Genomic DNA, 144,179 nt, shown 5'->3' with positions numbered 1-144,179 from the left:
CACAGTAGCTGCATTGCAAGCCAGAATGCACTTAGGCTCACATGTAGATCAAGCCTAATACAAATGTTTAAAGTTGTTCCAACATAATCAGTATAAGCTCTCTGTGTGTTTGTATTTATATGTTAAAAGCGCAACTCTGTGTGTGTGTGTGTGTGTGTGTGTGTGTGATGGGTAGAAGAAGGTAGAGACAATGTTTGGATCCAGATTAAGACTAGGCGGTGGTTCAAATTTAAATTTGACAGCGCTGAGACCTTATGAACTGCTCTGGTGAACAGCTTGCTCGATCAACTCAGACTTGTGCCATCTTGGGTGGAAGTCACATGAGATCACCTATTTTTGTGAGACTGCCACTATCCTGTGCTGAAATCTCACAAACCTGGTTGTTCTATTGAAGAACTCAAAAATAGATCCCTTCTAGGTTTTGATCCAGGCCCCATGCCTGTACTTACAGGGACAGGTTTAAATCCAGGATTTTGAATATAGGGAAGAAATTCAGCAGTGTTCAATTCAAGGTTAAAATTTTGGCCTGCATCTGTGGAATGTGTATACACTCTGAAGTGACAGTATAGGGTTGCCCGTTGGCAGTGAAGGGAAAACCTTCAAAAGGTCCAAAATCTGTTTGGACAAAAGTTTAAGGGTTCAAGTGCTAATCCAAACTACTCAAACCTCCTGAGTCTGCTGGGAATCTCACAAGAACAGGTTTTTTCATGAGATTTCTGAGACCCCATGCTTCCCATCACATCAGATACCCTCTGCACACACTTTCCTGTGGCGTCTCAGCACCGCCAGTTTCATTGCTAGCTAAAACCCAGAAGTATAGATACAGCATATAAATGGTTTGAATCCCCATTCCTCTGTAAACACAGAGAGTGTTAGTGTCCAGAGATTATTATTCCAACACACTGACCTTTTGCCTCAACATACCCCTGAGCTGATGCTTATTAAGGTTCTGATTCAACATCTCCCATCTCAGTTTTTATTGCTATTTAGAGATTGTCCATCTTTTATTCCTGTTCTTCTTTTTTTGTATGGCTGATGTAAATATAGAGCAACAACTCTAATTTTACATTTAGATGGTTAAGCCAGATAATTGCATCTGGAGTAGCAGAGTGTATTGCTGTGATGACTCCTTTGTATTTGTGAATCGGGCACTGAATGGTTATGTGTTCCATGATCTGTTCTGGGTTACCACAGTCATACAATGGAGGGTCTTTAATTTTCCATTTGTTCAGCAAGTAGCCACATCTGCCATGGTTTGTGCAGATACGGTTTAGGGTTGCCCATGAGCTTCATGGGAGACCGAAGCCAGGGATCTTCTGCGTTGGGTCTTCCACAAGGTGTTTGTTTGTGATTTCTTGTGAACTCCATTCGGCTTTCCAAACTTCATGAGGATTGATGAACTTCATCAGAGTCCAATAGGGCTCACGTGACTTCAAGTGGTGGTCAAGGACATTGTTAAGGTCCTGGTGCATGGAAAGATATTCATTTTCCATAATCCTCTGGAATTCCTGAAGGCGAGTGGATGGGGGAGCAATGTGTGACAGCACTGACAGCCAAGATGTTGGGGTCAACTTGAGAGTTCCAGTGCATTGCAGTGTTTAGTTGGACATCAACAAGTCAAGTATGGCTACTTCTGGTCCTTACCGGTGCACAGTACTTAGCTACGGAGTACGCAAGAGCCATCTCTGATGTCCGTAACACTGATGCTGATGCTCCCCAGCTTGTGCTTGCCAGTTTCTGAACTAGGTTGACCCTTGTCTTCGTCTCAGCAGCTACCTTCTTCAGATGGTCATGGGCGGTTAGCGTGGGATCCAGCTTCACTCCGAGATAGGTGGTAGTGGGGTCATGTCGCACAGTGTTCCCACAGAAGGTCACTTTCAGGGTGTGCGTAGCGTTCCTGTTATCAAGATGGAATGCAGTGACTGTTGTTTTGTGAGAATTTGGCTTGAGCCTCCATTTCTGAAAATATTCCTCCCAGGTAGATTTGATTTTGCTGAAGGTGGTTGCTTGTGTTGCCAGGGCAAGGTCATCTGCATATGCAAATTTGCGCAATTTTGTTGGAGGCATGTCGCTCGTGTAAACATTGAAAAGCATCGGCACGAGTACTGAGCCTTATGGCAGTCCACTGTTGAGGAACCGGGGCCAACTGACTTTGTTGCCTAAGTGGACATGTAGCCGCCTATAGCTCAGCATCGCCCGCAGCAGGTGTAGTGTTTTGTGGCAGTGTTTTATTCCCCTGAGGTGGAGTTAATGAGTTCCACTCTGTGTGGTGGGCAGAACAGGTAGGCAGAATAACCCTGTCATCCTGACACACCGCACAACATTAAAAAAAAAAAAAAATAGTTCAGAACTTTCCAAAAGGTTTAGTCCTGGATCTGAGTGAACAAGTAGGGGGTTGAGTGAGGAGGATGCTTCTTTGTGCCAAACAAGTTTCTTCTTACCTGCCCATCAGTCTTTTATGGCAGGAAAAAGTGCGAAGTTTTAAACCAAAAGACAGAGCTACTAGAGCCAAAGAAGAAACTTAACAGTATCTGCACAACAGAGGGAGAAAACAGAACTCTGTTGCTAACAGAGATGGATGTGACCCAAAACTCTGGATCTGAACACCCTTAATTTTGCTCATTCTGCTAAGAAACAGGTTCCAGGCATTCCAAGGATGTTTAGATCTGATCTTTGTGCCTTGGCCACATCTCTCATCAACAGTGATACTATGGTTTGGTCAAGCTGTAGAAAAAGAGATAGTGAAGAACTCCGACCTGAAGATAATGTTGCCAGAAAAATAAAATGGAGGGTGAGTCTGTTTCAGAGCACAACTTGCACAGTATTATGCATGCAGTTTTCAGATCTATAAGTAATACCATCTGTCTCTGACATCAGCAGAAAGGCAAGAAACAGGTCAGAGTCAACTCCCAGCAAATATCACAAACGCTGATCCTAAGAAACCTAAATCCAAGGATTAGAAGCTGGAACACATGTTGGGGTAGGAGTATGCTGGGAAGGCTTTGAAACAAATAATAAAATGCAAAGGGGGATTTGGGGATGGAAATAAGGAAATAAGTAGATAAATGTCAGTGAATGAAAAATAAAAACATTCCCACCTAAGAGCAAAGTGGCTGTAGAGAAGAGAATGGAGAATTAAGGCAGAGTAGTGGTGCTGTCAGGCTGGTGGAAAGACCATTTGCACCTCCTAGTGGTAAATGAAAGTCCTCTAAAATGTCAAGTTCTGAAGTGTAGAACATTTTCCACCATAACATAAAAGGTCTGGTCACAACTACTTGTAATGAATCTGTGGTCCATGAATGTCTGGGACCTGTGTCTGAATGAAAAATACATATGATGAAAAAGCAAACTACTTAAAATTCAGGGTTTTTCATAGTTAATTAGGCTCAAAAATGGACTCATTAGGCACACACATTTTTCAAGGAAAGGGACCCATTTTCCAATGAGAATGGGCAAGTTTTTGAGCAAAACCAGGGTTGTTCCTGAACAAAATTAACTGCAAGCAGTACCCTCTACCCTTGTTTTAAGCAAAGATGGCTTTTGCACGGAAACCATGCAAAATTCTTATTTTCAATTTTTAATATTATCAATATAATGGGTGAGGGAACATAATAGTGCATGGCAAAGTAGTGAAAATGTGAGTGTGAAATGCCATGCCACAGAAATTGTGAAATATAGTTACTGTTGTGACTCTCTCCCCACAGCAATGCACTATAGCTTAGTCTGTACTAACAGAAGAGAGGGAGGAAATGGCTGGTTAGATGAAAAGGAAAGATTAGAAACAAGGGTGACCAGGAGACCAGGCCTCAGTTCTCTCCTCAGCTATAGACTTTCTGTGTGACCCTAGGCGAGAGCCTCAGTTCCCCATCTGTAAAAGAGGAGAACTGCACTTCCTTACTACACAGGGACCATTGTGAGGTGCTCATATGCTGTGGTAGTGGGGGCCATATAAATACCTAAGAAACCAAAAATTCTATATAGGGGGAATTATATAGATGGAAGGTGACTCTGTTTCTCTATATCTTCCCTCTGCCAAGGTCAGTTTAACACCTTCACCAAGTGAAAGACATGACTCTGAGGTAGACAATTGGGGCAAAACGAACAACAGGTTCTTGAGGCATTATAATCATGATAGCTGGATTTTGACAGTTCATGATCAGCCATTCATACCTTTGCTGAATACTGTAAAAAAAAAAGCAGTTCAAGGCAGTAGTCCATGTTCAGCTCTTACATACATGTGTACCCCTCCCATAGAAGCTGGCTGAAGTTGTTCATGGATCTGAGAGCAAGACTCAAAAGAGTGCATTTAAATATAATCACATAAAGACAGGGCAGAATAAAGGGATCCAGTCACTAGTCATGACTTTCCAAAGCAGGTAGTGGCGAATCTCATATAATATCCAACATGCTGTTGGATAGTAAAGAACAGATAATTAGGTAGATTTCCTCCCAAACTCATTCCCATAGCTTTGGTTCAGTTAGGCCTGCTCTACACTTGAGTTTTGCAGGCGTAGCTATGTCAACCAGGGGGATGATTTTTCCCTCCCCTGACTGACATGCTATGCTAGCAAAAGCTGTCATGTACATGCAGCTATACCAGCAAAAGAGTCCTGTTCAGGGAACTGCTTTAAGCTATATTGTGAAAATAATGCTTTTGCCAGTATAAAGTGTGTCTCTGCTAAGGGGATTTGCCAGTATAGCTAGTGTAGGCAAGGCCTTAGGGTCACTTATAATGGAACCGGGTGAGATGGCTGATTCACACTTGCTATGTTTTGCATGTTACCTGATCCTGCTTGGCAAATGCTGTTAAGAATGAAAGCGGTGCTACACACATACCTTCTGGAAGAGGCTTGTTAATGTCTGTAAGCACTCACTAAAGGCCTCCTTAATTCTTTGAGAACTGCAAGAGCAACACAATCCACCCATGCTCTAATCAAAGCAGGAAATACCAGTTCAATGCAAGCCCTGTGTTACTCATGCTGAAAAGTCTGGTAGAGCAGCAAAAACGTTGTATGCTTACATAAAATAGGGACAAATGCACTAGGGCCCAGATCCTCACAGGTATTTAGGCCACCATACAATTTGACATAGTTTGTCACGATTTGCAGTTTCTATTCACAAGCCCATGACTGCAATAGCAGGAGTAGTGTTCTGAGATCAGGACTGAGGTACATTGGTAAAACTATGCATAGGAGTTTGTATACAGACTGCATACACCCTGACTGAAAGACAGCTTCCATTTTTTTGAGCATCAAATTAACTCAAAAACGTATATACACGTGCATAGATATAGAAAATAGGTACCGTATATACTTTTTACTCTGTCCATTCAAATTATATGCAAAAATAACAGGAGTACTTGTGGCACCTTAGAGACTAACAAATTTATTAGAGCATAAGCTTTCGTGGGCTACAACCCACTTAGTGGGTTGTAGCCCACGAAAGCTTATGCTCTAATAAATTTGTTAGTCTCTAAGGTGCCACAAGTACTCCTGTTATTTTTGCGGATACAGACTAACACGGCTGCTACTCTGAAACCATTCAAATTATATGTAAATCAAAGCTCACCTAAACTCAAGCCCTCCTAATTTATGCTAGAACATGCCCTGCTATGATAAAATGGAGTGCATCTTTGATGAGCTGTGCCAAGAATGTGTTTTTCAAATTGTGCATAAAAATGTGTTCATGTGGGGGTGTGGGGGTGTGTGTGCGTGTACACGCAACCAAATCAGATAACTTGGTTTTGGGTAATTTAAGGTTCTTTTGTTTTAAAAATGCAAGGTGACCAAAGCAGGAATTCCTTCATGACTGAAATTCTTGAATGTATATACCAATATTACTGCAGTGCAAATACTCTGTGCATGTATTACATGACAGCTGTGGTGAAGTGTCTCTTGGTGTACCAGTGGCTCATTTGTTTAGGATAGCCATTGTTTTGAAAGCTTCCGTTTTTGTTTATTTTTCATTATACCATAACAGTATCTTAAATTTCTATAGCCCCTTTCACTCTGTAGCAGCCTAACAAACTTTACTAATTATACAGTAATTCCCCTTAAGAAGTCAGTGCTTACTATATATTGTATTTGATTGGACAGCTATTTTGTATGCTCAGTAGAGGGGAATACAGGAGTATCTCAGATAACCAGGGGTGCTATTTGGTATATATTTAGTTTGCATATGTAATATATTAACTGACTCATTTTATCCGCCACTGCAGAGCTGCCACCTCTAAGAGGGAAAGTGGCAGCTTGTTTTTAGTTTGTTTTCTGTCCTTTTAACCACAAATTCCATTTGTGATTTAAACTTGACAATATAGCTTACACAATGTGAATTTAAACACTTTTCTCACCAGCATCAGTCCTAAAATTTATTCAAATCAACCACAAATGCTTAGGCTCATTGTAAAAGTTTGCGAGATGTGAGACAAAGTCGAGAACAAAACAACAATAAAAGACTGCTCTATTTAAAACATTACAAGACAACTTTGTTACGAGTCATAATTAATTTCCCAATATCACTTTTGAATTCATCTGCAGAATTTTATCTTTTATATCAGCAACAATACTGCTAGAAAAAGAAAAACATTTTCCCTAACATTAGAATCATTGTAAATAAACAGCAGTTCTAAAGATCATCAGCTGTTTAAGAGATCACAATAATTAAGTAAAGATGAAGATAAATACTTTAATTAAAGCTGAAGGACAAATATTGGACAAGTGGTCACCACTGCAAAGTCACCATTTGCCTGCCCTTCAAACTTTGGATCTGATATTCTACATTATTTATATAGAAACAGGTACTACTATAAGTGAGGCAGGTAGCAATTCCTATAGTTAAGGCTGCCTGACATGTTCCATTGTCTTACCATGTGTTTAGTTACTTATAATTTTGCAAGACTTTAGCTATTTGGACTGAAATTGTCCATGCTGGGTGTTTGCCTGGGGCTAAACTTAAAAAAAAAAAATTCAGCTAAAATGTTTCAGTAGTTTCCAAGAATTAGTTTAGGATGTTGTTTTGCCCATGTTAAAAATATTCTTCCAACTGAGAAGCTCTAGCATCTCCATGCTTTGGAGAAGGGACTTGAAATTTGTCAGGGAGGTGATCCTGGTTCCAAGCATGTGCCTGCTGCTGTCCAGCTGTGTCCAAGTTATAAGCCTCTAAAAAAATCTGAGTTTGCATGTGCTTAATAGACACTTGTAAGATTTGAGAGAGAAATTCTCTGAAGATTCCATCTGCACTGAGCATGCTCCATTCCTCTCAGAGCTCCTGTGTGTGACTAGATTGCACAGGTGTCATCCCCACAGAGTAACTGAGCCTACTCCATACCCAGGACTGCAGGGAGTGAGCAGGACTTTCCCTGAGAGCTTAAATTGCTCTTCTTGGCTGCCAGCTTGGAAAATGACTCCTCTGTACTAGTAGTGGCCCTACTGCTGGCACCCAGGCTTTGCAGAGGAGAAGTAGGAAGTCATCTGAGAGGCATTCAGAGGTATAGGAAGGAGGGGGAAGAGATACAAGGTGTGTGTGTGTGGGGGGGGGGGGGGAGAGAGAAGGATAGGAGCCAAAAGGTGGGGAGAGGCGATCTGGGACCCTGGAGGGGTGGGATATGGGAAGTAGCTGAGCACAGAGGCAAGAGCCAAGGGGAGGAGATGGAAAGAAACCAGGGGGTGGGAATAGCAGCTGGAGGGGGGTGTATAGGAGCAGAAGGGGCTGGGGACAAGGGCAGAAAGATTTTATGACCACTAGAGAACTCTTCCTTACAGAAACTGGAATTGAACACAGGATTCCAGAGTCTCTACATTCCTTTGCTATCTTGTAAATAGCTCTAAACCCAATGGCAAAGAGTATCTCTCCACCCACTCTAGTAGCAGATCCACACAGAAGATAACAGCCTTTTGCTGCCATTAGGTACCCTTTTCATTCAAATGGTTGAGGGCTGTGTTGTGAATCTAAGGATTCCAGCACTAGTGATGACCCATGTGAGGAGTCAGCATGATTCCACATAATGGAATTTGCCTTTTCAGTTTCCTTTTTAAAAGAAACAGGAAATGACTTCCCCCAAACTGTATTAAAAGAACATTATCATTGCACTCAGAAGTTAGGACAGGTCAGAATTAAGGTTGCATTTGCAATTGTAATTTACCCCCCTTGGGGTAAGCATTCCTGATACAGACTTTAATTACAATATCACATACTATTTATTCCACAGGGTCCCTATTTTATTCAGTGCAGCACAGGATGGATGGTGCTCAGGTAACGGACCAAGGTTGTGTCGTGAAGGAGGCTATTGTGTAGGAACCATAAGTGGTTCCACTTACTGCTGTAGCACCCCATGGCATCGCAAGTGTCTTCATCTTTAGTGCGCCCTGTTGACCTCTTTCTTGGCCCCACAGTGACCTGCTGTCTACTTCTTCCATGGCTCAGCCCTTCAGTCAGGGCACTTCTTTCCAGTTCTCTCTCCTTCCAGGGTAACAAAAAGAATCCACACCAACCTCCAAACAGAAGATCCTTCTGCCCCTCTTGGTCTATGCTGAAAGTCTCTGCTCCTCACCCTTACTCCTGGGGGCTGCAGACCTCTTCTTTGCTCCTTTGGCTGAGCACTACCTCTCAGGGCCACTTCCCTGAAGACTCATCTCCTAGCAGGATTCCTCACTGCCTCCCCTCCCCCAGGACTCTGGCAACTTCTCTCAGGGTATCTCTATAGTGCAATTAAACACCCATGGCTGGCCTGCACCAGCTGACTTGAGCTCCTGGGGTTCAGGCTGGGGAGCTGTTTAACTGTGGTGCAGGATAAAAAAGTAATATTGAATAGCTGGCCATTCAGAGAACTGACCATCCTGTGCACTGAACGAGGCAGAGGTCCTGTGGAAAAATAGTATGTGATCATGGGATTAAAGATTCTGTCATAATACAATGATCCAAATTAAGATTGCAGAGGCAAACTTAATTCTCCCATTTCCTAATTTTTGAGTGCTTGATTTTACAGCCTTAATGTTTTTCTAGTGTAGTTTTTTGGGATGTAAGTGAATGTAGAATAGGAAATAATTGCATTAACTCATATGGTACAAGGTGGTAACTGTGTGCAAAAGTTGAATTTTTAGGATTTATTTATACTGCCATTACAATGAACAAGGTGGGTGAGGTAGTAGCTTTTATTGCACCAGCTTCTGTTGGTTAAAGAGACAAGCTTTCGAAACTACACAGAGTTCTTTGGGTCTGGGAAAGGTACTCAGAGTGTTATGGCTAAATTCAAGACAGAATAGATTGGTTAGCATAAATAGTTAACATATATTCTAAGAGACCATTCAAGGTGAAGTGGCCCATTAACACCTCTGCAGATACAGGACAAAAAAGGGGGTTAATGGTTATTGTAATAAACTGTAATTCCAGTGTCTCTATTAAGACCATGACTTTTAGTCTCTCTTATACCCTGAGACCAACAGGGCTACAATAATACTGCAAACAACAATTAAAATGAACAATCTGTACTAGTCATAGGCGCCAACTCCATTGGTGCTCCGGGGCTGGAGCACCCACCGAGAAAAATTGGTGGGTGCTCTGCACCAACCGGCAGCTGCCCACCCCAGCTCACCTCCGCCTCTGCCTCCTCCCCTGAGCGCGCCCTGTCTCCGCTTTTCCCCCTGGCTCCCAGTGCTTATGCCGTGAAACAGCTGTTTCGCGTGGCAAGCGCTGGGAGGGAGGACGGGGAATGCAGCACGCTTGGGGAAGAGACGGGGCCGGGGCGGGGATTTGGGGAAGGGAGCCAATAGGGGCAGGGAGGGGGCGGAGTAGGGGTGGGGACTTTGGAAAAGGGGTTGGAATGGGGGCGGGAGGGTGTGGGGCAGGGGTGGAGTCAAGGTGGGGCCGAGGGTGGGGGGGCGTGAGCACCCACTGGTGCCAGGAAAAGTTGGCACCTACGGTACTGGTAATGTGAACATTAACCCTGCTGTATACGGAGAACAACATTTCACACAACCCTGTGAAGACCATCCATCAGGAAAATTTCATTGTGAGGAGTCTTCAGCTAAAATCAATAGCTGCGTTTAAAGCTGGTCATCAGATATATCAGTTAACAATAATGGCTACATATGTTTAGCATCATGTTAATTTCCCAAACAGCTGGAATGATCTCCCATGAAACCTTACAAGCCAATCATGTTTATAATGAACCACTTAGACTGTGGCTCATTTTGTATAGTCGCTTTTGAGTTATCGTTAGACACAGGTGTATTTGTGTAAATAACTCACACAGTCTGGAATGACAGACAGGATCATTTCTATAATTGCTAACTGATCTGTACAACAGCATCACACAGACATAAGAGCGAATGGATTAGGGCCTAATTCTCTCTTTTAACTCTATCGTTAGTTATCAGTTTGCCTAAGGATCTCAGGGTTTGGTCCTAAACTGTTGAAACCGTTGTGAGATGTACAGGTAAGTAGGCATAAGAGAGAGTAAGACAACCTGATCTGCTTGTGCGAGGCCTTTATGTACTGTGGATCTGTGTGTGCAGGGGGAAGTAGGCCTTAGTTCTGCCTTCCCCTTCCCTTTGAATCAGGTACTGAGCAATGGGCTAGCCAGCCCAGCTTAACCAGTGTGGAAAAGGCAATCATTTGCTGCTGGCGTGGACCAGTAACAGATGACCGCCACTTGAGCTGAGCAGAGAAAGGTAATTCCATTTTGTGGAGGATTTCAATATTTCAAAATTTGGTTTCATTCCAATTTAGAATGAAAACCAAAAGCTTTGAAATTCTCTGTGAGGGGACAGGAACCTCCAAGCTGTGGACCCTGGAAGTCCTGGAATCCCCACACCCAGGAGTCCACCTGGTGAGCTGCCTGGAGCCATGGACCCTGGGAGCCTGGGCAGCCAAAGAACTGGGAGACTGGAAGCCTGGGCTCCCCAGCGGCATGTTTGAACTCATTCCTAAACTCCTAATAACTGAGCCCTGGTCTACACTATGAGTTTAGGTTGAATTTAGCAGCGTTAGATCAATTTAGCCCTGCACCCGTCCACATGACGAAGCCATTTTTGTCAACTTAAAGGGCTCTTAAAATTGATTTCTGTACTCCTCCCCGACGAGGGGATTAGCGCTGAAATTGACCCTGCTGGGTCGAATTTGGGGTAGTGTGGACGCAATTCGACGGTATTGGCCTCCGGGAGCTATCCCAGAGTGCTCCATTGTGACCACTCTGGACAGCACTCTCAACTCAGATGCACTGGCCAGGTAGACGGGAAAAGCCCCGCGAACTTTTGAATTTCATTTCCTGTTTGGCCAGTGTGGTGAGCTGATCAGCACAGGTGACCATGCAGAGCTCATCAGCAGAGGTGACCATGGAGTCCCAGAATCGCAAAAGAGCTCCAGCATGGACCGAACGGGAGGTACTGGATCTGATCGCTGTATGGGGAGATGAATCGGTGCTATCCGAACTCCGTTCCAAAAGATGAAATGCCGGAATATTTGAAAAAATCTCCAAGAGCAGGAAGGACAGAGGTTATAACAGGGACCCGCAGCAGTGCCACGTGAAATTTAAGGAGCTCAGGCAAGCCTACCAAAGAACCAGAGAGGCAAACGGCTGCTCCAGGTCAGAGCCCCAGACATGCCGCTTCTATGATGAGCTGCATGCCATTCTAGGGGGTGCCCCTACAACTACCCCACCCCTGTGCTTCCCTCCTTCCCCACCCCTCCAAGGCTACCTTGGCAGTTATCCCCCCATTTGTGTGATGAATTAATAAAGAATGCATGAATTTGAAACAACAATGACTTTATTGCCTCTGCAAGCGGAGATTAAAGGGGGGAGGGGAGGGCGGTTGGCTTACAGGGAAGTAGAGTGAACCAAGGGGGCGGGTTTTCATCAAGGAGAACTTTCACTCAAACTAACATGAGATTTCCCTTGTTTTCTCTCTTTCATGGGTTCAAGCTAGCAAAAATCTGAGGCTTTACAACAGAAATCTGAGATTCTATAGCTCCACAGAGTAAACGTTACATTGTAAACTGCCTCCTTATTTATTCTGCTATATCTCTTCCACCTCACTTACTTTTTCCACTTGATGAAGCAGGGGGTTGCATGGGGTGAAGTGGGGTGGTGAGATTAAAGCTTCCAAGAGGACTTTGAATTGTAGAACTAGACCTTCTGCAGGTGTACATCTGGGTAGTTATTACAGCTAAAGTATGACAGGTTATACCAACTGAAGGTTTGGATTGTAAAGCTGAAAAACTGAGGCAAGATGATCAGTTGCAGAGCCTGTTTCAGCCCCTGTAGATTCAGAAAAGCTGCTTGTGACATAAGGCAATTTCCTGCAATATCCTTGATAAACTGTATTGAATTAAATTAAATTTTATTGAATTAAAGTTAAAACCTTTGGGCGTCCATTGTATTAAAATGCAATTGTTTGTGTGTTATTGTATGTAACTTGTCTAGGAGACTGACTAATGTAAACCTTGGTGAAATGCTAGGAACTTCAATGAGCTTTTTGAGACAATAGGTGTGAAATGGGTTTCCTGGGAGGTACTTGGGAGGTCTTTTGAAACTACACCCTGGGGAGAAAAACTCATTGTTTACTGATTACCTACTCCTGGAGACTTCAGCTCCAAGACCCTTGAAATGTATGGAGGAGGGACTAAACTTTTCATGAGTGTGCCAGTTCTGAGCAGAAGCATTTAAGAATTTGTGACATAGAAGAGACCCCTTTGTGGGGTTTGAAGGACTATCACTGCTAGAGCCCATGTTGGAGTTGGGGTGATCTCTGGTAAGCTAATTAGCATGTGCATAGGTTCTTTTCTTGTTTGTAGTGTGTTTTCTCTATAATGCTTTTACCCTAAGAATGACTAACTTAGAAAGAACTGTATGGTAACTTAGAACTATGGGCAATTACACTGTTACCAGTCTCTGAAGAGAAAGCAAGCAGGTCTGTCTGTCTTTTGCTGGGAATACCAAAGTGAAGGCAAAGAATTGTTCAGCCTGGAGATACCCTGGTCAGGAGGCAGAGACATGCGTCTCCACTCAAGAGAGGCGACGGTCAGGGGAGCCAGAAGCCTGGGAGTGGATGCCCTTGGTGGACTACTAAGTGGAAGTACAGTTATAGTTGCCCTGAATAGTTACACTGCTCAACAGGGAGATAGAAAGGTTTGTCCTTGCCAGGCTCCACCTTCTGCTCTGGTTTATGCATCATGTAATCTCAATGGCTTCAATCCATGCAGAATTTGGGGAATCTTAGTAATAGATAAAACAATGAGGAGTCCTTGTGGCACCTTAGAGACTAACAAATTTATTTGGGCATAAGCTTTCGTGGGCTAAAACCCACTTCATCAGATGCATGGAGTGAAAAATACAGTAAGCAGTATATATATTGCAGCACATGAAAAGATGGGAGTTGCCTTACCAAGTGGGGGGTCAGTGCTAACGAGGCCAATTCAATTAAGGTGGAAGTGGCCTATTCTCAACAGTTGACAAAAAGGGGTGAATATTAAGAGGGAAAATTACCTTTGTAGTGCTAATGAGGCCAATTCAATCAAGGTGGACATCGCCCATTCCCAACAGTTGACAAGAAGGTGTGAGTATCAGCAGAGGGAAAATTACTTTTTGTAGTGACCCATCCACTCCCAGTCTTTATTCAGGCCTAATTTGATGGTGTCCAGTTTGCAAATTAATTCCAGTTCTGCAGTTTCTCACTGAAACCTGCTTTTGAAGTTTTTTGTTGAAGAATTGCCACTTTTAAGTCTGTTGTTGAGTGTACAGGGAGATTGAAGTGTTCTCCTACTGGTTTTTGAATGTTACAATTCTTGATGTCTGATTTGTGTCCATTTATTCTTTTGCATAGAGACTGTCCGGTTTGGCCAATGTACATGGCAGAGGGGTATTGCTGGCACATGACCGCATATATCACATTAGTAGATGTGCAGGTGAACGAGCCCCTGATGGTGTGGCTGATGTGGTTAGGTCCTAAGATGGTGTCCCTTGAATAGATATGTGGACAGAGTTGGCAATGGGGTTTGTTGCAGGGATTGGTTCCTGGTTTAATGTTTTTGTTATATGGTGTGTAGTTGCTGGTGAGTATTTGCTTCAGGTTGAGGGGCTGTCTGTAAGCGAGGACTGGCCTGTCTCCCAAGGTCTGTGAGAGGTGAGGGATTGTCCTTCCGGATAGGTTGTAGATCCTTGATGATGTGCTGGAGAGGTTTTAGTAGGGGGCTGTAGGTGATGGCTAGTGGCGTTCTGTTACTTTCTTTGTTCGGCCTGTCCTGCAGTAGGTGACTTCTGGGTACCCTACTGGCTCTGCATGTTTCTTCACTTTAGCAGGTGGGTATTGTAGTTTTAAGAACGCTTGATAGAGATCCTGTAGGTGTTTGTCTCTGTCTGAGGGATTGGAGCAAATGTGGTTGTATCTTAGAGCTTGGCTGTAGACAATGGATCGTGTGATGTGGTCTGGATGAAAGCTGGAGGCATGTAGATAAGTATAGCAGTCAGTGGGCTTCTGGTATAGGGTGGTGGTTATGTGACCATCGCTTATTTGCACTGTAGTGTCTAGGAAGTACAGGAGTACTTGTGGCACCTTAGAGACTAACAAGTCTGTTAGTCTCTAAGGTGCCACAAGTACTTCTGTTCTTTTTGCGGATACAGACTAACACGGCTGCTACTCTGAAACCTGTCTAGGAAGTGGATCTCTTGTGTGGACTGGTCTAGACTGAGGTTGATGGTGGGGTGGAAATTGTTGAAATCCTGGTGGAATTCCTGAAGGGCCGCTTTCCCATGGGTCCAGATGATGAAGATGTCATCACTGTAGCGCAAGTAGAGTAAGGACCCTAGGGAACGAGAGCTGAGGAAGTGTTGTTCTAGGTCATGTGGGGCCATGCGGGTACCCATAGCAGTGCCGCTGACTTGAAGGTATAAATTGTCCCCCAAACTGAAATAGTTGTGGGTGAGGACAAAGTCACAAAGTTCAGCCACCAGGTTTGCCGTGACATTATCTATAGTATAGATCAGGGGTCGGCAACGTTTGGCACGCGGCTCGCCAGGGTAAGCACCCTGGCGGGCCGGGCCAGTTTATTTACCTGCTGACGCAGCAGGTTCGGCCGATCGCGGCCCCCACTGGCCGCGGTTTGCCGTCCTGGGCCAATGGGGGCGGCAGGAAGTGGCGCGGGCGAGGGATGTGCTGACCGCGGCTTCCCGCCACCCCCAATGGCCCGGGACGGCGAACTGCGGCCAGTGGGGGCCGCGATCGGCCGAACCTGCTGCGTCAGCAGGTAAATAAACTGGCCCGGCCCGCCAGGGTTCTTACCCTGGCGAGCCGCGTGCCAGAGGTTGCCGACCCCTGGTATAGATAATAGTATAATAGATGGTATAGTATACTAGCTATAGTAATAGATAGTAACCAGACTGGAGGCACTCAGTAAAGCTACTATTTCTTTATCTTAATACAGAATCTTAGTTTATACAAAACAGGCTCAGAATAGCAGAGTACCTAAAGAAGACTTCAACTATAATTTCCATTGAGAAGAACCCAGAGTAGAACTGGGTAAATAATAGATTTTTTTGGTTTGTTGAAAAAAATGAAAAAAAAAAATTCTTCATTTCGGGCTGGACCAACAATGAAAATTTTCAACATTTTCAGCAAATTAAAAAGTCAAAAAAATTGTTTTGGTCTGAAATGTTTTGTTTGATTTTGAGTATTTTTAAAGTTTTGAATTTTTAAAAATAAAATTAAAGAAATCCTTTAAACAAAAGTTATTTTGAACTGAAAATCAAAACATTTTGTTTAGAAAATGTCAAAATGAAACATTTTGAATTTCTCAGAAATTTTTTTAGTTGTTTTTTCCCCTAAATGAACACTGGCAAAATTGACACAAATTTGTATGAGGTTTCAATGTTGCTGAATCTCCATTTTTCTCCAAAAAAATAGTTTTGATGGAAAAATGTAACCCTGCTGTATGTCTAAGGTAGCTAACAGTGATTCCCTGGGGTGGGGCTCGAGTTAGTGAGATATTCACTAATGTATTTACCAAATTTCTGCTTAGTCAATTATCCCAGTACTATCTAATGCCTGAGTTTCAAGTTCCAATGAGGAACTGTCATGTTGCTTGAAAACAAAAGAAGGGATGGGGGAAGTGAAAAACCACACTGAGTTGTTGCCACCTAGTTTGTATTAGGTCAGTGGCTCTCAAACTTTTTTACTGGTGACCCCTTTCACATAGCAAGTCTCTGAGTGTGACCCCCCCCCCCTTATAAATTAAAAACACTTTTTAATATATTTAACACTATTATAAATGCTGGAGGCAAAGCAGGGTTGGGGTGGATGTTGACAGCTCACAACCCACAATGTAATAACCTCGCGACCCCCTGAGAGGTCCCGACCCCCAATTTGAGAACCCCTGTATTAGGTGCATGTTGATGATCTAGGATCAGACATTGATAAGAAAGCCATAAAGGAACTTTCCCAGACCCCCAAGGAAAACCCAACCAAACCAATCAGGGGAAAGTAGATGCTGAAAAATTGTGAAACAAAATGAACCCTCAGAGCACCCGAGGAATTTTCTTGGGTTTTTGTAGAAGGCAAGGGCAAATTATAGATACTTAGTTTGTTGTGTTACAGAACTTGCCTTCAATACAGTTTTTTGTCAGTTTAGGGCCATCGTGCTAAACTGCATCTCTGAGAAGTCATGCATACCCGAGGTTCTTTGTCTTTACCTTTGTGTCTCTGACAGTGGCTGACCATGTGGGCAAGGACTCCACTGATGTGATGTGTTTATTTGTTCTTTCCCACCTCACTAATTCCTGTTTATGTTCAGAAGTTGAGCCATTACTCCTAGCCATCAGTTGTTCACTGTGTAAAGACACAGTTGTTGCTAGGTTCATTTAGATTCTACAGTGATAGCATCTTCATTCTCTTGAAAGGGTAAGGGCCAATTCAACTGGTGTAAATGCGGAGTAACTCTGTTGAAGTTGCATTTACCCTGATGTAACAGAGAGCAGAATTTGGCACAGAGAGCTTTAATTTAAACCAGGGGTCGGCAATGTTTGGCACACGGCTCGCCAGGGTAAGCACCCTAGCGGGCCGGGCCAGTTTATTTACCTGCTGACGCGGCAGGTTCGGCCGATCGCGGCCCCCACTGGCCGTGGTTCACCGTCCTGGGCCAATGGGGGCGGCAGGAAGTGGCGCGGGCGAGGGATGTGCTGACCGCGGCTTCCCGCCACCCCCATTGGCCCGGGACGGGGAACCCCGGCCAGTGGGGGCCGCGATCGGCTGAACCTGCCGCGTCAGCAGGTAAATAAACTGGCCCGGCCCGCTAGGGTGCTTACCCTGGCGAGCCGCGTGCCAAACATGGCCGACCCCTGATTTAAACCATGGAATGTCAATAGCTTCAGTGCTACACTGTTAACCAATGCCCTAAAATGGAATTTCTAGTCTTCTTTGTGTTGAAATTTTCCAGCCCTTGTCATTTCATTTTGTGTTTGCCCTTTTTTTCATTTGTTTGAAAATATGTTTTAGACAGCGATTTTCCTTTTGATGAATTACTTTAAAACCAACATTTTAAACCCTAAGCAGTTTGATGTTGTCTTTGAAAATGAAGCCGAGCTCTTCAGTAATGTGGTTGAGAAAACTGATAAAATCCAGCTTTAATTAAATGATGTGGCACAGGATTGTGTTTCTGGGTGTGCATTTCTGGGAGGGAGAGGAAGTTGGAGTGGAGAGTATTAAAGGATAGTCAGCCCTTTAATCTCTTAACTATCCAAGGGAACATCTTATTAGATTTGCTACATTCTGACCTAAGACATTATTAAAATTGCATATGGGCAAACCTAATAGATTTTTCTCTGTCAGTGAATACATAAAACTGAATTTACCAATATGGCTAGCCAGCAAAATTATTGCATCTCCATTGTAATTTTCAGATTTTGTAGAGCAATTTCTGTGGTATCAATTCTGAACTCAAATACACAGCACGCTTATTTTAACCTTCGGCTCTGAAAATCTGATTCTCTTGCATGTCTCTTTCCAGACAGGTTCTGGCATCTCTTCAGCTGCATTACACCACTTTGGTAGCACAAAGCAGCCATAGAGATTGCTTACCTGACAATATAAGATATTCTCTTGTGTAAGGGGAAGCCCAGAGAAGAGCAGGGTAGCAACTCTGTAAATACTCCTCTTGGCCCCAAGCCTAGGAAAAAAGAGATGTAGCTGAGTCCACTTGGTGGTGCTGTAGCTGTTTTTGCATGCCAGTGTAGTCCCTTGGGTCCATGGGCAGCCTGGTGTAAGGTAGAACAGTCTCTGGGCTCTTCTAACTTACAACAGGCACTGGACCCATCCCTGGCTGCCCAGAATTTGGAAATCACAGATGTGGACTGTAGCCAACCTAGCTTGGAATGTAAGCTATTTGTGGTTCTGGGGGACACCTACTTATCTGGTTTTATGAGTTTCCTTCCAAAGTAATTGATCAAACTTTAAAATAGTTTGTAGTTTTTATCCTAGTAAGGTGTCCCAACATATAAAATCTTGAATATAATGCAAAAGTTTAACATTAAAAAAAGACTAAAGATCACTAAGAAAGCACGTGGAAGATACAAATGGTTTTCTAATCATTTATATTTAGCATTCATATATGTGGAAGACACCTCTGTCTTGGAAGTCCTTCCCAGTCCTTTCATCTAAGAATGATGATTTGGGTGATGAAATATTATTCCATTCATTATTCCTCTTTATTTTATTTGGTCCTATTTTCTCCTTTACTTTTCAAATTCACACCTCAGTAACTGAGGGGCTGCAGCTAATCCATTTGCTGAGATTTTTCATGGATAACCAGAACTGAACCCAGGCCCCAGAGCAGGCACTGTAATGCTGGAACCTATGCCCCTGAGATGAGATGGCAAATGGAGGTCCTGAACACTTCTTGCCACTTCTACTCCAAAGTAGGGTTGGTACTTCAGTATTCTGACCAGTATATTCTGTGTATCAAAATTCTCCCCTGACTTTATTGGATGAGGTAGTAGTCTTTACTTTCTGTTCTTAAACTGTTGCTCAGTATTACTAGCACTGCTAAAAATGATGGTCCATCAGAGAGAGCTGAATTTTGGTGTTGTCAAGTGATCTGTCTATGCATATGCAGCTTGCAGTTCTGTAAATCAAGATTAAAAACAACAACAAGCACAATACAGTTTGAAAGACCAGAGTAAACCAGGCCCACTAGATGCAGCTTCAGTGGAAGTCAATGGGATTTGGGTCAGGCTTGCCCTACAGATATAGGTGTTCTGAATTCCCAGTACAATGCTTGGCTTAGCCCTGGAATGAATAGTATGTCATCTTTGTCATGCATTCAGTCTCATCCACCCACAGGAATGAGAGCCCTAGTATCTTGCACCTTATCTTATCTGTTTTTCCCTCATGTGTCATTGTGTCAGTTGTCAGCTCTACTAGTCTGGCTCATATTTTGGCTGCACTCTTGACCCTTCTTAGTTTGTTGTGGGGATTTGCCAGTGCCTGAAAGCAGGGTGGTTGTGATAGGCTTTTGAGTGTTTGTAAACCAAAACTCAAAGTAAACCTCAAGGTGTGAATTCCATCCAGCTCCTAACTGAAGGAAAAATTCATCTGCAAGTTGTTTTTGACTCAAAATTCCTTATACTGTGTGCAGTTAAAAACATGTTTTACATTAATGCTTAACTAGTAAAGAAGTGAACACAGGATATTCAGAATAAATATATCTTGTATAAATCAATTGAGTCTGCTCCTACTGTTTTAATGTATCCTTTAAAATTAATAATATCCTAGCAAATTTATCCAAACACCTTAGCATTGTTTGCATGTATATTTAGCTTCATGGAGATCATTAATGCCATGTGCCTTAGAAGTCAAACAGAAGGCCTAGGGAAAATTGCCTTTCCAATAATGTATAGCCCAACCTGCAACTCACAATAAACTTGAAGGGGTTTAAATCAGATATTTCAGTCAGAATGAGCAAAATAATTATGGCAGTCACTAGTTCCTAGTTCACATCTCCGCCATGGGGCAGGAGCCCAGCTTCTTGTTTCACTACATTTAGGCTTTGTATACACTACCCACCTTTTAGCGACACAGCTGTGCCACTACAGCCGTGCCGCGAAAAGGCGCACAGTGTAGTTGCTGTTTGTCAGCGGGAGAATGACAAAAACTTCCACCCCTAACTGCAGCCGTTTTGTCAGCAGGAGAGCGCTCCTGCTGACAAAGCGCTGTTCACATCAGTGCTTTTCATCTGTAAAACTTTTGTCATTTGGGGGTGTATGTTTTTTTAACACCCCTGAACGACAGAAGTTTTGCCGACAAAGTTCCAGTGTAGACAAAGCCTTAGTTGTAGTCCTGTATTTGGTTATTTTCCTCTATGTAAGTACATTGTCCCATGCTGAGTCTGTACTGGATGGAAAAGTAATACTATGAAAAGTTCACGTGCGATGCTACTTCTAACTAACATTTAGCCCTGCTGTGTTCAGGTACATTGGAAAGGGCACTGCTGTATATTTTGTTGTTGTCATACAATGTCATTTAACATATGATGTACTGCTGTAAATTATGTCTTTATATGATGCTATTGTGTGACTATATACTGTGGTAATGATGTACTAGAAGGAGGGTAGCTTGGTGTGTATATATATGTGTAATTTATGCATATTTTATAAATGCTTTGCTGAGACAGGGTCTAGTTAAGCCTCCCTATGTGGTAGGTATAGTAAATAATATTATCTTCAATTTATAGATAGGGAAACTGAGGCCAAAGCAGTCAAATTACTTTGTCAAGGTCACAGAGCAAGGTCTTCCTGTGGCCTTGCTCTTATGGAGCCTGCGTCCTGTATGAGCATCACTGATATACATAACATTATTACTATTTATTACCCTCCATATTTTAGGGTGTCATCATCATGTATTGGAAAGAGTCACTTAGATGCAAAAGGATGAAAACCTCAGAAAACATAACAGCATGAAAACCATATGAAATATATTATTTGGAAAAAAAAATCAAACACCCTCCCTGAAATTAGTGATGAAATCTAAGTTAAAACATTTATTTAAATGCCTCTACCAATCCACCCCTACAGTACATTGTAACCTTGCCACTAAGGTGACAGTGCTTTAGGAAATTTGAAATAAACATGATGTGGCAGATACAATTATCTTAACACAGAAGAGCACATTGCTATTGTCCATGTCATATAATATAGGTCCTAACTAAGTTACAGAGAAATGGGAAGAAGGAACTAGTGATTACATTTAAGTTAATAGAAATTCTTCATTATTATAACTGCTGCCAATTTAGTTAAAACTAAATATAGCCAACAAGAAATTATAATACAGTTTAATAATGTTTAATTTAACATAATTATGTTTGGTGCACACATATATATATTTACGCACACCTACATATATATTATATATATAATTGAATTTCATAAAAGAATTTTAATATTGTGAGTAAATAGCATTTGATAGCTAACATATATAATTATTCACAACCCCCACAAAATGTAACAAACATTATTAAAACCTTCTGTACATGTCATTTTATGTCTGAAAAGATGAACTACAACAGAATTTTGCACCTTGGTAGCAACTATATATTGTGTGTATACATACATGTGTATACATAATGGTTGCGTATTCAGTGTGCACCGATCCCTTTGCAGGATCAAGGCCCTAATATTTATACTGGGTACAGTTATCCAAAATCCCAGAGCCTAACACCATCACAATTTTGGATCCAGATGTTGGCCCCAATTGTAATGGCATGAGGATCTCCACTTTCAGATGCTGATGTGACATAGAGGGCTGAACTGCTGTATATCTAGTTGATTGTGTATCATCTAGTGAGAAGACGTCAGTGAATTGGAGGATATACTTGTATTTCTCCTAACAATACCCTTCCCCTCCAGGGCTAGGTACTGCTGTGAATGCTTCTGGTTAGATCAATCCACTTAGTCCATAATGAGTTGATATTATTGAATAAACAGACAATTCACTATCAGTTGGCATAGTTATCAGTCAGGGGAGCAGGAGAAGGCATAAAACTAGCAAACTAAGCAAAGCACAGAACAAGGCGCCCACTGAGTTCTCTGTGCTGAGAATATGGGCCCAGTTTTGTGCTCATTGACTTCCAAATTAGGTTGGAATTTACAAGATGCCGCTCTTAGTTTTACAGAGCAAGATTCAGACTAATGCAGATTTAGAATATTGTGTTTCAGTCTCTTGACCTTTCAGGAAATGCAAAAAACACTCAAACCACTTAATATTCCTACAAAAAAGAGAATAAATAATTCTATAACATGCTTGACACATTGCTTTAATTGAAGGGAAAAGACAGAAAGCTAAAATACAGACTGAGTCTAATAGTTTTGCTTTCTCATCAGATGAATGACTAAAAGATGGTAGTGTTTGCTGAGCCCCTTAAGCCAGACTAGTTAAGTAAGTTTACACTTAACAACATACCATTCAGAAAAGTCTGTAAAAATCAGAGAGGATGAATACTCTTACAGAATGCTGTCATTTGATGCCAGCATGATTTCCCACTGTGATCCTGGAAACAATGCGTCAAACAAAGAGTCAGGGAACATTTGATGGTGGAATGTCTCAACAAGTGATCATGAAATAATTTTTTTCTCTAAGTCAAAAGCTCATTCTATTCACACAGCCCTAGGTGATTAGCTGAAAAGATGTTTTGACTACAAGTTAGTCCTCATCAGTGTATGTTTTTCTGGTTGATGATCCTGGAGACAGGCTTCAAGGAAAGCTATGAGAGTTAGAAAGTTTGTCATTCTGTAAGTTTCCCAGATGGCTAGGGATGGGAGGGGTTTATATTGCACTGCCTTAAGGCATTTTTAAACTAGGATCTTGGCCTATATATGCCTAGGTATGAAAATGTGTGTTTAGTCACTAGGATTTTGTGGCCAGTCTCTGCTCTCTTTGTCCCACCCAAGTCATGCAAAGGGAACAGAACAGGGCCAGAGAATCCAAATCTGTCCTGTGTTCTACAGGGGTGCTGGGGGCGGAAGTAGAAAGATAGGATACTCATGGGAAGTCTGGACATCATGCCCACCAGTGCTCAATATCCTTGAGAAGCTGTGCTTGTCTGATTAAGTGCTGTGTCCTGGACCCCAGCTCTACAGTGTGTTTGCTTCAGTAGGGGGGACATATTTTGGAAATCTCATGTAGGACTAGAGAGGTTATTTTACCTTTGTATCTGACACTGATGCAACCACTGTGTCTAGTTTTGGTGCCCACCGTTCAAGAGGGTTGTCATTGAACTGGAGAGGGTTCAGAGAAGAGCCGCAAGAATGATTCAAGGATTAGAAAACCTGCCTTATAATAATAGACTCAGGGAACTCTAGCTACCTTAACAAAGAGAAGGTTAAGGGGTGACCTGATTACAGTCTGTAAGTACCTACATGGGGAATAAATATTTTAAAATGGGCTCTTCAATCTAGTCGAGAAAGACATAACATGATCCAATAGCTGGAAATTGAAGTTAGACACGTTTAGATGGGAACTACGGGATACATTTTTAATGCTGAGAGTAATTAACCATTGGAACAATTTACTAATGGTTGTGGTGGATTCCTCATCACTGGCAATTTTAAAATCAAGATTGGATGGGTTTTTTTTTTTTTAAAAAGATCTGCTGTAGGGATTATTTTGGGGAAGTTCTATGACCTGTGTTTTATAGGTCAGACTAGATGATCACAATGGTCCCTTTTGGCTTCGCATCTCTGAATTTTAGAACATGGTGCCTATTGCTCTATTTTGGAGCAGCACAAGATACATTCTACCATGCATTCCCCGCAGCTTGCCCAGAGTCATCCTGATCTATGCCAGGAGGATGGTTTTGGGACTACAATGAAACCAGTGCCACTCCACTCCTCCATGTAGGCACATTAATTGAGGGCAGGAGGCTGGCCATGTGGCTTTGAAAGTTCTGAAAAGTCTTTTGGAGTCTTGCTCTATAAAGACAGTACAGAATCTTATACCATACCTCCTCTCCCCATATAGTCTAAGCTTGTCCCAAAGGACACTCAGATACCATAGTGATGGGCATGATAAAAGTTCATGTATGGATGGATAAAACAAAACAAATAGGATGATGCATGATCTGTATCTACACATTATTTTCAGGAGACGCAAAGTCTTATAAGGGCCAGACTGCCAAACCCACTGAAGCAATGTAAAGCCATATACAGTCAAAGGTTTTTTATCTGGCATGTTGGGAGAATGGGGGGTGCCGATAAGTCAAAAATTCCGGTTAACTAAGTGTTACATAGGCACCGACTCCGGGGGTGCTCTGGGGCTGAGCATCCACCAGCAGCCCCTCTATTAGCTCCCCTCCCAGTGCCTCCCGCCCGCTGGCGGGTCCTGGAGATCAGCACCTCCCCCTTTCTCCCTCCCTCCCTCCCCCACAGTTCCAGGCCAATGGGAGCTGCAGAGCCAGTGCTCAGGATGGGGTGGGGGCAGTGCACGGAGCCCTATGGCCATTCCTTCACCTAGGAGCAGCAGGGACATGTCGCCACTTCCGGGGAGCCACATGGAGCCAGGTAGGGAGCCTGCCAACCCCACGCCAACTGGACTTTTAATGGGTATCAGAAATGCTGGTTTCTAGAGGTTACCGGTTGGTAAAGTGCCAGATAACACCGCTTTCACTGTAGTTTATTTCACCTTCCCTGTCTTGTGCTTAACTGCAGAAATTAAATTTTGTGCCAGGCTGCCTGAGGTGCTAGTACACATTTCACATATCAGTTACGGCTATAAAACTATATTCCTGATACTTATGCAATGGGTGCATATAGTTAGATTTATTTATAGCTGTTCTCCCCCCCTCATATCTTTATGGCCTTAAAGAACCAATATCATTTTGGGAACTGAAAGATTTTTTTAAAAGCCCTTGGACCTTGGAGGTGACAGGGCAGAGTGCACCACTGCCACACCAATTCTCATCTGGCATGTGACCCCAAAGAGAGCATAGCCACTTGGCGTAAATTAGAACAGCCTCTCCTAAGCTGCTCTGACACGAAGATGGGACAGGAGTGATGCCGTGCACCATGAATGTCAGGGAGGTGTAGCTTGTTCCTAGATGTTCCCCCTCCCTATCCTGTGCCATATGTAGCCTAGTGCAGGAGAGAATTTAGACTAAAGAGAGATTTGCCACTGACTTCAAAGGAAGCAGGAGCAGACCCAATGGCTTCAGGAAATAATTGTTAAAATGAACTAAATGCTATTAGCTGTTCCCAGCAAAGAAGGCACTTGGCAGAATTGTCTGCTGCAGTGTGTCAACGGCCTGAGAAACCAACAGGAAACTTTAAGGTGCCAGCCCTGATTTATAGACATCATTGCTCTTCCTCCCAGCCTGCGGTATGGCACAGTTGTTACACTGAAAAGGTTATTGATTAGATTAGTTACTCAGACTGTAAGCTCCTCAGGGCAGGGACTGCCTTTTTGTTTTCTCTTGGTGCAGCGCTTAACACCATCTCTCATTGGGATCCCCAGGCTCTCCCACAACACAAATAATAGTAACAATGAGTATTGAAAAGGTATCAAAGAAATAGGACTGTGTGATCAGCTGGTCTTCTTTCACATCAGAAAAGCCCGTCTAGCAATAAGCAACTTAGCACAAAGCTGCTCTGAATCTGAATATTTGAGTCAAATCAATTTTTCCTCTCCTGGCATCTGCTCATTTTAGATTTATACTAGAGCGCCCGGCATATCTCATACATTCATCTGCCACAGTGATGACTGTGACGTTGTGCAGTCTATATGGTTTTATAAAAACATGATAATAAGTGAATATAATGTAACTGGGATAGTTTTAGAAAAATATGGTAATAAGTGAATATAATGTAACTGGGATATGCTTCATGCAAAAGGTCTCTTGTAAGGTATCATTACAAAGCTTATAATCTACTGAGTGTGATCATCCGATTTGTATAAATGTACCACTCTTGTATCTAAAACTAGAAATATGAAATATAACTCTGAGGGCCTATTGTAACTATGTAAAGTGTGGGCCATTAATGATGGTTTGGAATCTTGATGACTCCCATTAACAAGGACCATTATCCGCAGATGGCTGTGTTTACCTGTGAGTCTTCCTGTATGTGTGTGTGCTGGCAAGTGGGCAATGAAGTCTTGCAGTGACATGTGATCATGTCACCTGAACTGGAATCCGTCTTTAACCTGGTGCTTTTCCAGTGAGGGGGGGGTGGAAACCCAGAGGGACAAAGGGTTCCTGCCTTATGCAAAAGATATATAAAGGGGTGGAACAGAACAAAGAGGAGAGAGGAGCCATCATGAAGAATCCCCTAGCTATCACCTGAGCTGGAACAAGAGCTGTACCAGGGGAAAGAATTGTGCCCAGGCCTGGAAGGTGTCCAGCCTGAGAAAAAACTTACTGAAGCATGTCTGAGGGTCAGATTATCTGTATTCAGTTTGATTAGACATAGATTTGCGCATTTTATTTTATTTTGCTTGGTGACTTACTTTGTTCTGTCTGTTACTACTTGGAACCACTTAAATCCTACTTTCTGTATTTAATAAAATCACTTTCTACTTAGTAATTAACTCAGAGTATGTATTAATACTTGGGGGAGCAAACAGCTGTGCATATCTCTCTATCAGTGTTATAGAGGGCGAACAATTTATGAGTTTGCCCTGCATAAGCTTTATGCAGGGTAAAACGGATTTATTTGGGTTTAGACCCCATTGGGGGTTGGGCATCTGAGTGCTAAAGACAAGCGCACTTCTGTGAGCTGTTTTCAGGTAAACTTGCAGCTTTGGGGCAAGTGATTCAGACCCTGGGTCTGTGTTGGAGCAGACGGGAGTGTCTGGCTCAGCAAGACAGGGTGCTGGAGTCCTGAGCTGGCAGGGAAAACAGAAGCAGGGGTAGTCTTGGTACGTCAGGTGGCAGCTCCCAAGGGGGTTTCTGTGATCCAACCCCTCACAATGACCACTATAGAAATGCCCACAAATACATAACTTGACTTTCCTAGCTGAAAAAAATAAACTATCTATTTTCTGCTTCCCATAAACTATTTTTTAATTGAACTTCCATTTTTCTGATCCAGTGTAACAGTTTCCTGCATGGCCTCATGTCTTGGTTTTGTCAAAGTAAGAAAAAAATCATCAAAGTATTTCTATTACGTAATCTTTCAAATGAGAGTTCAGAAACAATATGTGCTTGAAAGCTGACTTATCATCATCTCAAGGAAGGTGAAGGAAAATGTTGCTTTCCTTCTTAGGGCACCTTCAGCAATTTACTTAACCACATGCCCGACTGTAAACAAGTGAGTAATGCCGCTGACTTCAATGAGACTACTCATGTATTTACAGTTAGGCATGTGCTTAAATGCCTTGCTGAATTGAAGCAGGGAGGAATTCCAGTGTGTGTGTGTGTGTGTGCACAGCTGTACTGTAGTGCAACATTAGACCCACAATATTCCTTTGTGGTGTAACTAGGCTGATACTGAACTGCAATAGCAAAATGAATGCCCTCGAGTAGTGAAGAGGGAATTGAATTGACCCTGCTTATTATCAATAATTATTCCAAAATCACATCCACAGCATAGATCAATTGTTTAGTTTGTTAATAATCTCACCTAAAATACTATTATGTGACATTAGCCAGGGCCCTTGTCTCCATTCTTACGCTTTATCACAAGCCCTAACACACAGCTGAGATCAGACTTGCAGTCTAAAACGCAGGAAATAGTAACTATCAATCACATGAGAGCTCTCAAGAACTACCCAGAACTGTCATGAACAACCTTCCATCTCCAAAGGTCATGTAATTGTTGGATGAATTTTTATTCAGGGCAATTTTTATGAACAGCAGCACCATGCTGTGGCCAGATGAGATAATCACAGGCATATTTTTCCCGACTGATAAGCATAGTGCAATATCTTCCGTATCAGCTTTCTAATTTAAAAACATCATGGAGAATTCAGCACACATCAGATAGAATCTTGCTTTAAGCATAAGAAGGTTTGGTTATATAATAAAGAGTCATTGTAAAGGGCAAAAATTGTTCTGAATTTAGAAAACTAGGTTTCAGTGGTAGCCGTGTTAGTCTGTATCAGCAAAAAAACCGAGGAGTCCTTGTGGCATTTTAGAGACTAACACATTTATTTGGGCATAAGCTTTCGTGGGCTAGAACCCACCTGATGAAGTGGGTTCTAGCCCACGAAAGCTTATGCCCAAATAAATTTGTTAGTCTCTAGAAAACTAGGATGATTTTTGCAAGAAAGAGCTATTGTAGACAGTGCTGATGGGGTGATGTGCTAGGCTGAGGAGCTGGGTAACTCCCCTTGCTTAATTTTGGTTGCTGTTAGCTACCTAGATATGAGGGTGATGGATACTGCATAAATGTAATACGTTCCAATCCAAACAAATTCTTGAGCCAAATTCTCCACCAACTGTATCGCTGTGCAACCCCATTGATTTCAGTGGGTTTTCATCGAGTGAGAGAGCTTGATGTTGCAAGCTGTTGAGCACCTCAGGAGGCAGTGAGTAACCCTTAACTCCCATTGAAACATTGTGCCCAAAGTGAGGGCAGAATCTGACCCATGGACTCCTTCATTGTCCATTGTGTGCTGGATTCTGGATCTGAATTATAATTACATGGATCCATGCTCCTCTCAATGGAACTGTACTGTATTCAGAGGGTGATCAACAGGCCATAATTAATTAGAATGGGGAGGGTGGACTATGAGGATGTAAACACAGCTGCTCTTTTCTGGCTTATGGGATATGAATGCGATCAGTGACTGAACAAATTGACAGGCCAATGCACTGGTTTTTTTTTTTTTTTTTTTTGCAGTCTTAATTTGACTTGACAGCAAATCATCTGGCACATGAGCCAACATCAATATAGTCTGATTGCCTGGAAGCTGGAAATCAGGACCAAGGACTGATTCCTACCCAGCATGTTTTCGCACTGAGAGGGGCCATAGTTGAAACATCTGGAAGTCACATTAGTACAAGAGTCTCTAAAAACAAAACACGAGAGCACATTTTTCCAGCACCGGATGCTCAGCGCCAGCAAACATTCTAAGAAAGTTCACCTCAGTGAGCATTGACATTAATGTACCTAACCCACCCAACTGCTTTCTGGCACGCCCAGCTAGCTTTCTCGCTTACCCACTAGCTTAATTACTTCATCACAGCACACTTTCTATCTCTCATGCAGATACAGTAGCCACACTTAAACTCTTTCTAATTGCCTTCGGCTTGGTTACACTGGGGGGGGGGGGGGGTGGGGGCGGCGGAATCGATCTAAGATACGTAACTTCAGCTACGAGAATAACGTAGCTGATGTCGACGTATCTTAAATCGAAGTACCTTGGGTCCTCACGGCGCGGGATCGACGGCCGCGGCTCCCCCGTCGACTCCGCTTCCACCTCTCGCTCTGGTGAAGTTCCGGAGTCGACGGGGAGCACGTTCGGGGATCAATTTATCGCGTCTAGACGAGACGCGATAAATTGATTCCTGATAGATCGATTGCTACCTGCCGATCCGGCGGGTAGTGAAGAGTACCCTTAGGTAAGCAACTAACACTGCCTCAGCATTTGTGGCAATAGCATAATTCCCTACTAAGTCTTCTATCTAAAGTATATAGGCACTACTGTAAATACTGAGGTAAGAATTTTTCTAAGGAAGAATCTGGATTTTTTTAAAGGGGACTCTCTAGAGCACCACAGAATGGCTCTACTGTGGGAATGGCATTACACCCATGATCACTCATCAGCAACTGATACTACAATGTCACCTCTGGACATATTGCTTCTATGCAAAAGTGCTTTCTGGACTCACATTATTCAGTGTTGTGCCACAGGCCAGGAGTGTGATATAGGGGTTAGTGCAGGTGACTAGGCACCAGACACCTGAGTTCTATTTTAAATTCTGCCACTGACATTCTGTGTGTATCTGGTGCAAATTACTTGGATCCAGACTTCAATGGGAGGTAGGTGCCTAAATACCTTTGAGAATTTGAGCCTAAACACCTCCAAATCCCATTGACTGCCACAGTATAACTGTCTGCATTCTACGTATAATATTTAAATGTGCCACCCTCATTAAGGTATTGTGAGGATTAATTTTGAAATGTGAAGGTGAATGATATTGTTGATGTACAAAGTGCTAGTATTAGAGGAATTGTTTTGAAGTAAGTTCGGATGTCAAACTGCTTCACTTATCTGATTGTGCCAGAACATTGCTTTCACTCTTCAGTCACTGTCCTCAGCCCAGGTATCAAGACAGTGACCTTTTAGATGTACACTTAAAAATTTAATCATTCTCTTCAAAGACTATGTGTCCAGTGCACTAAATAGTAAAATATAACAGCAAATCATCCTATTAAATAAACAGAACTGTTAAATGAATTGTTTAAGCTAAAGAAGAATAAACAAAATTTGTAAAGATACCAAAAATTGCTCAGATCTAGTGAACAACAATGCAGTTTTTGGAGAAAATGAATTATTGCAACTTTCTTCAATAATGCATATGTACAGATTAATATTATGAACATGAAGTACAACAATTTAGTAACCAAAGAATTTTTCAAGCAAAGGCTGATTTTTCTCTTCTTGCCAGGTTTGTTTCCAGTAGCTATTTACCCCATCAATCCAAATGATTACTTGACTATTATTGAGTGGCTTCTTGTTAGAAATTATATGGAGATCATTTTTCAAAAGATGTCTCAATTGCTAAACTCTATCTAACTTCTCCACAAGATTTCATATTTCATAGAATCATAGAAGCGTAGGACTGGAAAGGACCTTGAGATTTCATCTAGTCCACTCCCCTGCATTCATGGCAGGACTAAGTTTTATCTAGACCATCCCTGACAGATGTTTGTCTAACCTATTCTGAAAAATCTCCACTGATGGAGATTCTACAACCTACCTGGGCAATTTATTCCAGAGCTTACCCACACTGACAGTTTAGAAATTTTTCCTAATGTCCAACCAAAACTGCCCTTGCTGCAATTTAAGCTCATTGCTTCTTGTCCTATCATTAGTGGTTGAGGAGAACAATTTTTCTCCCTCCTCCTTGTAACAACCTTTTATGTACTTGAAAACTGTTATCAGTTTACCCTATCAGTCTTCTCTTCTCCAGACTAAACAAACCCATATTTTTCAATCTTCCCTCATAGGTCATGTTTTCTAGAACTTTAATAGTTTTTGTTGCTCTTCTCTGGACTTTCTCCAGTTTGTCCACATCTTTCCTAAAATGTGGCACCCAGAACTGGACACAATACTTCAATTGAGGTGTAATCAGTGCGGAGTAGAGCGGAAGAATTACTTCTTGTGTCTTGCTTACAACACTCCTGCTAATTCATCACAGAATGATGTTTGCTTTTTTTTGCAATGGTGTCTGTCGACTTATATTTAGCGGGTGATCCACTATGACCCCCAGATCCCTTTCCACAGTACTCCTTCCTAGGCAGTCATTTTCCATTTTCTATGTGTGCAATTGATTGTTCCTTCGTAAGTGGAGTAATTTGCATTTGTCCTTATTGAATTTCATCCTATTTACTTTAGATCAGGGGTCGGCAACGTTCGGCACGCGGCTCGCCAGGGTAAGCACCCTGGCGGGCCGGGCCAGTTTTATTTACCTGCTGACGCGGCAGGTTCGGCACATCGCTCGCCCAGTACATCGCTCGCCCGCGCCGCTTCTCGCCGCCCCCATTGGCCCGGGATGGCGAACCGCGGCCAGTGGGGGCCGCGATCGGCCGAACCTGCCGTGTCAGCAGGTAAATAAAACTGGCCCGGCCCGCCAGGGTGCTTACCCTGGCAAGCCGCGTGCCGAACATTGCCGACCCCTGCTTTAGATCATTTCTCCAGTTTGTCCAGACCTTTATCTAAATCATTGATGAAGATATTGAACAGAACTGGACTCAGAACTGATCCCTGCAGGACCCCACTCGTTATGTCCTTCCAGTTTGACTGTGAGCCACTGATAACTACTCTCTGGGAATGGTTTTCCAACCAATCATGTATCCACCTTATAGTAGCTCCATTTAGGTTGTATTTCCCTAATTAGTTTATGACAAGGACAAGACAATATCAAAAGCCTTACTAAAGTCAAGTTATATACCACATCTACCTCTTCCCCCCATCTACAAGGTTTGTTACCCTATCAAAGAAAGCTAGTTGGATGGTTTGACATGATTTGTTCTTGACAAATCCATGCTGACAGTTACTTATCACCTTATTGTCTTCTAGATGTTTGCAAATTGATTGCTTAATTATTTTCTCCATTATCTTCTGGGGTACTGAAGTTACGGTGACTTGTCTGTAATCCCTGGGTTGGCCTTACATTTATGGGTTACAACTGTATGTGAAATATTAGCTTTTTTACATCTAAATTAAAACAGGTTGCTCATTCTACACAACTCAAATAATGTTAAGGACATTGAAAGGTAATTTCTGTTGTCCTTTCAGCTCAAAACTCATTCTCAAACTTCAGTGGTCAATATTTTGTATGTGTGCGTTTTAGCATAAGAGACAAAAAGATGAGTTTATGTTGATACAGTTTCACTTATAGGAAAAAGTACATACCTGCAGGGATAACCATATTTAACAAGGAAAATGACATCAAACATTGTTACTCACTCAAAACAAAGTACCACAATTAATTTGTTCAAACAGAAGATCAGTAACCCCCTGTGAAGAGTTACTGGGCTCAAGTGCTATCAGACAGAATCTAGACAGGTTAAAAAGTAAAACAAGATTATTGCCATATCCAGGTCCCAGTAAGCACTGTCTGAAATTCTGTCTGCACTGCAGATATAAAACTGAACCATTTAAGTCTTGGGACATCCAGTGATTGTATTTTTCTTTCCCCTGGTATGGCTCATTTGTGCTGCTGCCTCTGTCTCTTCCTACTTACTTCAAGCACATATAGTCTAGAGGTCTGAGCACAGAACTGTGTGCTAAATACACCTGAATTTTAATCCTAACCCTGATTTTTGTAAACTCCCTGTGTCTCTGTTCTTCTAACCGTACAAAGGATGTAATGATGATTATCTACTCGACGGCGGTATTGTGAAGATCAGTCAGTTAATGATTGCACAACACCATGCAAGTGGTAATTATTTTGAAGCTGCAGTAAAGTGTGCTACTACTCCTTGTGTGGTGGGACCTTTTGCCTTGTTTATTATTATTATTTAACACTCTAAAAGCTCAGTCTCCTGCAGTGAAAGTCTGTCTTCCTGTCCTAGCTAGTGATGATAAGGCAAAAGAGCTACTTGCTAAACATGCCTGAAAACACAAGAGGGCACATAGGTGACAAAGTCACGGGAATTAATGATGGCTAGATGGTGGGAATGTTACATTTATGAATCAGTTTAAAGAATCTGATGTACTCCAACTGACTATGTGTTTACTTGCAACCAAAATACAACTCCTCCATTATATTATTGTGAGTAAAACATCATTAAAATTTACAGAGAGAAGGACACCCATGTGACGCTTTCATTTATTAGGATAGCTATTCCTCTCCATTTTGCATGGGTTGTTTTTTTAAACTATGGTATATTTATCACTCAGGGGAAAAAAAGGACTTTGCTTCAGCTCCTTTTGCTTTGGTTGTCCACAAATATCCTAGCAAATGTGCTCTCTGGCAGGGATGCTCACTGATATAGGTTAATTTGAAGCAAATATTAGAGAATACGTGTGCTCAGCCAATTTCAAATTTGTGCTGGAAAGCTGATTCCAAGAGTTATGCTGATCGGGTGAGGGAACAGAATCCCATCAAATCTCACCAATGCGGCTTCAGTGACTTGCCAACGTCACACAAGGAAATCTGTGGTAGAGCCGCACATTGAACCCAGGCTTCCTGTGTATCAGAGTTCAGTGTAAGCAGGTTACTCTATGCTTGTTTGATTGTTTATAGACATTAGAAAAATCCCTGCTTCACTGTATCAGCCCAGTCTCAGGTTATATCATCAAGTCTATACATTGGGCGCTACAGCGGCATCCCTGTAGGGATGCCACTGTAACTATGCCATGTGGACTACAGCAAAGGAAGGTTTTTTCCCCATTACTGTTCCACCTCCCTGACCAATGGTAGTTACACCTACAGAAGTATTTTTTCCATTGACTTAGCGGTGTTTATACTATGCATTATGTCAGAATAGCTGTGGTGCTCAGGGGGTATGGATTTTTCACACCCCTGACTGCCGTACTTATTTCGACCTAAATTTTAAGTGTAGACCAGGCTTATGTCAGAGCTATATTACACACAAAACATTTAAATTAATGAGCGTGATAATGCCTTGCTCTTACAGATCTTACTCATCCTTTGTTTCTTTTGTTTTTTATTCTGGAACATTTCCGATGGAGGAGAGGAATTAATTTTCAATAAGTCTTAGAGGACTGGGGAATTTCCAGAAGACTGGAAGAAAGCTCATGTTGTGACAATTTTAAAAAAGGGTAAATGACATGACTCAGTTAAATATAGGCCTGACAGCAGTCCTGGGCAAGATAATGGTGTGGCTGATATGAGACTCGATTAATAATGAACTAAAGGAATGTAATATAATTAATGCAGATCAATATAGGATTATGGAAAATAGATCGTGTCTAACTAATGTAATCTCATTAAAAAGTTATCATATGTTTTGTGTTACATCAGGTGTTGATCTTCTGTAAGGTGTTTGACTTGGTATGCATGACATTTTTGATTAAAAAATTAGAACGATATAAAATGGATTAAAAACTGGCTGACTGATAGTTCTCAAAATGTAACTGTAAACAGAATCATCATTTACTGGGTCTGTTTCCAGTGGGGTCCCACAGGGACTGGTTCTTGGCCCTACACTATTTAACATCTTTATTAATGACCTGGAAGGAAACCATCACTGATAAAGTTTGCAGATAACACAAAAATTGGGGAAGTGGTAAATAATGGTCACAGATTCAGAGTGATCTAGATCGCTTTGTAAACTGGGCACATGCAAACAATATGTATTTTAACTTTAAATAAAATAAAAGGCTACTACAAGAGTTAATGCGATCTTGGGATACATAAACAGGGGAATCTCGAGTAGGAGTAGTTAGGATATTTTACCTCTGTGTTTGGCATTGGTGAGACCATTGCTGGAATACAGTGTCAAGTTCTGGAGCCTACAATTCAAGAAGGATGTTGCTAAACTGGAGAGGGTTCAGAGAATGATTAGAAAACATGCCTTGTAGTGATAGACTCAGGGGAGTTCAATCTATTTAGCTCAATGAAGAGAAGGTTAAGGTGACTTCATTACAGTCGATAAGTACTTACCCGGGGAACAAATATTTAATAATGGGTTCTGCAGTCTAGCATAGAAAGGCATAACACAATCCAATGGCTGGAAGTTAGAGATAGACAAATTCAGCCTGGAAATAAGGTGTAATTTTAACGCTGAAAGTAGTTAATCATTGGAACAATTTACCAAGGGTCATGGTGGATCACTGTAAATTTTTAAATCAAGATAGGATGTTTTTCTAAAAGATATCATCTAGGAATTATTTTGGGGGAAGTTCTATGTCCTGTGCTATACAAGAGGACAGACTAGATGATCACAATGGTCCCTTTTGGTCTTAGAATCTATGAGCTCATGCTACTTACATGTATAACAATAATTTTCAAGACAGCTATTTTTTCTCTCCAGGAAGAGCAGAGCAGAATGTGTTTATGAGCAAGGATGGTTGTGCATGGCAGCAGGAACTCTGAGGTCATTCTTTCCCTGTCCTAAACAAGAGACTGACAGTGGTGCCAAAATTGCTTGCTGGAGAACATAGAATACCATGCTCCTCAACCACATCAAAGGTGACTGGAACAATTGCTTTGCTCAAAACAGCACCATAGATTTATTGGCTGCATCTTTCATGGACTAAATGAAAATGCATGAAGACAATAGGTCAGCTTTTGAGGATCATAGACTCTTCATCATGTCCTGGCAAAGCAGACCTGGTAATGAAAGCAAAACTGGCAGCATGTTTGCTAAGATGGTATTTTTTAGACAAATACAAAAGATCAGCTACCTAAACAGGATTTGGCAACTGTTTTGTCTTGTGTGTTATTTCATCTGCCAAGGAGAACTGGGCTATTGATCATGCCAAATGGACCATCTTCATATGTAGCCACTGTCTGTGCTAAAATGAAAAGGTAAGAGAAGACAGTAATAACACTTAATAATATTTTACATGTATATAATGCCTTTTGTCCAAGAATAAAAAAACACTTGACTCCTCAAAGCATTGTTTAGCAGATGGGAAAATTGAGCTGTAGAGAGGTCAAGTGACATGCCCAAGGTCATGTAGGGTGTCAGTGATAGAAATACAAATATGCCTGCCTGTCCTGTGTTCTAATCACTGAGCTGTAATCTCTTTATTAGATTACTCTCCTGTCGTAGGATGACTTGGTCCACTGCCCTGTGTGATTGCTCCAGAAGGGACATGGAAGGGAATTCTGAGCTGAGAAAGGGGTTCATGAGTTAATGGGCAAGTGGGGGCTCTATTATTCTCACCTACAGTGTGTCAGGCTCAGGAATTAAAGGAAGGAGTTCAGGGCAGTTAGGAGGGAGACTGTATGTCTGAAGTTCTTACTGGGTGAGAGAGAGGTTTCAGGAATCAGGAAGGAGGGTTAGCTTCTTGTTTCCCCGACAGGAGGTGGGACTTGAGAGAGCCATCCATGGGAGTCATTGTTCTGAAAAAAGGTGGCAAACTTGAAGGGAAGTGAAAGAGGTTTGGAAAGCTCAAGCCCATAAGGGCCAGGAGTTGTATCTTTGTTTGGTTAGGAGGTGGTTTGTCAAGGAGTTTTGCCAAGGGGAAATGCTGTGTGTCACTGCTCTGGGCAGTGATCTAACTTCAATATTATTTGACCCCCATTACATAGTGTCTGAGTACCCTACCATCTCTGTCCCCACAACACCCCTGTGAGGTAGCAGGTAAAGTACTATCCCCATTTCACAATTGAAGGATAGGAAGGTTTACCCAAACTTGTGGGAAAGCAGAGAATTGAACGATGGTTTTCTGAGACCCAGGCAAGCACCCTAACCAGTGACCCATCTTTCCACTAGCACAGAGCCATGGATGATATCACCAGGATGCCTCATGAACACTGAGCACTAGGATGTATTTGGCCCTCCACTTCCATGTGTATGAAATGTCTGTTACAGTACAATGTGCAGGCTTTAGTTTCTTAAAGGATAACTTTAATAATAAAGTTGTGGCCCCTTTTTTAAAGGGAATTTTCTGCAAGCTGAGTCCCCCTGTCCCCAAACTGATGCAGATTTCTCAATATGAAACAGCTGAGAGGTCCCCATAAGGTCCCACTTCAAATGCCCCTACCCTACTTTAGAGGGGCAGTTCCGATTTCCTTGAGTATAAATAGCAAAGATACAAACAATAAATATTCAAAAAACATGCCAAGTTGCTATTAAACATAAGTAATATAAACCCACTTCTGTCCCAGGGTGAGCAAATCTATGCAAGTTACCATATAAGTGATTGCAGCTTAGTGATACTAGATTTGCTTAAACCAAAGGTGGTGCATATTTTAAGCTTAAACTCAGTGAGGAAGACAAATTGCTTCTAGACTCAGATGGATAACTTTGCCATTAATAAAAAGAACAGGAGTATTTGTGGCACCTTAGAGACTAACACGATCAAAGCAAAATGAGCAGCTTAGCAGCCATTTCTTTCTTTCAATGTGCCTTTTATTGTGTTGTGATTGGGTAGGTTGTGTGATCAGTAGCACCACAACCACAGTGCTCTCAAAATACCAGAATTTCATATTATATAAAGCAGGGCAATGGAGCTGCCTGAAAAAGATATCCTGCAATAAGCCACTAGATGGAAGCCCTGTCCCATCATGCACAGTTCATAACCAAGGGATGCAGAAGCCAGCCAAGCCTATTTTACTGGGTAAGAAACATTCTTTGTGGACTATGGGTCTCATCCAAAACCCATTCATGTTATTAGGAGTCTTCATTGGCACCACTGGGTTTTGGATTAGGCCTTGTATTGAGAAACTCTGTGGGCACTGATTTTTTTTTTTTTAAATCTAATTTGCAAGATAATCCTTGGTTTCAGTTTCAAATCTCTGCATGTCCATTAAATCCCTCAATTATTAGTGAAGCAAAGCACCTTCGATTCTAGAGGAAGTCCTTTAGTGGCAGATGAAGCATAATTTAGAGGATAGTTTTCAGCATAGAAAATGAAAATTAGACTCCTTTAAAAATGTTTGTGTCATAGTTGCCAACTTTCACGCGATAAATAAGCATCCCGATTTTCACAATAAGCCAAAAATCAAGCTAATCCCATTTCAAAACAAGGCCAAAACAAGCCAATCCCTAAGAACCCCAACACTCTATGTGAATAGATCCCCCCGGCATGAAGTCTGGGTCTGTGGTGGGCCCGCTGTGCACCCCTGACTCTCTCCCCCCTTTGCCCCTGCTTGCCCTCCCTTTTCCCTGCTTGCCGGGAGCCAATCAAAAAAAAGAAGCAACAAGCTACAAGCCAAAAACTAGCCAACAAGCAACTCACAAGCCAATTAAGCCCAAAACAAGCCCAATTTTTGCATTTTTTCCCACGGGTTTGCCATGTCTGGTTTGTGTCTGCTTTTTCTTGTGAGTTGCTCAGGAACGGCTATTACTTCTATTACAGCAGATACTAGTGGCCCCACCTGAGACTGGGTCTCCGTTGTGCTCAGTGCTGCATGTAGACAGGAAGAGACAGTTCCAGTCCCTAAAATGTAGCTACTGTCAGTGTCACTCTTCCCAGCATTCCAGTCCATTGGCATGTTTGTGTACCAAAATGGTTCTATGAAGAGCCAGGTATGTCAATATGCTTAATACCCAGGAGTGTTACAATTAAATTAGTCCATTTTTGTTTATTATCCGCTCTCCTTTGATGCAGTAAGGAAGTCTAGAGGCAACATGCTTCTATTTCTGCCAATTGTCTTGAATTTCCTGGTCGTCATTAATTACCCCAGAGTGATGCCTGGCATGTTCTGGAATTACGTTATTCTTCTTGGGCCCAGTCCTGCAACAGTGAGAGAAGCCTGAACAACTGGGCTTTGGTCACACGCAAAAGGGTTAAAGCTCAGCAGGGCTCTGGGTAGGAATCCTTTGCCCCAGCTGGTGCTTTAATGCCAGTGCTCCTGGGTAGATGGTTTATCACCGTTACTGCTTGTTCTTGGGAGGAGCAATAGAGACACTTACAGACATGAGGTTTCAGTATGTGACTCCATGCTATGTCTGGCCATTGGCCATCTCACTGTGTTAACCAGTTTCTATGCTGAAACAAAAATCCTCACCCTTTCTCCATTGGTGGTGACGATGTGCTGATACACAAATGCAGAACATTAACTCTGCTTTAACTCTTTTAAAATGTCTAAATTTAAGTTTCTTCCAAAAGGCATAACTGGACCACAGCTGAAAGGTGTTTGAAGCAATTACCACCCCAAAGATTTTGTCAGAGAGGGTCACCTCTGATAGTTTAGAGTAAAACCCAAGTTTCAGGCGGCTTTTCAGCTCCTTGGAGCTGTTTTGTGATTAAAGCATTCATAAAATGCGTTTCCAATAGGTGTGGCCCTGAAATCATAGAATTGTGGGACTGGAAGGGACCTTGAGAGGTCATCTAGTCCAGTCCCCTGCACTCATGGCAGGACTGAGTATTATCTAGACCATCCCTGACAGGTGTTTGTCTAACCTTCTCTTAAAAATCTCCAATGACGGAGATTCCACAACCTCCCTAGGCAATTTATTCCAGTGCTTAACCCCCTGACAGGAAGTTTTTCCTAATGTCCAACCTAAACCACCCTTGCTGCAGTAAGTTTAAGCCCATTGAATCTTGTCCTATCCTCAGAGGTTAAAAAGAACAATTTACCTCTCTCCTCTTTGTAACAACCTTTTATGTACCTGACATTATTACTTGACCTTTTATGTTCTTGTACTTGTATAAGACATTGCTCAAGGTGAACAATTCTTCAGAGTGGCTGTGCTTGGCGTCAGGCTGTCAGCAAGCACCCCGAATATCTTTAGTATTGTATTGGTTCACCTTACACATCTGACACAGATGAAATTCCCCTGGAAACTGGCTTCCTTTTGACTCCTGTGCTTTCCAGTTGAGCACACTTCATTCTGTACACCATCATGGAGACGATGAATAGACAGATAGCAGCAGCTGAAACTGGGTTGCTGGTCTGTTGCTGATAGCATTTCCAAGAGATAGGCCAACACTGAATTCAAACTCCCTAGAATTCAAGGAGGCTTGAATTTCAAATGCCAAATCCTAACTTGACCCTTAGTACAGTGGTTCCCAAACTTGTTCCGCCACTTGTGCAGGGAAAGCCCCTGGCGGGCCGGGCCGGTTTGTGTACCTGCCGCGTCCGCAGGTTCAGCCGATCGCGGCTTGCAGTGGCCGCAGTTTGCTGCTCTAGGCCAATGGGAGCTGCGGGAAGCGGCGTGGGCCAAGGGACGTACTGGCCGCCGCTTCCAGTAGCTCCCATTGGCCTGGAGCAGCGAACCGCGGCCACTGGGAGCCGCGATCGGCTGAACCTCCGGACGCGGCAGGTACACAAACCGGCCCGGCCCGCCAGGGGCTTTCCCTGCACAAGTGGCGGAACAAGTCTGGGAACCACTGCCTTAGTGCTTTGGTTCTGGGTTGCATCCAAAGACTGGAAAGGACCTGTTGTCTAGCTCTCCTTTAGATAAGGCTAAAGTCTCACGAGTGCTGCCATTCTTGCTAGATTTCAGTGGAGATTCACAAGCTCAGTCAATCTCATTACATTTCCACTACTTTTGTCCATAAATTCTTATAAGAACAGCTCAATATCTATTCTTGATTTTGTTTCAAGCCCTAACCCTAGACCAGTGGTTCCAAAAGTGGGGTTCCTGAACTTCTGGGGGTCTGCCGTGGGTTATGCAGGGATCTGTCCTTTGAGGAGGACTGCAATGGGGCTGAAATGCATCGGAATGGCATTCTGACACTTTTGCTGCGTGGAGGATGCCATTTTGTTCTCAAAACGGTGTCTTCTGCTCAGCATGACCTTGCATACACAGTCTGTGAGAAGTCACATGGGCAGAGGCATTCCAGTAGTACCGATACTTGCCTATTCAGGACTACAGCCCAAAACTATATATTTAAATAATAAACTAAGTAATAGAATAATAACAACATGAAACTTATGTATAAAAATGAAAGTGGAAAATTTAGTCAGATGCAGCTCAGGGTCTCAGCACCTTCTAGGTGCATATCTAGTTCCCAAATGAAGAAGAGGGCTTTGTACAGTTTGCTAGTAATTTGCCCACTGCTTCAACTTGTATTTGTGTAGCTGAAACTGCGTACAACTGTGAAACTGAGGCACAAGATCACTTGCAAAACAATACAGCAGAAACATGCTCTGCTTGTACCTCTGCAGGTCTCATTAACTTCCACAGGCTGTAAGAGTGACACCTTGTAGCATAAGTTGCTAAAACCAGAACATATAGAGCCAGACTCTGAAATCAGTGGAATTATCCCAGATGTACGCAGGTATAATTAAGAGCAGAATTTGGCCCGCAAACTGCTAAGCAATAAACAGTGGTTACTACTAAAGGCAAATTTAATTTTGCATCTAATTTCTGCAGGCTCTGAGGAAATCATTAAACAACTGAGTCAGCTCTGGCACTTGTTAGTCACATGGAATCAACATCCTTGTGAATGGGTTAAATATTCTCAACTATGTTAGAGCTGAGCTCAGCACAGCTGTGGGGATGAGGGAGGCAAAGGCTGATCTTATGCCAGTGAAGATAATTAAATGTATGATCACTACTGGGGCATTTTCTGCCCTCAGTTACACCTGTGCAATCATCAGTGAGGTCAACTGGTTGCAGACTTTGATCTAATTTAGTGTGAATAACGAGGGCCAGATGCTCAGACCTCACTTAGGGTTCTGACTTTTTTATATAAAGAATGCATTGATTTACTTAGCTATATAGGGTATGGTTGTTATAACACAAGATTTAGCCTGCCTTGGGACTGAATGGTTTCAAAATATTATATCCTGTATGTCTGCAACATATGCCAATTTATTCTTGTCCCACGATACAGCATGATTTATAAAACAGAGGACCACTTAGCTGGTTATTAATCAGATGAGTTTGGTGGAATCAATGTAATCCCCAGTGGATATTTTTGACATAGAACCAACACTATTGCTAATACAATTGGCACTCCGATCAGGTTTAAACTGAGACAGCAGGTGTGTTGGCAATTAGGATTGAATCTCATTGTGAACTTCTTCAAAAGAATATTTGTCTGATCAGTCTATAAACTAATGTTCATTTGTATTACTTAAGTTATACAATTGGTCTTTTAATCTCTAGCTGAAGTACAACCTGCTTGCTAATCAGTGGTGCAGTAATACTGTGTCACATTCTTGGTACTGATAATTCCCAGACATGTGGATAATAAAGTGCCCCATACCTACATCTGTCCTGATTTGTGCTTGCTAATTCCATAAGAATATAGAATGTCAACAGAGCTGGCATGTTACATATGTACAATAAACCTTCTTTCTTGTCCACAGCTTTCTGAGGTTCCTAGTTAGATAGTGTTTAACTGCCAGTAAGCAGAGAACGGAGGAAAGCTTTACCTGTTGTTGAAGTCAAGTTCTTTACTGACCTCTGCGTCCTTAGGATATGTCTGGCCTTGAGAGCTATTCATGCAAACAGACTAAATCATGTTTTTTTTCTGTCCATTAGTAGTGATAGGAGATTGACAATGGACAAATGTGAGCTCCATGCCAAGCACATTATGTACAAATAACCACAGTGTAAAGATCATCTGCTCCTGCAGCTTGCTCATCACAGTGCAAAGAACAGCAATGCAAGTGAGTAGAAAAAGAACCTGGCAAAGCCAAGCAGAAGAGGAAAACATGATTGATGCACTACTGCAACAATTTCACTGCACAGCAATTTCACTATGATGGTTTGGGAAAGTAGGAGTGGTCAGAGAATACCCAGTGCAAATAATGAATGATGGGACTCTCACCATGCTAGGCATGTTGGCTCAGATCCACAAAAGTACTTGAAACCCTAGAGGAGGGGCAGGGCTAGGGCCTGGGTAGCCCATAGAGCTAGCTTTAACATTTATTTTATTCAGCAGTAATGCAAGGAACCTACAGGCCTGTGTCCTGTAAGGCATTGGCTTCAGCAGTTAGCACAAGGCTTGAGGCCTATGAACTTTGGCATAGATCAATGGCCCAACAGTCATCCCTGAGTTTTGGGGAACTGGGGATAGAGTGTTTAAGGGGGAAGTTTGTATGCAATGACACCAGGCAACCACAGGAATATGAGCTAACACCAACTTTTGGGTATTTTAGGATAGGAACATCTGCAGGTATCTGACCCCCAGAGTGCCATGGTAACCAACTGACATAATGATAATAAGTTGAGATCGTTAATATACTAACCTATAGGATAAGGGCACCCCAACATTAGTAGTGTGAGGAAATACAAATAAGGAAAAATCTCTCCTGTATATGCATTAGGCATCATGTCATCAGCAGACCATATTATAAAAGTTGTATCCCAGCTTGTGTGCTGGAGGAGAGAGAGATGTAGCCCTTGGGAGGTGCCAGGATGATGGCCACTGGTGATGGTGAGGAAGGTGATGGTGATGAGGGAGATCATGGCTAACATCTCAGGTTGTTCTGCAAGAGATGGTGGGAGTACGTGGATGTTCAGACGTATGTTCTGTATTATCTCTATCTACCTTTCTGGGTTAGAGTGTTTGTAACTTTGCTAAATGTATTAATAAAACTATTACAGATACAGAAGGGTTCCTAAAGTGTGAGTGTTGTAATTGTGCACATTAGGGTTCCCACATGAACAGTCATTTTAATAATACTCGGCCTGATCTTGGTACCTGTCAAACCTCAGAGTGATGACAGGGAATTCTTAAGTAATTACTTAATAATCAATAGAATTAATACAAAATCCATATCTCAGGCAACATGCCACATCCCTCTCATTGGCATCTTCCACTGCCTAGCTCCTGGCCTAGCACAGTGGCTTTTGTGGATCTCATTCTCAGATGTACATTCATTGTATAGGGCCCCTTGGTGCCTAACATAGGTTCTGTGGATGCCATTGTTGTTCCAGTGATTTTTTTCCCTAGGTGCCTAAAATTTAGGTGTTGCAATGTGAAAGTCCCTGTGTGGCTCAGACCACTTTCTTCTGCAGTTTCAGTAGAGAAGCCAAGAGCAGGAATGGGCATGGATTCTGTGACTTCCCTCCAACCCACAGTGGTCCAGTGATCCCTATGGAGCAAGGTAAAGGTGCAGTTGTGGAGGGAGCAGTATTGTGTCACTTTCATATCACATATAGCTTGTATACCAAGGAGCTGGAGACAGTGAACTATGTACTTAATTGAACCCACCATTTTCTGTAGATATCTGGTAGAGACCACAGTCCTGTTGTTACCCAGATGGGCTGCTTGTAGATTTGGCCAGTGTTCTTTCGGTGTTTTAGTCAACCCCCTGTATTAAGCAGCACTTCAACAGCATGACGCTAAACTCAGTGCATCACTTTTCAATGGACTCTTTTGCAGATATCGGCTTTTGCACTGATTTCCCTGAAAAGATAGTTAGAGGGGCTACAGCACACTTTTCTCCTTGTAAGCAACAATTTTGTTTGTCTTTTTTTCCTTTAAACAAAAGCAGAGGACTCCAGAAATGGAGTGTGATGCATGCTATAAAATTAGGGCTGTCAATTAATTGCAGTTAATGCACACAATTAACTCAAAAAAATTTATCGCAATTAAAAAAATGAATCGTGATTAATCACACTTAGAACAATAGAAAACCAATGGAAATTTATTAAATATTTTTGGATATTTTTCTACATTTTCAATATTGATTTCAATTACAACACAGAATACAAAGTGTACAGTGCTCACTTTATATGATCATTTTTGATTACAAATATATGCACTGTAAAAATGATAAACAAAAGAAATAGTATTTTTCAATTCACCTCATACAAGTATGGTAGTATAAACTCTATAGTGAAAGTGCGTCTTACAAATGCAGATTTATTTTGGTTATATAACTGCACTCAAAAACAAAACAGTGTAAAACTTTAGAGCCTACAAGTCCACTCAGTCCTACTTCTTAGTCTGCTAATTGATAAGACAAACAAGTTTGTTTACATTGACGGGAGATACTGTTGCCTGCTTCTTATTTACAATGTCACCTGAAAGTGAGAACAGGTGTTTGCATGGCATTTTTGTAGCTGGTGTTGCAAGGTATTTACATGCCAGGTATGCTAAACATTTGTATGCCCCTTCATGCTTCGGCCACCATTCCAGAGGACATGCTTCCATGCTGATGATGCTCGTTAAAAAAATAATGCATCAATTAAGTTTGTGACTGTACTCCTTGGGGGAGGGGAGAATTGTATGTCTCCTGCTCTATTTTACCCGCATTCTGGATATATTTTATGTTATAGCAGTCTCAGATGATGACCCAGCACATGTTCGTTTTAAGAACACTTTCACAGCAGATTTGACAAAATGCAAAGAAGGTACCGATGTGAGATTTCTAAAAATAGCTACAGCACTCGACCCAAGGTTTAAGAATCTGAAGTGCCATTGAAAATCGGAGAGGTGTGGAGCATGCTTTTAGAAGTCTTAAAAGAGCAACACTCCGATGCGGAAACTACAGATCCCAAACCACCAAAAAAGAAAATAAACCTTCTACTGGTGGCATCTGCCTCAGACGATGAAAATGAACATTAGTCAGTCTACACTGCTTTGGATCGTTATCAAGCAGAATACATCATCAGGATGGATGCATGTCCTCTGGTTGAAGCATGAAGGAACATATGAATCTTCAGCACATCTGGCATGTAAATATCTTGCAATGCCAGCTACAACAGTGCGATGCGAATGCCTGTTCTCACTTTCAGGTGACATTGTAAACAAGAAGCAGGCAGCATTATCTCCTGCAAATTGTAACCAACCTTGTTTGTCTGAGTGATTGGCTGACCAAGAAGTAGGACTGAGTGGATTTGTGGGCTCTAAAGTTTTACATTGCTTTATTTTTGAATGCACTTTTTTTGTGTACATTTGTAAGTTCAACTTTCATGATTAAGTGATTGCACTACAGTACTTGTATTAGGTGAATTGAAAAATACTATTTCTTTTGTTTATCATTTTTACAGTGCAAATATTTGTAATAAAAATAATAATATAAAGTGAGCACTGTACACTTTGTATTCTGTGTTGTAATTGAAATTAATATATTTAAAATAAATGGTATTCTATTGTTTAACAGCGTGATTAATCACTTTAATCATGTGATTAATCACAATTAATTTTTTTAATCGCTTGAGAGACCTATATAAAATTGCTGCTTCTTCCCTTTGTCAACTGCAATGCATCTCTAGTGATCTTTACTTCTTTGAATACTTTACAAAAATAACCAGAAAGAGCTGTGTGGATTGAATATTGGTTAATAATGGCTATAAGGTTAATGTGGTTAATATTGGCTATAAGTTATTGGTTTAAATAGCTGCTGGGGAAGAAAGGATGGTTAGAGAACCCCCCCCCCCCCCGTTATCCACATGTTTAGAAAGTTTGTCTTGATTTGGCTAGTGGCAAGAGAGACATATTGTGGTACATCAACGAAGAAAATTCTCTGCCTGCTTTTGAATGTTTTTTTCCCCCCCTTAAAATAAAAAGTTGTTAAAATACATAAAACGTTTGACTTTAAAAGCAGATCATCTCCAGCTAGACAATAGAAAGGCAGCTTCCCAATCCTTCGGCTGGTCAGGATCTGGGTTGATCTTTGGAACAATTTACAATAGCCTTAGGGCTACTCTAAATTGCCTCAGCTGTTGATGGTTCTAAGGTTCCTTTTCAGGAGCTGGGGCAAGCTCGAGCACAGTGGTTACCTTGGCCCCTCTCCCTTTTCCCCAGCTACAGTTGCTACAGTGGGAGGGCCAAGCAAGGAGGAAGTAAGGACCAGCAAGACTGGCTCAATCAAGTCCAATAGCAAATCTCTGACAAAGGCCTACACCAGTTGCTTCATAGGAAGGTGTAATAATCGTGCAATATGCAGCTATGGGACAAAGTGCTCCCCATGAGTTCTCAGCCTGATCTGTGCACCTTGAAGTATGAGATTTAACATCACGTCCAAAATTTATTGTCTTTAACGATAACTCTGGATATTCTTGCTATGCATAGACATGTCCAATCTCTTTGTGCATCTTGGCCTATTATTTCCTGTGACAATAAGTTCCACAGTTTAATTATTTCCTTTGATCAGTTTTTAATTTTCCACACTTTAATTTCATGGGCTGTGCCTTTGGTCTTGTGGTAGTCTTTGTTGCTTGTTATAGTCCCTTTGCCCTGCTGGAGTAGCACAGCAGGATCAAGGATCTGGCTCAATACATTTAAATAAATATTTAGCTTTATTATCAAGTCACCTTTTTATTCCAAGTCATGTTGAGCTTACAGTGCAAACCTGTCAAGTGTAGGTACACAGCTTTCAGGTAGTGCTGTTGGAGGCCAACAGCCCAGCCTAGTACCAAAAATAAATGTTAGGGTTTTTTTCTCTTTTAATGGGTTTACTCACAATCCAGCCTAAGGTAACTGGCACATGCTGCAGGTAGCACAGTAGTGGTATACATGAAGCTGTACACAAGTGCCTCCCCTCAGGAAGGGCATGTATTGAAATGCTCAATCCACCTGCTTTCCTCCAGCAAGCATGAAAATGCCAGCTGGAAACCGGTATTGAAACTGATTACAGTACATTAAAAATGACAATTTGGGATGGGACCAAAACATTTATCATTGCTCATGAAGTTTAAAGAAGAAAAACTAAACACAAAATCATACACAGCAAAGCCTAACAGGGCTTTACTTGCATGGAATAAAACCAAACATTCTACAGTAAGTGTGGCTGCTCTCTCAGATCCCCAGTCCAACGCTACTTAAGGGCCCAGTCCTGCAAACACTTACTACAGGGCGTTCGACTTACTACCGTGACTAGTTCCAAAGAAGTTAAGGAGACCACAGGAAGCATTATATGTGGTAGTGTTTGCAGGTGTGGGAGCCCAAGGGAAGTAAGGGGCATGTACTACTACTGCCAGACCTCCTGTGCACAAGAGCTTTCGTCTTACCATGCAGATTGTGGGGTAAAAGAAAACAAAGGTGGCCCTAAGCAATTGTTAGGATTCCTACAATTCTAGGCATGACTGGGCCCTAAAATCAACCCTGTGTAACTCAGAGTAAACTGAGAGTTGCCCTAAGGTGTGCCATCTAGAATGGGCAGTTGGGGGGGGGAGGGAGCAGTGTTGTCCCCAGCCCCCAACTGTATACAGTGGTAGAGTGGCAGCCAGCGATGGCCCTGGCCCAGGGCTGGCAGAGTCCAGCGCCCCTGGTGGGCGGCAGAGGGTGAAGCAGTGCCACTAGGTGGTGGGCAGAGGGCGTAGGGTTTCCAGCTGTCCAGTTTTCAACCAGAACTACCTGTCGAAAAGGGACCCTGGCGGCTCCACTGCTGACCAGGCTGTTGGTGGAGCAGAGGGGGCCCAGGCCTAAAGCAGGCTCCCTGCCTCCCCTGGCTCTGCACGGCTCCTGGACGTGGCCACCAGGTCCCTGCGGCCCCTAGATTCATGGGCAGCCAGGGAGGCTCTGCGTACTGCCCCTCCCCGAGGGCCGGGTCAGCGGGTCTCATTGGCTGGGAACCGCGACCAATGGGAGCTGCGGTAAGCGCTGCTGGGACCCTGAATCCCCTCCCATACCCCAATCCCGTCCCAGCCTGGAGTCCCCTCCCACACCCAAACTCACGCTTGGCGCTTGCACCCCCCCCCGCAAACCCCTTGCCCCAGTCCCCTCCCGCACCCCAAACCCTGGCCCCACCCCAGCCAGAGCCAGCACCCCCCCCCACCCCCAGCCTGGAGCCCCCTCCCACACTCTGAAACCCACATTGATGACCCTCACCCCCTCCCACACGCCTCAGCCCCAGCCTGGTGCCCCCGCCCACACCCCAGACTGCTCGGGCCAGTTTTGCACCCCAAACTCCTCATTCCCGGACCCAGGTCAGAGCTTGCACCCCAATCCACTGCTGCAGACCTGAGCCCCCGCCCATACTCCAAACCCCTCATTTTTGGCCCAGCACCTGCACCCTTTCAGATGGAGTCCCCAACTCCCAATCCTGAGCCCCCTCTCTCAGTCTGAACCCCACGGCACCAGTCCTGCACCCTGAACCCCTCATTTCTGACTCCACCCCAGAGCCTGCCCCCCCCCACGCTGAATCCCTTGGAGCCCCCCTTCTGCATCCTGAACCCCTGCCTTGCTGGCCACACCCCAGAACTTGCACCCCAGGCCTGAGCCCCCTCCCACATGCTGAATGCCTCAGCCCCAGCCAGAGCCCTGCACCTCACACCCCATCATCCCCCACTCTGTCCCACCCCTACACCCCAATCCTCTGCCCCAACGCTGAGCCCCCTCCAACACGCCAAACCCCTCAGGCCCAGCCCGGAGCTCCCTCATTGTTGGCCCACCCTGGCGCTCGCACACAGCCCCTGCACCCTTCATCCCCATTGCCACTGCGAGCCCCCCCCAGCTCCCTCCCGCACCCCAACCCCTTTCCTCAGCCCTGAGCCCCCCCCTCCAGCCCCATCCTGCACCCCAACTCCCTACCCCATCCCTGAGCCCCCTCCCACACTCCAAATCCCTTGGCCCCAGCCCAGACCCCGCTCCTGCACCCCAGAGCCCTCACCTCCCCAGCCAGAGCCCACAATGAGCCAGTGAGCGAAGGTGGGGATGAGGAATGGCGTGCGTGGGCCCCAAGCCTCGGGGCAGGGTGGGGCCTTGGAAAGGGGGGGCATGAGGGCAGAGCAAGGATGTTCAGTTTTCTGCTATTAGAAATTTGGCAACCACATCTTGCTGGCCCTGGTCCCTATTGAGGCAAGGGGCCATGCCACGGTGCCCCTGACAGACATGTGGCATCCTGACAGGTGAGAGGGGGCACTATTTAACTGTATACATTGAGGGGGACACAATGTAAAGGTTTAGCTGCCCTCCAAACAGCTTGAATCACCCCTTGCCCCCAGAACGCAGGAGCCCCTCCCTGTAGTGCCCAGCTATTGCTCCTCCCTCCCTCCCTGTGCTCACCTGGCCTCAAAGGTCACTTGACTGGCTCTGCTCTGGCCAGCTGCTGCACAGGGAGGGGGACTGGGTGGTTTCCAGACGTGGCTTCCAACGTCCCCGTCCCCCCCACCCCCGCACCTCTGGGCTGTGGCCTCCTGCACATTGGCTAACCCACGTCCCTTGTTAAATTCGTCCCTGTGCATGACTCAAACAAACATGAGGGCAGGCATGTAGCCCCATGGGCCAGCGGTGATCCCATAGTGGGCCCAGCCCTGCAAGCATTGGACAGGACCAGAATCCCCCCCCCCCCGCCCCCCCATGCACAGCTCCATTGGCCTGGCTGGAGCCCCCCGGAAATACAGAAGTCAAATTATGCCTATGCCATCTTTTAGAGCAGTGTCCTAGGGACCAGTCAGTTGGCCAAGGATTCCTGAAGACCTCACTGTGAACTCTGGCCCTACGTCTCTGGTTGGTGGCTTGCCCCAACTCCCCATCTGAAGATACCTCAGTGCTGGAGCGAGCATTGTCTGCCTGCTTATGGCAGCTAGAGTAGCCCTGTGCTCTAGTAAAGAGTTCTTTTGGAGAATGAACACCAGTCAATAGTGCCATGAAACCAAACAACCATGTGTGACTGAAGTAATCCAACTCTCCGTTAACTGCAGACAAAACATCTCTTCCCAGAATGGGCATAGTTGGCGTTTAAAAGTTTGTTGTAGGCTGAAACTTTTGAACGGGGGGGTGGCATGATGTTGTGGGTTGAGCCCAGGGCTAGCAGTTAGCAACCCTTGAGTTGTAGGCCCAGTTTGACAACAGACTGAGTCATTTAATCCCTGTGCCTCACTTTCCCCATTTGTAAAGCTGTGATAATATTATAACCCATCTCACAGAGGTGTGTCTTAGATCTTGTTTGTGCTCTAGTAGAGCAGTGTAAGTAGTATGTGCTTTGTTTTACACAATCATTTTACCTCTTATTTAAAACATTCTCACTTAAGTTCCTATATACTACTGCGGCCACAGACCTTTATGGCTAGGCTGTGTCAACTGCATGCAGCTCATTGTAAAACGTGTAAAGCAGCCAGTGGGAACACCATGAAGCATTCAGAAAGTCTCCTGGAGCTCCCCAGTGTGCAGTGGAAGTGTGTACACTGCTATACTCATTCTCAGAGTGTAGCATACAGCCCCCAGTATGGCTGGCCATGGTACCGCCTACTTCTCAACCCCACTGGGAACCAGGGTCCAGACCCCATAGGTAGGTGCTTAACTTCTATTGATTTCTGCTGCTGCAATGATATGATCCTCCATAGCCTAATTCACATTCCTACCCTGCTATTTTTGAAACAAAACACTCTGACACATGATTTGCTAATAAAGAAGTGCACTAACTGTAGCTGCAGCATACATACCTATGCGAAATGAATGCCATCACTGTCCCTGAGTTTGCAGATTCATGAATAATCTTATGTTTGTAACATGGCACACACATCATCAGTGAAAAGTGTCCTTGGAATAGGCAGAAAAGGTCAGGGAGTTAAAGCAGTAAAATCAGCTTTTCTTTCCATGGAAATCAAGACTCTGACATTCAAAGGCTTCACGTGTATAGCACATTTCATGACTCTGAATATAAAACTAGTCATTCTAGCACACAGGACACACCTTTCATAAATGGAATGTGCCAACTAAGCAGCACAGCTTTCATTTTTAAAAATCAACATTTAATGTTTTGGGGTAACATGAATATTACACAAATATAAATGTACACAAAGCAGGGACATAAGAACCGGACAGGTAGTTTGTTTTTATTTACTTTCCACTTGGTGTCACAGATGTATGCAAAACATGTACACAAGCAAATCCACAGCTTACAACTGCAAAAGGGCAGAATTCATGCTTTCTGTACTCCTGATCCTGCACCACTGGGAGTTTTGTCATTTACCTCTCTGGACACTAGCTCAGATTTTATGGTAGCAGTCTTACATGCTAAAGGCCACACACACAGCGTGACAAGAGGGCATGGGACACTTCTCTCCATGCACAAGCAGGTTATTTCTCTCATGCCCAGGAGATAGGTTCCACTGTGTTGAAAAGCAACAGCATCGTCTTCTAGATAGGTGGGGTGCAGTCACCAGTACATGCTAACCAAACTGCACACACTAAGCAGCAAACGAGTGCATGTTATTGCACATTCCCCAGGCTCACCTGGATGGATACTGCACCTACATTGCTGTAGGAGAGGATGCACTGCTCAGTGCAACCACCTGAGTCAGAATTTAGCTTCTGTAGCTGATTGGTAACTATAGAGGTAAGATAATTTGGCTGCACTGGGCATATACAGAACCAATCAAATTGCTATAAGTTTCTCTTTGGAAAAATCTCTCTTAGCCACCATTCTCCAGAACATGCGCAAAACATTTGCTACGGTAGGAAACAGTTATTGAGTATTAGGCCAAAATTCAATGTGCTAATCAGCTCCAAAACAACTTTTAATAATACATAAGCATATGACTAAAATGGCTCTCAGAAAAATAAAGCACAAAATGGCTCTCCCCAGTAAGCATTTGTATAAAGCCAGGTGTCTTGCTTTATAGTTATAATTGACTTTAACACCACTATATGGCAAATGATATATATGAAAACTAATGTACAATTAAAACACAGTGCTGTGGGCTTTTGGTTTTAATAGAGATGTACAAACAGACTGCCTGCACATTTTTTGAAGGAAACATTGAGGAATCAGATAGCTACTAAAAGCTAGATTTTGTGACATATCACAAGCTTATGCTGTCACTTCAGACTATAATATGATGCCCAAACTCTGAGAAGTCAAAATTCACTCTTTAGTGTTTGTTTGAGATGGATCTGAGCCACAGTCTCTGCATCCAAATCCAACTCCTTATTGCGTTTTCAGGGACAGGGCTTTGGTATGACCTAACACTGAGATGGGACAGCTGTGAAGTCTGGATGTGATCTGAAGCTTGGGGTGTTTGGGCCCTGGAGTATTGCTTTAGGCCCCTGCTAAGTACTGGTGGATTGAATAGATGCTATTCACTGATATTTAATTCCATAATCACTCTGCTATGTTTGAAAGAGGCAGAGGTGCATTTGCAGTACAAATTCTAAACAACTCGCTCGGTTTCTCACATTCTGACATCAGGAGTGTGAAAATAACCTGTTTCTGTAATCCTGAGTTGTTGGAGGAGGAGGAGAGGAAACTAACAGACAAAATATGTTGCTGGTTAGCAGAAGATATTTTTTAAACCTCCCTTTTCCAAATTGAAACCTGAACAAAGGAAATTCATTTCTGTGAAGGATAGTACCCAAGCAACCTGACAGTACTTTGTTGTTATATATACACCATTGGGTGTCCCATATTCCGGACTCTACAGCAAGTCTGCAGTACAAATGGGGAGGGTATTTTATCATGCAAGATTCCCATCAGCCCCGTCTCTTAAGGGTGCATGAGAGGAAAGATCTTCTTGTGGGCTGGGTTCCAGGATATCTGGGTTCAATTCCCAGCTCTGCCACAGACTTTGTGTGTGATGCTGGGCAAGCCACTGAGGTGGAAGACTCCTTAGTCCAACATTTAGGCACATCTGGTGGTAGAACGGTTGAGCCATCAGGCTTGTCTGACTGTCTATGAAATTTCTTTTGGGGGCAGGAGTATATACACCCAGGGAGTGGAGGGTGGCACTGGAGTCCTTCAGGATACACAAAGACTCACCTGTCTAATGATTAAATAGAAGTGTCATCGAAGGGCAGATCCTCCACTGTTTCTGAACCTCCCTGGGAAACCCTGAAGCATGAACCCATGATTCCCTGCACATTGCAATGGCTGTAGCCATCACCCCTGAAGATGTCTCAGATGCATCTACCACTGATGGAAGACTGGTCCCGGCCACAATCTTGCCTTCTTCTATAAAAGCCTGAAAACGAGCTCTGTCCTGCTGCGGCAACTTCTCAGCAAAGTCCACAGATTCTGAATAGTTCAGGAAATCGTACTTAGCCATCAGTGCTTGGTAGTTGGCTGTCCTGAACTGAAGGCTAGAAAAAGAAAAGACCTTCCTTTCCAATAAGTCAAGATGTTTGCCTTCCTTATCAGTCAGAGTAGATCATGAGTGTTGCTGCCTAGATTTCTCCATGGACCACTAAAGGGTTTGCGGCAGCATGAGAGAACAGACATTCCACCCCTTTGCTGGGACATGGTAATGTTTCTCTGCCCTCTTAGGAGTAGGGGCACAAGTAACTGGGGAATGCCAGACCACTCTAGCTGACTCCAGTATGGCTTTATTAACAGGGAGCGCTATTTGACTGGAACCAGAGGATAGCAGGATGTCCAGGAACTTATGCTGAGGATCCTGAACTTCCTTAAGAGGAATCTGAAACTCCTCTGCAATTCTACAAAGAAGTTCTTGGAACTGCTTATAGTGATCAGAAGGATGGAGACATCGGAGCCACCACCTCATCTGGGGATGAAGATGACAATCTTGTAGGTTCCAGTGGAACTGCTGGGTCCGGCATGTGTTCCTCCTCCTCCTCAACTGGATTAGGAGGCAGCTCTGGTTGCCCTCTCAGACAGGTGGATGAGATGGCTCCCTAGCACACGGACCGACATGGAGGCAGGGCCAGCTCCAGGGTTTTGGCCGCCCCAAGCAGCCAAAAAAAAAAGAGAAGCCGCGATCGTGATCGCGATCTGCGGCGGCAATTCGGCAGAAGGTCCTTCGCTCCGAGCGGGAGTGAGGGACCATCCGCCGAATTGCTGCCGAATAGCTGGACCTGCCACCCCTCTCTGGAGTGGCCGCCCCAAGCACCTGCTTGCCAAGCTGGTTCCTGGAGCCGGCCCTGCATGGAGGGATGGTATGGGTCACATGGGTCTGAATAAGGCCAATAAAATGAATTAGATGAAGGTGGCAGAGGTCCCCATGGCATGGGGTACTAACAGCTGTGAGGCAGATGATGAGGTGGAGGTTGATCCCAAGCTGGTTCAGGCCTCCTGTCTGGGAAGGCATGTTTTGGAGGAGGAATTAATGGTTCATCGCGTAGTTCAGAATCTTTTGAGGAAGAGAAAGCCGTAGTCAGTCCACCTTGGTCAGAGGTATGATGTGAGCTAGGGCACACGCGCGGACCAACTAATTCCGCTTTCAAAATTCTTCTGCTCCAGGTGCTTGGAACACATGTACCCACAGTGGAATACCCACAGGGATCAGCACTCGAAGACAAATACACAGTATTGATCAAGCCTTTGCTGAGAATGCTTTAAAGGGAACTGGTGATGCAATCTGTTCCAAGCCTTTCGTGGTATGTATCGATTCAATCCATGATGAAGCTTGCAAAGAATTAGTGTTACTAGTGTGGTATTTAATGGAGAGGAAGGAATGGTAGTGGAGAGATTTCTAGATTTAAATAAGTGTAATATAGGTATCGATGTATCCATATTTGAGAAGATAAATGAATGCTTTCGAGAACATTTCATTCCATGGGAGAATCTAATAGAATTCTCCAGTGATAATGCCTCGGTAATGAAGGGAGTTAATCACTCTGTTCTTACAGAACTAAAAGAAAAGCAAACCAAGGTTTATAATGTTGGGTGTCCATACCCTCTGATTCACATTGTGGCTAACAAAGCTACAAAGATGTTAGCAGTAGATGTTGACAATACAGTAACTAGAGTATATGGTCACTTCTCAAGAAGCTCTAAAAGAAAAGAAATACTAAAAGAATTTGATGATTTTTGCAGTGTAGAAAGCAGAATTTTTTTGAACCATGTGCTAAGTCGAGGGATAAGTTTGCAGCACTGTTTAACCAGACTACTTCAGCAATATCTAGCTTTGAAGGCATATTCCCCCCCCCCCCCAAGGTAATAAAGATCCTGGTGTAAAATCTCAAACTAATCTTTGAAAATCTACAAATTGAACTGTATTACCTGTTTTTGCATAATGTTTTGCCTGTGTTTGATAGTTTGTATGAGATGCTGCAAAGTGAAGCCCCCCTCGCCCACTGCTTGCATGACAGCATTATGCACCTGTTCCAAAAGATCTTTGGAAGATACATAAAGCCATCCTGTCTCAAAGAAACAAAAGAATTGTCAAAGGTAGATTTCTTAAATCCAGAAAACCAAGTGGAGGATAACAAATGGTTTGTTGGATTTTGTGCCTCACCATTCCTGAAGTCTGAAGAAATTCAATGCAGTGCTCATTGTGACACTATCAGTAAAAGTTTTTACTCTGATGTGAAGTGAATGAATGCGAAGCTATGAAAGCTCTTCTGGAAAAGCTTCAGAGAAGGATAACATTTTACAGTCTTTGTGTTAGATTTCAGGAAGAGAAGCAGACATGAGTTTTCTATTCTAGTGAAGACACTGACAATCTTTCCAGTAATTCCCACAGAAGAAATGGACAGCCTCAACAATGAATTTGTTACCTCCCAGTTAACAAAGAGGTTTTAATTTGAAACAGAATCAATGCTAGTGACATCTTTTTGCAACAAGATGAGTGAACTAAAAAGTCCAGTGTCAGGGACACCACAGTTTCCACTGCTTTCCAAAGCTATCTGAGTTTTGTCTCATAGCAATGCTGGATGTGAAAGGATTTTCAGCATATGTGCAAAAATTTGCACCCATCAGAGAAGTGAAATCAAAACTAGGACACTAAGTACTTGCCACCAAAATGAATTTGTTTTGCAAACAGTACTGTTACCAGCTCTATCCGAGCAAGGAGAGGCTGAAGAAAGCAAGAGTGATATGTTCACAGTACTTCAACAAGATAATTAATAAGGTAAATACATGTTTCTATGGTATTATTTAGCAAAGTAATATAAGGGAACTTATATAGTGTGTCTATTCAGATAGGCTTTATTAGCAAATTAAATACCACCACAAATCTCCCTGAAATTATTTTGGAAATGTTGGTCAGTATGGATATCTGAGACAGAAGGCAGAACTGAACCAGGGTCTCCCATGTTCTGGGTGACTACCAGTGTTGGTGGGAGGGGGCTTCTCCTCTGTTTTTCTTGAGAAAGGGATGACCTGGCTTAGGCAATGAATTCCAGGAAAGGCTTCATGGCTGTGAATCCCAAGTGGAGAGAGATGCCTCCCTTAGGCCTGGAGTTAGGCACCTACCACCTACTGAAGAGTGGGGTTTAGGACACACCCCTCTCCTTGGCATGTCATACTGGCTATCTTGGGCAGCTCCCAGCTCAATCTGCTGCCTTTTGTGAATCCTATCTTTAGGCAACTAATTCTCCCCTTGTTGTATAGGGAGCCCAGGTGCCTAACTCAGGGCTGTGAATTCCACTTGGTGGCAAAGTGCCTTAAAGTTAGGCTTTGCAATGCTGAGCCTAGTCCCCCATGTGACTCTCAAGCTGAATCTCTCAGTGCCTCAGTTCCTAGCTGTAAAATGGGGCCAAAAACACTTCCTTTGGCTGTACAGACTGTAAGCTCTTCAGGACAGGGAGAGTCTTCTACTAAGTATGTGCAAAGCACCCTCTGCAACAGCGGTCTGATCTCTGGACGTTAGGTAGTATTGTAATACTACTGCTGATAAGGAAGGGTATGAGTCCATCTCTTCTCTTATAGCTGTATGGACTCTTTAGAGCTAACTGGAATAAAAAGTACTAAAAAAACTTACTCGTGGGTGTGAAATTAAGCAGGAGTGGCTCTGAACATACACAAAGAGCAGATCTGTTGAGTAAGAAGATGCTATTTTTGAATAGTCACTTTCCAGAGTAGAATTGCTTGTTAACATCACTGCAGATTCTAAAGCTTTTGTTGGGTTTTTTTGGGGCGGGGTAAAGAAAACGAGTCATTATATAGAAAATGGTTTTATATCTCTGAAAATAGATATAAAATTCGCAGAAAGGTGCTGTCCATTACAAACCCTTAATGGGTGACATGTGAAAGGCTTTTCTTGATGCCTCACCTGGAGAGACTGATTTCTGAGAAGGGAAGGCCTATTTGTGGTGTATTGGTATCTAACCAGTTTCAGACTAGTACAGCAGGGTGTAATACCACTTACAATGACAGCAGAATAAAGATATACTGCGAGATATATTGTTTTCAACAAAGCATACCTTTGAAAAATATATTCAGTCTTTCAAAGGTTATATTAGTGAAGGTTTAAAATGTGGAAATCCAATATATTTGTATTTTTTAAAACAAAGATGAACCGTCCAAGGCATTGCTAATTATTAAACCAGAAGAAAGTTTAATTGCCATTCTGGACGATCTTCCTCAGGAGTCGGAGACTTGACATTACCACATCCCAGTCTGCATAAGCACCTTCGAGGTGACGGGATATTTCTGTTCCTGATTGGTAGCTCCGGCGACCATGCAGTAAACGCCAGTTGTCAAATGTTACTATGTCTCCTACGAAGAGATTAAACAACGTACTTCACAACTTTGTCATGTTTTCCATCATTTCAAATATATAACACATTGAAGTGCTTTAAATGCATTTGTCTGAGTGTCTCTTTAAACCCACAGCCCCAAAACACCTGTTTCCCACAACTGAGAAATGTAAACATTCCTAGAAAGCACAACATTCCATCACTTACATCTGTCTGTGCCTGGGGTAACTGAGCACCTCATAATCATTAATATACTGATGCTCACAACATCCCAGTGGCATTGAGCAGTGCTATTATCACCATGTTACGGATGGGAACTGAGACAGAGAGGGACTAAGTGACTTGCCCACAGTCACCCAGGAAGTCTATGTCTGGGAATTGAATTCAGATATCTCAAGTCTCAGGCTGGAGCCCTAGCCACTGTATCTCCTGCAAACTGCAACTCCCTCCCACATCACTGGGGTTATAGAGGCTGCAGGAGTACCACAACCCTATGGCTGGAATAACCACTTTGCATGGATCCAACCAGCACAGAGAAAGGAGTCTGACATGAAATAAAATGACCTCACCAATGGAGGCAATGCAGCACAGCCTCTACTCCCCCACCCTACTCCTCTCCGCTGCCTGAATGGGGGAGGAAGGGGGGGAGGGGAGGAATGTACAGGGTATCCAATTAATCATTGTAGGGGATAACCACAGCGCAGAATGGAGCTAGGAGGCTCTCACTCCTCAGTCAGGGACCACTCACATTTGGCCAAGTTCTCAGCCTTTGAAAAACTGCAGTTTGCACCTCAGGTGCCAACTTTCATGTGGTAAATAAGCACCCCAACTTTCACAATAAACCAAAAATCAAGCTAATCCCATATCAAAACAAGGCCAAAACAACCTAATCCCTAAAACCCCAAGACTGTATGTGACTAGATCCCCCCGACATGCAGTCTGGGACTGTGGTGGGCCCGCTGGGCACCCCTGACTCTCTCCACCTCTGGCCCCTGCTTGCCGGGAGCCGATCAAAAAAAAAGAAGCAACAAGCTGCAACAAGCTACAAGCCAAACAAGCAACAAGCTACAAGCCAAAAACTAGCCAACAAGCAACTCACAAGCCAATTAGCCCAATTTCTGTGTTTTTTTCATGGGTTTGGCATGTCTGGTTTGCACATGCTCAGAAGCAGCTTCTTAAGAGTCTGGGAGATAAATTCTTCAAAGGTTCTGCTGGCACTGAACACACATACTCAAGAGCCTCACAGCTCCCATGTGTGACTGCACTGCACATGTGCTATCCCCACCAAACAACTCAGCATGCTCCATCTCTGGGTGCTGGGGCTAAGCAGGACTTTCCCGGCAATTGTGGCTCTGGGCTGCTGTGGTGCCAGGCACCAGAACTGAGAGCAACGGACTGTCTGTCCTATAGACTCAATGCTCTTGCTGATGGTGCCCAACAGTGAGGAGGAAGGAAGCAGCCTGATTAGAAGGCAGAGGTGAGGAATGGTGGGGGTGTGCGTGTGCTTGGGTGTGGGGGGACATGAAAAGAGGGGAATGAAAGAGCCAGAGGGTGGGGAGACGCAGACAGGGAAGCAGTAGCTGACAGGAGCTGGGGGAAGGGGCAGCAGAGGGAGTTAGGGAGGGGAGGTGCAGGTGTCTGGGTGGTATACAGATGTGATTCAGGGGGAAGAGGGGTAGGAGCCTGGGTCTGGATAGGGTTAGAGGGAATGGGAGCAGGAGCTGGAGGAAGGGGCTGGAGAAGGTGAGACAGATGTGGTGGGGGACAGGGGAAAAGGGTCAATAAGCACTTAGAGCATACTATCTTCGGGTTTTTACACTGCTGCCCACCATTGTAACGTCTGAGCACCTTCCATGCAAAATCCCCTCCAGAATGTGGAACTGAACCCAGGAGTCCTGAGACTCTACATTCCTCTGCTGTCAGCAAATATGTATGAAACCTACTTGCAAAGTGTGTCTTATCTCCCTCTATGCCCAATCCACGTACTCTGCCTGCTGCTCCTATCAATAACTCTGTTAGCTCAAGTGGCAGAGGTCTGAGAGGATCTAAAGTTTCCAAACCTGCTTGATGACCCGGGCGGGTGTCAGTATGATGCTACATGATGGAATTTCTGTGTTCTCAGATTTTTTTTTTTTTACATGAGGAAACGACATCCAAAACCACTACATTAAAAGAACATTATTAAGGTTGCAAAGCTGAGCACTCAAAAGTTAGGAAATGTCAGAATTAAGTTTGCCCATACAGCCTTAATCCAGCTCCCTTGTGCATATGGCTTTTGATACAGTGTACGTACTATTTTTTTTCCAAAGGATCCCTGCCTCATTCAGTGCTTTGGGAATTAATCAGGTTTATATAGTGAAGGAGGGTGTTATCTCTAGGACTCCTGCCGCACGGTGGAAGGTATGTAGTGAATAAGGCAGGAAACTGGAGGAAGAGAAACAAGATTGCCTGTTCTCAAATGGATAAAGCAGATGTTAATTCCCTTGAAGTTTACACCACTGGTGTGGAGTCAAGAGTCTGGCTGATCCCATAGGTGTGGTGGGGGAGAAGGACCTAGATGGGAAATGTTAGCCAAAGGATTAGGAAACTGTTAAAAAGAGCAGACTGAGGAAGAAAGGTAGGGTCTGCAGTGAAAGAGACGGCAACCAGTTTCCTAGACACTGGGGAACCAGGCAGAGCGATGCAAGAGGAGGGAGGGTGCATGAGAGATTGTGCAGAGGAGGAGGAAGTGTGAAGGACTGCATGGAGGATGTGAAAGAGGGACCACAAAAGATCATGCAGAGGAAGTGGAAGGGCCATGAGGGATTCGCGGCAAAAGAGGAAGAACGACGAGGTATCACATGCAGTGGGAGGCAGATCCGGGACTGTGTGGATCATGCGGAGTAGGAAGAGGGACCACACAGGACCATGCTGAGGAGGAGGGGGAGGAAGGACAACAAGGGATTGTGCAGAGAAAAGACCACAAAAGATCATGAGGATGATGCTCAGGGGCCAACAAGGTATCACTGGAGGAAGAGGGACCACAAAGGTTTGCTCAGAGAAGCAGGAGGAGGAAGCAGCATGAAGGACCATACAAGGATGAAGAACTGTTGGTAAGAGAACAAATGCAGGTGCCTTTAACAATGGGTGATGAGTAAAGAACAACTAGGTTGAGGAAAGAGATGGCTGCACAGATGAGAGTCACCCACAGCAACCTCTCAGGAGATGTGTGAATCTTTATTCCCTCAGGTGCAGTGGGCTAGGGCAGAGCCTTATTCCCTGTTACAGCCAGCACAGGGGAGGAGCTAATAAATTTCCCATGTGTCCGAGGCTGTCTCCAGCCTTGGGAGCTACCTTGGGAAAGTGGCTGAAATAGAGAGCACTCATGGCTCCCCTCTCAGTCATGGCTCCACATATGATGATCTGGTTTTAATGGGTGAACTCACTTCACATACACAAAGCCAGAGGCTCTGTGCAGGTGTTGAGCATGGGGGCTAGCAAGTAAAATCCACCCACAACCCAGAGGCAAGATGTGGGTTTGCGGTGCACCCCCCCCCCCCCGGGGCAGCTATTACTACAGCCTATGGGCTGGAAGAGTGTGTGCTCCAGCACCTCCACCCTGCTTGTGTGGGGCAACAGTGCCACTGGAGACATGTAATAATGGATCCCCTGGTCCATCTACATCGCTGCCCTCTGCAGCACACAGGACAGCAGATGCCTTCATGTATAGCCCTGCTGCACAAACCTACTGCGGCACATTAGCATGGCACGTCTTTGCACAAGCACTGTGCACCATGGTAATTTTCAGCCAACATGCTCAAAACAGCCCGTATTTTGTGTGTGTAATATACCTAACTACATTAAAAGAACATTAAAGTTACAAAGTCAAGTGTTTAAAAGTTAAGAAATGCCAGAATGTAGCTAACCCTTGCAGCCTTAATTCAGTCCTCTTGTATGTATGGATTACGATACAGGTTACGTCTATACTTGGAACTAGGGGTGTGATTCTCGGCTCACGTAGCCATACTCACACTAGCTCTCATTGCACTAGCGTGCTAAAAATAGTAGAGTAATCATGGTAGCAAAGACTGAAGCAAGCGGCAGGAACAGATTAGTCACCTTGAGTACAAACCTGACTGGAACCCCCTGGGTACATACTTAGGGTGGCTAGTCTGTGCCACTGCTTGCTGCTGCCCATTCTACCGCAGCTACACTACTATTTTTAGTGTGCTGGCTTGGTGAGAGCTAGTGCAAGTAAGTGTATGAAAACTGGGATTCACACTCTCAGCTCCAAGTGTAGACACAGCCACAGTCCTCAATTAAGTGATCACATACTACTTTTTACCACAAGATCCCTTCCTCATACAGTGCACAGAAGGAACGTGCTCACTTAATGGGCAGCTATTCAATGGTTTGTGTTATCCTCATCATTCAGCCTGGGCCCCATGAATTATTTACTGCACACTATTTAAACCCAGCTCCAAATACAGAGTAATTAATTTCCTCCTATGGTTTCTATGATGCTCTCACCATAGTATCTGAATGCTTCATACCTAGTAGTGAATGTGTCTTCACAACACCCCTGTAAGGTAGTTCAGTGCTATTATCCCCATTCTACAAATGGGGAACTGCGGCACAGAGAAATTAAGGGTAAAACTGTCTAAAGTATCCACTGATTTTGGATGCCCAACTTGATACACCTCAGACCTAATTTTCCAGAAAACTTAGCATTTTTATAGCACTTTACATGTTCAAAACACAGCTCCAATTGATTTCAGCTGCGGTCATGAGTGCTCTGGACTTCTCCAAATCTGGCCCCAAGTATTTCATGTTGGGCACTCAGAGAGGACCGAGATTCCCTTTTTGTACCAGAATTGTACTAACATGTTCAAATGTTTAGGATTTTGTTCTTAGGCAAAAGCATGAAAAAAAATCTTCCAATTTCTATAAGCAGAAGCAACTTATTCACTGACCTGGTTTCATCTTGTAGGTAAACTTATGTTCCGGGCTGTTCAATAGATCAACAAATTCCTTCAGAGCTGCATAAAACGGCTGCACTTTTTCAGCAGGTATGTCAAAAACAGTGTCTCTTGTTGCATTATTATAATTGATACGAACCACCTGGCCTCTGTAATCTACACTGAGAGAAAGAGAGAGAGAGAGAGAGAAATGTATTATCATGCCACTCAACCTTTTAGCATATTTTTGTTTTGGTAAGGACGGGTTCACTTTCCCCTTTCAGTTGCTGGCTGTTACAGCACAGTTCAACAATGAAGTGCCGTGCTATGACAAAGTATTGTACATTATTGCATATCAGACTCCTGCTTTCAAGTTTATCAATGGGTCAGGGTTTAGGAAGATTAATAATCAAAGGGACTTGAGCTCCTAAATATTTTGGCATTTTTGAAAATCCCACCCTTATTCTGTCTATATAAAAAAATAACATAATGTTTTGATTAATAGATTTTTACAGCCAGAAGGGACCATTATGACATCTAACCTGACCTCCTTGTCATGTAACAAGATTAAAAGAAGAGGATAAAACAGCAAGACAGCCTCTGTGTAACATAAGAGTTTTTTCTATCTAGGAGCTTCATAACATGGCAGCATCCCAGCATTGGTACACATTTCATATAGAATTTAGATAGAAGACCAACTGAAGGATATCAAGAGAAGGTTAGTATGGTTGCTTTGAGTTCCTGGAGGGTGGAAAGAATGAGTAGGGAAAGTTGAGACAATGATAAATTCAATAATAAAAATAATAAAGAATAACTGACACATTATAGTACAACATAATTCAGTTGATAAGACATAATAATTAAAGACAAAATTGAAACACTGTTTTCCCACAAGGTGGCAGGCATAGACCCTCTAACATCTTTCTGCAAGAGAAACAATGAAAGATGCAAAAAAACCTTTTTCATTCAAGCAAATTGTTGCTGTGCAACTAGTACTTAATTTGTAATGAAAGAGTTGCTGGGGCTCAAACAATTTTTTTACATTCATAACTAATGCAGCAAGCCCAGAGGTGTCAGGGCTATGAACTGCCAAGCCTAGAGGTACTGGGGCTCAGCCCGGGCAAGCCCAGGCACAAATTAAGCACTGTGTGCAACCCTGTAATTCCTGGTGAACCAGCAATATGGTATGAGCTACTACTGGGATTCTATTAGATATAATCACACCCTTGACTATTACTCACTCTATAATCCTCTGTTTAGACTGCATATTGAAATCACAGTAGTCGACCCCAACATCCGTGAAGTCTACAAGGGTGGAGGAGAGGATCTGAAAGGCTTGAGGATTTTGCTCCTTCAGCTTGTTGGATACATGAAATCCATCTACAACTTCACTTTCACCTCCAGTAGCTGCTTGTTTTATACAATGAAGAAACTGAATCTGTAACAAATTAACACCTTATTACAGGAAGAAATAGCCTGGATATTTAATAATTCATTGTCATCAGTTCATTCATCTGTCCTGTCATTTAAAAAATATCCTAAAAGACTAAAGGACCTGTATCCCCATTGTATTACCCCAGTTTCACACCAGTCTGAGTCTACTGTCACAATGGGGTAAAACTTAAGTAACAAGGTGGTGAATTAGGCCTAAATCACAAAGCTCTTGTTCCATAAATTTCTTCTGGCCTGAGTCAGGTTGGTACAACTGGTGATTACTGCCATATAATTTAAACACACACTGTGGTCATTACAGCCTCTCTAAATATAGGGAATTATTTTCCACTTGCAGAAATGACATAATTAGGTGTGAAAAATGTGCTCACCAAGGATGTCAGTATGTGTCACTGGCTCATTGAAGACAGCAGGTCTAAGATATCTACAGCAATAATGGACCCTCAGGAAACATACACTTCTGTTTATGTTATGTTCAGAGTTCTCAAAAAATTGGACAAGATGGAGCTGAAGGGCCAAATTCTGCTCACAGATGCACGAATGTAAATCGGGGATAACTCTATTGGGCCCAGTGTTGCTCCTACTGATGTTAATGGCAAACTTCCAGTGACATCAAGGAGAGCAGCATCAGGTCCACTTACTGCAGTTTACATCAGTGTAACTAAACACAGAATTGGACCATCATTTACATGAATGCAACTTTCACTGAAGTCATTGAGGACTGCACCCAAGTAATGGAACTGAGTTAGAGCTAAAGAAAATGGGAAGTAAAACAGAGAAGTGAGGGGAAGGAATGGATTCAGGTATTGTTAGCTGCCCCTGTAGTATGGGGTGACGTAATATGGCAGTGATTATAGGGAGAAACAGGGCTAACTGTTGAGGCAGAAGAAGAATCAATCAACATAACCGCAAATGAAATGAAGTTTAGATTCTAAATACAACCTGCCCTAGATAAGGGATGGTGTATGGCTGCACTGGCCCAGGCACAAATGTGGTTCAGGGACTCACAATTCGTTCCCTGTTCCTTCTGTGTGCTGGAGAGGGAGTACATTACTTCATCCTTTTCACAGAAGAGCTTGCTCCCACTTCATATCCCAGACCAGCTAATCTGGACAGAAAGGTCCAGAATAGCTGGCAGAGAGGTCCAGAATTGCTGGTAGAGGTGCGCAGGAGACAGGATACCCATTTGCTAACAGCGGGGAGTACTAGGAAAGCAGCTTCTTCTCTCACCACCATGGCGAGAATTGCAATCTGTGCATGAGCAAACAGGGGCATACATGGTCAGGGAAGGACTGTGACAGTCTAACCCATAAGTGATAATGGCCCTATGACAAAACTCCAAGGGATGCAAAATGAGACATTAGCTTTCCAGTCTAGAGAGATGGAAACTCCAACCAAAACTAGTACTCATCTTTAACAGGATATCATGTGAATGAGATCAAAACTTTGGAAAAATCCTCAGATATTTTTATAGGTGACCTCTAAAAATTAATCATCATCCATTTAGGGCCATACTTTCTGTTTTAGATAGTACCCAGATACTGTATAATAATTAGGAAATTAGCACAATCATGCATTGTGAGCCTAGATGGCAAATATGTTTCTAATGTGCTTAAAAACAATTTTTATTTTAAACTAGGGTTTTAGAATTGAACAGGTTGTGCTTTTTTTTTTTTTAATGTTTTATGGCAGTACGTGATTTTGTGGTTTTGGCACAGATAAGATAGTGAGCTAAGGCACATCTGTTTCCTATTAATGAACTACCACTCTATTCCTATTCCACATTAACCAACAGCATCTAAATGAATTTTCAGCAGGTAGCACATTAATGTGAAAGATTTGGCTCCTCTTCAGAAATAGATCATGCTGGCCTGTTCATTTCATCACAAAATGATTACTTCAAGCCTTGGGGGGGGTGGGGGGATTGCAAGTATGAAATTTGAAGGTACAAATGTTTGCTGTAGTATCTTTAGTTAGTTATACATTCTTTGTGGTACTCTCTTTCAGGTCTGTTGTGAATTATGTGAATCATGTTGTGCTGTCATGGTGACTCAGAGTTCCACAGGTTAACTGGGTAAAAATGTTTTTCCTGTTATTAGTTTAAAGTTGTTGCCATCCAGTTTCACGGGATGTCCCCTTGTTCTTGTATTATGCTTAAGTAAACAGAAGTGTCAATTTACCTTCTCTCACTCATAAGTTTTATATCTTGATCATCTCTCCTATTTGTCTCCTCTCTGAATTAAACATACCTAGAATAAATTTTTCAAAGCTGCCTAAGGTATGCCCAGTTCCCATTAGTTTTAATCTTTTCAATCTCTCCTCATGTGGAAGTATCCTCAGGCCTCTAATAGTTTTCTCTGAACTTCTGTTTTTGTTATATTATTTTTCAGATAAGGTAGTTAGAAGTGGACACAGTATTCAAAGTGAGGAACCCTATTGAATTGGATAATGGCACTGTATATATATTCAATATCATTTTTGTGCAACATACCGCATCCTAATATGCAGTTTGCTCTTTTTGACTTGCACATTACACAGAGGTTTTCACTTAGCTGTCTACGGTGGCTCCCTGATCTTTTTACTAAGTAATTACAGTTAATTCAGTCTCTGGTAGTATGAGTATTTCAAATGTCTCCTTCCAATGTGCACTACCTTCCATTTGTCAAAAGTGAATTTCATTTGCCATCCCTGCTGCCCAGTCAGCTGGTTTTGTTAGGCCACTTTGGAGTACACCTCACATTCTTCCCTAATCTTGATTTACTTAAATCATGTTGTATCTTCTTACTGTTCACTGTCTTTTCTAGTTCATTAATGAATATTTTACACAACATTAGCACTATTATAGCTCGATGGCTCACCTTTTGCCACATGGAAAACTGACTATTTATCCCTGCTCTTTTCTGTCTCAGCCAACTTCTAATCCATGACACAGAACTTTACCTTCACCCCATGACTAGTTAATTTCCTTAATAGCTTCTTGTAAGGGACTCTGTCAAAGTTTTATGGAAGTCCAAATAAATTATATCTACCAGTTCTCCTTCATCTACTAGTTTGTTGACTCAAAGAATTCCAGCAGACTGGTGCAGCAATTTTCCCCATTATAAACATTTGATACTGTAAGAAAATTAATGACTTACAAATGCATGGAAGTAAACATCACTGCTATTGATTTTACTTGATCCTCCCTGTGCCATCTCATTCAGTACAATTTAGGAACAAGTTTTCCTTAAATATTATTTTAAATTGTTTTCAACTTCTAGAGAAAGTGATGGGGTGACTTGATCTCAGTCCATAAATACCACAGAGAATGTATCTGGTACGAGGGAACCTTTTCATTTAGCAGACAACTGCATAAATAAAGCCAATGGCTGGAAGCTGCAATTAAATTCAAATTGGATATAAGATGCAATTTTTAATTTCAGTAAGGGTGATTAAGCGCCTGAGCAGCTAACTAAAGGAAGTGGTGAATTCCCCATCATTTGGAGTATTTAAATCAAGACCAGATGTCTTTCTAAAAAGATATCCTCTAGTTCAGCTACAAGTTATTGGGTTTGATAGTGTTCACTCATATAGCAGGAAAGAATAATTCGCTCCATTGTAGGAATTACTGGTGTAATTCTATGGCCTGTTATATGGGAATTCAGACTAGATAATCATAATTCTTCCTATGGATTGATGAACTTTAAAAAAACGGAAATTTTACATATATCTAAGTTTTGCTCAGCAGACACATTACCTGTTGCTTTTTCAAACTATAGGAACAATGAGATTTTCCCCCTTGCTTTGTGGAAAAGTCAGTAGGTTCCCCTTACCCCAGGTGGATGCTGCAGAACAGGGTAATCAGTGTGAAAACTTAGCTTCCCAGATGTGTAAGCCACATTATTAGCATCCATTTTGTCTTCCACTTGCCAAGTAGGGCTTTACAATGAAAGGAAAAAAAAAAAAAAACAAGAGGAAACATGTTAAAGCCATCTGCCATTTAAGCCAGCAAAGTACAATGAAACTATGAAATCTCAATACAAAAGAGCTATTAAAAATTGCTGGATATAGAATTATTGTTATAATGAGAAGGGACAAACAATGAGTCACCAGTGCCCTTCATAGCACTGAACTGGCCATTTCAGCAACTGTGCAACAGAAGCAATCACTTCAAAAATGATGCTAGTGTGTGTGGAGTAGGCCAGACAAGTTGCCCCCAGTGCTATATCTCCGAGGGTATTGCCTTTGCTTTTCTAGTAAAAGCTCTGAGGACTGTATTGTGCCAGCATTCAGCAGAAGGACAGGACAGAACCTCAGCTGGTGTAAATAAGTGTAGCACCTACTGGGGTTGCACAGGTGTAAGGGAGGACAGCATTTTTGGCACGGTTTGTTCAATTTGGTCATTTCCATTTCCCCAAAGAAAAAGTGGAAGCACTGTAAGTTGCATTTCTTTTTCAAAGATTTTTAAGCCTTTAAATGACAGGGAAAATGTCAAAGACAGAGTACCCTTTACAACATGGCCTTTCCCATATTCCCTTAAAAGAAAAATCTCTGGATGAAAGACGTCAAGATATAATTTCTTGCCGTTCCCTTCGTACTTTCTGAGAGCTAATCCCATTATTTTTCCTCTACATTTTTATTAAATTTCAAGATGGATGAACTAAAATCAGCATGAGTCTTGCTGACAACAGCAACAAATTATATATTGTAAGGTGGTTGAGTACAAAGACATACAGTCATCAGATTTGCAATGCAGTCAAAATATGTTTCAAATGACACACCATGCAGCAAAGTCTAAGGCCAAAAACCACATGTTCTGGTTTGCACAAAGTTCATACAGTTGAATACAGTTCATGGCAAACGTGTAATATAGATCCAGACATTTGTCTGGGAAGTGTAAGTCAACATATGCAGTCCATGTAATCACTGAAGAAGACATGATTTAAAAAGAAAAATATGAAAACTCATTTCCCCTTGTGAATTACTGTAGACTAAATATACAAAACACAAGCCATTTGAAATATAGAGATAATGCTTATTTTTTTATAAAATGCCCAGGTTAAACTTGAAAACACAGTTCAAAATGATTTATATATTGTATACAAAAACTTTTGCTTTGGGACAAGAATTTTTAAGTATAGGTATGCCAAAAACTGCTAAAGGCAGATTTATAAAATTGCTGGGGAAAAAACCCAGAATATTAACAAATGTGTTCAACTGTCATGGGGAAATTCATTTAATTATATGGTATAGTAAGTATTCATCACATGTGACTTCAGTTCTAAAATATGAAGACCTCAACCACATTTGCACAGTTACTAATTTTAAGGCCAAAAAAAAATGTGTTATGTCATCCTTGTCATTAGTGTTGAGGGTAGCTTTGTCGTGGTAGGCTCCAGAGCAATTTAATGGCTCCAAAGCATTTTAATCTACTGTAATGCTCTTGCTTCTCAGAAAATATATACCTCTGGTGAAATAAAAATACATTATAGAATTACCGTGACGTTTTACAAAAAGGCACGTTCATTCTGTTAAACAAGGTATGCTATGGGAGTTAATCCACTGGAACATTCCTTCCACGTAAGGAGATTCTATCAAAGATCAAGTTACTAACTTATAGCCAAATATTGATTTAATGCAAAAAGCTACATTAATGCACTGTCCAGCTTGAAAATGTAATGCACAGAAGTTAGCAAATTCAGACCTTAACATTGCTAAAGAGGTAGAACTCAGTCACAGGGAGAGTTGCTGTCTGATGAGAGTGCTGGTACAAGAGGTAAAGGAGGAAAATATGGGTAATCCCAGAGGACTCTGATCCCTCAACAGAGAACAAAATGGGCTGGGAATGGTCTATGGATCAGTAACAAAAGTCAGATTCCAACTTCAGTTGCACAGCCTGCATGGCAGAAAATCAAGCACTGTGCAGGTACAACAATCGTGTGTGTTACATAGCAATACATACAGCCCACCTGAGATGAGAAGCTAGCCTGCTAGCTGTGACTGGGAATCATTGGCACTGAAATCTGCAACCATACTGAAACTCAAGCCACAATAATTAAAAGGTTCTGGAACCCAAGCCCAGTTTAGCAAAAATATACCACATTTTTGTATCTGAAATGGGAAAACTCAGCATGAGGCAGGGGTTCTCTCGCCATTGAAAAACATAATAAAATATATATTTAAAAATATTTGACTTAGAGGAAAATAACAGTGAGTTTCTGACTTTATAAGAGGTACTAGAGAGACTACGGGCTTGTCTAAATGGTGGCAAACCACACAAAGAGGCATAATTTGTGAAGTGCTCTAATGTGTTGCGCTGTAATTCCCTATGTTGGCACACTACCTACTTCGCATTGGTGTAGTTCTGTTTCAGCTACACCAGGAATCTCTTATGTATCTATTTGTCCAAGCTTTCTCAACTGACTGAAGCAGGAAACCCCGATTCTTAGCCAATCATCTTCTGCGTTACAGCTGCAGTATCTGGGGAGTGCAATTTGTCTGATCCACTCATCCAGAATATCAGTGACTGACTGGAAACCCTGTATAGTATAGCGACATACATAGAACTTGGAGGGAGCAGCACAGGTTGAAGAAAAAAGAACAGTTTGGAAGATGCACCAGGAAGTCAGTCTGTGCACCCGTGGCTGGCATGCAGACCACGGCATCTCTGTAAATAGATATCCTAATAGTCAGTTTAGTTTTAGAAACAGGGAGTCCTCTCAAGTTATTACCCAGCACGCAGTACATAAAACATACAGTAACCTACATACTTTGGTAAGGACACTTTTAAAAATGAGTGACGATAAATAAAAATAAATGTACTTGGTTTCTGTGCTCCGAAAGGACATCTGGACAAGATTAAAGACTTGTGCTTCTTTCTTCATTTGTGGGAGCTGCATTTACTGTTGTTCTGTTATTGGGAGAATCTGCAAACTGGTTGGGATATTTATTTAGCAAGGTTGTCAATCTGAAATTTATAATTTTGTTTCTAACGTTTGTTAGACCTTTGGATTTGAGTGCCATTAAAATAACAAGGAATTATTAGGAATTATTATTTGATTATAGTTTTTTTTTTAAAAACCCTCAACATTACACATAAGCACTAATTGAACTTCTTTGTTAGTGTCTAAGAAATTGATTGTAAAGTCTTTCGTTAAGTCTTTTGCTAAGAACTGCATGTTCAATAGGTTCTTACCAAAAAATGTGCAGTTGGGCTGCATATGGAAATGCCAACACCAGATGCTGAAATTTCCTAATAATTCATGTCTCAAAGTGAAATGCATTAAAACTGGGGGGAAAGATGCTAAATGTAGCCAAAAATATCATCAGGAGAGAAATGAGTAAGTGTAACTGAATATTAAGTCCCCCTCTATTCTATGATCTTTTAAATGAATTCCAACTACAAATGACATATAAAAATATTGAAAAAGACTTTAATGTGCTACATTATATAGCCTAACAAACATAATAGCTATATAAAAGACAGTTACCTTTTCCGTAACTGGTGTTCTTCGAGATGTGTTGCTCATGTCTATTCCACAATAGGTGTGCATGCTTGCCACGTGCACCGGTGCTGGAAGTTTTCCCCCTAGCAATACCCATAGGGGAGCGCCACAGCGACCCCTGGAGTGGTGCCTTCATGACGTGGTATAAGGGGCACTGCTCGCTCTCCCCACCCTCAGTTCCTTCTTACCAGACAACTCCGACAGAGGGGAAGGAGGGTGGGATGTGGAATAGACATGAGCAACACATCTCGAAGAACACCAGTTACGGAAAAGGAAACTGTCTTTTCTTCTTCTTAGAGTGATTGCTCATGTGTATTCCACAATAGGTGATTCCAAGCTATGTCCATTGGAGGTGGGTAGGAGTTCACAAATTCTTGGGACGGAGTACAGCCCTGCTGAACCCGGTGTCTTCCCTGGTTTGGGAGACGATCGCATAGTGCGAGGTGAACGTGTGAACTGAAGACCACCTGGCAGCCCTACAAATGTCCTGGATGGGGACGCGGGCCAAAAAGGCAGCCAACGAGGCTTGCGCCTGAGTCGAGTGCGCCTTCACAATTGGTGGCAGAGCGATTCCCGCCAGGTCATAACAAGTACGGATGCACGAAGTGATCCAGTTGGAGAGCCGCTGAGTGAAGATCGGCCGACCTTTCATGCGCTTGGCCAGGCGATGAACAGTTGAGAGGACTTTCTGAACAGCTTAGTCCGCTCCAGGTAGAAAGCCAGAGCCCGTCTCACATCCAGCGTGTGGAGATGGCGCTCCTTACTGGACGCGTGGGGCTTGGTGCAGAGGACCGGTAGAAAAATGTCCTGACCCATGTGTTAGGCGAAGACCACCTTCAGGAGGAACGAAGGGTGTGGGCGGAGCTGGACCTTATCCTTATGAAACACCGTGTATGGGGGCTCGGAGGTCAGGGCCCTGAGCTCCAAGACCCACCTGGCCAACATGATTGCAACCAGGAAGGCCACCTTCCACGAGAGGTGGGACCAGGAGCACGTGGCTAGTGGCTCAAACGGGGGCCCCGTGAGATGGGCCAACACCAGGTTTAAGTCCCACTGTGGGACTGGGGGCCTAAAATAGGGGAATAGACAATCCAACCCCTTAAGGAATCGGCCAGTTATAGCATGGGAGGCCATGCACTGGCGGATGGAAGGCCGATATCGCCACCAGGTGCACCTTGACTGACGAGGGCGCCAGGTCCTGGGCTCTAAGGTGGAGGAAGTAGTCCAGAATAAGATTGATCAGGGCGGCCACCGGGGAAATGCCCCGCTCGTCCGCCCATCTGGAAAATCGAGACCACTTTGCCAAGTAGGCTCGGTGCATGGAGGGTTGCCTGCTTTCTAGGAGGACATATTAAAGCCCTTCTGAGCACGTCCTTTCCTCCCTACCTAACCATTGAACAGCCACGCCATGAGGTGGAGTACCGCTAGGTTGGGGTGGAGGAGGAGGCCCTGGTCCTGGGAGAGCAGGTCCGGGCAGGACCGCAACAGCCATGGCGGGGCAACCGCCAGGCCCATGAGGGTCCCGTACCAATGCTGCCTGGGCCATGCCGGGGCAATCAGAAGGACCCAGGCCTTGTCCGTCTTTATCTTTTCCAGGACCTTGCCGATGAGCGGGAACGGGGGAAAGGCATAGAGAAACTGGCCTGACCAGGATAGGAGGAAGGCATCGGAGACAGCGCCCCATCCCAGCCCCCCCGAGCAGAACTGGGGACAGCGACGGTTCTGCCGAGTCGTGAACAGGTCCACCTGGGGAGTTCCCCACACTCGGAAAAGTCTGTGCATCACCTCTGGGTGGAGAGACCACTTGTGCTGAGAGGAGAAGTCCCTGCTCAAGCGATCCGCCTGCGCATTCCAGGCGCCCGGCAGATGGAAGGCCTGTAGGCAGATGTTGTGGGCTATACAAAAATCCCACAGCCTGAGGGCTTCACGGCAGATGATCAGGCCCCGCCTTGCCTGTTGATGTAAAACATCAAGGTTGTGTTGTCTGTGAGGATCCTGACCACCCGGTCCTCCAGGTGTGAGCGGAAGGCCATGCATGCCAGCCGTACCACCCTGAGCTCCTTGACGTTTATGTGGAGGGTCAGATCCCAAGCCAACCACAGACCGTGGGTCTGAACGTTCCCCACATGGGCCCCCCATCCCAGGTCCGAAGCATCGGACACCAGTTCCAGCGAGGGGGCCCTGCCACTGATCGGGACCCCTTGGAGCATGTTTCTCGGGGAGGACCACCACCGAAGGGAGACGATCACCGGTTCAGGTACCGTGAGGACTTTGTCCATCCTGTCCCTGGCCTTAGAGAACTCTCAGACTAACCAGAGCTGGAGGGGCTTCATCCTGAGTCTGGTGTGACGGACCAGATACGTGCATGCCGACATATAACCCAAGAGCTGGAGGCACGCTCTGGCTGTTGTCACCGGAAACCTTGTGACCGGGTCTATGAGCCCATTCAGGGTCTCGAACCTATCCGGTGGGAGGGAGGCTCTGGCCGACGAGGCGTCCAGGACCGCCCCGATAAACTCTATGCATTGAACCGGGATTAACGTCGACTTGGTGTTGTTTACCCACAGGCCCAAAGTGGTGCACGTGGACAGAAGGAGCGCCATGTGATCCCACACCTGCGACCGGGAGCTACCCTTGACTAACCAGTCGTCCAGATAGGGGAAGATCTGGACCCCCCGGCGCCTGAGGTAGGCCGCTACCACTGACCTACATTTCGTGAATTCCCTGGGGCCAGTGGACAGGCCAAACGGGAGGACCGTAAATTGGTAGTGTTCCTGCCCCACGACAAAACGGAGGAAGCATCTGTGCCCCTCGAATATATGAATGTGGAAGTACGTGTCCTGCAGATCGAGGGCGGCGTACCAGTCCCCGGGATCCAGGGAGGGGATGATGGAGGCCAGGGAGACCATGCGGAACTTGAGCTTCACTATGTACTGGTTCAGCCTTGCAGGTCCAAGATGGGCCTGAGCCCCACTTTGGCCTTCGGGATTAGGAAATAGCAGGAGTAGTACCCTTTGCCTTTGAACTCCCCGGGTACCGCTTCCACCAGTCCTAGGCCCAGGAGCTGCCCCACCTCCTGCTCGAGCAGAGCCTTGTGCGAGGGGTCCCCCAGGAGGGACAGGGGTGGGGGGTGGTTGGGCGGGGAGGAAGTAAACTGGAGGGTGTAGCCCCGGGAGATGGTGTTGAGGACCCATCGGTCCAAAGTCAGCCACGACCACTCCGGGAGGAAAGCACACAACCGATTGGAGAAGGGAAGTTTTATTGAAGGTGGATCCCTGACTAGAACTGGCAGGGCGCCCCCCGGTGTCCCGTCAAAACTGCATTTTCCCCGCCTGCCTGCCCTTGGAGGACCCAGGTTGGGGGGCAAGCCGAGACTGCCTCTGTGGGCGCCTCTTATAGTCCCGCGACTTCTTATAAGCAGCCTCATATTTTGGGTGGGTGGTCTGAGCGGAAGTCTGCTGCGGCTTGAACTTAGGTTTAGCTGGAGCCGGAACATAAGACCCAGAGTCTGGAGAGTCGTGTGGGAGACTTGCAGGCCATGCAGCTTTGTATCCGTTTGTTCCACAAACAGAGCTTTGCCGTCAAATGGGAGGTCCTGCAGGGAGGTCTGCGCCTCGCTGGACAGCCCAGAGAGTAGGAGCCATGACGCTATTCTGATGGACACCGCGGAGGCCATGGGCCGCACGGCCATGTCCGCCGCATCCAAAGCTTCCTGCAGGGTTTCCTGGCAGTCACTGTACCCTCCTCCACCAGCGCTTTGAACTCCTTCCTGTCACGCTCCTGGAGGGAGTCCTCGAACTTGGGCAGGGAGCCCCACAGATTGAACTCATACCGGCCCAGGAGAGCCTGGTGGTTCGCCACCCGTAACTGGAAGCTTGAGGACAAATAAATTTTCCTTCCAAAGGAATTCCAGCCTCCGTGAATCTTTATTTTTCCAAGGGAGGCAGGGCCGTAATCGCCTCATCCAGGAAGGGCGAGGAGGCCGGCGCGGTACTTTGAGTGTCCACCGGTACCAACTGGTCGGTCTCCAGGCACGGTGCCGAGGATGTACGTCCCACCGACTCCTTCCTCGGAGGTCCAGAGAGGGAGGCCAATGGTCCTTCTGAGGCTCCGGCCACCGAGCGAGCCCACATCAGGGGCTGCATCGGGAGCCACGGTGCACACTGGTACCATTGGGCTGGCCACGGGGCCTGGTGCCACTGCACCTGCTGAGGCACAGGTGGAGCCGGTTGTTCGGCCTGACTGGCCTGGCACATTGATGGACGACTACGAAGGGAGGCCGGGCTGACATATGACCTGCCGCTGTCCCCGGACTGGGAGGAGCAGTGGTGCCGGGAGCGATGCCGACCACTGGACCGTGATCCCGACGTGGAGAACCGGTACTGTCGGTAACAGCTGCTCCGCGATCGGCTCCGATGGGTGGACCTGTAACAGTGAGACGCCGGCAATCGACGCCCAGGGCTGCAGAGGCGGTGCCATGGCGGGTTCCTGGCGGAGACGCCGAATGGGAACGACGTCGACGTCCGTGCCGTGACTGGCTGTGATAACCCCTCCGAGACGAGGACCTTTGGCGACATCTGCCTTGGTCCCGTCGGTGTTCACTCCTCGAGGAGTGCCCAGAGTCTCGGTTGGACAGAACCCAACCAGACAGTCTGGTGGGCGTCGAGGGTGATCCACGTGGACTTTTCCCTGAATGGTCGCTGTGTGGTGAACGGTGTCAGGAACGTTCCCTCGACCGAGACCGGTACCGAGCCGCGGGCGACTGCAGAGATCCCAGCGGTGGCTTGCCTCTGGAGCGCGGGGCCGACATCGGCGGTGCTCCTGGTACCGGCCTGGACATAACATCCCAGGCCGCCTGCAGGGCCTCCGGCGTGGAGGGCTTCCGGACATCTGGGGAGGCCTGCTCCGAATGGGCCGGACTACTCCACTCGACTTGAGTTGGAGGCCTAGAGGCCGGTGGGGATCAAGGACTGCCCGACATGGGTCTAGCCTCTGTCCCGGGTTAACTCCAGTGTCACAGTGAAGAAGGCCTCTTTCTAGCCTTCTTGGCATGCCCCGTGGACAGAGAGCGGTGCCAGCTGGCTGATAGTGCTGAAGGGTCGCCGCGCACCGACACTGAGGTGCTGACTTGGAGTGGTGCGCCAGAGCCGGGGTCAGCACCGACTCCATCAGAATAGCCTGGAGCCTAATGTCCCTTTCTCTTTTGGTCCGAGGCTTAAACGACTTGCAAATCTTGCAGCGATCGCTGAGATGGATTTCCCCCAAACAGCGCAGACAGTCCGCGTGCAGCTCACTCAGTGGCATAGATCGCCTACAAGTGTCACAGAACTTAAACCCCGGGGCGCGGGGCATGCCTTGGCCCGGGCGCTCTAACTAAACTAAACAACTAACTACCTACAGGTACCATACACTGAACGAACAAGCAGTTTTGGGGACGAGCTACAGCAAAGCTGGAGCAGAGCAGTTCAGAAGCACCTTCACTGGCGGCAAGAAGCAACTGAGGGTGGGGGAAGCACACAGCGCCCCTTATACTGCACCATGAAGGCGCCACTCCAGGAGTCGCTGGTGTGCTCCCCTATGGGTAATGCTGGGGAAAAACTTCCGGCACCGGTGGCACGCACACCTATTGTGGAATACACATGAGCAATCACTCGAAGAACTGTATTCATATGCATTAACCTATTTCCTTAAATATTTACTATGCATTTACTTCATACAAACCTGTATTAAAACGCTTAAAGCTATTTTTCAGATGTTACAAATGACGATGATAATTTCTTAAAACCCTAAAGTAATTTAGGGTGAATTTCGCCTCTGTGCAGAGGGCCAGTGCAAGACCTATGCATATATTCATAGATTCCAAGGCCAGTAGGGATCATTGTGATTATCTAGTCTGACCTTCTGTATAACACAGGCCATAAAACTTCCGTAAAATAACTCCTTATGAACTACAGAAGATCTTTTAGAAAACCATACAATCTTGATTTAAAAATTGCCAGTGATGGACAATCCGCCAGGACCCTGGGTAAATTGTTCCAATGGTTAATTATGCTCACTGTTAAAAGAATTACATCTTATTTCCAGTCTGAATTTGTCTAGCTTCAACCTCCATATATTGGATGATGTTATACCTTTCTCTGCTAGATTGTAGAGCCCATTAACAAATATTTGTTCCCATGTAGGTACTTATAGACCAGTGGTGGGCAACCTGAGGCCCGTGGGCCGAACGTGGCCTGTCAGGGTAATCCGCTGGCAGGCCGAGAGACAGTTTGTTTACATTGACCGTCCGCAGGCACGACCACCCACAGCTCCCAGTAGCCACGGTTTGCCGTTCCTGGCCAATGGGAGCTGAAGGAAGCGGTCGTGCTTGCGGACGATCAATATAAACAAACTGTCTCGCGGCCTGTCAGCGGATTACCCTGACGGGCCACATGCGGCCCGCAGGCAGGTTGCCCACCACTGTTATAGACTGTGATCAAGTCATCCCTTAACCTTCTCTTTGTTAAGCTAAACAGATTGAGCTTCTTTGGTCTATCACTACAAGGCATGTTTTCTAATCCATTCATCATTCTGGTGGCTCTTCTCTGAACCCTCTCATTTATCAACCTTTTTGAACTGTGGATACCAGAATTCGACAGTAGTCCAGCAGCAGTTACACCAGTGCCAAATACAAAGCTTATGCGCCTCTTAAGTTTCACTTAAACATTAAGTTGAGGGTTTTAGTGGAACTTAAGTGCTGCATAAGCTTTGTGCTGGCCCTTCTCTGTGCAGGGTGGATTTCACCCATGATTTATGACAAAATCCATTAGCAAAACCTCTTCTGTAAAGATCTGGCTAGTTACACCCTCAAAATTACTGGACATTCAGTTAGGGATGAAACCACTAATAGCTAACTACAACTTGAGGGCAGCTGAATAACACTCAAGAAGATGGTATCACCTTGAATATAATGTGTGTGTGTGTGTGAAAGCGAGAGAGTGCAGCTACTCGAGCATCAGAAATGAAGAGTATCAGTTGAGAGAGGAAGTGAGGTTCAGCCAACATCTGCCCAAATTTCTGTTTTCAGTCTCTGAGGCTAAAGTCTCTCCTAAACAAGACAAAAGAATGTATTCATATAGGGCTAAATGTTCAAAACACAGTGGCTCCACTATGTCTGCAAACTATGAATATGTATGCAGAAAATGGTAACCATTACCTTACCCAAAGCCAAGTGAAATCAACCGGTCTTTCTAATGATGTCAGTGTGGTTTGCATCAGACTTCATGTTTGCAGGTAACTACCTCTTTGTGTGCACATTCTTTGCAGGTGCAATTAAACTGTAAAGCTTTGGAAATTTATTCCTTATTTTCATAATAGTAACATTTAGTACATATTAACGTTTTACATTTTCAGAGCACTGGACAATATTAACAAATGAGTTCTCACATCTCTGTGAGATAGTTAACTTCTCTATTATTATCTCTGATTTAGAGATGGGAAAACAGATGAGTACACTTGCCCAAGGCTCAGCCCAAAGGGTTTCTGGCTCTGAACTCTATACTAAGACAATTAGGCCATGTTCAGAAAGAGGGTTCAGAGAAGAGCCATGAGAATGATTAATGGATTGGGAAACTTGGCTTATAGTGGTAGTCTAAAGAAGCTCAATCTATTTATCTTAACAAGCTGTCTGTAGTGTATATTATTAGTTTCTATGCTTGCAAGTTTGGCCATCTGTTTCAAAAAAAGAATGTCTGCTCAACAGATTTTTCCCCACAAGCGCTCACAGCTGTATTAGTGTATATACCCTTCTATGCATATCTTCCCTTTTATAATAAGCTGCTCTCCTTTGGCACTAGACAGTAAAGTAATATTTCTCAGTGCCATTCTGTACACAGGCTGTTGATTCCATCGTGTTACCGATTTGTTTTTATTTGAACCCAAAGGCCAAATACTCTGAAAAGCTAGTCTCCTGTTTTAAAATTTGCCTTTCACACCTAGAACACTCATGAGATTTCACTCTGAGATGCTAAGTTCTACACCAACTTTACATTTTCATTTATGTAGCAAATATCCTATAGTGAACATGCCAATTTTCAAATGCTTTGACTAAGATTTTAAACAATAAAAAAATTCCTGTACTTTCTTTTAAATGTTGAGCTATTAGTCAAGTTGGAAATGTGGCACAGTTGAAATCGTCTTTCTATATCCTGGCTAACAAAATGAGTTTTGGAGAAGTGAGGCAACTTACAAACCTTTTCCCTTTCATTCATAATATGACATCATAGCCAAGAGCTTTCCCTGAAATGTTAATTACAGTAACTCCTCACTTAATGTCATCCCGGTTAACGTTGTTTCATTGTTACGTTGCTGATCAATTAGAGAACATGCTTGTTTAAAGTTGCGCAATGCTCCCTTATAACTTTGTTTGGCAGCCGCCTGCTTTGTCCACTGCTTGCAGGAAGAGCAGCCCGTTGGAGCTAGCTGGTGGGGGCTTGGAACCAGGGTGGACTGGCAGCCCCCCATCAGCTCCCTGCTCCCCAAAGTTCCCTGTGTGGCAGCCGCCCAGCAGGTTATCAATTGCCGGCAGTTCAGCTGTCCCTCCCCCCACTGCCAGGTGCTGCTCCTGCCCTCGGCCTTGGAGCTGATCCTGGGAGTCTCCTGCTTGCTGTGAAGGGCGGGGGGGAAAGAAGGGGGCTAATGTCAGGGTGTCCCCCTCCCTGCCAACAATGCCAGCATGGCTAAAAAATGTAGTAAAAGAGGTGTTTAGAGACACAAAGGCATCCTTTAAAAATTGGAAGTCAAATCCTAGTGAGGAAAATAGAAAGGAACATATTTTCTGGCAAGTCACATGTAAAAATATAATTATGTAGGTCAAAGAAGAATTTGAAGTGCAACTAGCACAAGACAGAAACTAAGAACAAAATTTTTTCTAAGTACATCAGAAGCAGGAAGATTGCCAAACAATCACTGGGGCCACTGGACGATCAAAATGTTAAAGGAGCACTCAAGAAAGAGAAAGCCATTGCAGAGAAGCTAAATGAATACTTTCCCTCGGTGTTCACTGCAGGGGATATGAGTGAGATTCCCATACCTGAGCCATTCCTTTTAGGTGATAAATCTGAGGAACTGTCCCAGATTGAGGCGTCAATAGAGGAGCTTTTGGAAAAAAATGATTAATTAAACAGTAATAAGTCACCAGGACCAGACCAGATGGTATTCACCCAGGAGTTTTGAAGGAGCTCAAATATGAAACTGCATAACTACTCACTGTTGTACGTAACCTATCACTTAAATCAGCATCTGTACCAGCTGACTGGAGGATAGCTAATGTGATGCCAATTTTTAAAAAAGACTCCAGAAGCGATCTTGGTAATTACAAGCCGATAAGCCTCATTTCAGTAGCAGGCAAAATGGTTGAAACTATAGTAAAGAACTGAATTATCAGACACATAGATGAACACAGTATGTTGGGGAAGAGTCATCACAGCGTTTGTAAATCATGCCTCACCGATTTATTAGAATTCTTTGAGGATGTAAATAAACACATGGACAAGGGTGATCCAGTGGATATAGAGTACTTAGACTTTCAGAAAGCCTGTGGAAGGTCCCTCACCAAAGGCTCTTCAGACAAAGTAAAGATTCATGGGATAAGAGGGAAGGTCCTCTCATGGATCAGGAAGTGGTTAAAAGGTAGGAAACAAAGGGTAGGAATAAATGGCGAGTTTTCACAATAGAAGGCGATAAATAGCAGGGTCCCCTAAAGACCTGTACTAGAACCAGTGCTGTTCAACATAATCATAAATGATCTGGAAAAAGGGGTAAAAAATAAGGTGGCAAAGTTTGCTGACAATACAAAATTATTCAAGATAGTTAAGTCCAAAGCTGACTAACAAGAGTTACAAAGGGAATCTCAAACATTGGGTGACTGGGAAACAAAATGGCAGATGAAATTCAATGTTGATAAATGCAAAATAATTCACATTGGAAAACATAATTCCAACTATCCATACAAAATGATGGGATCTAAATTAGCTGTTATTGCTCAAGAAAGGAATTTTGGAGTCATCTTGGATAGGTCTCTGAAAATATTTGCTTAATGTGCAGCAGCAGTCAAAAAAGCTAAGAGAAAGTTAGGAATCATTAGGAAAGGGATATATAAGAAAACAGGAAATATAATGCCACTATAGAAATCCATGATATGCACATATCTGGAGTACTGTGTACAGTTCTGGTTGCCCCATCTAAAAAAAGAAATATTAGAATTGGAAAAAGTAGAGAGAAGAGCAACAAAAATGATTAGGAGAATGGAACAGCTTCCATATGAGGAGAGAATAAAAAGACTGGGACTGTTCTGATTGGAAAAGAGATTGAAGGGGATACGATAGAGATCTATAAAATCATGAATGGCGAGGAGAAAGTGAATAAGAAAGTGTTATTTACCCCTTCACATACCACAAGAACCAGAGGTCACCCAATGAAATTAATAGGTAGCAGGTTTAAAACAAACATAAGAAAGTACTTCTTCACACAACTCATAGTCAACCTGGCGAACTCGTTCCCAGGGGATGTTGTGAAGGCCAAAAATATAACAGGGTTAAAAAAGAATTAGATACGTTCCTGGAGGATAGGTCCACCAATGGCTATTAGCCAAGACAGTCAGGAATGCAATCACATGCTCTGGGTGTCCCTAAACCTCTGACTGCTAGAAGCTGGGACTGGATGGTAGGGAATGGATCATTCGATAAATGGCCCTGTTCTGTTCACTCCCTGTGTAGCATCTGGCACTGACCACTCCTGCAGTATGGCCGTTCTTATGTTCTGAACTTCAAGACGTTAATCTGTTTAACTTGTCAAAAAGAAGATTGAGAGGTGACTTGATTACATTGTACAAGTACCTTCACAGGGAGAAATACCAGATATTAAAAGGCTCTTTAATCTAGCAGAAAAATGTATAACATGAAGCAATGGCAGGAAACTGAAGCCAGACAAATTCAAATTAAAAACAAGGCACAAGTTTTGAACAGTAAGGGTGATTAACCATTGGAACAAACCACCAAGGGAAGAAGTGGATTTTCTATCTCTTGTCTTCAGATCAAGGGCTTGTCTACACTTGAAAACACTAGAGTGGTAGAGCTGCACTGCTGCAACTGCAGTGCTTTAGTGTAAACACTACCTATGCTAATGGGAGGGGTTCTCCATCGGCGTAGGCAATCCACTTCCCTGAGAAGCGGTAACTAGGTTAATGGAAGAATTTTTCTGTTGACCAAGTGCTGTCTACACACCGGGGGTTAGGCCAGCATAACTACGTTGCTCAGGGGTGTGGATTTTTCACACTCTTGAGTGACGTAGCTATGGTGATGTAAGCTCCCAGTGTAGACCAGCCCCAAGAATGGATGCCTTTCTGGAAGGTCTGATTTAGTCAAACACAAGCTTTTCAGCTCAATACAGGGGTAACTGGTATGATATACAGGACGCTACACAAAAATACCTAATTGTCCCTTCTGGCCTTAAAAATCTATGAATCCATTAACTGTTTCCAAATCTAGTTCTTAGCCCAGTATAGTTGATAAGATTAGCTCCTGAAAGCACTAACCTGTTACTTTACTGAAGCTGACCTGAAAATCCATAATAGACTTTCTTAGACAATTTTTCCTTGAGTATTAATATAGTAAGTATGCTTTTGAGCCAACATCTGGGGGTTGCTTTATTCATTGCTAAGTGCCAAGAAAGTTCTGGTAGAGCTGTCTGGGTATGGAGCAGAGTAAGTCTGTCACCCTTTTTAAAGCATCCTGTTGGGAGGGTGGCAGCTCCACTCTGACTCTAAAGTAGGGTTATGGCTTAATAGCACAATTTATCCCTAAATCTCTAAGGCCTTGTCTATACCCAGCCGCTAGTTCGGCGGCTGGGAATCGAAGTTCCGGGTTCGATTTATCGCGTCTGGTCTGGACGCGATAAATCGATCCCGGAAGCGCTCGCCGTCGACTGCGGTACTCCAGCTCGGCGAGAGGAGTACCGCGGAGTCGACGGGGAGCCTGCCTGCCGCGTGTGGACCGCGTCTGAACCGCGGTAAGTTCGAACTAAGGTATGTCGACTTCAGCTACGTTATTCACGTAGCTGAAGTTGCGTATCTTAGTTCGAAGTTGGGGGTTAGTGTAGACCAGGCCTAACTCTTGTAGTTCCTAAAGTATCTGCTGCTAAACTCATGTCAGAACTGAAATGGAGTGGAAAGCAATACAGTAATTGGAATGATGTGATTTTAAAGCAGGGGTGGGCAAACTTTTTGGCCCGAGGCCTACATCTGGGAATAGAAATTGTATGGCGGGCCTTGAATACTCACAAAATTGGGGTTGGGGTGTGGGAGGGGGTGAGGGATCCAGGGTGTGGCCAGAAATGAGGAGTTCAGGATGCAGGAGGGGGCTCCGGACTGAGGGTGGGAGGATGAGGACTCCGGTTTGGGATGTGGGCTATGGGGATGAAAAGTTTGGGGTGTAGAAGGGTGCTCCGGGCTGGGACTGAGGGGTTTGGAGGGTGGGAGGGGGATCAGGGCTGGGGCAGGGGGGTAGGATACAGGAAGGGGTGCAGACTCTGGCTGGGGGTGTGGGCTCTGGTGTGGGGCTGGGGATGAGGGTTTTGGGGTGAAGGAGGGTGTTCCAGGCTGGGATTGAGGGGTTCAGAGTGGGGAGGGAGATCAGGGCTGCAGGGTTTGGGGCATGGGGGGTTGATGGGGTACAGGTTCTGGGCGTTGCTTACCTCCCAGTGGCTCCCAGAAGCAGCGGCGTGTCCCTTCTCTGGCTCCTACCTGGAGGCTGCACCGCCCGCAGGCACCGCCCCTGCAGCTCCCATTGGCCGTGGTTCCAGGCCAATAGGATATGTGGGGGTGGCGCTTGGAGCGGGGGCAGCGTGCAGATTAGAGCCCTCTGGCTGACCCTATGTGTAGGAGCCGGAGGGGGGCCATGCCGCTGATTCCGGGAGCCGCGTGGAGAGACCCCCGACCCTGCTCCCCGCCTGGAGCGCCAGAGCGGGGCAAGCTCCAGTCCCCGCTCCCTACGGGAAGCTCGAGGGCCAGATTAAAACGGCTGGTGGGCCGTAGTTTGCCCACCCCTGTTTTAAAGTCTGATATCTTGTGAATGGCCAGGAATAGAAACACTTGCCAGTACAAAAGCTTTTAAGGGCAGAAAATATTTACAAGCACTGAGTGAGGTTTTCAAAGCTGAGTAGAGGATTCAGCTACACAACTCCCATTAAATAAAGGTTCACTTTCCTAGTCAGCTTTGAAAATCTCAACCACTGTTCCTACTGGGCTGGTGAGCAAAAAGAAAAATAACAATTCCTGCTGAAAACACATTATCTTAAATCCAAAAATCACCCAGTAAAGGTTTTTTTTTAAAAACTTCAATGTAGCTATTATCCTATCACAGGATACCCGTCTCAGTGTATTGCACCAAAAATATTCGTTTTTTTTTAATTGAAACAATAGGTAAAACACTTTAAAAAGATGTTATGTCTGACTTTCAGCTAGTCCGATGTTCAGCATTCCACACACAGCGGGTTCACTTAAGAAGTTTCTGTTGGCTTGACAGAGATTTCTTGTTCCAGCAGTATTCCCCATTTTAAGTGCAAGGAATCTCTCTCAAACTGGTGGAGTCTTTCAAAATAAAAGAAACTTCTTAAGTTCGGCCACTGTAAATATTATTTTTGACAGAGGAAATAACATCTTTTTACATGCCTACAGTGGTTGCCTACTGTAGTCACATTATTTAGTTATCTAAGGAAATTGGCAAGTTTTTGAAGGAGACCAACATATTAGATAAAAACCTTAGGTAAGCATATAGATCTGATTATTTTGCTTCTGTTTTATCCCTGTTAGCACATTTTCCTTTGGCAAATCCAATAAGAGCAGACCAGTAGCTGTTTCAGAGAAAATACTCTTTTCTGGTTGACCACTAGTAAGTGCTGATGGCTGGAGTAATTCATATGCTCTTATTGGGCCAAAGGCCAAGTAATAAGAGTGTTTTCTCAGCCAGACTATCCATAATAGAATGATGCCTAGTTTGGCTCACATGCATCTTTTTGAAATACAGTGAAATTTGGATGGGCCATAGATTTTAAATCTAGTTCCTGTTTCAGAAAGACTGCAATGTTAATCACTTTAGGTTGGTTTAAAAATTTAAAAAGGCAAATAAAACTACATTTCGTATATTTATCCCAGTTACTGGTGCTTTATATAGGGAGTCAAATTCTTTCCTGTTGCATTCATGCACCCTGCTGATTTCAAAGCTGTTGCATCCATGGGACTGAAAGCAGAACTTGCCCCAGAAATGGAGCTCAGTAGCTGAGTGGACATAAAAAAATGACAGAATGGAAATTAAATCAGAAGGAACTTGTCCAGTGCCAGAAATAAGCTACGAGATCATGAAGGCTATTTTTCTGGCTTTCAGAACTTTTTCAGTAAACTTGAATGATGGTAGCATCCCAAATAATTTATTTTTCTACGACAGTCAATGATTGAGCTATTTTAGCCTAATAAAATGAAGACTTCATTGGCCTTATTTAAGCATTTCTTTACTTGGCTGAGACTTTCACTGCATCTCTTCATTAACAATAAGCAAAATAATGAGAAAAAAGTATCTTTTCTTCTTTTCCCTCCCTCCCAAATTAACATTTCAGGTAAACATATTTTCCCCATTATCACTGCGCTGTGCTTATCAATCTTGCCAGCCCTGCATATGCCAACATGACTTGAATGTGGCCTCATACAAAAACGTTATAGGAGGGAAGTAAATCTTTGCTTCTCTGTTCTAATGTGGAAGGAATGTGGGCTTTCCAGCCAAGGTTTGGATTTTGTCTTCTCCTATTTATTTTAAATCTTTTCAGACAAAGAAGGAGACATTCACTGTTGCACCCATATTGTTAACTTTTGAACTGAGGTGCTTAAAATGAAAATACATGTTTAGCTGGAATTTGTATCATCTGAATCAGGGAAAAAAGCCTGGCTAGGAGCCCCTGGATGTCCTGGTTTTAGTGGCTATGCAGACCCCAACGTACAAGATACAATTGGCAAAACAGGACAGAAATACAGATGGTAACATTTAAATGCTATGGGTTTGTTATTTTTTTCATAAGTCATTGAAGAATATGTGCAAATCAGAATTCTGAAAATTATTCTCCAAGATGGATGGGTGACAGAGCAAGACTGTTGAGCTCAGCAAGACATTAGCTAACAGCATTCAAGTAGAGTCTAGCAGGGATCAGTTCTGGGTCTGGTTCTGTTCAATATCTTCATCAATGATTTAGATCAGTGGTTCCCCAACTTGTTCCGCCGCTTGTGCAGGGAAAGCCCCTGGCGGGTCGGGTCGGTTTGTTTACCTGCCGCGTCCGCAGGTTCGGCCGATCGCGGCTCCCAGTGGCTGCGGTTCGCTGCTCCAGGCCAATGGGAGCTGCTGGAAGCGGCGCGGGCCGAGGAACGTACTGGCCGCCGCTTCCAGCAGCTCCCATTGGCCTGGAGCAGCGAACCGCGGCCACTGGGAGCCGCGATCGGCCGAACCTGCGGACGCGGCAGGTAAACAAACCGGCCCGGCCCGCCAGGGCCTTTCCCTGCACAAGCGGCGGAACAAGTTGGGGAACCACTGATCTAAATCATTGATGGCAGAGTGCACTTATAAAGTCTGCGGACAATACCAAGCTGGGAGAAGTTGCAAGTGCTTTGGAGGATAGGATTAAAATTCAAAATGATCTGGACAAACTGGAGAAATGGTCTAAAGTAAATAGGATGAAAAAAGGACAGATGCAAAGTACTCCACTGAGGAAGGAACAATCAGTTGCACACACACAAAATGGGAAACGACTGCCTAGGAAGGAGTACTGCCAACTGTGGAAGGGAATCTGGGGGTCAGAGTGGATCACAAGCTAAATATGGGTCAACAGTGTAACACTGTTGCAAAAAAAGCAAACATCATTCTGAGATGTATTAGCAGGAATGTTGTAAGCAAGACGAGAAGTAATTCTTCTGCTCTACTCCATGCTGATTAGGCCTCAACTGAGTATAGTGTCCAATTTTAGGTGCCACATTTCAGGAAAGATGTGGACAAATTGGAGAAAGTTCAGAGGAGAGCAATAAAAATGATTAAAGGTCTAGAAAACATGACCTATGAGGTCATGAGGGAAGATTGAAAAAATTGGGTTAGTTAGAGAAGATTGAGGAGGACATGATAACAGTTTTCAAGTACAGTAACTCCTCACTTAAAGTCGTCCCGGTTAATGTTGTTTCGTTGTTACATTGCTGATCAATTAGAGAACATGCTCATTTAAAGTTGTGCAATGCTCCCTTATAACTTTGTTTGGCAGCCGCCTGCTTTGTCCACTGCTTGCAGGAAGAGCAGCCCATTGCAGCTAGCTGGTGGGGGCTTGGAAACAGGGTGGACCGGCAGCTCCCCTATCAGCTCCCCGCTCCCCTAAGTTCCCTGTGCAGCAGCTGCCCAGCAGGCTACCAACTGCCAGCAGTTCAGCTGTCCCTCCCCCCAAGCCATGTGCTGCTCCTGCCCTCTGCCTTGGAGCTGCTCCCAGGAGCCTCCTGCTTGCTGTGCAGGGAAGGGGGGCTAAAGTCAGGGTGTCCCCCTCCCCCCTACTCCTGCCCCCCGCTTACCCCTTCTCCATGTAGAGCAGGGTGGGGACAGGACATGGCTCAGGACAGACAGAGCTTGCTGGCCGCAGCTGCTGTCTCAACTTCCTGATTTTTTTTAAAGGCAATGTACTTAAGAGTGGGGTCAGCATACTTAAAGAGGCAATGCGCATCTCTCTCTCTCTCTCTCTCCCACACACAGTGTGTCTCTCTGTCTTTGTCTGCCATGCTATCTCCCCTCCCTCCATTTGTGCTGCCTTGTAGAGTGTGAGGCTACATTAATAACAATGTGTTAACCCTTGATGGCTAAGCCGAATGCTAACTCATCATTTGGCAGCAGGGCTTTAGAGCTGTGCTCCGGCTCCAGGCAAAAACCTGCAGCTCCACTGCTCCGGAGCTGCTCCGCGCTCCAGCTCCGGGCTCCGCTCCAAAGCCCTGTTTGGCAGTAAGGCATTCCCCAGGAAATATCCCACCCTCTTCCACCTCAACTTCACCACCTCAACCAAGCTTCACAATCATCATTGCTGTGTACAGTATTAAATTGTTTGTGTGTGTGTGTGTGTGTCTGTGTGTGTGTGTGTGTGTGTGTGTGTGTATATATATATATATATATATATATAATCGTTTTTTTGTCTGCTGAAAAAAATTTCCCTGGAACCTAACCCCCCCCATTTACATTAATTCTTATGGGGAAATTAGATTAGCTTAACATCGTTTCGCTTAAAGTTGCATTTTTCAGGAACATAACTACAACGTTAAGCGAGGAGTTACTGTACATAAAAGGTTTGTTACAAGGAAGACAGAGAAAAAATGTTCTCTTTAACCTCTGAGGATAGGACCAGAAGCAATGGGCTTAAATAGCAACAAGGGCAGTTTAGGTTGGAAATTAGGAAAAACTTCCTGTCAGAGTGGTTAAGCACTGGAATAAATTGCCTAGGGAGGTTACAGAGATTTTAAAGAGCAGGTTAGACAAACACCTGTCAGGGATGGTCTAGATAATACTTAGTTGAGTCTTGAGAGCAGGGGACTGCACTAGAAGACCTCTCAAGGCTCCCACCAGTCCTACGATTCTATGATTGTTCACCCTTCTAGCAGATAATTAGGGAGTTGGAGATTTAGGGCCCTAATTCATGAAGTCAATGGGACTTCTTAAAGGTTGGCACATACTTATGTGTCTTATTGTTTGTGATACTTTGAAATGAACCCTAACCTTTAGAAGAAGAAAGTCTGCAAGTGAAACACTTGGAAAAAGCCGTGGAAAGCCATCAGTGCAGGGGTTCTGCTTTGTTGAGAGAGGATGGCTCTGAAATGGGCATACAAGGTGATCTGCACCCTATGTGCATGGTGGAACTGGGCTCTGCACTGGTCCTGAATGGCCCACTGTGGAAAAGTGGTTGGGGACAGACTAGGGATGTGACGACTGGTGTCTATCTGATGTCTATATCCTCTAGAGTCTAGTTCATGAGTTCTCAACTGTGTGGTTGCAAACAGGTGTCATACTACTCTTCCCATATTGCTAAATGGGAGGGAGATCCTGGCTAGACGGGAGGGGAGAACTGGTGTGTATCCTGGTATGGAAAGGGTTTAGAAGCACCGTGGCCTCGTCAGCTTTGAAAAATGTATTTTAAATATCTACAGTGTAACCCTCATTTCAGCACATTCTGAGCTGACTGACTCTTCTGAGCCCAGCTTTCATTTAAAGGTGGTGAAGTGGGTACATAAAACTGATATGAAAGACAATCACCTCACTTGAACCTCCTCTGTGTACATGACTAGAAACGGGTTTGACACACGAAGTTTGAATGCAAATGCTGATCCAAAGTTAAGGTGTTTGGATCCAGGATATTTGATGAGGCACATCTCTATCCATGGCTCGCTATCTTGTTGATTGATTTGTTTTCAATTCTGTTATTCTCTTTTCTTTTTTTTTATTACAATCACCGTTGTCATCATAGTTTGCTCCTGGGTACCATGCTATTTGTCATATATCCCGTCTGGCATGGCAAAGCAATCCATATACACAGAGTGTTATGGGTGATTACATTTTCTAATGTGAAGCCAAGAATAATTCTGATCCAGCTACAATAAATTAATCCCCAAGAAGGGTCCTACATCTTGAAGTGTAACATATCAAAGGTGATTACATTGCTGGCAGAACTAGGACATTTGAAAAACTAGCTCACCCATAAAATGTGAGACGCAGGAAACCAATCCTTTTGCCAAGTTTAACCAACTCTCCCTGTCTAGTGACAGCTCCTGTTAACAGCACAATTCCTACTTTTTTAAGGGTGGAAAGCCACTTGTAGGCACTTTCATCACTGTGTAAGACTTCTTCAAAAGACATATTTGGGAGCTGCAGATCTGAGCCCCAATATTTACATTCTGTAAGACAAAAAATATTGAAGCAAACTTTTAGTTATTATCTTTATTATTTCTTATTTGTATCACTGTAGTTATTTCCATGTTCAAGGTTAGGACATATTCACAATATTAAACTATTTTAAAGTAATGCTTTGCTTTTGTGTGTTTCTGAATATGGTCCCAGTCCTGAAATTAGATTTGCACGACAGGACCCACGTGGAGCCTTTGGTACATACATATCACAAATAAACAGTTTTCTAGAAGTAAAATACATCAAACAAACAAATAACAAATGACATTTTAAACCATGGATAATCTGAAAGGAATATTACACTGCAAAACATAAAGCAGAAGTGCCTCTCTCTCTCTCTGAATATATGGACTAGAAGAGTGAAAACTGTCAATACTCAGTTTCTTTAATAAAAACAATGAGGAGTACTTGTGGCACCTTAGAGACTAACAAATTTATTTGGGCATAAGGTTTTGTGGGCTAAAACACACTTCATCAGATGCATGGAATGGAAAATACAGTAGCAAGCTATATATATACATAGTACATGAAAAGATGGGGGTGGCCTTACCAATTCTAACAAATTTATCCTCACCCAAAACTATTTCATATTTGGGGACAATGTATACCTTCAAGTCAGTGGCACTGCTATGGGTACCTGTATGGCTCCACAGGATGTCAACATCTTTATGGCTTCCTCAGCTCTCATCCCCTAATGCCCCTACTCCACTTGCGCTACATTGATGACATCTTCATCATCTGGACCCATGGGAAAGAAGCCCTTGAGGAATTCCACCAGGATTTCAACAATTTCCATCCCACCATCAACCTCAGCCTGGACCAGTCTACACAAGAGATCCACTTCCTCGACACTACAGTGCAAATAAGCGATGGTCACATAAACACCACCCTATACCGGAAACCTACTGACCACTATAATTACCTACATGCCTCCAGCTTTCATCCAGACCACATCACACAATCCATTGTCTACAGCCAAGCTCTAAGATACAACTGCATTTGCTCCAATCCCTCAGACATAGACAAACACCTACAGGATCTCTATCAAGCATTCTTAAAACTACAATACCCACCTGCTGAAGTGAAGAAACAGATTGACAGAGCCAGAAGGGTACCCAGAAGTCGCCTACTACAGGATAGGCCCAACAAAGAAAGTAACAGAACACCACTAGCCGTCACCTTCAGCCCCCAACTAAAACCTCTCCAGCGCATCATCAAGGATCTATAACCTATCCTGAAGGACGATCCCTCACACTCACAGACCTTGGGTGACAGGCCAGTCCTCGCTTACAGACAGCTCCCCAACCTGAAGCAAATACTCACCAGCAACTAAACACCACACAACAAAAACACTAACCCAGGAACCTACCCCTGCAACAAACCCCGTTGCCAACTCTGTCCACATATCTATTCAAGGGACACCATCATAGGACCTAACCACATCAGCCACACCATCAGGGGCTCGTTCACCTGCACATCTACCAATGTGATATATGCCATCATGTGCCAGCAATGCCCCTCTGCCATGTACATTGGCCAAACCGGACAGTCTCTACGCAAAAGAATAAATGGACACAAATCAGACAACAAGAATTATAACATTCCAAAGCCAGTCGGAGAACACTTCAACTTCCCTAGACACTCAATAACAGACTTAAAAGTGGCAATCTTCAACAAAAAAACTTCAAAAACAGACTCCAACAAGAAACTGCAGAACTGGAAACCATCAAATTAGGCCTGAATAAAGACTGGGAGTGGATGGGTCATTGCAAAAACTTAAAACGAATTTCCCCATGCTAATTTCCCCCTACTGTTACTCACACCTTCTTGTCAACTGTTTGAAATGGGCCACCTTGATTACCACTACAAAAGTGATTTTTCCTCCTGTTGATAATAGCCCACTTTAATTGAATTGTTTTGGTTAGAAATGGTAAGGCAACCCCCATCTTTTCATGTACTATGTATATATATCTTGCTACTGTATTTTGCACTCCACTCATCTGATGAAGTGGGTTTTAGCCCATGAAAGCTTATGCCCAAATAAATATGTTAGTCTCTAAGGTGCCACAAGTACTCCTCGTTGTTTTTGCTGATACAGACTAACACGGCTACCACTCAGAAACCAGTTTCTTTAATGTTTTCTTTCATGCTACGATGTTATTTTTATTCATTGTTTGTATTAGAGTAGCACCTAGAGACCCCAGTCAGGATTGATGTCCCATTGTGATTGGTACTGTATGGACACAGAGTACAAGAGAATCCCTTCCTTGAAGAGCTAACAATCTACATACACCTCTACCCCGATATAACGCTGTCCTCGGGAGCCAAAAAATCTTACCGCGTTATAGGTGAAACCGCATTATATTGAACTTGCTTTGATCCGCCGGAGCGCGCAGCCCCCCCCCCCCGGAGCGCTGCTTTACCGCGTTATATCCGAATTCGTGTTATATCGGGTCGCGTTATATCGGGGTAGAGGTGTACCAAGACAGGCCAGATGAATGTGTTAATGTATTATTTTAAAAACAGAATAATTAAAATGGTTTGGTCTAAAACAGTGCTTCTCAATGTCAGGCCGCCGCTTGTTCAGGGAAAGCCCTTGGTGGTCCGGGCCGGTTTGTTTACCTGACGCGTCCTCAGGTTCGGCCGATTGCGGCTCCCACTGGCCGCGGTTCGCTGTCCCAGGCCAATGGGGGCTGCGAGAAGGGCGGCCAGCACATCCCTTGGCCCACACCGCTTCCCACAGCCCCGGGACGGCGAACCGCGGCCCGGACCACCAGGGGCTTTCCCTGAACAAGCAGCAGACCGGCTTTGAGAAGCACTGGTCTAAAACACATCAACAAAAAAGAAAAGAAAAGAAAATTCACTCAACACATAAAAGTTACAATTCCCAGTTAGAGTTAAAATCGACAATGCAGAATGCTCTGTAGTGTGTAGTTACAGGATAAACATTACCTTGCTTTCAGTGTCTTTTCCTATGTGTATTTGTTGTGGACATTTAACACTATTTCACACAGATATTATTTTGCTAATTTAGGCCTAAGATGTTAAGAAACCTTAACATAATTAGAATATGGAGAACACCCAATACTTAACAATGATTCAGTGAAGAAAAGGAATTTACATTCTGGCCACTTTCATCAAAAATGATTTCTAAAAGACGTTAGTTCACGTTGGGCCTATAATAAATAAAATAAATAAATATGTAATACTGTTGCCTAAAAAGGATTGTTATTTTCTAGCATCTGAGAAGATATTGCAAACAATAGAGAACAAACAAAATTATAAAATGTAATTAAGTACTGATAACACCTTTAAACGTTATTTTAATATTGTGCATTCCTGCTTTTTAAAAGTTTTCAATGTTTTTTAGCAAGGGAATTTTACCTATCATAACTTCATTTTCTAGTACTTTTTCTAGGAAAAATCCTGTAGGTAAAAAGCTGTAGCTAAATCACATGAAATTAAATAAAAATGGGGTGATATCGGCTGCTAGAAATGTTTGGATTTTTAACCATCACTTCTCATTTAGAGCTACAAACAGTGGCTACTATTTATGAACACGTTACCATGCCACAATATCTGTAGTTATCCCTCCTTCAAAGTCTGAGGGAAAAAAGGACTCCAATTGACTTCAATGAGCTTTGGTTCAGGTTCTAATTGCTGTATCTAGATAACTCACTGTAGTAACACTGACCTTTTAATAGTGATCACTGTCCCTGCAGAGCAACAGCGTCTGTAGTTTTCCAAGTTACCCGTTTGGCAGGGCCGGCTCTAACTTTTTTGCTGCCCCAAGCAGCAAAAAAAAGCGCCCCCCCCCCGAACCCCTCCCGCCGAGCCCGCGCCCCCCCCCCTCGAGTGCCTCGCCCCCGGAGCCCGCCCCCCCCGCCGAGTGCCGCCGGAACCCCCCCCCGAGCGCCGCGCCCCACTCAGCCCCCCCGCTGAGCGCCGCCGGAACACCCCCTCCGAGCGCCGCGCCCCACGCAGCCCCCCCGCCGAGCGCCGCCGGAACACCCCCCCCCCCCGAGCGCCGCGCCCCGCGCCGCCCCCCCCGCCGAGCGCCGCCGGAACACCCCCCCCTCGAGCGCCGCGCCCGCGCCGCCCCCCCCGCCGAGCGCCGCCGGAACACCCCGCCCCCCGAGCGCCACGCCCCGCGCCGCCCCCGCGCCGAGCGCCGAGCTGCCCCCCCCGCCGAGCGCCACGCCGCTGGAGCCCACCCCCGCCCCCTGAACCCCCCCCCCCAGCGCCGCGCCCGCACCGCCACCCCGCTGAGCGCCACCGGAGCCCGCCGACCGCCGCGCCGCCGGGGAATGTCGCGCTGCGCTCCCCCCGCCGCCCCTTACCAGGTGCCGCCCCAAGCATGTGCTTGGTTGCCTGGTGCCTGGAGCCGGCCCTGCCGCTTGGACCAGGATCCCCATTTACATACAACACTCTTCCTTTCTCTTTGTTGCCCCCTCTTTTTTTTTTTTAAATAGTTCCTGGATTTTAAATGGAGAAACTAAACCAGCCTCTGATTTGTCACCAAATTGCTGTAGATGAGATTTCTGCGAGCCCTACGCTTCACCCACCCTGGTGCATTCAATCACTTTCCAGTTATGTGGAGGAGTATAAGTGAGGGTAATGGGCGTGCACCAAGGGGAGACTGTGGATTCCTCTCTAGCCACAAGACTGTAGAAAATGTACGTACATTATATTTGTACTAATAAATGTACAAATATATTTTTAATATAGCACCATAAATGTACCCTGCATTTTACAAATACAGAGAAAGACATGCTCCTTGCCTCAAAGAGCTTTTATTAAAGAACCAAATTGTGCCTGTCCCCCCTTGGGTGCATTAGTGGGGGCAGAGAACACAGGGAGTTGTTTCCCCTCCGTCTCCAAGCAGAAGGCAGCCGGAATGCTGAAGTACGTGCTCCTGAGTGGGAGACTACTGTTGACTGCAGCACTGTGCACTCCAAAAGTAACACGATCAGGTGAGCTGGCTGGAGGGGGCCTGGTCAATGCTTTTTTCAAGGCAGAGTATGTGCCACTTCTGAGGGTGCTCCCATAAACATTCTGCAGAATATCTTCAGTCATTATCACTCTGGAACTACAACTCCATCACTGAAGGATTAAGACTAAATGCAGCCTGATCCAACCTAACCCCTACCCCCCCCCCCCAAAAAACAGAGGGCCCACTACAACAAATCAAAGCCTTCCCCCCGCCCCCCCCAAAACCCACCCCTGCTTGTTTCCCATGCATTTCTATTTGATTCAGATAAATAAACTTTTTATAATCTGAAAATCACCTCACCACAGTACAAACATAGAAAACAGGCACATCTCCACTTCTATCTGGTGCAAGGCCAAGCACAATGCAATCCTTGTGTTGAGGGAGGGCAGCTACTGCACTGGCCTCTTCAAAGTGGGCTCAGGAAGGGATGAGCCATTGCCATGCTGCCCCCTTTGCATCAACAACATTGGAGGGTGTGGGAGGGTGCACAGCACATGCTGAAAAACGTTGGCTTAGCAGCCATTCTCTCCCTGTGCTCTGAGGGCCACTGTGCCTGGGTACTTTGCTTGCCTGGAACTCCACTGGATTGGTCAGACTCTGCAACATGTCCATCCCAGAGCTGTGTCTTAAAGACACAAACAGTCCTTGCATATTTATACATGACATACATGCTATAAAACATGAGCGAGGGATTCTGTTTTGCTCCGCCCAAGGAACTTGGATGTACCTGTCATCGATATTACCCCAGTAGTGGGGCCACACACCGCAGCTCTGAAGTCTAAGGGGAAGTTTTTGCTTAAGCAAGGGAGAGCAGGACAATCATATCTATGTGTTATGCTATTCCATATTTCAGAGGAAAGTAAACCCGTAACTTCCCAATTTTTCAAAGCGATACATAGGTTTTACTCATCCAATGGGACAAATATGGCCAAATGCCATGTACCCCTGAAAATTAAGGGTTATTTGCTAATATGCTTTCATATAGTTTTAGCTGCCCAAATGCTCCTAAATCTAGCATGGATAGTCTAAGGATGCCTTAAGCCTATAGTCTGAGCCAGCAACTCGGTAATGGTTGCTGATTTCCATGTTTAACAATATTGTTTTCTTTACCCCTTACTGAGTCTTAAAGCAACCACATTTTATTTGAGTTGGAGAGTTCAGGAACAGATAAGCTTCCTAATACAGAGAGATATATGGGTCCCAGGGGAATGCTGCGTTCAAAATGAATTAAAAGTAAATTAATGGACTGTAACTAGAAGAAAACACTCCTGGGCTCTTCATTGGGTTCTTTCTTTTCTTCGGGTTTCCCTAAGGAGGAATGTTTTCTGCATTCAGACAATATGTTCTGATGCCAGTTCAGAAAAAAAAGACTTACAAAAAGCCAGACAGAAATTTATAGTTGGAAAAGAAAGTACAAATTATATAGTACCATTGTATTAGGGGAGATTTTTCACAAGTGACGAAGAAATACATCATTCACAAGAGACAAGGCTTTGCATGAGATATAATATCTAGGTCAGCTTTTCATCATGGGAAACTTTATAAAGTTTGACTACAGTTATTTTCAATTCAAGATCGTTGTAAGACATACTGCAAATTTTGGGCTAGACTGTGGCGTTCAAAGACAGAGCTAAGTGGTGGTGGTGGGATGGGAGGGGAATACTCTGAGCAGCAGTTCCTGGAGTCATTCTGCTTACAGGGGACAAAGACAGACAGCAAGCCTCCAGGAGGGCTTTAGGAGAACATTCAGAAATGGTGATTAATACAGCACTTAAAGCGATGGTCTTGCACGTATTAATGTCAGTGCAAGTTGTACTACTGACTTCAGTGCATGCAAAATCAGACCCCAAAATAATGCAACATAGAATCCCTCCGCCATTGACCTTGGACAGCCAGACAGTGCAGAAGACAGACAAGGACACGGCAATGCCCCCCACAGACTAGCTTTTGGGGTGTCTTGCTTCACAGCTGACTATGCCTCTCCTATGCCTGGGAGTCAGGCAGAGAGAGAATCTAAATTCTGGCTGCCCCTGCACCCTCTCTCCTCTCGTATGAGCCCATGCAAGTGCAGCCAGAATCTGGACCATTATTTAGGACAAAAATGTGGAAATGTGAGACAGCCCTTCTCCTTCTTATTTTGCTCTTCTTTTAACTCTTATCCTCCTTCCTATTCCAGTCCCCTCTTGTCCTTTCCCCCCAAGGGGCATTCTTATATTTAGGGAGACTCTGTGTGTGATGCAGGCAGCCCCTAATCCTCACTGAACACTGCCAAATGCATAGCTGGAAACCAATCTGGCTCACCTGTGTGATAATATTGTTAAAATATGTATTAGATTTATAGAGGCGTTTCAGATTTTATAAAATGCGTGTGAGTTGCTGCATGCATTAATCTCACTTATTATATCTGTAGCCCGCATTATAAAGTAATATTTAAGTGTTTTCTTTGTAACTATAAAAAGCGATTGCTATGAAACTGAAAACGCCCTCAGTCAGAGAAACGTTACCAACTGTGAAATACTAGTTTACCACAAGAGGTGTCATCTCCTGCCCAACAAAAGAAGGCCCATAGAGACCAGATGAACCAATGTGGAACATCAGTGGACAAAAGACCCCAAAATAACCCACGAAGGGGGGATGTGCACAGACCCTCATCCCATCACAGTCTGAACTCTGGGGGGAAGGGAACAAAAATCCCTGACCGGGGGATCTGTATCACTAGGCTGCTTGGAACTTGGAGAGGGCAATATTTATAAGCATAAGCAAGGGATCCCCAAGCTGCTTAGCTTAGGTTAGCCCCAAAAGACAAATAGCAAAAAGCACATCACAGCAGCTTCTATTACTTTTTGAAACCTAAGACTAAATCATTTGTGTGTGTATGTTTACCTGCTTTAACCTTGTAAATAATTCTCATTTCTTTTTCCTAGTTAATAATTCTGTAGTCAGGTTACGACAGGATTGGCTACAAGCATTGTCTTTGGTGAGAGATCCAAGGTACAACTGACCTGGGTAAATGACTCGTCCTTTGGGAATGGGAGTAACCTACATATTCTTGTGATTTTTGGTGAAAGGCACCATCTATCACAAAGGCAAGTTTGCCTCGGTGGCAAGATAGACTGGGGCACCCAGGGAGACTGTCTGTGACGTCATGGTTAGGCTGCTGTAGTGCTTGTTACTTGGTTAGTGAAATCTAAGTATAGAACTCACAACCAATTTAGGGTTTGTGCCCTGCTTCTTCTTCCGGCCCCGAGGTTGACACTCATGTTCGTGAGCCACTTCAGACAGCTTGACACTTTTTCAAAAGAGATATGCCTAGTATGGGTCCCAAATACTGTATGGGCTTTCTCCTTCTCCCAGAATCCTGAACATGGGGCTTCTCACTTGTGCCCAGCGATGGATTTTTATCTTATACAGGGTCTTTTTGTTCTAGCCAACCATTTCCCTGTGCTCCAGTATTGAGGGGAACTATGAGTCAGCATATAGCCCAGGCCTGAGAGGAGGCTGAGGGAGTTCCCGTAAAATGCAGACCTCTGTGCAACCACAGGCTTGACATGTGCCTATAGCTGGCCTTCCACTTCCTTCCTCTTCCTGATTTATTGTCCCTTCCCAACTCAGTGCGGAAGCTCTGCTCATGCCATTCCCTTCACCATCAAGCCCAGTCCTCTCATTTTCGGCAATACTCATCTCCCTCTGCCTATAGCACTTGGACACAGTGAAGCAAGAAATTCAGTGAGCCTCTCTCACACTTCATAGTTTCTTTTTGGTAGTTCTGATGGTATGAAATACCATAAAGGGTCCAGGTACAAAATTATATTTCTCGTAACATGTACCAGGTACAACGGTGATGAGCACTGTAGCAATGCCTGTAAAGATTAGGACAGAACGGTGTCATTTAGCTGCCAACCTGAGTAAGGGACAGTGTGGCATTGTATGGGCCCATGGGGAACACATGGACAGACTGTGGCTTCTGGCTCCCTTGAGATATCGTGCCTGCAAACAGCTCAGCATGCAGGGAATTGTGCACGGTGCACAATCCTTGAGCATGCTACAGCCTTTTCCAACTCCCACACATTGTAGCCATCTCAATTTGTAGACTGGTGTGCAGATGTGAATCTGTCATGGCCATACCACCTACCAGCCCCTTTTGGGGTGATGTGACTCCCAGGGCCCTCCAAAGGAGCAGTCTCTGTGTTCCCTGAGTGCAGGAACTATTTCTGTGACAGGGCGTTACACAAGGTATGCAAAGGAGGAGACTACGTGCACTCCTCTCTTGCCCCTGACTATCCTAGACACACACTGATTCACAAATGAACGTGTAAAGCAGAACAACTGAGCTAGAGCAGACAGTTGCCTTGTGTGGCTGTAGAAGTACTCTCCGTCAGACAGCGCTGAGTAAAAGAATGCAGCTGCTCTCTGTTTCTTGTGACCCATGAAAGGAGATTATTACATGTGCTGAGGGAAAACCTTTCCAATTATTTATGTATGAAGAAAGTTAATTTCTAAAGTAACACTTAGGAAACTTCCCAAGAATTTTGTTCTGTGATGAGTGAGTTTATAACACTGCCTGTTGTAATAAACTGAATCTAAAATAGACATCCACATCTTTGGTTACATAATATCCACCACAGAGTACAGAAAGGAATGATACAGGTGATGCTTTCCTAATCTGAGTCCTCATTTTATTCAACTGAGCAGGGAGAATAAAAAGGAGTCAGGCTCCTCTCTCTTCCCTCAACCTTTCTGACCTACATGAATCCTGGGTTCTGCTCTGAGGATACAACTTCCTGCAAGCAAGTAGCTGGGGTATGGACTGAGCATTGGCTCACTTCCCTCCATTTGCTGCCCTAAAATGAGAGGGGAGTAAGGTATACCCTTTAAAGGGCTGCAGTAATTTACTTCCCTGGACCAAGAGGAAAGCAATGGGGAACTGTGACACTTGGGCTACGTCTACACTATGGGGAGGGGGGGGTCGATTTCAGATACGCAAATTCAGCTACGCGAATAGCGTAGCTGAATTCGACGTATCTGATCCGACTTACCCCACTGTGAGGACGGCGGCAAATCGACCGCCGCGGCTCCCCCGTTGACGGCGCTTACTCCTACCTGGGCTGGTGGAGTACGCGCGTCGATTCGGGGATCGATTATCGCGTCCCGACGAGACGCGATAAATCGATCCCCGAGAGATCGATTTTCTACCGCCGATCCGGGCGGGTAGTGAAGACCAGCCCTTGGAGTCACAGTTTCTTCCCAGGGACACTGCTGAGGTACAGCAGTCATGAACAACCCCAGGTTGAGCCTCAATCTATTCCTTGATCTAGCTGGGAAAAAAAGAATACTGATATGCTCAAAGTCTGGCATTTATCTTCTAGAAGGTTAGGGCTTGTCTTCACTGCAACAGTCAGTTCGAATTAGTACATTTGAGTCACTCCACTTCAGCTAGCTTAGCTCAAGTGACTGACCAGACCACTCTGCGAAACAACATCAGAGCTACATAGAGTGATTTGGTTAGCAGCAGAGTGTGACTGGATTAGCAGCAGATGAACTGTTGTAACTCAGACTCCTATATTCCCACTGCATTACTAGCTCCTGCATCAGCTGCATTGGAGCTTTGACAACCTCCTCTGGGCCAGCTAGCTCGAGTTTAGAGCACCACATAACTTGAGGTAGAGACTTCTGTGTGTGGACAGGAGTCAGTTTAGTAGCAAAACTCAAGTTATAACTCGAACTAACAATGCAGTGAAGACCAGCTCTTAGTTCAAGTCTTGCCAGTTCTCGTGATTTTTTCATGAGTTTTGTGGCACTTAATGTTTTATTTTAAACTCCAACTCCTGGAGACAAGTGCCTTTGAGAGATCTCAAACTTTCATAAATAAGGGAAGTTTCTAGGCCTCATGGTTGCAGAGAAAAGCTTGAAAATGTGACCTGAGTATATCCTAAAGTCTCAGAAACCAGGAGGCAAACAGTGATTTTGTAACAGGGCTGGATGGGGTACAATGCATCTCATCCTAACCACCCTCACTTTTCTTCCGTCCTGCCCAGCTCTGTGGAGGTGACTAATACCCTTCCCCTTTCATATAGGAGAGGGGAGATCGACACACGCAGCTGGTCTCTTCTGTGCATGGAATGGTGCTGCAGGGTGTTGATCTTACCCAAAGAAAGAACAATTTGACATAAGTGTTTCAGTTGTCTTATTTCTTCACTGTTTTGATTTTAATTTCTTACATCCTTACCACGAAAACAGAATTACATAGGAAATGTTGTCTTAAATTAGCCAAATTGCCAGGCTGAAGAGTCATTTAGGTTATTTTGTTGTTATCCCATGTAATATCATGTGTTCCTGACTCTGCCAGCTGAGAGACTGACTGGATTTTTTTATGAGTTACTTGAAATGTAAATTTTCTTCAACCAAAAATGTTTACGGTCTTCTAATAGATAGGTTCAGCAAAACTGGGTTCTGCTCAGAAATCTACTACTCACACAGTAGTTAATCTTAAACAAATCATTTCATCTCTCTGTGCCTCAATGTCCACCTCAATGTCAGACTTATGTGGTCCATCCTAAAACGAACAAGACTCTCTTTGCGGGAAATAGCTGGAAACACTTTTGCAATCTCTCTCTCAAGGGAATTCCCAGGTTACACTATGTTCCTGACCAAGAAGATATTACTCAATCTTAGGAAGTGGGAGAGCAGCCATTGGGAGCTGTCTACAGCCTCAGTAAACTATAAGCCATACAGCGGTGCACTATAACTCTGACCCAAACTAGCCACAAGGTGGAAAGCCACGACAAGGAGGACTCCAAAAGGAGATGAAGGACCCAGGTAATAGCAGAAAGCTCACCAAGAGAATATATAGGAAAAACATCTTCAGATCTGAGCCTCAGGCAGTTTTTGCATTAGCTGAAAAGTGGTTTTTTGGCCCCGCAATAACAATTTCCCAACAACAGTCTGCGAGTTCTTATCTAAATTCAGCAGCGCAGATTGGACAGCATTGGCAGTAGATTGTGGGTTGTGACTGAGCAGTACTTTATTATATATCTCTCTACATATTCCATAGATCTTGCCAAGATTTTCCTCTCGTGAGCCCCACGTCTGATTCAGTCCCTCTGAAAGCTTATTCAAATTTTATTGGGATGTGGAAGCAATCTTGTATAATGGTTGATCACTGAGGCAGTGATCCCAATCTTAAACTATATCAATAGTTCATACTACATCTCAGATTTATTTTTTAAAAGGTCAATAATTATACATGATTGTCTGACAGCAATCATATAAATTAATCTGATGTGGAATAGTCATTTGAGCTAGAAAGAAAATACTCTGGGCAAAAACTCTAGGCAATTATGTACATAACAAATCACCAATTTACTTGTTCCAACAGTTACAATCAATGGAATATATTCATAAATGTAGAGGAAGTACTAGTAATGGTTTCAAGATTTCCAAGCCTAAATTTAGGTTTGTCACTTTGTTGTTAATATAACTAGAGAGAGTTTTGGACACACTCCATTACTGTCAGCAAGGTGAGGTTCCAGGTTCATAGGATTTAAAGGGAGACCATCAACTTAAAATCTAGGATTAAAAGTAGCGTACTACCCCTGACTCTAAGTGCACTTGCCTATATCTGTGGTTTTACGGGGGGGGAGGGGGGGAGGGGTTTGCTTCCCCCTGCTTCTGAGTGAAAGACCCACAAAAGCTGAGGAAAAGCGGACTTTCTGACTATACAGTGGAAATAGTGAAAGAGACTATGTACAAAGTGCTGTCAAATATACAAAAACTGAAAATAGATATCATTTTAACTTATTTCTGTCAGTTACACTAATCTTAGACGTTCCTTGTAACAACACAAAATGGAAAATTTCCAGATAGAAGTATGATTTCTAAGTCAACAGTGGCACTTTAATAGGTGTTTAGAAATTTGGTAATGTCTGTGAATGCCTTTGCTATTCATTTTCCTTTGAGATACTGGTTATGTTGTGATTGTGTCTCATTCACTCTTCCTTCCTTTAACCCAGATTTCCAAAGAAACAAGAGATCAATCTTGTAAAATATTTAAAATCAATCAAACTTTGCTATTGTAAAGTCTTCTCCTGTATTTAATTTTCCTGAACCCCACAAGGAATTATTCTTATTCATTTATTTATAACAATGTATTTATTGTTTCATACTTTCATAGCACCATGAATGTGCATGGTGTTTCCTAATTCAAACAAAGATGGATTCCTTTCAGCAAAGAGCTTTCAATCTAAGAGTCAAATTGTGACATTTAGACCAGAACAGAAGGCTGTGACACTGGCAGACCCATAACAACTGTGTACGACCTATAACAACTTAATAAGAGGCATTACAATTGTACCAGGACATTCACTTGTATGTGAATTTCAAAGAGATGTACTAGACCAGCAATCATTAACCCATTCATTTGTAGTAATAGGAATCAAGGGTAGATGCTAAGTGTATTTGTCTGTGTTTACCTATAGCCTGTTAGAAGTTTAACAATATAACCAAATTAGCTTGTAGATCAGGGGTCGGCAACCTATGGCACGCATCCTGGCAGGCAGCAGTGTGCCATTAAAAATCCTGTCCAGCCCAGCCCAGCCCGGCCTGGCCCAGCCCGCTCTTCTCCGCCCTCCACCCCCCCCGCCCCCTACCGCGGGGGCAGGGGGCGAGGGGCAGGGGGCAGAAGCTTGGTCCTGCCAGCTCCCCTGCCTCTTCCCACAGTGTGCTGGGTTCCTGCCCCTCCTCCTCCTCTCCGTCCCTCCCTCCCTGCCAGCCGATCAGCTGATGGCCCTTGCAAGGGAGGAGGTGGGGGAGGAGTGGAGTCAGCGTACTCACTGCTCCTGGCGGAGGCAGAGCCGTGTGTGTGTGTGTGTGTGGAAGTGGAATAGGGGCATATCCCCTCCAGCCCCCTGCCGTGAGCACCCCACGACCCCAGCCCATACCCCCCAGCCCTCTGCCCTGACCTCTCTTCACACACACACACACACACAGCCCTCTGCCCTGAGCCCTGTGCCCCGCACACACCCCAGACCCCTGCCCTGAGCCCTGTACCCCCCTCACACACCCAGCCCTCTGCTTGACTCCTTCAGCCCCCCCCACGACCCCAGCCCTTACTCTGGCACCCTCCCACATACCCAGCCTCCCCACTCCCCATGCACCCCCCACATCCTGACTCTTGCACCCCCCACAGCCCCACCCCCACCCTGAGCACCAAACGGGAGCTCCTGCACCCCACATTCTCACCTGAACCCCTCGCACCAGATGGGAGCTGCCCAGGTAAACGCTCCACACCCAAACCTCCTGCCCCAACCCTGAGCCCCCTCCCTCATTCTAGCTCCTGGCCAGACCCTACACCCCAACCCCCAGCCTGCTCCTTCACCCCGAGCTCTGTGCTCAGTGCACTCCCACCCTCAGCTCAGTGCAGAGAGAGAGGAAGAGAATGGGCCAGAACCAGGGAGAAGGTACCTACTGTATGTGGGCAGGGCCAGGACCCCAGACCGGCAGCGGGCTGAGTGGGTCCGGCAGCCGGGATCCCGGCTGGCAGGAGCCGGTGGATGGAACCCCTGAGCGGCAGCGGGCTGAGCCGCTCAGCCCACTGCCAGTCTGGGGTCCCGGCCGCCAGCCCCACACAGCCTGCTGCCGGTCTGGGGTTCTGGCTGCTGGACCCTTGCCAGCTGGGGTCCCGGCCGCAGGCCCCGCTCAGCCCGCTGCCGGCCTAGGTGAACAGAACTCCAGACCAGCAGCGGGCTGAGCGGGCCGGTGGCGTAAGATCAACATTTTAATTTAATTTTAAATTAAGCTTCTTAAACATTTTGAAAACCTTGTTTATTTTACAATAGTTTAGTTATATAATATATAGACTTATAGAGCGAGACCTTCTAAAAAACATTAAAATGTTTTACCAGCACGTGAAACCTTAATTTAAAGTGAATAAATGAAGACTCGGCACACCGCTTCTGAAAGGTTGCCGACCTCTGTTGTAGATGCTAATTCCCTTTCATGTCTTAATTGTCTGATATTAGGTATGCGTTTGTGTTTAGTTAACTTTAAGATCAAAGATGTGCGATACCACAGGAAATTAATAATACTATTGACATTGTCTTCAGCTTAACTATCTCTGTTATAATGGAGGACCAGCTAATTGCCTTATGTTAATCAGTGTAACTGGATTACCTGTATATGCATAGTAAATAGAATGTTAACTTAAGAGTGATGGGACAGTGTGTGCTCAACAAAGAAGAATCCTCAGTCACATGCTGTGCTCAAAACATTTAACAGCCGGTTTCAGCTATAAAAGTGAAACCTCTGGCCAGATCCTTTCATCTCTAGGCTGCTGAACTTTGAACAGGGAAAGTTTAAACCATGGGACTGAGATCTTCCAAACAGTCATTTGGAATATCCTGTGAAGTCAATGAAGTTACAATAGTGTAAAATTAGTGAAGTCAGAGGAGAATCAGGTCTACATATACTGAAATGAGTGTATGCACTGATATAGATATATCCTCTTAAACATTTATTTGGCTGGGAGTCTGGAATGTATCAAACTTCTAAGTAACAGTTCATAAATAAGAAAATATAATAACTATTGGACCTTATCTTCAGCGGATATAAATGTGCACTGCTCTAATGCCTTTAATGGAGCTAAGTTGATTTACTCCAGCTGAGGATCAGCTCAATATTTATACCTGTTGGTCCATATTTAATTTTGTAACAAACTGAAATGACTCATACCAGCAAGCTGCTATAACCATTACTGTTGTCACTTTCTACATAGTTACTGTACTGTGCTCTGCCACATGGCACAACAAGGGGAAGAATCTCTTTGGGACCCATCTGTTCAAAATTGCTCTACTTCTTAAGATTTGTAGAGCCATTTTCATCATCCCATTAATTTTCTTGGATAAAAAGCACTGTTGTAGCTGTTCATTACCACATGCACAAACACCTTGTAAGCAACAAATGCTGGGATTTTATCTGTATTATAACATCATTATCCCTTTGCCAAGATTACTTTGTTAAAATAATCAAGAGTTGTTTATTTTTAAGCTTATCCCACAAGGGCCAGTTCTACTAGACAAAACTGAAATGGATATCACCTAGGTTTTAATGGCTCCAGATAGAAGGCTACAGTGCACTCAGCCAAGAACTCAAGGGAATGGTAATGCAAAGAGAAAGTGAAAAGACAGGAAATTAATCATGGAACCCAAAACACAGTTTCTCAACAGGCCACTTTCAGGAGTCTGGAAACTGTTGATGTTAAATGTTACTTTAATTTAGGAGTTTGCCTGTGCTACCAGTATATGCAAGCTTAAATTTAGAATTGGTCAGACTTCATTTTATACTATAACCAGTAATTGTAAAGTAGGCACAATTACAAAAAAAACATGTTTTAAAATATTGTACACACTGTTTAGAATCCTGGACCCATTTTGGTTTGGTTTTTAAATTTTATGTTTAAAATCTGGTGCAAGTGCCTTACAGAATGCTGCTACATACGTTTAATACAGTGCTTTTATTGTAATAAATAATTTTTGTAACTATCTCCGTTCATTGAGATAATTATTGTTTTACTAGTGTAAATAAACTGAGGGGTCAAGATTTGACGTGCACAGCAGCTATCTGCCTTTCTAGAAAGTGGCAAATAGTTTTTTCTTCCTCCCTTTTACTTATTCTGTCATATAGATATAGTTTTGTTCTGTTTTTTGGGGAGATTGTTATTAAGGTTGCCCAGTAAGTCATTTGGGTTGAAATTTTCCATGCAGAAACTGGTACTTGGAGTTGGAGTGAATTGAAGAAATGGTTGGTTGGAGGGGACTAAGAGTTGAGGGATGACGACACTGAAATCGGACAAAGAGCTAGCAGGGGACACTGTGACCGGCTGGGGAAGGAAACTGGGAATAGGAATAGAGGGGTGTAGCGAGGCGGTGGGATACCCCACAGCCCCGCTGAGGGCCGAACCTCCCCTACTACCAACATGGGCGGAGCCACCGGGTCCGGCGCCCGCCTCTCAGAGGTCACGGCGCCAACCCGGAAGTATAAAAGCCCGCCTGCAGAGCTCAGTGGAGGATAAGCCGGCGGAGAGAGCAGACGTCTGTGGCCAAGCTCCCGCTTGGGAGACAGCCGCAGGCCGCGACCGGCCTGCTGACTCACCAGGCCTGCCGAGCCTACCCCTCGCCCGGTACCCTGAGGAGGACTGGCCAAGCCTGCCCCGGTCCAGCTACCCCGAGGAGGAGCCGAGCCTGCCCTTTTCCAGCTACCCCGAGGAGGAGCCGAGCCTGCCCCTTTCCTGCTATCCTGAGGAGGAGCCGAGCTTACCCTTCGCTACGTACCCAGAGGAACCGATGCTGGTGGAGAGCCCCGAGGACACTAGTCCGGCCCAGGTACCCTACGAGGGGGAGTGTGGAAGTAGCCCGGGGGCAGCCGACCCCAGTCTGGCTGCAGCACTGCCAGAGCCGATGTCAGTGTGTTGCGGCCAGGATCCCCACTGACAGCAGTGAGTTTCCACCGCTGCTAGGGCCCCGGGCTGGGACGCAGTGGAGTGGAAGGGCCTGCGTCCCCACTGCCACCCACTCCTTGGGTGGCAGACTCCCCCTTTTCCCTGGCCTAGAGAGGCTGGGACCTGTTGCTCACTGACCCTGACCTGCTTAAGGGCCTGGGTTCCCGAACTATTGGCTCAGCCCCTGCTGGAGGGTCTGAGTTCCAGACTGTGTGGTTACTGCCCTGCCCTGATTGAGGGCCCGGGGCTTTTTTCTGACCTATTGGCTCAGCCCCTGCCTAAGGGCCTGAGCCCCTAACCGTGTGTTTGCTGTCCCACACTACCGGGGGACCAGGACGGACGGCAAACCAGAGCAAGGCGGTAGGATACCCCACAGCCCCGCTGAGGGCCGAACCTCGGCCGAGACTACTACAAGGGGCCAGAAAAAGGTGTTGTGGTGGGAAGACAGATCTGATGAGGAGCAGTAACTTTGGCAGTCTCCTATCACTATACACTGCTGTTAAAGATCTCCTCTCATGACTGGATCTGTCAGATAGCTACGCCAAGCCGCACTGAAGTTGGTGGGGCTCCATACAAGTGTTATGGTTCATCTGATTGCATAATTGAGGCCCTAGTAATGCACTCCATACAGAAATGAACACCTCAAGCTTAAACTATGGTTTGTGGAAAGAGAATGAAGAGAAACTATTGGTGCACAGTCTACTTTTTGCAATAAAATACATTATAATATGAGCAGGGAAATCTCCATACCCTACATATGCTCAGTGGTTAATACAGATGCTGTACTAGGTAGAAACAGAGAATCATATATGTGCTATTCGGGGGAAAAAATGAATTTGTTTTATGAGCTACCTAACTTGCAAGTGGCTGGTGAAGAACCTATTAAACACATGAATCATCTGGAATCATATAATTGTCAAATACGGGATTTCCTTGCAACTTCCTCTGATGTATCTCTTATTGACCACTAGATGGACCATTGGCCTGGCTGAGTATGGCAGTTCTTACATCATGAATGCTGTAACTGATTCTGTATTATTCTAAATGGTTAAAAGATGGTACTGGGAATAATATTTATTTCCTATATATAATACAATAGTAAAATGTCATTATTTATATAATTAAAGAGCCAATGAACATTAGATATTTTTAAAAATATGCTTGACAATATTCTGTTCATTTTACTCACACAAGTAGTCTCACTGAAGTAAATGGGACTATTTGCAAGAGAATGGCAGTCAGGATTTCGTCCCCTGGCATATTTCAATGCCTAATCACCAAATCTAGGGGCAGATCTTCAGCTGGTGTAATTTGTTATAGTGCCATTGATTTCAAAGGTGATGACACTATGACAATTTATACAAGCTAAGGAGCTGGCCCCTGGTTCTTAGAAGGTTCACATATTGTTTTTTTAGTACTAAATATTTTCCACATTAATTTTCATAATAACCAGGACATATGTTCTAATCTGAACTCTTGGTTTTTTAAGCAATGACTGTGACTAATACTGACAACTGAGCATGTGTTTTCTATTTCAGGGGACATCTGCAGAAAGACCATACTGTACATAAATGGACTTTAGGGGAAACTTCTTTTCACTTGTACAAGACAGACATTCTTCAGATGTAAGATGCACTCCCCAAATACAAGACTATATTCCTCCTCATTCTTTTCAGTTTTATTTGTAATGCCTTGTCAGTTTGCTTTTAGACTGATGATTTGCACACACCCCTGCCAAATCTAAGATGATGCCCATGCCATCTTGATCATCAGCATTTTACTGTTGCTTCCTTTCTTCAATGTTCTGTTTTTAACTAAAGAATAATTAAATTAAAACGAGAAAACAGTGGAGAAATTTGATATCTTAAATACTTAAACCATGGGGCTCCTTTCATCACTCTTCTCAATGGGGGGATGGATGGGGGGGATGGTCACTCCCCTTTCCATATGGGAAACAATTCTATTTCTAATGCAGAGCATTAACAAAGAAAAACTAGGAAATTCATAGCTAAGGCTACATCTCTAACCTTAACTCCCATGCCTTAGTATCATTAATAGGGTGACCAGATGTTCCGATATTTAACTTTGTCCTGCGTCCAGGCCGATGTACAATGAGGACGCCATTTGTCCCGATACTGACTGTGTGCCTCCCACCCTCATGGCTCCGGTCGGGGCTGTGAGCCTGTGGTTGTCCCCAACATGTGTCCCGATATTTTATTCTTGCGATCTGGTCACCCTAATCATGAAAGGTATATCTACATTAGAAATGCTACAGCAACACAGCTGCAGCTGTTGCACTGTAGTATATAGATGCTTAATACAGAAGGGGTTCTTCTATCATGGTAGTAAATCCACATCTCTGAAAGGCAGTAGCTAAATTGACGGAAGAATTCTTCCGTCTCTCGTATTGCCTACACTGGGGTATAAATTGGCTTAATTTCATCACACACAGCATAAAATTTTTCACAGCCCTGAGCAATAGGGTTAAGACATCCTAACTGTTTAGTGTAGACCAGCCCATAGAGTCTTCAAACCAGTGGATAATCTTAACATACATGTTATGTTGTAGATTCATAGATTCTAGGACTGGAAGGGACCTTGAGAGGTCATCGAGTCCAGTCCCCTGCCCTCATGGCAGGACCGAATACTGTCCTTCCCATTCTGTATGTGTGAAACTGATTTTTCCTTCCTAAGTGGAGCACTTTGCATGTGTCTTTGTTAAACTTCATCCTGTTTACCTCAGACCATTTCTCTAATTTGTCCAGATCATTTTGAATTATGACCCTGTCCTCCAAAGCAGTTGCAATCCCTCCCAGTTTGGTATCATCTGCAAACTTAATAAGCGTACTTTCTATGCCAATATCTAAGTCGTTGATGAAGATATTGAACAAAGCCGGTCCCAAAACAGACCCCTGCAGAACCCCACTTGTTATACCTTTCCAGCAGGATTGGGAACCATTAATAACTACTCTCTGAGTACGGTTATCCAGCCAGGTATGCACCCACCTTATTGTAGCCCCATCTAAATTGTATTTGCCTAGTTTATCGATAAGAATATCATGCGAGACCGTATCAAATGCCTTACTAAAGTCTAGGTATACCACATCCACCGCTTCTCCCTTATCCACAAGACTCGTTATCCTATCAAAGAAAGTTATCAGATTGGTTTGACATGATTTGTTCTTTACAAATCCATGCTGGCTATTCCCTATCACCTTACCACCTTCCAAATGTTTGCAGATGATTTCCTTAATTACTTGCTCCATTATCTTCCCTGGCACAGAAGTTAAACTAACTGGTCTGTAGTTTCCTGGGTTGTTTTTATTTCCCTTTTTATAGATGGGCACTATATTTGCTCTTTTCCAGTCTTCTGGAATCTCTCCCGTCTCCCATGATTTTCCAAAGATAATAGCTAGAGGCTCAGATACCTCCTCTATTAGCTCCTTGGAGGCATCATAAAAAAAATAGCATTTGTCATTATGCAGTAATTGTGGTACTACGGTATCTTCTAATAATAGGAAAATAGCATGGTTACTACAGGTACTTGGGGTGGTGAATGATGAATTTTCAAATACTGAAGACCTTATAGGGGCACTGCTGTTCTGATGCAGCTGTGTTGCTGTAAGAGCTCTCATGTAGCCACTCTATGGTGACGGGAGAGAGCTCTCCTGTTGACATAATTAAACCACTTCCAATGAGAGGTGGTAGTTACGTTGGAGGGACATCATCTTCCATCATCATAGTACTATCCACACTGGCACTTCTGTTGGTGTAACTGATGTCACTCAGGAGTTTTTTTTCACACCCCTGACTGACATAAGTTATACCGACAAAAGTGCTACAGTACACATAACCTTAGTGTACCAGTATCTAAACATCCATGGCAATTACACACTTTTAATATTAAATGTGTGCTTTAATTGCTTTGCTGAATTGGAGCCCATGTAAGAATTAAGCATGAAATTCCAGCAATAACGGATTCCCTTTTTTCCCCATGTATTTAAATCAGAACCTGATTATTTATCAGAGTATATATATAATAAAGTATAAAAAGTTTTAAAATGTTTCATAGGCTAATAGTTGTGTTTAACTCGTGTATATTTTAACTCAACATTTTATCTAACCTGGGGCTAATCTGTCTGAATCTAATGAAACTATAACAGGGGTGGCCAATCTGAGCCTGAGAAGGAGCCAGAATTTACCAATGTACATTGCCAAAGAGCCACAGTAATACATCAGCAGCCCCCCACATCAGCTCCCCCTCTCCCCGCTCCCAGCGCCTGCCACCACCAGCAGCCCTCCCTACACCTCCCGATCAGCTGTTTCGTGGCATGCAGAAGGCTGGGGGGGGGGGGCGGAGGAGGAGTGGGGGCATGGCAGGCTCAGGGGGGGGGGTGGGAAGAGGTGGAGTGGCGGCAGGGCCTATGGCAGAGCCAGGGGTTGAGCAGTAAGCACCCCCAACACATTGGAAAATTGGCGCCTGTAGCTCCAGCCCTGGAGTCAGTGCCTATACAAGGAGCTGCATATGGCTCCGGAGCCACAGGTTGGCCACCCCTGAACTATAAAAAAATAGACCTCACAGTGGCTGAAAACGCAAGTTACATCATTTGCAAAGCCCAACTTTTTGTTCCCTATTCCCTTCAAAGGATGACTATAACAACAAATATATTTAGCATCCTCCTTCTCACAGATCCAAAAGCCCTTTGCAAACCTTGGCCCTAAGCTTGCGATGAGCTATACAAGTGCATGCTCCTGTACTGACACTGAGCAGCTTGCAGAATCAGACCTGTGGGTGGAATCCTGTCCTGTGCTGCATGGGGCAATCTGGAGCGGAAGTGGATTTAAAAAGACAGGTTTCCCTTTAGTTCTCTAGAAAATGCTGGCAAAGAGAACCAACATGCTAAAGTCAGGCACCCAAGTTTGAAAATTTTGGTCATATGTATATATTGGTGGCAGATATAAACTGCCATGCAGTTAGTAAAAGCTGCACTGAGCTGCCGGACTACAGAGTGTAGTTACAACAATTTTCAACATTTGCAAGGTTTGCAAATTTCCAACCACAAGTAGCATTTCTGATTCCTCTGGCTTAAGCTACATTAGAGACAGAGTCCAAGAAATACAACACACACATCCTAATATAAGCCATCCACACAGACCATCTTTTATATTCTACCCTTTCTTTTCAAAGCAACCATGAGTTTCTCTGACAACTTGCTGAATATCTCAAAATATTCACAAAATGAAAAACAGTGCAATCCTTGAGCAGAAATATAATCTCACGTCATTAAATTCCTTCGTGAGGCCATTCCAGTGCCTTCTACTCACTGCTCTAGTGTGTTTAATTCAATACACGTCCCTTCACCAGTTTGAAGAACTAAAAAAAAGTAATTAAAATGCAAAGGTTTTCCTTTTCTCCAGAAAAAAGTTGCCTTGGCCTCAAAATTAAAATATCTTTGGACTGCACTGAATGACCTGTCAAAAGTGCCCTGTAAAAGACAAATTTAAGTTTTATACATCGGTTCAAGTGTATAATTATGTGAAAAATGATGGAATATTTAAGTAAGATGCTTTTCCTTCTTAATCTTTTTTATGGTCTCATTAATAAAAACTTCCTGAACCTATCTTATACCAAATAAAATATTGAGGAACATTAGCATTCCAAGGACTATTTGATAGGTCATCGGTCCTTCCCAATGTCAGAAAAGATACGTCTGGATTTTAACCCTAGCTCCAAGCTAGGGAAGTTTGTCCTGGCTCCCCTTTCCCTTTGAGGCAGCCTGAAAATGTATTCCCTTACCTTGCAGCCTCCAACATGATGGGCAACTCTCTTTTAAGGAAGGTCTCAGGGTACAAAAATTATCGGGGAGAGATCCTGCTAGCAAATATGATGGGTTCCTAAGCTGCAGCAAATGCACAGAGCCTCTGAGTGCATAGGCCTGGCCTCTGTGGTTCCCCAAGTTCACTCTGCAGGGTGAATTCCACCCCACAACTGTGGGGGAAACTCCAGGAGTGGAACCTTGCAAATTTGTTCTCCTCAGTAGACCCTTCCATGGGATCTACTGCTGGAGGGGGACATTCTGATTTCATGAGTCCAAATGTTCAGAGCTCAAAGGGAGAGAAAAACCAAATACATTTAAAGCACTTTTACAAATAAACTGAAAGAGTTCTTCTGTATGCAAAAAATGTCAAGTGCTGTGTATCCTACTGGGAAGCTGGAAATCTACCCTTTCCAGCACTATACAATCTCTGTTTCTTAGCACTTATGTAGGGCTCAACATCTTCCAAGGGCTGAACAGACCTTAATGAATTGACCTTCACAATACCTCCAGGAGTTAGGTGAAATCTGTGGAAAGTGCCTAACTCCAAGAAAACTGTAATGCTCTCTGATACTGTAAACCCTTTACTAGAGCTGGAAAGCACTCTTATTCTCAACCAAGCACTACTTGTTGATCCTTGGAAATAGTACACTTTGATTTTTCAGTGCTTATTTACTATATGTGTAAAAAAAAGACTTTTACTGACAGTGTCAAACACAGTAACTCCTGCCCTGGCCAATGCTAGGGAGGGGGGGGGGGCAGGAATACTGTCCAGCATATTCGCTGATCCTGTCATCCAGGACACGATTCCATTGCTATTATTTTGAAAGATGCTGCTGACCCAGTAGAGCTTATCGAGTGCATGTTATGAATCCCGCCCTGCTGATGCAGGGGGAAAGAGGCCTGTAATTCCCAATTCCCTCACTAACACATCCATGCAGACAAGGGTTTAGCCCTTATGCTGCTTTTACGCTAACTTTTCTACCTTAAAATTTCCCAGTGTTCCTACAACTGACTCATCTCCAATGGTGGTTCCTTTGGCCACTGGTATTTTACCATCATGTTGTCTGACTTTGCTCAGAGCAGGTGTAGATGACACAGTGGTAAATATGTTGGTGGCTAAGAGCCCTTTGTCTACAGTGGAGTTCCCATCATTGCTTCCACCAGTGGAGCTGAATGGACAGTAGCCATGGTGGGAATCTGGGGGGAGAAAGTAGCGAGGACTTCGTAAAAGAACTGGTTGTAGAGGAAAACCTTGGTTCGAATGATCATGAGTTAATTCAGTTTAAAATAAATGGAAGGATAAACAAACACAGGTGTACAATTAGGGTCCCTGATTTCAAAAAGGCAAACTTTAAAAAATTAAGGAAATTAGTTAGGGAAGTGGACTGGACTGAAGAACTCAAGGATCTGAATGTGGAGGAGGCTGAGAATCACTTTAAGTCAGAGTTGTAGAAACAATCTGAAGCCTGCATCCCAAGCAAGGGAAAGAAATTCGTAGGGAAGTGTTGCAGACAAAACTGGATGAACAAGCATCTCAAACAGGTTATTAAGAGAAAGCAAAAAGCCTACACAGAATGGGAAAAAAAAGGGATGGATCAGCAAGAAAAGCTACCTCTTGGAGAACAGAAACTTTACCGGGAAAAAGTGAGAACTGCCCAAAGCCAAGCAGAGTTGAATCTTGCAAAAGAAATTAAAACCAACTGTAAAGGGTTTGTTAGCCATATAAATAAAAAGAAAATAAGGAAAGAAGTGGGACCGCTAAGCGCTGAGGCTGGAGTGGAGATTAAAGATAATATAGGTATGGCCCAACACCTAAATGAATACTTCACTCTTATTAAAAAAAACTGAGGCAATGAGGAGTTTGGGGCCTAATGAAAACAAGGATATGGAAGTTGAACTTACCACATCCAAGGTGAAAGCCAAACTCAAACAGCTTAATTGGACCAAATCGGGGGCTCAGGATAATCTCCAAGAATATTAAAGGAACTGGGACATGAAATTGCAAGCCCAATAGCAAGGATTTTCCATGAATCTGTAAACTCAGAGTCGTACTCAATGACTGGAGAATTACAAATATAGTAACTATATATAAGAAAAGGGAAAAAATTGATCTGAGAAACTACAGGCCCATTATTTGACTTCAACTGCATGCAAGATTTTAGAACAAATTTTGAAAGAGAGAGTAGTTAAGAACTTGGAGGTAAATGGGATAAAATATAACAATACCTTTTACAAAAAGTAGATCTTGCCAGACAAACCTGATCTTCTTCTTTGAGAAGATAATTGATTTTCTAGACAAAGAAATGCAGGAGATCTAATCTACCTGGATTTCAGTAAAGTGTCTGATACAGTTTCACATGTGAAATTATTAAATTGGAGAAGATGAGGATTACTCCAAGAATTGAAAGGTGGGTAAGGAACTGGTTAAAGGGGAGATTACAACAGGTCATGCTGAGAGGTGAACTGCCAGATTTTGGAGTGAGGTTACTAGTGGAATTCCTCAAAGACTGGTCTTGGGACCAATCTTATTTAACATTTTCATTAATGAGCTTGCACAAAAAGTGGGAGTGGGCTAATAAAATCTGTGGATGATACTAAGTTGGGAGGTATTGCCAATACAGAGGAGGATCGTACAAGATTTGGATGACCTTGAAAATTGGAGTAACAGAAATGGGATGAAATGTAACAGTGCAAAGTACAAGGTCATGCACTTAGGGACTAATAAGAATTTTTGCTAGAAGCCCTTGAAAGTGACAGAGGAGGAGAAAGACCTGGGTGTATTGGTCGATTGCTGCCAATGTGATGCAGCCATGAAAAAGGTTAATGCAATCCTCATAAGCATCAGGCAAGATATTTCCAGCAGAAATAGGAAAGTGTTATAAGGATGATCAGAGGAATGGAGAACCTACCTTACGAGAGGAGACTTAATGAGCTTGGCTTGTTTAGCCTAACAAAACAAACGATGAGGGAAGATACGATTGCTCTCTATGAATACATCAGAGGGATGAACAGCAGGGAAGGAGAGGAGTTATTTAAGTTACAAGTCAATGCTGGCACAAGAATAAATGGATATGAACTGGCCATCAATAAGTTTAGGCTTGAAAGATTAGACAAAGATTTCTAACCATCAGAGGAGTGAAGTTCTGAAGCACCTTTTCAAAGGGAGTAGTTGGGGCAAAAACCTAACTTGTTTTAAGAAAGAGCTTGATAAGTTTATGACAGAGATTGATAAGGGGATAGTCTGATGAGATTGCCTACAATGGCATACGGCCCATTTGTGACCGCTATTAGCAAATATCTCCAATGGCTGGAGATGGATCATTAGATGGGGAGTGCTCTGAATTACTATGGATAATTCTTTCCCAGGTGTCTTGCTGGTGGGTTTTGCCCACATACTCAGGGTCTAACTGACTGCCATATTTGGCAGAGACCTTGTTTTTTTGTTTTCTGTTTTTGCCTTCCTCTGAAGCGTGGTGTACGAGTCACTTGCTGGTTTGAACTAGAGTAAACGGTGGATTTTATGTAACCTGAAGTCTTTAATTCAAGATTTGAGGACTTCAGTAACTCAGCCAGAGGTTGTTAGACTATTGCAGGAGTGGGTCAATTAGGTTATGTGGCCTACATTGTGCAGGGGGTCTGACTAGATAATCATGATGGTTCCTTCTGGCCTTAAAGTCTATGAGTCTAGTCATGTGTAGACTGCAAACTCACTGCTGATATACACCTAGCATCACTTGTTTATGACTTTTTCAAATATTCTCTCCTCTTCAGTAGAAACACTTGTATGCTTTGTCTAAGATCAAAGATTTAACTTTTCAAACAGTTTTAGGAAAACCTATAAATTTCTCTCTTTCTCTGTGTGTGCGCATATCATACATATGTATATATATTTGCATTCAAAAATTAATCAGATTTTTATGCAGATATAATCCAAACTGATTATCCAAGCTGTACGCTAAATGGCCTGATTTTGAGAGAGCCTTTGTTTTTGCCCTGTAATTGTGGGTCCACAATAACCAGGCTCACATTTTTGTTCCCATAGGTAAAACTCTCCCCTAGTGTGGGGGTCTATGCCACCTAACCCCCAAATAGGTGCTTCGGGAAGAGGTGAGAGGAAACCATGGAAGTTCAGACGCACAGGAGTGTCTGTGCATTTCATATATGCTTAGTATTGTCAACCCAAAGCATTCAAAAACCATCAGCTCTCAAAAATTTATGGCTTATTAATAAATGTGGTGTTTTCTTTTTTTGCTGTCTGGTTTCTGAGTCTTTAGAATACACTAGGGTCATGTTTGCAAACTCTTTTGCACAACCACAAGGGCAAAAACATTTTTTTTAAATTAAAGTTGGAATTCTCACATAATCACTTGAACAAGGAGCTGGGCTTTAAGAAAAAAAACCACAGCATATATCATGGAACTCATGATAAAATAATCAGAGTGGGCAACACTGGAAAGGATTTCTGTGCTGACTTTGGTCCCAACTTAGCAAAGCACCTAAACGTGTGCTTAGTTTTAAAAACATGAGAAATCTCATCTGTATTTAGCAAAGCATTTGTGCACATGCTTAACTTTGGAACTAGTCACATCCTTAATGCATGCACTTAAGTGTTTAAATATACTGCTGAATTGGGACCTTTACATTTAGGAGCCGGATCCTGCTAATCAATGAGAGGGACATTGAGGGGTAAGGCCCTAAATTTGAAACTTTAGCATTGTATTAATATAGCTGTTTGCATTTAATATTTAAATCTGCCAAACAGAAGTGCTGGAACAATTTTTATAATGGGGGTGCTGAGAGCCATTGAACCAAACTGTTAAGCCTGCATATAATGGAAACCACTTCGAGTCAGAGGGTGTGGCAGCACCCCCTCCCAACTAGTTCCAACACCTATGCTGACAAAGTAAAGCTATGAAAATCAAACAAGAGTCACAAACTCTCATACTGATTCTAAAGACAAGATCATGGTCTGTATAATACCGCATAAAGCTTTCTGAATATCAAAAAGGCATCATCTCCATGGACAGAAAGAAGGGGAAAATGTTCTTTAAAACAACTACCACCATAAAATGACATCTGCAGTTAGATAAGGTGAGTGAAGTAATATCTTTTATTGTTCCAACTTCTGTTGGTGAAAGAGACAAGCTTTTGAGCTTACACAGAGTTCTTCTTCAGGTTTTTAACCTAAGAAGACAAAGGAACTGAGCACTTTGTGGGATATCCTGACCATCTTGCTGGAAAGAAGTGTGGGAATAATCTTACCTTGAACCAAGACTGTAGTTTTGTTAAGAAAGCATTTTTCACTTTTATTTGCTGTAACCATTTCTGTCTTTATCCCTTACTTGAACTGACTTAAAATCTCTTTTTGATTAAATAAACTTGTTTACTTTTATTTTAAATTAACCCAGGGCTGTGTTTGACTTGAAGTGATTATTAACTCCAGTTAAAGCAACAAGCTGCTGTGCTTTTGTCTCTTTAAAGCAGGGGTCGGCAACGTTTGGCACGCGGCTCGCCAGGGTAAGCACCCTGGCGGGCCGGGCCAGTTTTATTTACCTGCTGACGCAGCAGGTTCGGCCGATCACGGCCCCCACTGGCCGCGGTTCGCCGTCCCGGGCCAATGGGGGTGGCGGGAAGCCGCGGCCAGCACATTGCTCGCCCGCGCCGCTTCCCGCCGACCCCATTGGCCCAGGACGGCGAACCGCGGCCAGTGGGGGCCGCGATCGGCCGAACCTGCCGCGTCAGCAGGTAAATAAAACTGGCCCGGCCCGCCAGGGTGCTTACCCTGGCGAGCCGCGTGCCAAACGTTGCCGACCCCTGCTTTAAAGGAACAACAGACCTTATTGCTCCTCTGAATGTTCCAGGAGAGAGTTGGACATTTCAGGGCAGGCAGTTTGGGGGAAATTTGGGACTGGGGGTGTGTTGGGGTCACTTGGCTAGTAGTAACCAAGGCTGGTGTAGACCAGAGTGTGATCATGGTGAAACAAGCAGGCTTCTAAAGTCAGAGTTGCTGAACCAGGGCTGCTCAACACACAGACACAAGTGCATGCTTGTATGCTGGCTAGGAGCATCCACACAGGGTATATGTATGTCTACAAAGCAAAGAAAAACCCACACCTGGTCCATGCCTGCTGGCTCAGGCTCGCAAGGCTTGGGCTGTGGAGCTGTTTCATTGCTGTGTAAACTTCTGGACTTGGGCTGGAGCCCAAGCTCTGGGAACTTCCCACCCATCAGGGTTCTAAAGCTCAGATACTAGCCCAAGCCCGGAAGCCTGCACAGCAATTCAACAGCCCCACAGCCCGAGCCCAAGTCGGCCGGCATGGGCCAGTCACAGGTTTTTCTTTGCTGTGTAGACATATCCACAAGGAGCTACAACAGCAGAGCATTTTTAAGTCACTCAGTGTTACCAGACAACCAGTGACACAACCTCTCACTGGTCTGAATTGCACCCCAGAATGTGACAATCTTACAAAGCTTGAAAGCTTGTCTTTCACCAACAGAAGTAGGTCCAATAAAAGATATTAACCTCACCTACCTTGTCTCTCTAATATCCTGGGACCAACTTGGTGGCAACAACAACAGTGCAAACAATATCTGCAGTAATAAACATATCCAAAAATTGGGAGTAACTCAGTGTAGTTAAGTACTAGTTGAAGGCTGTTTTTACCATTAAAAAAAGAAGAAACTGGCTGACAATCCTATATGTTTTCTATAGTTGGACTACTAGTTATAACAGAAGTAATGATAAACACGTTACAAATACCATAGATTAAATTGGACTGATAGTCGTTCACAGTATTAACATAGAATATCCTACAGCTTTTAAAATTGTTATGCTTGATTTGCTAGTTTTTGTTTTCTAACAAAGATCTTTTAGGACTTGATCCAACTCTGCTGGTATCAAAAGAGTCTTTCCATTGACTCCAACGTGCTTTGGATCAGACCCATAGTTTCCAGTATATATTTCTGATATGAGTGTGCATCACTTTTAGTTTAAGTACATTTGCATTAACAGAAGTGAAAGGCTTCTCTACTGATTCACTGCTATGGCTTAGACTGTGTACCCTAATGCCTGAGCAGAGTGGACCTTCAGCATGTGAGTCTTCCCACTCACTCTTGGAAGGCATTGATCCCCCCAACCCTGTGCCTTGACCATGGTCTGAGTCCATGCAGAGCGAGGGACAGAGAATAGGCGGGCTGAGGGGAGTAGTGAGTGAACTGGGATGAACACACACACACACACACCCACCATTCCACCTCTTTTGCCCCATGGAGCTGAAAGTACAACCTGGTTTTTCAGCAGAACTCCCTTTTCCTGCCCCTTGCAGCTACTTCTGAAGTCCCAGGAACCAGCACAGCCAGAGGAATTGCAAGTAGAGTGGTTCCAAGGGGGGCAGGGGAGGGGGGAGACAAACAACAGAGGAAGAAATGCAAGGGTATCTTTGCAGAGATTTCCGCCTCAGCTCTCACAGCTGGGGGCAATACGGGCCCATATCTTCACACTTAGTCCAATTAGTTGCTCTACAAACTCTTATCATTTTGGAAGAGATTGTGGGGGTATCTAGATTTAAGTACATTTTCCAAGTTATAAAATCGAAAAGAAGGTGTGATTTTAAAATACTTAAATTCTTCCATCTAATTTTTTTTAATGACTGCATAATAAAATGTATTGTAAAATTCTATGTCACACAAAACATATTATTTTCCCATATGCGGAACAACAGGGAACATTATTCTTCTTTTATCCAAGAAAATCTACAGCTTGAGAATCTATTAAAAAGCTGTTCTAAACAGGGATTGTGTTCTTTGCCAATGTTTCCTGGTGGTACCCAGTCCCACTCACATTATTCATTATTCTATCATGTCAGCATTGCGCATTCTTTCCACTATTTAAGTATAGTCAATATAATTGCCATTTTGCTACCATAGGACAGGATTCAAGGATACAAGTTATAAAAAGCTGAACAGTTAAGAAATAAAGATGAACCATCAGCACTTTGACAGTCTTCATCCTCACTTTCATGGCTGAAATCGCTCCATTGAAAACTGTTTATTTTTCAAAACCTTTACAGGAAAACTTAATAGCTGAGCATTTCACAAGGAATGAAATGCAAGTCCAATGGAGCTCATTCATGACTTTCAAACCCAATTATGGTATGGCTGATACAAAACAGACTTATGTGCTTAAAAAAACCTGGAGGACTGCATGGGCTATGGGCTTATTAAGGAACTAGAGAGCCAGCCTTTGCTAGGTTGTCAGTTCACTGGAATATAGGAATTGCCAAACTGAACTGATCAGTTGTCTTCTAGTCCAATATCCTGTCTCTGACAGGAACCAGCTGTTTCAGCTGCAGGTACAAGAGACCCAAATTCAGCGTACATCAGTAGTAACAGGAAGTTACCAGCTGATGGCAGTTTGGCGGTTGGTGGGAAACGTACAGGTGGTCTCAGGTCTGTTTCTCATGGACAGGTGTCCACCATCACAAATATCACTTAATATTATTTAACATTTGTATGTAATGTAGCACTAGAGCTGTACATGGTGCTTTACAGAGAGCTCTAACTGGCAACCTTAAAGAGACCCATCTTTTCAAGGCAAGGGAGACTGTGCTCTCCCCTGCTTCACGTGGCTTGTTTTTGGAATAAAAGTTAATTGAACTTACTGTGCAGAAAAAATAAAAAACTTAGACACCTTTTATACCTCCCCATCCCCCACAAGGCACAGATGGGAAAATTAGGGCCTTTTAGGTTTGAACAACTGGATGGTAGTCAGTCAGGTTTTCTTTCTGTTTTAGTCACATGCAGTAATTGCTACTAAATAATAAATAAAAAAGAGGGGATAGTGAGTCTGACAAGTGTGACATAGCAATTTCAAAAGGAGAAATCCTTGTGAAAACATAGTAAAGACAGAAAACCAGGACATTATGTGAAGTGGTCACAAAATTCTTCCCCAATAGACAATAACTTTTTAACCTTGATTAGAGAGAGAGAGAGAGAGAGAGAGACTCGGACATACTGACATTTTAAATGACAAAAAACATAGTTAATGGAGAGTTAAGGTTGCCAATGGAGAGTTAAGGTTGCCGCTTGTACCCTTCCAGCATGTCAAGTTCAGCAAAACTCAAAGTTTTCCATCTGTATAAGGGGGATAACGGGACACAGAAAGAAGTGACTTGCCCAAGGTAACCGACCAAGCTGGTGGCAGAGCTAGGAATAGTCCCAGTGCAGTCGTCTTACCTCTAGACCACAGTCACTATGTAATGCCTCAGTTTTCCTCTCCCTCTTGTACACTTTGCTATAGTGAATGGAGATCATAGAATCATAGAACTGGAAGAGACCTCGAGAGGTCATCTAGTCCAGTCCCCTGCACTCAAGGCAGGACTAAGTATTATCTAAACCATCCCTGACAGGTGTTTGTCCAACCTGCTCTTAAAAATCCCCAATGATGGAGATTCCACAACCTCCCTAGGCAATTTATTCCAGTGCTTAACCATTCTGACCGTTAGGAAGTTTTTCCTAATGTCCAGCCTAAACCGCCTTACTGCAATTTAAACACATTGCTTCTTGTCCTATCCTCAGAGGTTAAGAACAACAATTTTTCTCCCTCCTCCTTGTAACAACCTTTTATGTACTTGAAAACTGTTATCATGTCCCCTCTCAGTCTTCTCTTCTCCAGACTAAACAAACCCAATTTTTTCAATCTTCCCTCATAGGTCATTTTTTCTAGAGCTTTAATCATTTTTGTTGCTCTTCTCTGGACTTTCTCCAGTTTGTCCACATTTTTCCTGAAATGTGGCACCCAAAACTGAACAGAATACTCCAGTTGAGGCCTAATCAGCGCGGAGTAGAGCGGAAGAATTACTTCTCGTGTCTTGCTTACAATACTCCTGCTAATACATCCCAGAATGATGTTTTCTTTTTTTGCAACAGCGTTACACTGTTGACTCATATTTAGCTTATGATCCACTATGACCCCCAGATCCCTTTCCTAGACAGTCATTTCCTATTTTGTATGTGTGCAATTGATTGTTCCTTCCTAAGTGGAGTACTTTGCATTTGTCCTTATTAAATTTCATCCTATTTACTTCAGACCATTTCTCCAGTTTGTCCAGATCATTTTGAATTTTAATCCTATTCTCCAAAGCACTTGCAACCCCTCCCAGCTTGGTATCGTCCGCAAACTTTATAAGTGTACTCTCTATGCCATTATCTAAATCACTGACGAAGATATTGAACAGACCCAGACCCAGAACTGATCCCTCAGGGACCCCACTCGTTATGCCCTTCCAGCACGACTGTGAACCACTGATAAGTACTCTCTGGGAACAATTTTCCAACCAGTTATGCACCCACCTTGTAGTAGCTCCATCTAGGTTGCATTTCCCTAGTTTGTTTATGAGAAGGTCATGCGAGATAGTATCAAAAGCCTTACTAAAATCAAGATATACCACATCTACTGCTTCCCCCCGATCCACAAGGCTTGTTATCCTATCAAAGAAAGCTATCAGGTTGGTTTGACACGATTTATTCTTGACAAATCCATGCTCACTGTTATTTATCACCTTATTATCTTCTAGGTGTTTGCAAATTGATTACTTAATTATTTGCTCCATTATCTTTCTGGGTACAGAAGTTAAGCTGACTGGTATGTAATTCCCAGGGTTGTCCTTATTTCCCTTTATAGATGGGCACTATATTTGCCCTTTTCCAGTCTTCTGGAATGTCTCCCGTATTCCATGACTTTTCAAGGATAATTGCTAATGGCTCAGATACCTCCTCAGTCAGCTCCTTGAGTATTCTAGGATGCATTTCATCAGGCCCTGGTGATTTGAGGACATCTAACTTGTCTAAGTAATTTTTGACTTGTTCTTTCCCTATTTTAGACTCTGATCCTACCTCATTTCCACTGGCATTCACAATGTTAGACGTCCAATCGCCACCAACCTTCTTGGTGAAAACCGAAACAAAGAAGTCATTAAGCACCTCTGCCATTTCCACATTTTCTGATAATGGCCATGCTTTGAAATGTTTGTTGTGAATAACAGGGCTGGTGAGAGAAATTTCATCCATGGTCTATGTTCCAAAACTCACAGTTTTACTAAATGGTTGTTACAATAACTTTAATGGGGGAGAGAAGACTGGTATATCTCTCTCCTTCTCCACCCTGTGCCCCACTGTTCACCACACTATGTAGCCCCCTCGGCCTCAACATTTCCAGCTCTCCTTCCCCTTCCCAGCCCATTAAGCCACTACTTGGCACTGTAGAAGCCATTAACATTTAAGAAGTTGCACCTTGCTGCTGTGTACAGATTTCAGAGGCAGCAATTTACTATAGGGCTGCATGCTACCTTGATTATATAGTTTGAGCTGCACACTAAGCAGGGCCCTCACTTTCACTACCCATGCCCAAGCTGGGACTCCTGTCCCTGCTTGAGCCAGGCTTTCCCAGCTTTGCCTCAGGCCTACCCAATGGGGTTGCCAGGCATCAGGTTTTCGACCAGAACGCCCAGTCGAAAAGGGACCCCTGGGAGATCCCGCCGTAAAAAGTCTGGTTGGCGGCACGGAGCAGTGGAGGCCAAGGGCTAAGGCAGGCTCCCTGCCCTGGCTCTGCTCAGTTCCCGGAAGCGGTGGCATGTCCCTCTGGCTCCTAGGCTCTGCAGCTCCAATTGGCTGGGACCCGCCACAGCAGGGTCAGCACCTGTGGACGAGGGCAGCGCACAGAGACGCCTGGGAGCCATAGGGAGCTGCTGGCTGCCTAGGAGCCGCCTGAGGTAAGTGCCACCCAGAGTCCGCACCCTGACCCTCTACCCCAGCCATGAGCCCCCTCCCTCACCCGAACTCCCTCCCGGAGCTTGCACCCCACACTCCCTCCCGCACCCCAAAACCCTGCCCCAGCCCGGAGCCCCCTTCCACACTGTGAACCCTCCTGCCCCAGCCCGGAGCCCCCTTCCACACCCTGAACCCCTCATTTCTGGCCCCACCCCAAAGCCCACACCCCCAGCCCAGAGCCCATACCCCCTCCTACATCCCAACCCCAGCCCTGAGCCTCTCCTGCACTCTGAACCCCTTGGCCCCAGCCAGAGCCCCCTCCCGCACCCCCAAACCCCTCATCCCCAGCCCCATCCCAGAGCCCACAACCCCAGCTGGAGCCCTCACTCCCCCCCGCACCTCAATCCTCTGCCCCAGCCCTGAGTCCCCTCCCACATCCCAAACCCCTCATCCCGGAGGGAGGGGGGATGGAGTGAGTGGGGGGCGAGGCCTCAGAGAAGGGGCAGATCAGGGGTGGGGCCTCTGGAAAGGGGTGGGGAAGGGGGCAGGGCAAGGGTGTTCAGTTTTCTGTAATCAGAAAGTTGGCAACCTTACTACCCAATCCAATCCACCCCTTCTCAAACTGGGCCTCTCCCCCATACACTCTGGCCACCCCACAGAGGGGCATTGTGTATCTTAACTATTTATTCTCTGGATTTCAGATGCTTAAATTTGTGTTACTTCAGTCCCCCCCACTTCAGATCCCAGAACACACAGTGGGCAGGGAGAGTGGCTCAGATCCCTGCAAAGGGGTAGGGTTCTCCCCCCAGATCCCAGCTCTCACACACAAGGGGTGAATTCAGGGCTGACAGGCCCCACCACCCCTTAACCCTCAAATTCCTCTGCTATTCCTCATATTCCAACCCTGCCTATCCTCTTCCCTCCACTTCTTCTAAGCCCTACCCTCTCCCCCTTGCCTGAGCCTCCCAAACTCCTCTTCCATCCCCTACCAACCATTCCCGTTTATCCCCCCTCCCCATAATACTCTTTTCTATTGCTGCAGACCCAAAGTCCTCTTCCCCAATACCACCTACTCTTGCATCCCTAATACCTCTCCTCTCCTAGTGTAATTTATTTCCTTTTCAAAAACAATGAGGAGTCTGGTGGCACCTTAAAGACTAACAGATTTATTCGGGCATAAGCTTTCGTGGATAAAACACCCCACTGAACTCCTTATTGTTTTTGTGGCTACAGACTTACACAGCTACCCCTCTGATACTTTTCAAAAACAGTTTCAGCACTTTGTGAATATTCTGCTGTACTCTGATTACATTTCACAAACACACCCCACATACACCCCTGGACAGAACCAGATTTTTCCCACATGTTTACAGTTCATTTTTAGATTTTTGCCCAGGGTGGATTTCAGACTTCAAAGTTGCAAGCTCAGAGAGGTGTTAAGTGGCCCATTCATTCCAATGAAATGTTCTCAGCTGAAAGAGAACACCCCATGGAGATGAATACATCCTGAAACAATAGCTCTGAGACCTGTGAACTGCTCCATTCATGCCAGTGGGTGTTCTCTCCCCATCCCCAGTGTTGAAGAGTTTCTTACATGTCAGTCCTACCTGTTCTCAGCTTCTCACCCAGTCTCAGCAAAGTGTTCTCTGTGCCTGCTTTCACCATGTCTGTTCCAAGCTTCCCACCCAAAGGGGCAAGGCTTCCCCAGAAGTGATGCTCAGGAACTCCCAGAAAGGCAAGATCCCTCCAGTACCTGGTTCACATGGGGCATGGCGCACACATGGGGACAGCACAGGAAGCATTCAATAAATCAGATGTGTTTGTTCCTCCTCTCTATGATTTTGACTTACTTTTGACACCTAGTTTTTGAAACCAGAAATGTTGTTCTTTACCAACAGCTATCATAAAAAAGAGAAATTACCCAATACCAAAAGCAAATAACTACTTGTAAAAGAAATGCCACAACTGTGACAATATCAACAGTAGAGGTTAACCGCTAACCTAAGGCATGAGGGTTAGGGATTAGATTAGCTATTACAATTGTTCTGAAAGATTATTGGCTTGGTATGAGAAACTGGTAACATCATACCACTGGAATCTGATTCTCATCTTAATTTACATGTGTTTTGCACCAGAGTAAATGACTTCAAGAGAGTTACTCCTGATTTATACCAGTGTAAGAGGAGAATCAGGCCATGTGAGTCTAGAAAACAAACACTCAATTTACATAATGAAAGCTTCCATTTGCAAATGAAATCTGAGGAAAATTAAAAGAAGCTGTTCACTGTATCCAACCATTTATTTTTCTGGAACGTGGTGAAGAGCAGAAAGACACACAAGAACATAAAGCCACCTCAATTATCAATCTCATTGCTGTATTACAACAGGCAATTTATATTATTTAGTATAACATATATAAACATATTGCCTCATCTGTATCATGGAAAACCAAGTTTCTGAAAATTATTGACCAAATAACAAAGTATCCCCTTCCTTAGTTATTAAAGTCTGATTGCCCAGTCCTTACCCACAACCCAACCAGCTCAGCTCCTTCCCTTTGCAGGGGAAAAAGTGCCACAGAGATGGCTGCCAACACTTCCTCATCGGATGGGTACACCCAACAAATATGGGTCCTTTCTACATGTGGATCCCAGGGAGACACTCAAGCCACCTCCCCTCGACCCCTCAGAAAAAGAAGAGAAACTAGAGTTGTTTTCTATGGAAAGACAGGAGACTAACTTTAGACAATAAATGTTCTCATTTTGAAAGTTTCAACGGCCTGATCCAAAGTTCCCTTAAGTGAATGGAAAGACTCCCATTAACTTCAATAGGCTTTGAATCAGGCGGTAAGAGGGGAACCCAGGGAAGCCTCTATCTCTTAAGGGAACAAATGTTTCAAGGCTATTTGAGCTAGTGTCAGATACTGTAAAAAAGAACAAGGGGTTTTGAGAAAGAGATAAGAAACTGCTAAGCATGAGCATAAATTATATTCAATTTCTCCTGAGTAGTTAATGTACGGAATTATTGAGGGTATAAATTGATTTAAACACTGCATTGTGAGAGTTTGGGGACGATATCATTTGAAGACTTCACAAAATGCTCCGAGATCAGCAGTATACCTTTGAACTGATAATTAAAAATAAAGCCAACAAAAACTCAGACCATGCCAAGGTGCAATATTACAGTATGCCTGAGATTTTGGAGCAAGAAATTATCATTTGCAAACTTCCCTGGAGCTACTGGAGGTGAATCTGGCCCAGAATGTATGTTTATTTTATTATGAATAAAACCCATACTATTGAACAGACAAACAGGCAGACAACCACAGAATATCCTGCCACGTGACAAAACTTACTAATCAAATCAGTGGTTCTCAACCTATTTATCATTGTGGGCCGCATATGCAGCTCTCTTTGTGTTATGTGGGTTGCATCCACACTATATACTACTGTATGGCCTAAGGATATCACATGGGCTGCAGCTGTGTGCTGATTGGACCACAAGTGGCCCATGGGCTGCGGGTTGAGAACCACTGAACCAAATGAAGTATTCTGTCTTCCCAGACTCTGCCACCTGCTTGCAACAATTTTTGTTGTTACATGATTGCAAACAATACCTTACCTGTATTGACTGGTTGTTTCTGTGTAACTTTGCACCAGGTGCCAGGATCTCAATTCTAAACCAGATGCCTTGTTGTGCCATTCAGGAGGTGCAATGAGCTGGATTCTGGCCATACCTGGCCAGCTGAGAGTCCCATTGTTGGGGGGGGGGGCAAGGGGGGAGTCAGCTGGTGTACAGCTGGCAGAGCTGGCTCCTGCATCAGATGCTCCAACTGATCCCATTATCGGAGCCATGGCAGGGGCAGGGAAGGTTGAAGGGAGGGAGCAGAACTCCATTAGGACGCTCTAACTCATGCCAGCTACGAATAAAGCTGTAACTGGTTCCCTGATACTCATCCCCCTTCTGTACTGAGCATAGCCCAGACACAGGAGAGCTTCAAGCCCCATGTGTCTTGGAATTTTCTTTTTTCACCTAAAATAAAAAGTTAAATATAAAGCAAAAGTAACTACCTCCTGCTGTGCCTCCCCCATGATTATTTACCAACTTCCAGCATCTGTCCTTTTGTTGTGCTTAAAAATGAGCCTGACCCAAACTCCAGACCTGCACACTTCTGAACTTTTGGGAAATTCATATTTCAGATGGGATTTTTGCAGCCCATCTCTAGTCACTTTTCATAAAAATTGAATTCCTGTTTTAACAGATAAAATCTTAACCCTTAATCCAGAATGAATCACTTTTCTTGCAGAGCAGAACTAACGTGAAGAGACCCTGTCAAGGATGAGAGCAGAAATCTTGCCAGCTTCAGTACTTTACCTGCTCACAATATTAGAGCAAGCAAGGAGAGAGGGGCTAAAGCTGTATCCATCCACGCACTGCAGCAAACCTAGTGGTCTGAGGTTGGTGATGGTGGGTCACTCAAGAGTAAGAGCCAGGTTTTTAACAGTGCTCCCTGTTTGTGCACCAATATCATGTTTTGTCAACAGAAATGTGAATAGCATTATATAGCATGGTGTACAAGTTAATTCATTTTCTAGAGAACATAACCACCGCATTATTGGAAAATGACAATAAAACTCTAGATATCATGATGTAAAGGAAACTTAAACTTTAGCACAGGATCTTTGGTGTGTCACTCAGCTACTTATTAACAGAGACAAGAAAAATAAAAGAGCCCTTTTCATTTCAGCTACAATGCCTTTAAAATTCTGTCCAAAACTTCATAAAATAAAACAAGGGCTTTATATAGATATGCTGTCCTGTGGACCTTTAGATATGTGATAGTCTATATAGCTTTAAGAAATGCATAACACATTAGGTTTTAGTACCTACCTGATAAAAATAATTCTTCTTGCATTTCTGCTCTGGCTTGTTCAGAAAAGCACCTTTTCTTCAGCCATTCAGCCTCAAATTCACTGGTGTGTTTGTCTGGCCATGTAATATACACCTTATATCATAAAATAAAAAAAGATAATTAACAGTGAGAGATTCAATGAAATCTGCCCGCCTGAAACAACTACCCAAGGGACCAGCAAAATTCAATCTCCTTACTAGAAATGTAATTGAAATATATTACTTGCTACTTTGCAATTAAATGTCTCTTGTGGGCAACCTCTCCTTATTAATATAACTGCAAACACTTTCAAAAGTCCATTTAAGCTTTACCTACATTCCCTCCTTTTACAAGAGGTCAGTTTCACAATGAAGAAGTGACAGGACTTGCTGACTGGTGCTGGATGCTTTCAATTCTTTATCCCTGCTGCACTTAGCAGTGGTATGTTCTGTATGGGTCCCAGTAAGGGAAAGCGGGTCATGAATAGATCATGGAGGGCAGCACTTCATTGCAGGGAGTGACAAGGAGGAAAAGGGTGGAGGAAGTGACAATAGTTTGTGAGTGAAGGGGATGACCACTTGGAAGGACTGAAGGAGACAGACAAGAGAGGAGTGGAAAGGAATACCTTTAAAAGCTATTTCTGTTAGTTATGAATTAGTGTCCCCCTGTGCTAGGTGCTGTACAGAGGTAGACACAAGCTCTTCTCTAAAGAGTTTACAATTAGGCGTTTACCTTGTAGTCAGACAATTCAGAGCGACAATGCATGCTAATGGACAGAGTATGGGACTGGAAGCCAGGAACTCCTCAGTATTAATCCTGGCTCTGCCACCCACTCACTGTGTGGCCTTGAGCAAATCACATCAACTCTGCATCGGAGCTTCATCAACTGCAAAATGGGGATAACAATCCTTATTTCCCTCCAACGTTTGTAAAGCATGTTGAAGATACCAGTGCTAAGGAGTATTATTAATGATAAAATAAATAAAGGGAATGGAGTTTGCATATCTGTTTTATAACCTTTGCAATTTGCCAGGCAAGAAGATAAAGGGTCAAGTCCTGCCCTTAGTTACACCCATGCAACCTCATTGATTTCACTGGGATTCCACAGTGGAGACTGAGGGCAGATCTGATCCAAAGGAGGGTTCGGTCCCCAAATTTTACTTTATACCAGAGGTAGGCAACCTGCAGCACGCAGGTTTCAGTGGCACTCACACTGCCCGGGTCCTGACCACCGGTCCGGGGGGCTCTGCATTTTAATTTAATTTTAAATGAAGCTGCTTAAACATTTTAAAAACCGTATTTACTTTACATACAACGATAGTTAGTTATATATTATAGACTTATAGAAAGAGACCTTCTAAAAACGTTAAAATGTATTACTGGCATGTGAAACCTTAAATTAGAGGGAATAAATGAAGACTCAGCACACCACTTCTGAAAGGTTTCCAACCCCTGCTGTATACATTTGTAAATGTCAGGTCAAATACATTTTTAAAATACTCTTTTAAAAATGAATTAGAAACTATTTATTAGATCAGGTAAAGAATTTCATAGAATCATAGAATATCAGGGTTGGAAGGGACCTCAGGAGGTCATCTAGTCCAACCCCCTGCTCAAAGCAGGACCAATCCCCAACTAAATCATCCCAGCCAGGGCTTCGTTAAGCCTGACCTTAAAAATCTTTAAGGAAGGAGATTCCACCACCTGGCCTTTCCCTGCCCTGGCCTTTAAGGACTCCATGCTTTACTGTGACAACACAAGCAGAAGTCTCCTGCAGGAAGAAAGACAGTGTACCAGCTACGAGACAGACACTTTCTTTATGGGGAAATCATACTATCCTTCCTCCATAAAGTAGCCACAGTGGAAAAGGGGGGCTCTAGGGTATGGAGATAGACACACAGGGGGAGAGAAGTTTGAGGGAGTGAAAGACTGAGGTATTAAGAGTCTGCAATTTTATCTTCACACCAGCTCCTAGAGATTAAGAAGTGAAGGCTACTGTAAAAATGTTTTATCTATCTAAAGTTAATTAAGAAAAAAAATAAATAAGAATATTTTGGGGGTTCCTATACTTAATTTTACCGTAAGAATGACATAAAATGAAAGGATTTGGATTTCTCAAGTGACAGTTATACCTAGAAATCCTGCAAATACACAATATGATTTGTGGATCCATGATTACGGCATATCCTGATATTCAAGCTGCAGTATTATTCTCTCTATTCGGGTTGCTAATGAACAGATTAGCAAGAATTATTACACAAATGTCACATGAAAGCAAAATTTCTTTTAAAAAATACCTTTTGTCTATCTGTCAAAGTGACCTCCTTCACCCCAATGTTAACATCCAGGTCTTCCAAAAGCAGTTTGCGTGCTTTAGCAGAATGCAGGAAGCAGTCAGGGCACTGGCAGTTGTCTCTTAGCCATACAGCAGGGTAAAGGCTCTTACTCCCATCTTCCCAGTGAATACGGACAAAATTATTCACGTCCAAAGCTTCCACTTTCTGGATACTCGTACTCACGTTGAAAGGCTGAACTGCTCCAGCTGTATGTTGCCAACAATTCCTAGAGGAAGGCGGTCTTGTAAGAATACTCCTGCCCTTTTGCACTAGCAGTAGAGTGCATGAATAGTCTTGGTGGACTTTAGTCCTTAATAGGATTTTAGCCACAGCATTCCACATTTTGATGACTGTTACAAAATCTTCAGAGCAAGAATAGCTTTTTACCAGTGCAAGTTCCTCCGAGTACTATAAATAAGAACAAAATTAATTATAGAAAGAATAGAGATAAAAATATAATGTACAAAAAAAATGCTAATTTCCCCTTCTCTTTCTTCCTTTCCCCTGAACTCCTGGGAATACATGTTCTCCATAGTTTAGAAGTTTTGCCCAAAGACAAATGTATATTTAAGCCTAAATTTTCTACTGTGACTAGTGAATTTGGGTGGTGCCTCAACTTCTCCTCAACTTGATATACCTTATAGGGGCCTGATTTTCAGTGAGCTGAAAACTTTCTGAAAATCAGGCTCTAAAATTGGGCACCCAAAACTTGAGGTATTCAAAAATCACTAGTTGCTTTAGAAAATGTAGGCTTTAATGTACGGTATCCTATCTCAACTCATATAGTTAATGATGGTATCAGTTAGAAGATTGAACTATCCCCCTGCAAGGGAAGGATATAGTCTGTGGACACAGGATGCATCAGATATTAAACTAAGAACAGAACCTGTGACTGAATATTTACCTTATTCATAAAAATGGTTGCTCCTCTCCCTAGATTAATAAATGAATCCCAGGTCTTTTTTAATAGAACTTTGCACCACTTCAAAGCTTTTGTGTTTGTTTCTGGTTTGTCCAGTTTTGTGTGTGTTTTTTTTTTTTTAATGCCAGCGGGCAAATCTTGATATCCTTGCTCAGAATCCTGGCCCCATTAAAGTTAATGGCAAACTGGCATTGATTTCAATGGGGCTAAGGCTTCACCCTCAGTCTTTACGCAGATGTTCCCATGGGTTCAACAGGTGTTCTGCCTGAGTAAGGACTGCAGGATTTGGTCCAGGGTTTTACATGTTTCCCCACTGGTTATAAGTGAGAACTGTGTGGTATAGGATCCTCGCGCTTCTTCTGGTTTTTATTTAGTTTAACTGAATGAAAAAAAAGTAAAATATTTCTACTTTTTTCCTCCTCTGGGCATATTAATCCAAGGATCCCAATGATGCATTTATTGTCTCTCAACCTTGCTCCATTTACAAGCAATGCACAATTACAGCTATGAGCTGTTAAGCTACACACACGGGTGACCAGATGTCCTGATTTTATAGGGACAATCCCGATTTTTGGGTCTTTTTCTTATATAGGCTCCTATTACCCCCCACCCCCGTCCCAATTTTTCACACTTGCTGTTTGGTCACCCTACGACACATGCAAACATTTACACTTACACTTTGTAGGTGTCTCTCCCTCTTCTAAAGCAATGGTTCATATCCAGAACGAACATTTCTGCTATTTGTGTTTATTCATCACTTTTTTCAAAACATTAATCCCAATTCCTACTAGCTATAAAAATATTAACATCACAGAAATGGCCTGCAATCTCTTTAACAAATATAACAGGGATTTTTTAGACAAAGCTTTAGGGTGTGCGCTGGGGAAGAATTTTGAATGTTTTAATCTATTTTTAACATGGAATAATTGGATACTTATTCTAATCTCTTTAAAGGGCAGATTTACTCAGTAAATATTGGGAAACAATTAGGGTTTCTGCAATATTAAAATCCTAGAAGATCTGGATGCCAAACTAAGGTGAAAATAGCAACATGAGTAAGATGGCTATTTTAGTGTATTGCAAACCTTCGATAGGGTTCCTCAGCTGGTGTAAATCATCATACCTTCCCTGAATACAATGGTGTTACACCAGTTGAAGTTCTAGTCCCTTGTGTATTCTCTAAGTTTCTTTCAAGTTATTGGGGGGGGGGGGGAGAGACAATCAGCTGCCCTACATAAAATCTTGAATTTCAAAAAGTTCTTGTATAAGGATAACTCATGATGGCTAAAGGTTGGGCTGTGCCTTCAAAGCCCAGTCCATTGTAAGGGTGTGGAGCTAAGCTGCCCCAGGGGAAGGTCAGGAAGCATTCTGCCTCAGAGAGGAGGAGCTTCGTTTCCAGAGAGGAGGCACAGTAATTTGACACCTCTTTTGGCCTTCAATGCTTAGCTGGCCTGTTTGCTCAGTGCTGTATTTGGAGAGGGGGAGAATGGCTCCACCTATTCCGTGCCTCTCTTGGCTTCTTTTTGATGAGTTGTCTGCTGTTCCCAATGAGTAATTCACTAGTAATTCCTGGTGCAGGGGCTGCTCTTCTGAGCAATACTAATGGAGACTGTGCCAAGGAAGAGGGGGAGTTTCCTCATTCCCTCACCCTGCACTTCACAGCTATAATAGAAGAGGTGAGGTCAATGTTCTTGCCCTATGAATAACAAATACAAAAGTGCATTTTGGGCTGGCATTATAAACCTCTTGTAGGGGTATATCAGCCCTCACAAACATATTTTCACCAGTGTCTTGTCAGCAATGCACCTTCCAGCAGTCAGACTCTTATGAATTCACTCACTTTTTTAACACCATTAGGGTCACCAGATGTCCCGATTTTATAGGGACAGTCCCGATTTTGGGGTCTTTTTCTTATATAGGCTCCTATTACCCCCCACCCCGTCCCGATTTTTCACATTTGCTGTCTGGGCACCCTAAACACCATCCACGTATTTAATCTTTAACCTACTCACCCACCAAATCACTTTCATCACCAAAGTTTTAAAGTGTTTTGGAAGATGAGTAGGACTTTTTAGCTGGCCTCACAACATCCTTCCTCCAAACACAACTGTGAGCACCAGGAGAAGGAGATGGGGTTAGCTGCTTCCCCATTCAGACAACCTAAGAGAGACTTGAATCCAACTTCCTTCCAGGGTAAACAGCCTAAATCCCTTTACTTTCTGCCAGCTGGTCTTGTTCCTGCCTTTCCCAGCTTAATCTCCCCATAGCTTCTGTAGGCAGAATATCTTGCAGACAATTCAGCTCCACATTTGCCTCTAGTGCAGGGGTAGGCAACCTATGGCACGCGTGCCAAAGGCGGCATGCAAGCTGATTTTCAGTGGCACTCACACTGCCCGGGTCCTGGCCACCGGTTCGGGGGGCTCTGCATTTTAATTTAATTTTAAATGAAGCTTCTTAAACGTTTTAAAAACCTTATTTACTTTACATACAACAATAGTTTAGTTATATATTACAGACTTGTAGAAAGAGACCTTCTAAAAATGTTAAAATGTATTACTGGCACGCGAAACCTTAAATTAGAGTGAATAAATGAAAACTCGGCACACCACGTCTGAAAGGTTGCTGACCCCTGCTCTAGTGCTTCAGAGAGGAGCATGATCAGAATTTGGCTCTCAAAAAGCCTTCAGTCTCTGTTCCACTCATGAGCAAGCTTCTTGCCCTTACACTTTAGTTATTAGGTGAAGAAGTTATAATTGTGTGAATAATGTATAGAAATAAACACTGCCTTTTTAGAAAAGAGGACTATAAATGTGGTACATTAATAAGGAAACAATTGTCCTGTATTTTCATCTTTAAGGTTTATAGATATATTAAAAATATTTATTTGAGGCTTATCAGTCTCGAGTCAAGACTTCTGCTTTGTACTGTTTTTATGCTCCACTGTATGGAAACACAAGTGTGTATGCTGAAACGATGTGAGTTTCACAACTGACTAATTGACCACAGGGAAAATTACAGCAGGAATTTGTCCAGCAAGAGCCTATGACCAGCTTCATGTTCTCCTTTGATGTGTATTGCTTAACTGGTGTCTGTTTGCAGTGATGGATAACTGAGTCATTCAAAATGCATGGCAAGCAAAATCTGTTCTAAAATAGATGGCCGTAAACCTCTCAAGTGGTTTGGAAAGCAAGGCCAACATGCAAAATAAGAGAAGCCACCAACCATGTCATGGATGGGCTCTGGAAAAAGGGATAATAAAGACTCTGGAAACTATCCATTGGTGTAATTTATGTTGTAAAGAGGACATCTGCAACTCAAACACAAATTTAAAAATATAATTTTCATTGGATTTGAGAAGCACTCCCTTGGGTGCGAGTTCAAATAGACAGCTGTAGTAGTGGGTTTTTTCTTTTCTTTCATGCTAAGGGAATTTGTTTTTTAAAAATAGCTGGTACTTTTGTTCACACAGAAATGTTGCTATATCAGATACATAGTACTACACTCTTCCCTACATAACCTATTGCTGGGAAAATCTTGGAGGGGAAGTAGCTATGAGCTCCATTACAAGTGGGAAAGATTGCACTACTGGAGGTTTTGCATTTGTTCTATGCACAGAGGACTTTGGTTTCTAGTACCATCAATCTGACCCTTTCTCAAATACTAAATATTAATTTAAAAATACATTTAGTCTTCATATCCATAATCTAGACACTTTCTGATTAGGGAAAGACCTGTGTATCACTTTCTGAAAGTCTGAGAGCAGTCCAGTGTTGTTCTTTGAAGGAGGCAGCAAAAGCCTATTCAATTTTGAAACCAGCTAATACTGAGATTTCTACATTCACTTTAGTTTCTTACTGTGGGTGCAATTAAAACAGCCTTAGTACTCTCTCAAAAGGGAAGGACGGTCTCATAAATTGCAGCAAAACCAAACATCAACATATTGCACTTCTGCCTTGTAGCATGTTTTGGGTGAAAAACAATTCTGTTGAAACTATCATACTGATTTTCTTCAGTGATGAAAATATTCCAGCATGCTTTTTTAAAGGTGTACAAACACTGTGTGTCATTGCTAATTTTCCCAATATTTGGGCCTGATTCTGATCCCTCACTGGTTTATATCTGGAGTAACTACTGAAGTCAATGGAGTTACACCAGCATAAAACAACTGCCTTCACTTCTAGTACGATTCAATTCGCTAACAATTTGTGAAGAATCTCTGGAACAGCTGAGAGTGGCAAAGATATTTCTTTTGTGGTGAAGTTACCCACTTCCTTCTTTAAATATACAAAAGTTCCTGTTGCCAAATCCCTCTGCTTATCGATTCAATGTGGAGCAATTGCCTGGTCTAGAGCTATTGTGTAATGAATAAAAAGGCTGTTTATTGTTTTCTTCAAGTCGTATCATGTTGTCCATTTTTAAAACAAGTCCCAATTGAAGCCAATGAGGAGTTCAGCTTAGAAACAACTGGCAAAGTAAGTCCCTTTGATATTATTCTTCCCTAGATACATTTACAAAAACCTCTAGGATTCTCCTCTCACTTACACCATATAACACCACTGACTTCAGCAGAATTTTTCAATTTTCAACAGTATATGGGTGAGGAAAATCAGAAGCTCTGGGCCAAATCCTTAGCTGAATTGGCAATGTTTTACTGACTTAAATGGAGCTACAGCAATTTACACCGAGGATTTGGCTCATTATCTGTAAAGAAAATGATTAACAACAAAGTTGTCATTTTATGTTACAACAATGTATTGAACATATAAATTAAAATGAGCTTTTAGTTACAGCAAACTAAGGCCACTTTATTCCTGAATGAAGAAATCCACATGGGGGTTTCTGCACGTTGATTTCACACCTTTAGTTGATCTGCCTTAATCTTCCTGAGTCCCCATATAGACCCGGCCCCTATTTTGTAACAAAAGATATTTTCATAAAAGCAGGAAGGAGCCTGCCTGATTCTGCTCTCACTTATACACTGGGTCTACACCAGCATAAGTCCAATGATTTCAATGGAGTTACTGTTGATTTACATTGGTATAAGAGCAGAATCGGGCCAAGGGTCTTTGTTTCTTAAGAGTCTGTGTTCCTGTTCCTTATTCCTGACATGAGAGCAGCTGACTATGGACATGATTATAGTCATTGGGTGAGCGTGAGAGAGAATGACTCTATATCCACGTGGTTAGAGCATCTCATTGAGGATCTACCCCAAAGGGTGCGCACCCTCTTTGGTGCAGAGTGGGAATTCCACCTATTTACAAAGCATATCATAATAGCAGAAAGACCCTGCAAAGCAACATTTGTATAATATAGGTGAATGTACCTCCAAAACTATGACAAAAGGCAGAGGAAAAGCATTTACAATAAAGGAGGCAAGGAAAGATATTTTAGGTATGATCATATTTCACTGTATTATCTAAAGTCTGTAGTGTTCATGTTATTTTATTTGAGTACATATATATGCAACACCATATAAACATGTGTTCCCTACAGGGTTAATTGCCAGTCCAGTGTCTGGATTCTGTTCTATTCCAACTTTGCATAACCTTCCAAATCAATATAATCAATACAGTAAACAATAAACAATTACCTTTCCTAATCTATACATGTAATTTACAGCCTGGAAGTAAAACAGTATGCTAGCAAATCTACCATAAGTCACTTATCTGAAAAGTAAAATACGAATTAAAAATCACTACTGTTACATGCATAAGTGAAGCAATTGAGGCCTGCTAAGTGCTCAGATTTTTCATGCATCCACTGCTAGGCTGCAAAGGTTTGACCATTTCAGAAAGTGAGAGTTACAAATAGATGAGGTAAGATTTTGTGTCTTATTGAAACATGCTGCAAATATTTCTTTTTGCACTAGTTACAAATTGTTTTAGAATTGAGGTCCTTTACAAAGTGATACTTGGCAAGGTGTATTTCATACTCCAGCTCTGCGTAAAACCACACTGAGACCCAGGGCCGGCTCTGGCTTTTTGGCCGCCCCAAGCAAAAAAAAAAAACGGGGCGGCCAGAACGGCAAAAAAAAAAAAAAAAAAAAAAAACCCTGCGGCGCGGCCAGAGCGCGGGTGCAGAGGGACCAGCTGGGGGGGGGGGGGGGGGGTAGGGGGAGGAAGCGGGCGGGGGAGAGAGAGAGAGAAGGGGGCGGCCAGGGCTACAGCAGGGGTGCTGCCACGCGGTCCCTCCCGCTGCACCGCCTCCTGCCGCCTGCCGCGAGGACTCCGCTCCGGTCGGCGGGGAGGGAAGGAAGAGGACTGCCCTGCAGGGCGCTCTGGTTCTCTGCGCCGCCGCCCCCTACAGGGCAGCTGGAGCGGAACAAGAACAAAAAAAACAAAAACAAAAAGCGGCCGTGCCGCCTTAGGATTGGGCAGAATGCCGCCTCGAACAAGCTGGTGCCTGGAGCCGGCCCTGCTGAGACCACAGGAGCCAACAGGACCACCTATAACTGGCATATGTAGAAACACTACAAACATCAGCCCTAACAAGCCCTGGACTAAGACACTGTAGAACTCCCTCCCACAGGAGGTCAGAAAGTCAATTACTGTAACTGGATTTTTTTTAAAAGGGCTGGATGATTTTATGAGAAATATTTTTAGTTACGCATGTAAAAATTGGCTAATTGAATTTCACGTTTCACAGCATAAACTGATTACTGCCGGGGTCAGGAAAGAAAAATGTCCCAAGTATAGAGCAGTGTACAATTGGCCAGATGCATTAAGTATTCTTCTCTCCATATTCTTTGAGGCATCAGCCATTGCTCACTGCCAAAGGCAAGCTACCAGATTTAATAAACTGCTAGTTGAAGTGTAAGGCAAATCTTATGTTTCTAATAATATGAGAAGTGTACTTTTTTCCAGGGCCAGTTTGTAGAGACCTTACTCCATGCAGCCTCTTGACCCCAAATAAAAACCCAAAGTCCACAAGAAGTCCATCTCTAAAACCCGAGATCTAATTTAAACATGTAATAAATTAACAATCTGGAGGAATGATTTAGTAGTCTGAACCTCAGATTTGAAACATGGAGACTCACTGGATGTCCACAGTTTATTTAGCACTTAATCCTTCTAAATCAGGGGTAGGCAACCTATGGCACGCGAGCCGATTTTCAGTGGCACTCACACTGCCCAGGTCCTGGCCACCGGTCCGGGGGGCTCTGCATATTAATTTAATTTTAAATGAAGCTTCTTAAACATTTTAAAAACCTTATTTACTTTACATACAACAATAGTTTAATTATATATTATAGACTTATAGAAAGAGACCTTCCAAAAACATTAAAATGTATTACCGGCACGCAAAACCTTAAAGTGAATAAATAAAGACTCGGCACACCACTTCTGAATGGTTGCCAACCCCTGTTCTAAATATACCACGGAGAAGGTGAGACCTGAAAAATCAAGCAGCTCCTGAGTGTTTACTTGACCATTAAAGAGCGCATGACACACTTCCTAAGGATAGCACATTGCCCTGCTGCCCTTGGCCAGAACCATATCCCTGCTCTCCCATCACCACTGGATGCTAGGGAGCTGCTGCTCTCCATCCCAGAGGTGGCTGCATTTCTTGGTGGTTGTTATCTGCTTTAAGGGCCACAGACAAGGGGGGGGGGGTATTTGTAACTACCCCCTCCTAAGAAAACACCCCTCAAAGTCCTAACAGGGGAGCTGATGAGCACATCCATGACCTGTGCTAAAGAAGCACCATCCAAAACTATGGCAACCTCCCCCCAATCCTTCTCCAAAGCCAGTGTCCCCTTTCTGCCCCCTCTGTCGTGTCCTGCCCCCATCTGCAACCCCTGCCCTAAACACGGGGTGTCCCACTCTGAAGCACCCCCCACGTTTTGTTCTCACAGCTGACCCCCCCCCCGTTCCCCTGCAGCGGCCCCCAGGCTGGGGTGCCCCCCTGACGCCCTGTGAGCCCGTGTTGTGGTGCCCCGCCCCCTGCGCTCGCTCCCCTGGCAGGGCCGGGGGGCAGGAGACGCTGCGAAGCTGTTCCTCCCCCTTCGGCCCCAGCGCGTCCCACGCCCGGCGGCCAGAGCCAGCTGCTCCCGCGGCGCCGGGGCTGCGATCGGAGCGCGGGGAGCGGGCGGCGCTTACCTGCACCCCCCTGCGCCGGCGAAGGGGCCTGTTCCTGCCGCGTCGCCGCGCCCTGCAACAGATGGCGGGGAGGACAGGACCTGCGGACCGGGGAGCCGGGCCAAGTGGGGGAAAGGCCGCCACGGCCGCCGCCGGAGGGGAGGCGCCACCTGCCAGCGCGGGGAGGGCCAGCTGCGGTGTGTGGGCCGGGGGCAGCTTCAGTCCGCTAATCAGTTGTTAATCCGTACCCTGGCTGGCTCAGCACCCCAACCCAATGGGAGCTGAGGGAGCGTAGCGCTTCTGACCATAGGTGCTGGAACTAGGGGTGCTACCGCACCCCCTGGCGTTTAGTGGTTTCCATTATATACAGCCAAGCGTTTACAGTTTAGTTCAATGGCTCTCAGCACCGCGCTTCTCCCAAACTATGCCAATACTGCCTCCCCCCCAGCATGTACCTCCCTAGAGCACTGCATATGCGACTGTCACCCACCTGAAATTCAATCCCTAATGTTCTTTTTTAAGCTAAAATCCTTAAACCCGAGCTCTGTACACGGTCTTATCAGGCATAAATATTGAAACTAGAAGTTCTTTTGCCCTGCAGGCAAACCCAATTCTAACAACTGATGAGGAAGAATTTTCGTCAATTACAACTGGTGCTTTGGCTTAGAAACTAATGGGACCCTGTGGCTCCATTTGTGGTATCTTTGTGCAGCTGTGGCTGGACATAAAGCAGATGTGTTTAGGTGGAGCTGGTTGAAAACATAATTTACAGATTTGTGAAAAAGGTGCCAAAATCTCAGAGCAAAACAAAAATAAACCTGTTTTAAAAAGTGAAATAAAGATGTTTTAAATAAGAATAATAAAAAGAAAAGAAATGTGCAGTTATAATTAGGTAGTTCATTGGAGGAGTGGTAGTTTAACATTCTGCTTTGTCTTAGAAAGACAAGAACCACAGTTATTAGGGAGACATGTTAGTAAAGGCAGATACCTGGAAAAGAGGAAATTAAGGGGGGATATGATAGCTGTATATAAAATCATGAGTGGTGTGGAGAAAGTGAATAAGGAAAAGTTATTTACTTGTTCCCATAATATAAGAACTAGGGGCCACCAAATGAAATGAATGGGCAGCAGGTTTAAAACAAATAAAAGGAAGTTCTTCACACAGTGCACAGTCAACCTATGGAACTCCTTGCCTGAGGAGGTTGTGAAGGCTAAGACTATAACAGGGAGGTTATTCATGGAGGTTAAGTCCATTAAGGGCTATTAGCCAGGATGGGTAAGGAATGGTGTCCCTAGCCCCTGTTTGTCAGAGGGTGGAGATGGATGGCAGGAGAGAGATCACTTGATCATTACCTGTTAGGTTCACTCCCTCTGGGGCACCTGGCATTGGCCACTGTCAGCAGACAGGATACTGGGCTGGATGGATCTTTGGTCTCACCCAGTATGGCCATTCTTATGTTATGTACCAACACTGTTGGAAATATATAAAGCTTAGTAAGTAAAATAAATGATCACTTAGCTATTAAATGGGCCAAATTCTCTCCATTGATTAATATAAAGCCTAAGTTCTC

The 144,179-nt window shown here is 43.8% G+C and overlaps 1 protein-coding gene across 1 annotated transcript; it reads right to left on the bottom strand.

Moving 5' to 3' along the window:
* Positions 1-58,309: 58,309 nt before the first annotated feature.
* Positions 58,310-134,620, bottom strand: BBOX1 (gamma-butyrobetaine hydroxylase 1). Its single transcript, XM_065404279.1, has 8 exons — positions 134,513-134,620; positions 133,570-134,016; positions 131,272-131,386; positions 91,105-91,303; positions 68,653-68,758; positions 64,630-64,826; positions 63,404-63,570; positions 58,310-58,470 (listed from the first exon to the last, which is right to left on the bottom strand). Exons 1-8 carry the CDS (start codon positions 134,519-134,521, stop codon positions 58,310-58,312), a joined length of 1,401 nt encoding a protein of 466 aa, XP_065260351.1. The 5' UTR covers positions 134,522-134,620.
* Positions 134,621-144,179: the final 9,559 nt, after the last annotated feature.

Source organism: Emys orbicularis, chromosome 4 (assembly GCF_028017835.1).
Source record: "Emys orbicularis isolate rEmyOrb1 chromosome 4, rEmyOrb1.hap1, whole genome shotgun sequence".
NCBI classification, from domain to species: domain Eukaryota; kingdom Metazoa; phylum Chordata; order Testudines; family Emydidae; genus Emys; species Emys orbicularis.
Note: the sequence above shows the minus strand (reverse complement) of the source record. Positions and strands in the feature narration are given on the sequence as shown.

Coding starts and splice junctions, on each gene's coding strand:
- BBOX1 (XM_065404279.1), bottom strand. Junction 131,387..133,569: donor CTTTGACAGATAGACAAAAG/GTATTTTTTAAA, acceptor TTATGATATAAG/GTGTATATTACATGGCCAGA. Junction 63,571..64,629: donor TCTAAACAGAGGATTATAGA/GTGAGTAATAGT, acceptor TCTTTCTCTCAG/TGTAGATTACAGAGGCCAGG.